This window comes from Sarcophilus harrisii, chromosome 5 (assembly GCF_902635505.1).
Source record: "Sarcophilus harrisii chromosome 5, mSarHar1.11, whole genome shotgun sequence".
Lineage (NCBI taxonomy): Eukaryota > Metazoa > Chordata > Mammalia > Dasyuromorphia > Dasyuridae > Sarcophilus > Sarcophilus harrisii.
The window spans coordinates 69,642,190-69,786,368 of record NC_045430.1 but is presented as its reverse complement, the minus strand read 5'-3'; the positions used below and the strand labels follow the sequence as shown (position 1 = coordinate 69,786,368).

Genomic DNA, 144,179 nt, shown 5'->3' with positions numbered 1-144,179 from the left:
GGGAAGGAAGGGAAAAGTTGGAACAAAAGGTTTTGCAATTGTCAATGCTGAAAAATTACCCATGCATATATTTTGTAAATAAAAATCTATAATGAAAAAAATTTTTAAAAGAAAATAATTTCTCAAGTTAAAATTGGGGAAGTGAAAGCTAACTCTATGAGACATCAAAAAACAATCAAGCAAAATCAAACAAATGAGAAAAAATAAAAGAAAAATGTTAAATATCTCATTGGGAAAGGAAATGACATAGAAAATAGGTCAAGAAGAGATAATTTAAGAATTACTGGATTACCTGAAAGATATGGTCAAAGAAAGAGCCTAGGTATCATATTTTAAGAAATTATGAAAAAAAAAAAACTTCCTTGATATCCTCAAAACAAAGGGTAAAATAGAAATTAGAAGATTCCATTGAATCCTAAAATGGTCACCACCATGAAGAAGGCAATAAATCAACAGGAAAAAAATGACAAAAGAAGGAAATATGAGCTCCAGTTCTAATAAACAAGTGCAGGTATCTATGAATAAATACTACAAAGGAAAATGATGTAACATTTGATGATATACAAGACCCTATGGAATTTCAGGAGAATATGGGACCATATCACAATTTTCCCGAGTTTTTTTTTTATTTTAAAGAAATGAGAATTAAGAGAGCTAAATTTATGCATAATAGATGACCAGAAAATAAAAACTGGAATCTGCAATGGCAAGCCTCACTAAAGAAATAAATGAAAAAAATAATAAATTATGAATGCAAATTTACAGAAGTGAAGGAAAACTCACAAGAAGAAAAGCAAAAAAATCCAATCATATTAAAAGATAATATGTGTATTATGCAAGCAAAATATACTGATCTTGAAGCATAATGTATAGAAACAACCTAAGAATCATAGGACTCCAAGAACACAACAGAATAAAAAAATCTTAACACCATCATGAAAGAAATGATAGTAGAGAGCTTCCCAGAAATTCTAACCATAGAAAATTAATTTTCCATCAAAAGAATTCACAGATCACAGGAAACAGGAAAAAACAAAAGGTTTCAAACTCCAAACACATGATTGGTTAAATTTAACTATTCAGTTCAGAAATAATAAGTTCTTCAAATTATCAGGAAAAAGACCTTAAAATACAAAGGAAAGGATATTCGAATAATGTCCAGAATATTCTGATCTATTAGAAAGAAGGAGAAGGGAATAGACTAATGTGTTGCAAAGAATAATAGAATTCAAGTTGGAGCCCAAGAATGACCTAACCTGTGAATTTACGCTTAACCATTCAAGAAAAAATAAATGGACATTTAATAATAAATAAAAGACTGAAAATTTTTTTAGAAAGAAAACCAGAAACAAAGACATTATTTACTCTTTGAACATCCCAGACAATAGAAATTTAGGAGGGGTGAATGAATGTAGGAGGCAAGGACAGCACAACAGCAATTTGTGATGACAATAAGAGATTTCTTTCTAAATGTGCATGAGGAGACAAGGGTGAGAGTGGAAATCCTGTACAGCTAACTGAAGAGGCAGATGGGGACATCATGAACAGAATGTAGTGAATCAGTGTTTTGTTTTGCTTTGTCTTTTTTGGTAGGACTAAATTACACTATGAAAAGATAGATAAAAGGGAGGCAGTAGAGCAGGAGTTATAGACAAGACTCTGTGATGCACCAGGGTCAGATAAAGGGCTAGCAATGAAAGAAAGATGATTTCTGTGGTCTCAGAAAGAAAAAATATATACAAGAGAGAGAATGAAGTAGAAGGGGAAAGGCAAAAAACAGGGGGCAAAAGTCATAAGCCTTATTTTGGAGGTGGGAAGAAGTTCTACTGGTGAATGCTATGGGGTATTTGGAGAAGGAAGATGAGAACTTTAGACTGGATAGGCCTGGGGAATTTGGTGCTTCAAAAATCTACTTGGGAGGGGGAAATGGGATTTGGAATCTCTGGGGGCAATCCGACACTTGGAGGAGTAAAAGAGGAACATTGGGTAAACATTTCCAGGTAAAAGTAAAAAAAAAAAATACAAGGGAGGGACAGATCAGTGGTGGGCTACATAATTACAATGTAGTGGGGGAGGGATCCTCCCATTGGGCAGTCTTTCTGAAACCTTCAATAATTGACATTATTATAGGAATGAGATATTATGAAAAAAAATAAAGATCCAAACACTACAAGGCAATGGCAGAAAATGCCTACAGAGACCTTAGAATGGATACCTTCAAAGTTTTGATTGCATAAAGAAATAGAGAAAATAGAGAAACCAGATAATTATAAGGATCATGAATTAGAGAATGAAAAGAGTGAGAGAAATCTCATTGGGGAAAGGTAACAAAAAATGAATTAAAAAAACAACAACAGCAACAACAACTCTAATGAACAGGATTAGCTGAAGGGGAAGAGGAAATCTTGACTGAAAGAAAAAGAAGAGGAAAAAATTTGTAACCAGGAGAGAACAAAAAAGGAATTAATAAGTAAAACCCTAAGGGAAAGGGGTAAGAAGAGGAAATTAGAGGTGAGAAGAAAAGATCAGTGGGAACAAGGCCATCTTAAAAAAAAAAAAAAAAAGATTAATTAACTGAAGGAGCATAATACTGTGTTCATATCAGGAGAGGAAAAATGGTATCTTGAGAAGAAAAAAACAATTTTACAAACAAAAGGAAGAAAATATAAACCTAATTCTTATAACTTTAAATGTGCATAGTTAAAACAATTCAACAAACAGATTCAAAAGAGAGAAAAAAAAACTTCACTGGTTACCAAATTAAAGAGATCCCAAAATGAAAACCCATAGGAATATTATAGTCAAATTCCAGAACTACCAGATAAAAGAGAAAATATTTCAAGAAATAAAAAAGGAAGCCATTCAAATGCCATGATGCCACAGTCAGGATCACACAAGATTTAGTGCCTTAAAAGAAGTGGAAGGCTTGGAATATGATATTCCAGAAATTCCAGAAGGCAAAAGACCTGGTTCTAAAATCAAGAATATCCTACCTAGGAGAACTGGGTATAATCCTTCAAGAGAAAAAAAAATGGATATTTAATGAAACAAAGGATTTTCAAACATTGCTGATTAAAAAAAAAAAAGAATTAAATAGAAAGTCTGACTTTCAAATACAAGTGAGAGAAAATATTATTTTCTATTATATTAATAACTACTTATGAAACTAGGAGTAAGGTTTTTCTCTCCTTTATTTTCTTATTTAGGGACTAGCCCCTGTGGCCAATTAGTCTCTGAAACACATTGCTGACAGATGAGATTGCCCTAATCTCACCAGGCACATGCTCTGTGATCTTGAGTAAGGCCTCACCCTACTAGAAGACCTTACTTCTATTTAAAATAAGTATTAAGTATTTGAAAGGGAATCTAATCTATGTGAATTCTTGCCCTTAAAAAATAAGCCCATGCGATTGTAACCTTCCATTGGAGTCCAGGGAAACCCAGAAGGAGAAAATCTAAATTCTTTTGTCCAGATTGCTGGAGCTGGATAAGTCTCATGATCAAGTCACATTCTTAACAGGAGAAGCCCACCTCCTCACTAAAATATGTACTCCCTCATTAATTATTCACCAAATCAAGATTGATTTTTATCTGGCAGGGACTACTCCTTTTCTAAAGGTATTTAAGCGTTCAGGGATATCCATGGTTTTGTCTTTGGTTACTGAAAGAGATCCCTGACCCTCAATCTATTGATTATCAGCTAACCTATTCAATAAATTGATTATTAATTACTGAAAACTGTATCTCTTAGGTTTTTCTTTTATCTTACAAAACTGAAGAAGTAAAAAGGTAAAGAAAAAAGAGAAATCACAAGAGATTCAATAAGGTTAAAGTGGAAAGATTCCACATATATAATCCTATATATTCTATATATATATAGAGAGAGAGAGAATTATAGAATACATATATAGGATATATATACATACATATATATAGAATACATAGAAAGTTTTGTGAGAAGTTTATCATTATTATCATTATTAGGGCAGTTAGAAAAATTCTCAAAGAAAGAGGATATGAAAGTGAGTTGATTATGTTGTGATAATGTTTTAAAAAATTAGATAGGCAAAAAAAAAAAAAAAAAAAAAAAAGATGCCTTGGGAGAAGGGGAAAGGGAAAGGAAGAAGGGAAAAAATCATCTCACACAAAAGAGGCACACAACATAGATCTTTTTTATTGGGGGGGGGGTAATGGTGATGATGGTGGTGGGCCAATGTTTGAACCTTACTCATGTCTAAATTAGTTTAAAAAAGGAATATAGCAGAAATTTATCTTACACAATAGGGAAGGAAAAGCAGAAAGGAATAAAAGAAAGTAGAGGGGGGTGATAAAAAAGAGGCACATAAAAGAAGGTAATGATCAGAAGCAAAACAGACTTTAGAGGAGGGACAGGATAAAAAGGAAGAAGAATAAACAGAAGAAAATAAGGAGGGAAATGTACAGTTAGTAATCATAACTGTGATTGTGAATGAAATGAACTCAATCATAAAACAGAAGTGAATAGCAGAATGAGTTAGGAACCAGAATGCAACAATATGCTGTTTACAAGAAACACATGAAACAGAAAGACACACAGAGTTAAAATAATTGGAGCAGAGGGCTGGAGCAGAGTCTATTATGCTTCAGCTAAAGTTAAAAAGGCAGGGGGTAGCAATAATGATCTCAAAGTAAAAATAGATTTAATTAAAAGGAAAATTCATGGAAACTATATCTTGCTAAAAGGAATTGTAGACTATGAAGTAATATCAATACTAAACATATATATATATATTCATACATACATATACATATATATATATATGTATACCAAATGGCATAGCATCCAACTTTTAAAGGGAAAGTTAAACGAAGTATGGAAGGAAATAAACAGTAAAACCATACTAGTTAAGGATCTCACCTTTTCCCTCTCAGAGTCAGATAAAGCTAACCATAAAAATAAATATGAAAGAAGTCAAACCAATGAACACACTCTTAGAAAAATTAGCTATGATAAACCTCTGGAAAAAATCAAATGGGAATAAGAAGGATAATATCATGGAAACATAGATTAGATGTTAATTGGAAACTAAATAATCTAATCCTGAAGAATGAGTGTGAATGAACAAATCATAGGAAAAAAATCAATCATTTCACTAAAAAGAATGCCAACAATGAGTGGGCATACCAAATACCAAAATTTGTGGGATGCATCCAAAGCATTATTTAGGGGAAATTTTATATTTCTGAATATATATATTAATAAAAGAGAGAAAAGCAAATCAATGAATTGGATGTGCAACAACAACAAAAAAACTACCAAAACAAATTTAAAATTCCCAATTAAATACCAAAATAGAAATCCTGAAATCAAAGGAGATATTAATAAAATTGATATTTTTAAAAATTGAACTAATAAATAAAATTAGGAGATGGTTTTATAAAAAAAAAATCCACAATAAAATATACATTGCTTAACTTGAGCTTTAAAAAGGGAATAAAATAAAATCACTAATATCAAAAATTAATGGGTAAACATACCACTAATGAACATGAAATTAAAGCAATTAGGAATTATTTTGCCCAATTATATGTCGATAAAAATGATGATCTGTATTGTCAACTGAATATCAAATGAAATGGATGAATATTTACAAGTATATAAACTGCCGAGATTAACAGGAAGAAATGGAACACTTAAATAATCCCATTTTAGGAAAAGAAATCAAACAAGTTATCAATGATTACCCTAAGGAAAAACCCCTAGGGTCAAATTGATTCATAAATGAATCCAACCAAATAGTTAAGGAACGATCAGTCCCAATACTATATAAACTATTTTTTTAATAGGAAAAGAAATTCTATCTAATTCTTTTTGTGTAAGAAATACAATTTCAATATCTAAAATAAAGAGATAGCAAAAACAAAAAGAGAACTATAAACTAATTTTCTTAATAAATGTTAGTGCAGTGACCAAATTTTTAAAAAAAGTCATTATCCAATGGATAAGTTGTAGTCAGAAGAAATAAACTGAAACAACCCATAGTCAAAAGAAAAAAATTCTGTAAATCATCAACAAGCAATCAAATTCAAGTTAAACATGTTAGGGATATCATCACATACCTATCAAATAAACTAATAAGACAGAAAATGCTGGATGAATGTGAAAAATAAAGACATTAATGTGTTCCTGGTAAAATTGTGAACTGGTTCAGTTATTTGAAATTAAGTCCAAAAGATTGTAAAAATGTGTAGAACTTTGACTCATCAACATCACTACTAATTCTTTATTTAAAAAAAGCTTAGAGAAAAGGGAATGAGATATATATATATGTAAAATATATTTAATAAATCTTTTGTGATAGAAAATGAGGCAATGCCCATTAGTTGAGGAATGTCTGAGTGAGGTGTATATTTTTTGATAGGATACTATTATGTCATAAGATATGACAAGAGGAATGCATTCAGAAAGAAAAAAAAAACTGGGAAGATTTTTATAAGAACTGGTATGAAGTGAAATGAGCCAAAGCAAGAGAGAACATTGTAAAAACAATATTATAATGATGATCCTCTATGAAGGACTTAACTATTGCTGATAACACAATGATCTAAGACAAATCCAGAGTTCTCATGATGAAAAATGTTATACATCTCAGACAAAGGACAGATGAACTCTGAGTGCAGATTAAAGTTTCTTGGAGTTTTTTTCCATATTGTTATTTTTTGATGAACAGGCTGATTTCAGAAAAGCCTGGAAATACCTACATGTGAAATGAGCAGAACCAGGAAAATATTATACATGGTAGCAAGAAGATTATATGATGATCAACTATGATAAATATGGCTCTTCTCAATAATGCAATGATTCAAGGCAATTCCAATGGACTTGAAACAGAAAATGCTTTCTGCTCCAGAAAGAAAATGATGGAGGCTGAATGTGGATTGAAGCATAGTATTCTCACTTTTTTGTTTGTTTTTTATTTTTTTCTTTCTCATCGGTGTTTTTTTCCCTTTTGATCCAACATTTCTTGCATAACATGCTAAATATGGAAATATATTTAAAAGTCTTGCACATGTTTAACCTATATCAGATTTCTTCCTGCCTTGAGAAGGGAGCAGGTAAGGAAGAGTGGGAGAAAATGTTAGAACACAAAGTTTCATACAAAAATGAAGCAATGTATCACAAACATCGTACACTATGACCAGTTGGGATTTATACCAGGAATGCAGGCCTGGCTCAATAGTAGGAAAACTATCAACATAATTGACTATATTCATAACTATAACAATAATGATATGATCATATCAATAAATGAAGCAAAAGTTGGCAGATACCAGACAGACTAACCTTGCACAAATGATTTATGCCTAACTCATTATTCATAAGCATAATTCCTGATTGGTTTGCCAGAAGATATGTACTTTGAAGGAAAGAGCATAGAGCTATGTATTTTTTACTTGAGTATCTTTGTAGGGAAATAGATTATTATATTGCTTGGAAAAGCCTTATTTATTAATGTTGTTTGTATGGTTAGGAATTGGTTGACCTCAGGGAAAATTCTAGGATAATTGGATGGCTATAGGGAATTCTTGGATGCTACACTTCTGGGGACCAGCTTTTGGGATATGGCTTTTTGGGATTCCCAAATTTCAATATTCATGGTTACATCTCAATCTACCTTAATTTGAATGTTTATCTTTATTGATATATATATCATTGGACTTTGCTAGGAATTGCCCTCTCCTTGTTGTGGCAGTTGATTTGCCATTCCTTCTCAAAGAGGACCAGGACATCAGGGAGGAGATGCTATGACATCCAAATAATTGGATATAAATGAAGGAGGACTGGGCAAGGTCACCTGCCTCACTTTTCCCTCCAAAGGCCTCTGGGTCTAGTGGCCAGATATAGATCAGGATGAGTGGAAATTGCTACCTATGTTTTTATAAGTACTTTTCTTTGAAACTCTATATAATATAAATTACCAAATGATCAAGTAAATTTCTTTCTAAACAACTTCAGATTTGGTAGTTTGTTCTTATGGCTAACACCTTCAAAAAAGGCTTATGCATACAAAACAATCATGACTGTACTATGGGACCTGGCTTAAGATTCTTTCCTTATTGGTGAAGATCAATTCTCTACACTTGCATGAGGGTGGGAATAAGGTTGGAAAGAGTTTGAGGCCCAAAGATCAGGATATTTGGGTGATTGCAATCTCCCTTAAAGGTCATAAAAAGATAAAGACTCTGGGAAGAAACTGACATATAAAATTCTGATCATATCCATATTCCTATTTTGCTATACAAAAGACTAAAATTTATTTATTTTTAATTTATAGAATAAAGCATTTCCATTTCTATAACATGGTATATATATTTTTAAAAAGAGATGATTACACATAAAACTACAAATATATTATGTACAATTTTCTATTCCTTTTAAATATGTAATAAAGTTATCATGTAAATGTCTTCCCCCCCCCCCCGTCCCTTTTTTCCTTCTCCCCTCCCTAGATGGCTATTAGACAAATGTGAATGTGTGTGAGTGTGTGTGTGTGTGTGTGTGAGATCATCTTATACATATTTCTATTTATCAATTCTTTCTCTGGATATAGATATTGTCTTCTTACATATACCCTTTGTAGTTAACTTGGATATTTAAAATAGTCAAAATACAAAACAATATTGCTATTACTGTATACAACATTCTCTTGGTTCTGCTCATTTTCTTATTCATTATTTCACACAAACTTATCTATGTTTTTCTAGGATCATTGAACTCATCATTTATTATACCATAGTGGTATTTCATCATAGTCACATACTAAAACTGGTTTAGACATTCCCCAATTGACAGACATCCCCATAATTTCCAGTTCTTTGCCACCATAAAGAAAGTTGCTATAAATCTTTTTAAATATATAGATTCTTTTCTTTTTTTCCCCAATTAATTTTGGAAATAGACCTAGTAGTTGTAGTAGTAGTAGTAATAGTAGCATTGAGTCAAATGGCACACATTTTCCCTACCACATTGCATAGAGGCTTGGTACCCCTCGGTTTGCAAAATCTGTTTATTATTTTTTTGGCCATTGTTTCACACCAGAGAAGAAATCTGAATTTTTTTCTTTTTTCTTCTTTTGAGTATTATTGAGTATCTTATTATAAAATATTATACATATATTTTATACATTTCTGAGGTTCTAAACATTTTCTGCATTGCCTGTTAGCCTTCACATGTTGCAAAACTCCCCCAAAATTCACATTTAATTTCTTATGCCGATCTGCAATATACTGAAACTGCAAGGAGGAAAATCTTGGTGTAGAAGGAATAATTATAGGTGGTTTAGTAACTCTTTGGGCATAATTCCAGTTTGCTCTCCAAAGGGAGTGACTCCCTCTCTTGGCTGAGTTTAGTTACCTTGTTCCAAAACAGGGAGTCCTTTGATTCATGACTATTTTCCTCTGATTTCTGTTTTGCTATAAACATGGATAAATGGGTTTCATATGAATGGGGCAGAGCTGTATAAAGCAGTCAGTCTCACTTTTTGCTCCAGAGTCACTGAAATCCAGACCAGACAAAGGTCAAGATTAAACAGAGGAAGCACAGAAAATATACTATGAAGAGTCCAAGTTCACAAAAGACAATAGTTTTGTAATCTCATTAAAATGGTCTTTTATCTTCTTGGGTGAGGCAATTGGGGTTAAGTGAGCCCAGGATCACACAGCCAGGAAGTATTAAGTGTCAGAGGCAGGATTTGAATTTAGGGCATCTTGATTTCAGGGCTAGTACCTTATCCAAGAGGTCTTTTATTTTTCTGGTAAAACACCTTAATAAAATTTGAGACCTTCTTTCTCTATTAAAAATGGCAATCTAGGGTTTAACTCCATGAGAACTACTGTTATTTTCCTTTTAATTGCACTTTTTACTATGCTGGCAGATAGTAAAAGTTTCCTAAATGTGCTTGTAGACTTCTCTTCAGCAAGTCTCTGGAAAAGTTATAGCCTCTCTAAGTCTCAGTTTCATCATCTAGAAAATGAGGAAATGGGATTTGATCCATAAGGTCCAATCCATCTCTAAATCTGATAGTTCGATATTAAAATAAAAACAAATGGGTGGATATGCTCCAATATACACCTTATTCATTTGTGTATATATATATATATATATATATATATATATATATATATATATATTTGTTTGTTTATTTATTCATTTATTTCCTGGTTGGTATATGAAATATATATTTTTTAATCTGGGACTGATTTTTGTCTGAATATTCCTCAGAGCCTTGAATGTAGCAGGAGCTAGTGCTTAATAAATGTTTGTTGAATTGAGTTGAATATTTGCAATTTTTCAAAATCCTTTCTAATGCTTAAAGTGAATTTAAACCATTGTAGGAAAGGCTGTGATTTATCCAACTTTAAAACATGGTCCTTTGTGTGGGGTAGAACATCTGGTTGAAAATAAGCTTCCATCTGTGAGTCATTCAGGCAATTAATGGAGTCCCTAGAATTGCCAGTTCTGAAATGATCAATTAGGTGCTCTATTTCAACCCAAACAATTATTTAATGGGAAATTACGTGAGACTGAAGAAAAACAGGTTGATTAAAGAAGAACATTATGTGCCAGATACAGAAAGATGTCATGTGTTTAGTAATGGAAATCAGGCTTTGAATAAATCATTTTGGTCATCACATACCAAAAAAGAAAAGATTTTTTCCCCCCAGGGAGGAACACTAACTGAATGCTAACTGTCAAACAGGCTATTATAGATAGATATAGAGTGGCTGAGCAGAGGATATGAGTAAGTTGCCTGATCAGGACCACATTTATAAATTATGATCAGTTAATCAACAAGCATTTATTATATACATACTATGTTCTAGACACTGATAAGTACTGTGGATATAAATATGATTAATGAAATAATCTTTACTCAAAAGGACCTTATACTCTGAGGGAGGAGACAACAAAATATGATATGATATAGTAAATTAGAATATATAGTATAACATACAGCACATGTATACATTGCGCATATATGTATGTATCCACAATATACATATGCGAACATAGGCTATCCTATCCACTCATTCTTCAACTCTTTGAAATCTAGCTTCTTTCTTCAACTGCTCTCTCCAAGGTCAATAACAACTTTTTAATTAGCAGTTACAATGGTCTCTTCCCAGTCTTGATCCTCCCTGACTATTGACAGAAAAGTGTTAATATAATTGTTAATATAATGACAGAAAATTAATTTCAAATATAATATTACTAGCCACCTCTGAAATGATATTAAAAATAGTAGAATTTTGGTAATGTCTTTAGATTCCTACTCTTAAGATATTTACTCTAGATTAGGCTCCCTCCCCTCCTCCCCCGGATTTTGCTTTGTAAAAGAACTTAGTTTGAACTGGATCTCATCTCCTAATGTCCTTTCCTCTTTCCATTGGGACTCATGGCAAGAAGGGCAAAACAACCGGAATGAAGTGTTCTTCCTTGCTCAGATTCTAAAAAGCAAATGGGGTCTCATGCCCAGGTCTTGTCACCTCATACTACCTCCTTCCCCTTTTCTCCTAAAAATATAAGAACTTTACACTTTTATACTTTATGCTTTTTAAAAAAAAGATTAATTTATGGAATAAAACAAGCATTTCCGTAACATAGTACAAGAAAATGACCATATATGAAACTGCAAATCTACTATGTACAAATTGATAATATTTTTTCAAATATAAAACAAAATTATCATGCAAATTTTTTCATTCCTCCCTTTTTTTACCCTCGAGAGGACTACCATTAGACACAAAGAAGATATGTGTATGTGTGTATTTGTGTGTGTGTGTGTGTGTGTGCAAAATTATTTTGTACATACTTTTATTTACAAGTTCTTTCTCTAGATGCAGGTAGCTTCTATGAATCTACCATGGGACATCTTCCAAGGTAGAAGATTTATTACTCTTTTATCTCAATTAAAGACACTTTATTCCTCAACTCCTAACTTTGATTTATTTCAGCATTGACACCATTTTGACTTTTGACTTTTCTAGGTATCCTACTCTTTCTTGGGAATTCTGCTTTCTTGTCTTTAGAGACTTTGCTTTCTTCTGGTTCTCTTCCTACTTGTCTGACCCTATTTATCCATCTCCTTTTGCTTTTCTTTCTTCTTATACCTCCTAAGTGTAAACAATCCCTTAGTGCTCTGTCTGCGGTTTTTTTCTGATTTCCCTTTAAACTATTTCCCCTAGCAATTATTATATTCCCCCACATAGTTTTAATAATTTTCTTCTTAATGATGATTACAAAAAATTTATTTTCAGATGCAATGTCTATCTTGAATTTCCAAGTGTCTGCTGGACATTTGTATATGGTTCTAACATCAGATCCTGCAACTTAACATGTGCTAAGAAGAACTAATAGAAATTTAGAACATAGAATCTTAGAATTAATATAATTTGGCTTATAGTTTGGCTTAAGAGGATTTGTTTTAAGGCTTAAATGAAGGCAGCTATCAAACAACAATTGTTGGCAAAGCTATGTATTTGAAGCATTAGACTGATTCATCCATGCTTGTACCAATATCCACTGTGAGTTAGGGCAGGAGATGGACTGATTCAACATTGAGATGATCAGGGAGCCTAATTAAAAGATTCTCCAACCATAAGTGGTTAGATATCATATAAGAGGTTTCAGCGATCAAAGCAGTTTATAGACTTGCTCTGGTTCTCTTCAGATGAATGTGGAATGCTCTACATTTCATGAAAAGATAAAATGCACAAATTATAAAGGGGTTGCAAGGATTTCTGAATTATATCTCCCAGAAAACTATGCATGCTGTAACTTTTAGACTGTTTAATTTGAAAAAAAAAAAAAAAGACAAGATTTTCACAAGGATATTCATGAGCCATACATAGGTTAGAGACAGACAGGACAGAATCAGGAGAAAGAAAAGAAAAAAGGGAACAACATCTGACTCAGGTAGTCTCTATATTCCTGGTATAGCAGAAGCAGTGAGAGGGTGGGTTTTATTTTTTTATTTTTTGAATCCTGAAAATAAGCAACAAATTTCCTTGCAATGTTCCAGGGTTTATGGGCCAAGACATAGTGCCTTCCATGGTCAAGTCTTTTTCATTCTTTCTGAATCCCAAACTTCAGCATCACTAAAAAAGTAGAAATACAGATGAATAGATAAACATAGTCTCCAACTAAAGCAGAAATTCAGTGGAAATGGGGGGTGAACTATGGCCTGAGATAAATAAATGCCCCTTGAGTACCATGAACCAGGGAGTAGCCAACAGGGGATACCATTAGGGAGCTGAGTATGCTACATAATTATGATGGCCAGCAGTTGTGAGGGAGTGAACAAAGGGTTGCAGGGATTTAAGGCTTTAAATGGATTTCAGAGAAAATGTATAGTAGTAGGAGGAATAAAAGGTCTTACAGACTACTGTTCAGGGAAGTCAATTACATAATGATGTTCAACCTGCTTTTCCTTGCTTTTGCTAGAAAAATGTAGGCAATTAAGCTTCTCAAGATGGGCAATTAAAGGCTTCATTTTCTGGAGTACTTCGATGATGTAATAGAGGAAGACTGGGAATGGAATATTGGTTGAAAGACCTTTAAGAATAAGGCCTCTGAATTCATCCAGTCCAACCTATCTTTGTTTGATCTGGAATTCTCTCTATAATATCCCTGACAAATGGGCTTGCAATCCAGCCTCTGCTTAAGGATCTCCAGTGACAGGAAAGCTACTAATCAATCTATCAATAATCATTTATTAAGTATCTATTGTGTGATAGGCATTAGTATTAAAAAAAATATACAAGTAAAACAGTTGTTCTCAAGAAGCTTGCATTTTATTATTAGAGACAATATTATTATTATATATACAGGCGTATGTAAAATGAAGGTAATTTGGTAGAGGGAAGCAATATAGCTTGAAGAAGATGGCTTAACTTTGAACAAAAGTTGGGACATTTAAGGAGCCGCTGAGTCTGGAGTCAAGAAGATTCATATTTCTGATTTTAGTTCTAGCTTAGGCAATTACTAGCTGTGTGACCCTGGATAAGTCACTTAACCCTGTGTGCCTCAGTTTCCACACCTGTAAATGACATGGAGAAGAAAATGGCAAACTGCTCCTATACTTGTACCAAGAAAATCCCAAATGGGATTATAATGAGTCAACCATGATTGAACAGCAATAATAATCTTCCTGATTTCAGGTCCAGCACTCTATCCACTGTATCCCCTACCTTCCAGAATCTAATAACAGTATTTATATAGTGACTACTCTGTGCCAGGCACTGAGCTAAGCACTTTACAAATATTATCACAGTTGATCCAACTCTAGGAGGTAGGTACTATTATGATCCCCATTTTACAGCTGAGGCACATAGAAGTTAAGTGACTTGCTTAGTTTAAGGTCAACACAGTCAATAAGTGCTTGAGGTCAAGGAAATTGGGAGAAAAGGAAGTATAAAAGGGAAGACAATTCTTTAGTTTTAGGAAATGGCGAGTTTAAGATGTCCATGGGTAATCCAAGTGGAAATTCTAGCAGTCATTGGAAGATTCAAGATGGATAAGGGGATGCAAGGGGATAAGGGGAGAGCTTGATGTTGCATTTTCTATGCATTTTCTCTCTTTGTAATTTTTTTCATTTTTAAAATTTTATTTATTCAAGATTTTTCACCAGTTACATTCAAAACTTTTTTTATATTTGTTTTTTTAAGATTTTTGAATTCAATGTACACAATCTGTGCAATGGTAATTCTACTTGTTGATAAATATATGTCCAAAGCACATCACAGCTCCTGATGCTTCAGAATTCTTTCTCTAGCTATAGAATTGTCATGTACCTTCCCTTCAATAGCTCATCTTCACTGAGCAGATTGCTCAGCTGAGTTTCCAGGGTCTGTCTGTTCCTCTCTATAGGTGTTTTTCTGGATCAATGTCTGTCTGAAATATGTGTCTGCTTCACTGAATTGATTTGAACAAACTCTCAATTGCTAAGTAGGTGTTATGATTTGGACAAGTCTATTAGATATCAAAACCAATTGGAAGGAAGAGGAGAGAAAAATTCTATACTCTCCCTTTCAAAGATTTCCTCCGTCCAACCTAAAACTCTTGTCCTTAGAACTTAACTATTTAAAATAGTTTAAACTATTTAAAATCTGTGAAGATCCGTCCAATTTTTTGTTTGTCCAATGAGACTGCTATCTGTAATTCCATCAGAAAAATGTATTTGCGCTATACTAAGTGTTATGACTGAAATTTTATAATTAATTTCACAATGTGTAACTCGTCATTGTTTTATGAAGAATTGTGAATGATTTAGCTATTCTCAGCAATACAATGATCCAAAACAATCCCAAAGTATTAATGGATGAAGCATACCATCTGCCTCTAGAGAAAGATATTGTTTAAAAACAGACTAAAGAGTCTTATATCCATATCCTATTTTTACTCTGTGTCTAAATCCTGTGACAAAATTAACTAATAGGGAGAGGATATGATTCCAAATCCACACCCCTGATTTTTTATTGCTATATTGTTATTTTTAAAAAACACTTATTTAAAGTTTTGAGTTCCAAATTCTTTCTTTCCTTCCCTTCCTCTTCTCCCTTTCCTCTCTCCCCACCAATGCTAGGTAATCAGATATGGGTTATACATTTGCAATTGTGTATAAAATGTCTATATTAGTTATTTTGTACAAGAAAACGAATAAAACAAAATGAAAGAGTGAAAATAGGACATGAAAATAGTAATTTCAGTTATATTTTAAATTATTTTACTTAGCTATTTAATGGAATTGTGCATTGTGGTGATTTTAGTTGGTAGTATTTCTGGAAATTTGTATGGTTTGATATAATAAAATGTAAATGTAAGAATTAAAACAAAAGAACTGGAATATTTTTCCCCATGTTCCAAGCTTTTGTTTTTACTCTCTTCCTTTCAATTACCATCACAAATAACTTTCCAGTCTTTGTGTAATACCCACTTGCACAGTGGGTATTATCTTATGCTGTATGTGTTATATTTAGAAAGTGACATGACTCCTGATTGGCTGAGAGAATACTAAGTGTAACATACCTGCCATGAAACATGGCAGGCAAACACACTTCAAGAAACTTCAACATCCTGGAAAGCCGTGGAGAGAGAGACTTTTAAATGGGAACTGGAGCCCTCAGAGCCAAGGTCTTATTTATCACATTCTATGACCTCCACAATTTATAACTGTAGACTTTGTTAGCAGTGGACTTCTTTCTTTGTCTGACCTGAGTTTATCTAGTTCCCAGGTGAAAAAGATATTTACTCTTGTATATTCTTTAGCATAATCTAATCTATAAAAATCTGAAATCTATTTCTGGTTTTTGCTTGGATAAGTGGGTTATTCTCTATTCCCTATTTTAACAGTCTTTTGTATAACAAGAGTTTGGTGGAAAAGGCTACTTCCCCCCTCCCCTTGTCCCAAGAGTAATCAGAGTAATGGTTTTCCATTTCAAACCCAGAATTCTATCTCTGAACTAAAGATATTTGAGGAGCAGCAAGTAGATATATCTCTAGTCCACTACTTAGGGTCATAATGGTAAATATTTAATAAACTTTGAAAAAAGTACATGTGTGGATAACACACTTTTAAGTTTAATTCACATTACTAACGTTTTCTCAATTACTCTCTTAAGTCTAAACCAGTGGTTCTCAAACTCTTTTTCTCAGTATCTTTACGGTATTCACAACTATTGAGAATATGTCCAAAGAGTTTTTGTTTATATGGGTTACATAATAGATATTTATGATAAATAGAAAAAAACCTAATTTTGAATTTGTAGACCCTCTGAAAGGATTTCAGAGACTCTCCAGGATTCACTGCACCACACTTTGAGAATCACTGGGACAATCAACAAAACAATAAATCCAGCTCTAACTTGTAGTGCTTGCTGACTTTCTGAGGTGTAAATGTTCATATTGAAAATTCATCATTTACCTGGCTCCAGAAAACCCCTTCCAGAGTAAGCAGGGATAGACCATCTTCCTTGGTCCTAGACCTTGGTTTGTTCCTCTCCTTAAGTAGGTTTTCAGATGGTGCAGGTATAGTCTTCTTTTCTTTGCAAATATGGGATAAATCTTCCATCACATTTATATATTCTACTTATGGGCTGCATCATTATTTAGGTAGCAACTGGATCCTATTTACCCTACATTTTGTTACAGATTTTCCAGGTAAAAAATTCTGCATATAAGGTAACTATTCTTACTATTAAGAGAGTGTTGTTTATATCTAACAGAAGTTCTCCTGCTGTAATATTGACCATTATTTTTTGTTCTAACTTCAGTAATACTTCAAAATAATTTACAATCCTTTACAAAAATTTTTAATGTACACTAAAAGATAATTATGCAGTCAGTGTTTTGCATAACCAGCTTCTTAAAGCTAAACCATTCTGATAATTTATTCTTTCCAGTATGGGAAGGAAGAGAGGAAAGAAGAAAAGAAGAGAGGGAGGGAGGGAGAAAGGAAGGAAGGAAGGAAGGAAGGAAGGAAGGAAGGAAGGAAGGAAGGAAGGAAGGAAGGAAGGAAGGAAGGAAGAAAGGAAGGAAGGAAGAAAGGAAGGAAGGAAGGAAAGAAGGAAGGAAAGAAGAGAGGGAGGGAGGGAAGGAGGAAGGGAAGAAAGAAGGAAAGAGGAAGGAAGGAATGAAGAAACCTTTTATAAGACTAAACACATGGCTATGATTGGTTTTTATTTATTTGTTTTTTTTCTTTTTTAAAAATAAAAGACCAAAAATGCACCAACTTACTGTATGAAGTGACTTTTGCTAGAACTAGAAGTATATAAAAAAGAGAATTTTAAATCTAGAAGGGACCTTACAGGCCATCTGGTACAATCTATTTAATAGATGGGATGATTGAAATAGAAATTAAATGAATTGTTCAAGGTCACATAACTAGTTATTTGCAAAATTAGAACTAGAACCAAACTCACTTGGACCTTGTCTATGATCCTATGAAATGATTTTGAACAAGAAAGGACTTTGGAGCCAATCTCATATAATTCTTTCATTTTACAGATGTGAACACTGTGGTTCAGAAAGTGACTTACCCAAGATTCCACAAAACCTCTGACTCCATCCTTTTTCAGAACCTCTCTAAAGTTCAGTTTCTTCCTACAAAATTATTTCTGTTCATTTTCTATTCCAAAATCCTCTGGTTCTCTAGAACCTAGCTCTCTAGCTCACAATCAAGGAGTATGTTATTAAATGTTCAATAACCAGCTCTTCAAAAAAAAGTACCAATAAACTTTAAAATTTAATCTGCATTGACATTTTTCCATCACCTCCCTCCCCACCCCCTGCACTCCATTTAGACAAAGCAATTAATCAAGCCTTAATTGGTAGCCACTACCTACTTCTGAGGATTATATATGCACACTGAAAATTTAATAATGGGCTCTTGAAGGTCTAAGCTGTTCCAACATACCTTGATCCTGAGTTCCTGATTAGAATTATACATTGTCAAGTACTGAAATAAATTGAAGCCATGAATTGAGAAATAAAACATCTTTAATGAAGACAACAGAGCAGTAGATCTGCCACATTGGGAGATGTCCAGTGGATTTCCCAACAAAGGGACCCAGGAAAAAGTTTTTCTAGTTTTAGGAGAAGAAGGGAAGAAGGCACTATGAGATTATAAGACCCTAGTGGTCCTTGGCAATCTAGACAAGGAAAGCCACTTCATTCTGGCTGTTTTGCCCTTTATGACAAGATTCTTAATGAAAGGAGGCAAGGACTCTAGAAGATGAGGTACAACTTGAGCTGGGCTCCCCACAAGGCAATTTCCCTGGGTGAGAGAGACCTAGGGTATAATTCATTTCAGCCTAATTAAGAGTAAATATCTCAAGAGTATGAATATAAAGACATTATGGAAATTCTGACATTAAAAGGATTATTTAAGGGAGTAGAAGTCACCATTACATTTGATATTAACAATTTCTGCCATTATATTAACCACTGTAATAACTATTTTCTGTCAACACCAAAGACATAGAAGGGTCTTGGAAATAAAATATAAATCATGGTTTTATCCTTGTACAAAATAGAAGTCAAATTTACATAATGCTTTATTTATAGTTTTCAAAACATTTTTCCTATACATGATAATGTAAATATTTTTATCAGCATTTTATAAATGAAGAAATTGAGCTTCAATGGCTTCCTTATAGACATACAGCTGATAAGTGACACAACTGGGACTCACTCACCAGGTCTCCTGAATCCCTAACCAGCCTCTTTCCATTCTACTCACTTTATAATAATGGCATGTTTTTTGCTTATAATTATATATGCAGTTTGAGTCTTCCCTATATGATCAATCCATTATTTTTTGCTGCATCATGTTCCTGGAAGTCATGTTATAATGCAGATTATCATAAAATCAGTTCCCACTCCCCCAGGAAAAGATGTTATAATGTGGGTTTGCATTTCTGACCAAGAACCCAGAATCAACTAAATCATTGATATGCCCAGTAACATATCGTAAAAGCAAAGACACAGCAGCTATAAACCTCTACGACAATTTGAAATAGTAAAATTCTGTGCCAAATACTATAAAGTTGTACATACTAATTATACAGGAGAATTTAAAGTACGAATAACGCATAGCACATAAATAATACAATTCTACCAAATCACTAATTTGGCTTATCTAAAACTATGATGCTAACTATAATAAATATAAATTAAACACTTAGTTGACAATAACTTTCCTTGACTTCATAGAATTAGAAAAGCTTTAGGGAGATTATTTGGATGATGTAAATCTCATTTTTAAAAAGCTATTCAGAGAAATTTGAACTGGTGCCTTCTTCTTCCCCCAGATAATTTCCCCTTTTGCAAGCAGGGGCTTTCAAAATCATTGCATTGACCTTAGAGTCATGCTTAGAGTTGTCCATCATTCTTTTCAAAACAAGCCTCTGCAGAATTTAAATATTTGAAGGCCTCACCAAGGACTTTCATTGTGCTAGTTTGGAGTAGAGTCTCTTGAATCTAGTCTTAATTTATTATTTTTTCATCTTCTTTCTTCTACTTCTCCCTTCACCCTCTCCACTCTTAGCACTCTTCCCCAAAGGGAAAATAATCCAGGAATCCTTAGAAAAGGAAGTCTCGAGGGTGTCTAAAGAAAAATAGGGACTTTTTTTTGCATCCAATTATTGGGGGGAAAAAGGGACCTCATCTCTCAAATTTAATTAGCTAATGCTAATTAGCTAAATGCAAGCAATATTAGATGCTCTTACGCTAGGAAGGTTTGTAGTTCAGTGCCAGTAAAAGGCAATATCATCGTAATCCAAAAATCATGGAAGCTTATTTCCAGATAAGTTTCAGGGTGAAGAATTATTCAGCCCCAGGAACTCTCAAAGTTCTGCCACAATGCAAGGGACTCACATCTGCATTGAGATGAGAGAAAAACCCACCTCTTCAAGATGGCAGATTCTTGAAGAAGGTGGAGTGGGGTGTGAGAAATATTTATAGGTAGATTTCATGGATACTTATTTACTCATTCATTCAGCAAATATTTAGATAGTGCTTTGTCTCCTATCTCATCCAGGGCCAGGTCTGATCTGTATCCGGCCACTGGAGCAGATAGAGATGGCTCTAGAAAAGAAAATGAGGCAGGTAACATGGCACAGCCCTCCCTCATTCAAATCCAATTCACTTGCAGGTCATGGCATCACCTCCCTAACATCATGATTATCTTCAAGAACAAAGGACAAACACGAAGAAAATATTTTATATGTGTATTATTCGGTGCTGTTTTTCTAAAGGAGATAGAAAGAAATCAGAGCTCTCTCTCCATTGTTGAGAGAATAGGGAGGTGATTTCCTCCAAAACTTTGTCCCAGTTGCCCTAAATTGTGGTCTTTAACTAGTAACCAAAGTTTTTAAACTAGAAATCACTGAATGAATGAATATGAGGGGAAGCATTATAAGTATTGTAGTTATTATATTAAATAGTATTATTATAATAAGTATCACTTATTAGGCATTATTTACTAGCATTCTTAGAGTGCTGGGATTTAAAAGGCTAATCAGATCTGTATTAGTCAACAAACATTTATCAAGTGCTTAATATGTGCCAGCATTAGGCTAAGTGCTAGGAATATAAATGCAAGCATAAAGAAAGACAGTCCTTGATCTCAAGAACTTTATATTCTAAAAAGGGATTATAGCACATGGAAGCTGAGATGTAGAAGGGGTGAAGAGGGGATAGGAAGATATCAACATGGATCATAGTGGTGAAGTCCAGAATGTGGCAGGCAGAAAGCTGGACTGGACCCTTCTTCAAACTAGAAATTCCTGGAAGAACTCATTCAGTGGAATAAGGAAATCACAGGACTGAGAGGGAATACATCACAACCACAATGATTGTCAGAAGAGTAAAATGTGATTGGTCCAAGCTCTTCCTCAAAGGGCAGGTAGATGGCCCAATGGATAGAGTATCAGCCCTGGAGTCAGAAGAATCTGAATACAAATCTGGTCTTAGACATTAGCTCTGTGATCTTTGCTTTCACTATTTTGAGGAAGAACTTATTTGTTTGTTTGTTTGTAAGGCTGTAATTATTGCTTTTTGATTACAAAAAAAAAAATTGACTATATATGTCAAAATGAAGCCTTATTTTTATCTATTTTTTTTAATCAACAGAGTGGACTGGAGCAGGATAATAGAGCTCAGCTGATCCTTATAACTAGTTTGGTGAGGGAGTAAGGGAGCTGAACCACAGAATAATCTTTAAACCCACAAACATTTGTAAAGGGTACATTATATGCTAAGTTTCTGTATTAAGTAGTAAGGATAAAAAAGAAAGGAAAATATAGGTCTTGTCCTAAAGGATCATATATTCTAATAGACAATATATAAATAGGTATATACAAAAAGCATGCTGTAGATAGAAAGTACCCTTGGAGGGAAAGGCTCTGGCAGCTACACGACTTGATAGTTCAGTATTTTGTCTTTGAATGGTTGTAATTAAGTCCAAGGTACAAGGTAGAACTGGGGTATGAAGGAAACAGACAAAAATTTAAGTGGGTAGCTGTATATGAATTGGTAAAACTGGTAACACAGGAATGGAATGAAGATGAAAAAGCTAAATGAGGAAAGCAATACTTCTATGACTGAGGAAAAAAAATGGAGCTTATGTTGAAGGTAGTTTTGATCAGCTGAAGTATTTGATCATGGTTAACGTAATTTATGTAAGCATAAGACAATCGTGTTCTGAGAATTTTCAGGATCCTTACTAAGCTACTATCCAAATAAGCCTGCACCACAGACAGACAAGTAAATTGCACTTTATTCACTCAAGAGTATGACACATACCGCCAGTAGGTGATGGATATGTTTATCTGACAATTTTGCAGATGACATATATTCTTTCCTCCTGAGCTACGTGACCCAGAGAAAATAATAAAAGAAGATGTGCCTCTTACAAAATAGTTTTGGTGAGAGCAGGTACAGAATTTAGGTCTGAAAAAGTACTTAAGTCAACAAAAAGAAGATACTTATTACTTGTTACAAAGAAAAGATTTCTTTGTTCTTAAGATACATTTACACCACACCAAAGAAAACCATTCTGTCAGTCAGTCAATCAATAACTATTTGTTAAAGGCTTATTAAATAAAATAAAGAAAATGGAACATTTCCTTGAACTATTGAGGTCCTTTGAATTTTCTTTTGAAGTCTTAAAGCAATTAAGAAGGGAAGCATTGAAGGAGCCATTTAGTAGTATTAAAGGGGCATTCCCACAGAAAGAAAAAAGAAAAATAACAAATATAGGACAAAATGGAATCAGTTATATTCTTCACTTTCAACATTTTTTCTATTTGAAAACATTTTTTCTTTCTGAAAGAAAATGGAGGGAGCATAGCAGCTTCATGTTTTAAACATTTTTGAGTGTAGCTCTTGATATCTACACTTAGTCATCAAACCTGCTGATTCATTCTTTGAAATGTTTCTTGAATCTATCCCAGCTCTGACATTCCTGGTTCCACTATCTTAATACAGATTCTTGTCATCTTTTGATGGGCTATTCTTGTCATCTTTTGATGGGCTATAACGGAATACTTTGATATTTCAATGGACCTGTAATTTCACTGATGTAATACTCCTTTGATCAGGGTAAATCACAAGGCATCTAGGTTTCTTCACTTTGGGTGATCCTTACCTCTTTTCCCACAAATTCTCCATGGGGAATCTACCCAGAATATTGAACGCCTGCCCTGAGGATCTTTTCAACTTTCAGAGATATCAATGAAGCATTTGATTCTTGACAAGCCACCTTCTTTTCTGGTCAGGTATGTATTAATTCAGCTGTAGTACTGGGGAAATGAGATGTCTTTTAAATTGCTTCTTATATTTATGTATAGCAGAGGGAGTTGAATTTCATATGCTGACAGCTTCCAGGACAGGTGGCTCAATGCTGGGAAGACCTGGAACTTTGAGATGATGAAGACATCCCTTTACTAGTCACGGAGGAGGAAGAATCACTGGACGTTTAGTGAAATTAACTCCACTTAAGTCCATTTAACTCAGTGATCCTCAAAAAGTGAATAACTATATTGTCTATCTCTCATCCTCATCTTTAGAATGAGTCACAACTATTCAAGCCTCTCCCTAGAGTTGGGTAAAAGGGACATGATTCAAGTAGTAGACTACCAGAATATAGAATGAAGCAAATAGAACTTAATAAGTCATTGAGATATCAAGATATATTACAACAAAGTCTGAGAAATTAGAAATGAAAAGTGGCAAACTACTTGCATGTGGTCTTCTCTAAGAGAACTAAGCCCTGGGGTCTTCTTTTGTGCTTCTTTCCCTTTCCTTTCCTATATGGAAATGTCCTTTTGAACCAGGTAGCCTTGTAAGTTTAGGAGTTCAGGGACAGTCGAATGCCTCAACTGGAAGTGACCAAGCAGTGTCTGCATTGGAGAGCATGACCAATAACAAGAGGAAGAATCCACCCCCTGGCCTCATTTGCTAGAAACATGGACCTAGAGGGACTTGTTTGGACAGTGCAGAGCTGAGGTGAAATATAAAATGCCTATTCAGAAGTTTTACATAATACTTCAAGTTGTAGTGTTTGTATTTAGCCTTATAACATCATATAAGATTAGTTCTATTACTGCTGATACTTTCTCATGTGTATTATTTGTGTTCATGTATGAGTTCATTATATCCTTATTTTCTAATGTGCAGAAGAAATAAATAATTGTTCTATACCTTATTTTCACTGTATTTTGAGCACCTTTCCATAACTATCCCTTTCGGGTATCCATAGACATAAGACAAACCTGAAATTTAAATAATTTCTGCTGGGATGCTGAGGAGAGAGGAGACAAAAGAGTCTGAAGTTTCTCTTAAAAAAAAAACTGGCAATAGGATTTTATTTTTCCAATTACAAGTAAAGATAGTTTCGGTATTTATTTCTGCAAGATTTTGAGTTCCAAATTTTTTCTCCTTCACTCAAGACAGCAAGCAAGGTAATACATGTACAATCATTATAAACACACTTCCATATTAGTCATAGAATCCTATCTTTAGTGGTCAGGGTTTCTCAAGTTTGAACTTCAGTGCATGAGTACTGAGAAGAGATAGGTTTCTTAAGAGAAAGGAAAAAACTGAAGCCCTCATAATACAGCAGCAGTTCTTTGCATTGTTATGTAATACATAACTGCTAATATACTACAGACTACTTATATTCCTCATGCATTTGTTTCTTTGTCTTTTGGGTCTCCTATAATTTTGATTCTTCTAAAATTATAATGTTTTGTTTTATGACTATTAGGAGAAAAAAAGACAGTAGAAACATGTACTTTTGTATCAGGAACATCCTGGGATCACTGAAAAGGCTGAATTATTTTCCAAATGGGATCTGGCTCATTTTCCCCCTTCACTTCAGAACCTAGTTTGCTGTCCATCTATATTATCAGTCCAAGATAATGGGATGATGAATTGTCAATGAGTATTCCATCCAAATGGATATTTTAATCAGGGAAAAATGCCTCTCTTATCTACTTGTTTTTTCCAGCATAGATTGTCACACTGTCTTTCAAATGACCATGGATCTCACTAAGGAAGCTCTACAGTGTTCCAGAACCTGATACAGTCAACAGTGTCATTCACAAACAATGGCAAATTAATTTCATCATCTTCCCTTTGAAGAGAAAGATAACCAATCCAAAAGAACTGAAAATGATCATATCCAGTGAGAATACTAGATAATCATCCATACCTCTACATTTTCATCTCTAGAAAAGTTTAATGTTGATAAATTTGTATATATCCAGGATATTATCAATGAAAATCCAAGAAAGGAAATTTACTTTCTTTTCTGCAAAAGTAGAGAATTATGAGAATATCATATATACTATCCGGTGGCTAATGTGTTGGTTAGTTTTGCCAAACTTCTTTTTCATACTGTTTTATTTTTTTTTTAATGTTTTTGTCATATGGGTTAGCTCTCTGAGAAGGGGGGGAAGAGAGATATATTTGGAAATTTATGTAATATAATAACAAAATATCAAATAATTTGTTTTAAATGTAAGGAGAAAAGCAAACTTTAACATATGATTTTCTATAGAATACCTCTTCATAGTCACAGAAATGATAGGATGTAGAATATAATATCCCACTATATTTATTGTTTTTTGATTACAAAAAAAAGACTTTATATATCAAAATGAAGCCTTATTTTTTATTGATCAGACTATTTTAAAATTTTTCTTTCCAAACCAAATTTTATTATTTTTTCCAATTAGAAAAAAATTATTTTCTCTATCTCCCAATTTGCTCTGAATTGCAAAATAAAAAATTTTTAAAAGGAAACTCATGGCAAATATGCATATTTCAGAATAAGAAATTATTATATTGGCCACATCCAAAAATATATCTCCTTTTTGCATTTTAAGTCCATCACCTCTCCAGCAGAAGGCACATAGTGTATTTTATATTCAGCCCTCTAAAACCATGGTTTGTCATCATATTGAACAAAATTCTAAAGTATTTCAAAGTTGTTTTTTGTTGTTCTTTTCTTTATTATGTAGCTATTATTATATAAATTGTTCTCCTGCTTCTACTTACTTCACTCTATATCACTTTATAGAATTTTCTCTGAAATTGTCCATGTCCTTATTTCTTATGGTATAGTAAAATTCCATTACATTTATATACAATAATTCATTTAATAAATCTCCAATAAGTGGGTTTTTGATAGCCCTTAGAATTAAGAACAGTTTTTAAATATGATAAAGCTTTATTTAAAAATGTAAAAGCAATTCTTAGCTCACTGGGTTACATTGAAAATACAAAAAACAAAAAATAATGAATTTGGTTGTAGTTCATTCCTCTGCCTAATGCCTTTCTCAAGTAAGAACACATTTCAATTTAATCAGAGTTGTGAACTAGGTATGACAAGGCAGAGGTGTGTCCTTCAATAAAGACATCTCAACCTGGTGAGACTGGAAATCTGTTCAAATTGTTTGTAGGACTTGGTCAAAACATATAAGGCTTATATTAAACTAAAAATTAGTTTGAAGTTTGAGCATTGGAGAACTTCTTACTATAATTCAAGTCTTACTAATTTGCTATGTGAATTTGGGCAAGTTACCATTCCAACCCCTTGCCATTTTGCTCTTTCTGACCTACATCAATATATAACTAAGAACATAGTCCCGGAAATTGTTTATTTGACAGTCTCAAACATGGATTATTGTAATAGTCTCCTGGAATAAAATAAAATCTTAGAGCTAGAAGAATTATTAGAAATCATCAGGTTTCTTATTTTCTAGATGAAGAAATTGAAGCTCAACAAGATTTCAATTTGTCATGTTTGTAGAATTAGTCAGAAGTACGCTAGAGCTCAAACAGGTTCTGGAGAGTTGGCTGACTTAAATTTTTAGTGTGATCATTTACACCTCAAATGCTGCAAATCAGGACTTGATTTATTGGTTTGTTGATTGTCTAGATTTAAGAAAATGACAGAGAGATATTAATAAAACAGACAAACTTAAAAGTAGTAGATGATATCCATTTGATATCTTGTGATATCTACTCCAGTGTTCTTCCCATTACAAAATGCTATTAATAACCCTCCAGAATAATTATCTCAATTCATCCCATCAGTGTTCTAGTCCAAAACCTTCCTACTGTATAATAATAGCTAACATTTACATAGTACCTACTATGTGCCAAGCAACATATAAAACTTTTCAATTATTATCTCTTCTTATCCTCACAATAATCTCAGAAGGTAGGTGCTATTATTATTCTCATTTTGCAGATGGGGAAACTAAAGTCAAATGACTTATTTAAAGTCACATAGCTATGATGAAGAGAGCCATTTGTACCCAGAGACAGAACTGTGGGGACTGTGGGGATCACAACACAGTATTTTCATTCTTTTTGTTGCTGTTTGCTTGTATTCTATTTAGTTTCTCATTTTTTTTCTTTTTGATCTGATTTTTCTTTTGTAGCATGATAATTGTGAAAATATTTATGAAAGAGTTGCACATGTTTAACATTTATTGGATTACTTTCTGTCTAGAGGAGGGAGTGAAGGAAAGAGAGGGAAAAATTTGGAACACAAGGTTTTTCAGGGGTGAATATTAAAAATTAAAAAGCTGTAATAAAAATAAAAATAAAAAGCTTTAATAAAAAATAAAGTCACATAGCTATTACTTATATGAGGCCACATTTGAATTCAAGTCTTCCTAACTCCAAGCTAGTTGTTCCTATAGAAGATATAGAGACTAGATTCTCAAACTGGCATTCAAGGATCTTCACAGTCATGCCCCAGTCTATATATCTACAACTTTCTCCCAATTTTACCATAACAATAATTTTTTTTTTCCTTTGGCCAATCTCATTTTTGACTACAAGCATTTGCTCTCATTGATACCATCAAGATTTATATTTCTACTATTTGGCTACCTGATGCTAAGCAAGTCACATTGTTCCTATGGGACCTTATTTCCATGTCCTTTCTAACTCTGTGATATAATAATACTGAAAAGCACCAAACCAGAAGAGACCAGAAAAACCTTCTGAGGCTGAGGTTGAAATGACTTAAGAAAAAAAAAAAAAAAAAAAAAAAAAACACCTCTTTTCTGACCAGGAGTCTCTCTCTCTCTCTCTCTCTCTCTCTCTCTCTCTCTCTCTCTCTCTCTCTCTCTCTCTCTCTCTCTCTTTGTACATGCAGATACCGTGATCTTCCCAGAAACTCTCCTTCCTCCAGTTAATTGACCCCATACATATACCTTAGATTCAGGCTTGACATAAAGGCAAACTTCCTAAAAATTTAGAGCTATCTGGAAATTGAAAGTGTTGCCCTAAAAAGCAGTAAGTTTCCCCTTGAGTTTTTAAACAAGAGGCTGAATGCCCACATTTAGGTATTTTGGAGTGAAGATTCTTTTGGAGGCACAGGTTAGAGAAGATATAACTAAAATACTTTCTATCTGTAGATTTGCTGGAGTCAGCTAGAACCTAGCTTTAGAGAAAGTCTCTTGTTGAATTTTCATTGTGAGCATTTACATTTCAGAAACTGACAAATGTTGTAAATCAGAGCTTAATTTATTGTTTTGCAAATTGTTTAGACTTAAGAAAGTGATGGGAAAATGTTAATAATATAGATTAACTTAAAGGTATTTTGTGGATACATGGGGAGGGAGGGTTAGAGCTGGTTGTTAAATATTTACCAGCTAGCATATCATTGTTTCTATCTCTAAAATTCTATGCTTCTGTCCTTCATGCTCAGCTGCTGTAGCACCTCTTCTACCTTAAACTTCTCCTTAATTCTTCTTATCTATTCAGATTGCCACTTTTTAAAAAGTTCCATATAACAGTCCTTCGAGCAAGGTTTGGACTGGATACATTGTAAGGGGGCCTAAGTTGCTAAAGACTTTGGGAGTTCTATTTGTTCTCATCTTGGGGAAAGAGACTAATATGAGAGCTAAAATGGTCACTATATTAGTTTTTTTTTTTTATTTTCTTGAGAATAAGGAGGGAGAATCCATAGAAAGAATAAAATCCTCATCCCTATCTTTATTTCTCTCCCTTTCATTCCCTGAAAAAGCAATGTGGTCATGGTATGGTGGAGCTAGCTCTAATCTGTTTCTTGAGAGACTCTATCATTAAATTTTCAGTCAGAATCAGGAATCATTAATATCTACAAATTGAATCTTGATCTATTATTTTATTTATTGTCTAGGTTGAAGAAAGGGATGGAAAAAATGATTAATGTAGATTAAATGTAAAAGTGTGCTTTAATTTTTCTGGTCACCATAGTAACTTTCAATGATCAGAAACTTTTTTTGTTGCCTACTCATTTTCCTAATCTATTATTCAGCATTTTTGATATATAGTAGTGGCAAGATCACTATACTTTCTTCAAGCTATGCATCTAGGAGAGTGGGGAGGGAAAAACTAAAGTGACACAATCCCAGCACAGACCACTCCAGCATAGTAGCCCCAGGCCAGCCCAGGCCCCAGCACCAGCAAAGCAGGACTCTTACTTTAGCCCAGTAAATCTTATAATGGGGCTGGGACACTGCTCACAATTCCAAGGCAGACAAGGTTCAGGTCCCTCTAAGGATCTCTGAAAACAGCTGCATAAAAGTTTGGGACAGTGCTCCCTCCACCTTGGAAACAGAGCCCTACTCTAACAAAGAGTTAAAAACGGAGTGATAGGCTAGGAAAATGAGCAGAAAACAGAAAAAGATTCTGATCATAGAAAGTTACTATGGTGATCAGAAAAAATTAAAACACACACTCAGAAAAAGATAACAAAGTCAAATCTCCTACATACAAAGCCTCCAAGAAAAAACTAAAATGACAAGAGGCCAGGAATTAAAGGTATACTAGAGACAACTTCTACCAGCTTGAACATGCTATTTGTTAAATTTCCAGAGGGAGCATTTATACCACAGAGCTACAAATCAGGGGTCAATTTATTGTTATGTTGACCGTCTGGACTTAAGAAAGTAAGGCAGAAAATGTGAGTGATGTGGATTAAACTTAAAACTGTGTCAAGTGTATCTTTTTTCTTAGGGAATTGGTGGTTAAACATTAATCAGTTTACTCCTAGCTGGCATGCTGAGGGAGAAAAAAAAGATATGGAAAAAACTGTTCATTTTTATTTCATCGGATACAATTGGCACTTGTTTCTAAGCATTTTAATTGTTAAAAGCTGTATATTATTTTTAGTCCTTATTCTTCAACATCTGTGTTTGGTCCTGACCTTTGCATTTCTTTGTGTCCCTTTATTTGTGGAATAAGGATGAAGGACAGCTCTAAAAATGATACATAGTGACTTTTTCTAGGGCAGGCTGGACTCCAACCCATTGTTAGGGAGTTTTCTCTCTCTGACTAAGACTTTCAAGGTGAAATGACTGAATATCTCATGAGAAACCATACGATATATTGTCAAAGAGCCAAAACTTATTCTAAGTACAACTAAAATGAAGAGTCACTCCTCCTCTAATGTTGAAAATATATAAAGAGGTTGTTTTGTGGAAGCTTATGGTGGAAGGAGAAGGGAGACTTTAAGCAACTGGGAATAATGACCTCAATCCTCACCTGCCCAATTAATCCTCATTAGGCTACATGGAATTCAGGCAACCTATTCCTATTACAAGAAATAGAGGGCAGAGTCCAGTTACAATGGATAACCCAGGGTGATGACCTTTCCTTGAGAAGTGTACAGAGCCCAGCTCTAACAATAAATGCCAAGTCAGAAAATAGCCCAGAAGAATGAGTAAACAAAAAAGAAATTTCATAAGAAGCTTTTATGGTAACAGGGATGTTCCAGACAAATCCAGGAGAGAAAACTGACTCTAAAACATCTAAAAGTAAAGTCTCAAAACATAGCTTTGGCACAATTTAACTAGAATTCCTGGAAGAGTTGAAGAAAACAAGAAAATAAAAACAATAGAAGGGAAAATTGGAAAGGAAATGATAACTATGGAAGAAAGAATTAAAAAGGGAATTAATAGCAAAGGAGCTACAAAGCATTCTTAAAGTAACAAAATTGCTGAAAATTAGCATGGGCAAAATAAAAGTCAATAATTCCATGAGACAATAAGAAATGATAAAATAAAATGAAAAGACTGGAGAATCATAGAACTATCTGAATACCATGACCAAAAAAAAAAAGCCCAGATATCATATTTAAAGAAATATTTGTCCCCATGTCAACAAGCATTTACTGAATACCCATTATGTGTCAAACACTGTGCTAACATCTAAGCATAGAAAGAAAGACAAAAGCCAGCCCTAGTTTTGAAGAGGCTCACAATCTGATGGAAAGGCAACATATAAATAATTATATTTGAACATTGTAATATTCTTTTTTAAAATGTAATGTTCTCTGGGAGCAGGTTTCTTGGGGGGCTTCTGGGAGAGCCTTAGTTTCAGTTCAGTAATCACCCCAAATGCAGCCAGGAGTTAAAGTCCAAATCCTTTATTGTCTCTTTCCAAGTCTTGTCTCCTTTCCTGCGGCCCGGTTAGCTTTCTTAGAGGCCTTCTGTAGTCTTGGTTTTGAGAGCTTGAGCTCTGGTTTCTAAATCTCCCCTACTGAATCCTGGTTGAGGCTCCTAGCTTATATCTGCTCTCTTAAAGATGTGAATCTTGTAGAACTCTAGTAAATACTAAGAACATGTACCGAACTAGAGAACTGTTAAATACCATGCTAAATAATCATTGTATCTATCAATTCTACTGACTCAGCACCTTGTTTCAAGTTCTGGCCCATAACAGAACATAATAGATAATGTTATAGATAATCAACAGAAGGAAGGTAATAGAATTAAAGGAAACTGTGAAAGCCTTCTTTTAAAGAAAATTCAATTTTATTTTACTTTTTGTTCCAATTATGTCTTCCTTCCCTCACCCTTTGAGAAAGCAAGAAAAATAACGTCTACAAATATGTATAGACATGCAAAACAAATTTCTGTATTAGCCATGTCCCAAGAAAAAGAAAAGCAAGAAAAGGAAAGAAATAAAATAAAACATGTGAATCTGTACCCTGAGTCTATTACTTCTCTTCCTAGAGATGGATAGTATGTTTCATCCTGACTCCTTTCAAATTGTGGTTAGTCATTGTTTTACTTAGAGTTACCAAATCTTTCAGAATTGATTATCTTTATATTATTGCTGTTGCTATATAAATTGTTCTCCTGGTTCTGTTCACTTCACTTTGCATTAATTCATGCAAGTTTTCCCAGGATCTTCTGAAACTACCTCCTTCACTATTTCTTAAAGCACAATCGTATTCCATCCAATTAATATAGCATAATTTGTTTATCCATTTCCCAATCAATGGGCATCTCTTCAGTTTCCAAATCTTTTATATCACCAAAAAACTGTTATAAATATTTTTGCACACATGAACTCTTTTCCTCCTTCTTTGATCTCTTTGAGTATGTAGACCTGGTAGCAGTATCACTGGATCAAAGAAGATGCACAAATTAATAACTTTGGGGACATAGTTCCCAAATTGCTTTCCAGATGGTTAGGCTAATTGACAGTTCCAACAACATTACATTAGTATACTGTACCTGTTTTCTCACATTGTTTCCAGCATATGTCATTTTCCTTTTTTTGTCATCTTAGCCAACCTGACAGATATTAGATAATATCTCAGTTTTAATTTCATTTCTCTAATTATTAGTGCTTTAGAGTCATTTTAATATGGCTATTGATAGCTTTGATTTCTTCCTCTAAAAACTGCTTATTCACATCTTTTAACCATTTATCAATTAGAAAATGGATCTCAGTCTTGTTAATTTGACTTTGATCCCTATATTTTTTAGAAACTTATTTACTTTATCAGAGAAACTTTCTACAAAAGTTCCTCCCCTCTAGTTTCCAGCTATTCTTCAAATTTAAGTTGCATTGGTTTTATTTGTACAAAACCTTTTTAATTTTATGTAATCAAAACTATTCATTTTACTTCTTGTGAGCCCTTCTCTCTATTGTTTATTCATGAGCTCTTCCCCATCCATAGATCTGACAATTTTTTCCACGCTCCACTATTTTGCTTATCTTATGTCTAAACCATATGCCAATTTTAGCTTATGTCTAGTTTTTGCCAGATGACTTTCTAGTTGTCCTGGCAATTTTGTCAAATAGTGATTCTTGCTTAAAGAGCTGGGATGTCTGAGTTGGTCAAGTTTGGGGTCATTGTGCTCATTTGCTTTTATATATTGTGTACCCAATCTATTCCACTGATCAACTTATCTATTTCTTAACCAGTGACAAATTGTTTTGAGGATTATAGCTTTGTAGTAAAGTATGACATCTAGTCTTGCAAATCCTCTTTCTTTCCTAATTTTTTTCATTGATTCCCTTAATATTCTTAAACTTTCATTCCACCAGATGGATTTTGTTATTCTTTCTAGTTCTATAAAATACTTCTTTGGTAATTTGATTGATATAGCACTGAATAAGTAAAATAATTAATATGTTATTGTCATTTTTATTTGTGTACCCATAAGAAATTAATGTTCCTCTAATTATTTAGATATCTTTATTTATCTGAAGAATGTTTTGTGATTATGTTCATGTAGTTCCTGTGTATATCTTGGCAGATAAATCCCTAAGTATTGTATACAGTCTGTAGTTATTTTAAATTAAATATCTGTTTCTAAATTTTCCTGTTGGATTTTATTCATAATACATGTATTTAAAGAAATTATAAAAAGAAAACTGCCCAAATCTCTTAGAACCAGAGGCAAAGTGGAAAGAAATCCCAAGTAAAAACTCCCAGGAACATTACAACTAAAATCCAGGGCTTCCGGATAAGAGGAAAAAAATACTGCAATCAGCCAGAAAGAAATAATTCAAATACTGAGGAGGCACAGTCAGAATCACACATAATTATTCATGTGATATATTCTCAAAAAGGATTGAAGAGCTTGGAATATGATATTCCAGCAGGCACATAGACTTACAGCTAAGAGTAACTTACCCAGCAAAACCAAATATAATGCTATGAGGTACAAATGGATCTTTAATTAAATATTTAATCAATTAAATAAATCCAAACATTTCTGATTATCATTGCATAGAGCTGCATAGAAACTTTGAAATTCAAATGCAGAAATTAAAAGAAATGTAAAATGGTTAACACCAATGAACAGTTATAAGAAACTAAACAAGGATAAATGACTCATATTCAAATATGGGGAGGTGATAACATGTCCCTCTTAACTCTATCATCATCAGGAGTTCTAAAAGGAGTCTAGATAAGGCCTAGGAATAGCTCTCATAATGGAAAAGAGAGGGAAAGAATACAATGTGGGGGAAGAAAGAAGAAAAAGGAAGGTTTAGGATAACTATCTCCTAATCAGGGTGCATAAATAGATAAGGAGAAGGAGGTAGTGAGAACCTCATTTATCTGAACTGGTGAAAGGAAGGAAGAATATATGCACATAAAATTGGGTATAGAAATATATTTCATTCAAAAGGAGAATACTAGAAAAGGAGAGAAGAGAGAAGAGGAAATTAGAAGGAGAGTAGGTTAAGGGAGAGATTATTCCTACAAGAAGTAAACATATACAAAATATTTACATCTCTTTTAGAGATGGCAAAGGATGGGAATCTGAAAGGTACCCATAAATTTAAAAATGGATAAACAAATAATGCTACATAAATGTGATTGAATTCTATTGTACTCTGAAAAGTGGTAAAGATGATAGTTTCAGTGAAAACTTAAAAGAATTATATGCACTGATTCAAACTGAAATAAATTGAATCAGGATAATGATTTATACAATGGCAACAATATGATAAAGACAAAAAAACTTTGAAAGAATTAGAGACTGATCAGCATATAACTAATCATAATTCCAGAGGACTAATGGTAAAACATGCTATCTACTTCCTTGTAGAAAGATAAAGAATTCAGCATGCTGAATGACTTTTTTTTTTTTTTAATATGGCTATTGCCCAAATTTGTTTTGCTTATAAAGCTGTACAGTCAACCAAAATATATTCCTGCATTGGACATGTCCAAAAACATATGTTTCATTCTGATTGTTGGGCCTTAATATGTCTACAAGGAAGTGGGTAGAATGGTTTATCTTTAATCCTCTCTCTCAGTAGATGATGCAATGGACTTGGAGTCAGGAAGACCTGAATTCAAATCTGCTTCAAACATTTACTAGCTATGTAACCCTGAGCAAGTCACTTAAGTGCCTTCATCCATTGGAAAAGGAAATAACAAACCACTCCAGTATCTTTGCAAAGAAAACATGGATAGTATTGGTGTAGCCACAGGATCATGAAGAGTTTGACACTGATGAACAATAACATTTTATAATAAGGGTTTTTTATTCTTTCATTTTTAGCTGGGGGTGGGATACAGTTGTAAGAAAGTGGATTTATGTTTATTGGGGGAAAATGTAATTAAAAAAATTTAAACTAGAGAAGTAACAAAAAGGCCTCAAATAGAAATTCTGAAAATAAGAGCTAAACAAAACTGAAAATAAAACCTCTGTTGAATTCTTGAATAAAACTAGAAGGTTTTTTTAAATTATAAAAGAATACAAATGTGAGATAAGCTGGCAAGACATGCAGCTGATTGAATTAAGGGATAAGGGAAAGGGATACATTGATATGATTGAGATTTCAAACCCACACTATCAGAAACAAGGTTATGTCCTTGACAAAAGCAGAAAGTTAGGAAAGCACTTTAACCATGTTCCTTTTAAATAAAGTACATTCTGCCAAGCCAAATTGCTGTCAAAAATCGCATCCTACTAAGGCTTAATGATTCCTATGAAATTAGATTTGCATTCTTGCTTTAGGCACTATATAATTCAACCAGGTTATTCACCTTACCCTGTGCATTTGTACACAGCTGAGGCCAAGAATTTTATTATTGACTATCTTCTTGAATTAACATTGATGTTCCTGAACTACTGATTTTCTCCATTGCTATTCTTCCTATATTGCACCAGCTGGGATTGGAGTGGAGAAACATTCCTTGAGTCCCTTTTGCATTTTTTTTTTCCAGGAAGGAGATCAACCAAACTCTTGGACAGAGATAAAAATTATTTTACTATGGCAGAAATTTTAAAATGACACAATCTCACTGAATCCTTGCAAAATTCTACTTGTTCTCTAGATTTTCTGGAAGTCAGATTTCACTCTTCAGTTCTCAGTTATTCTTGATTTCTAGTTCTTATAGTTAACTCCCATAGTAAAGTATAGAAACTACTTGTTGAATATGTATGTTCACATCATTATGCACTCAGTCTATTAATAGTCTTAGATTCATAATTTCTTTTCCAATTTATTAACTTTTTCACAGACACAACTCAACTTTCAATTGTTTAAATTTACCTAAGATGTGTCTTCATGAAAAAAAATCAAAAACAAAACCAAAACCCCCAACAGCACCTTTTTAAAAAAAATATTGATAGTGTTCTGCTTTTTCTCTATGTCTTTGAAACACTAAATACTATTATTTCTGAAAAAATAAAATTTCAAATTACCCAAGGGGTAATGGAAGACACATAATTAGACCTAAATAGATTCTAAGATACTACCAACAAGACTTCCATTGAAAAAAGTGGCTTTAAAAATATCAAAAAAATATGTTAGAAAAGTCATAAAGTGAGAGGGAAGATATCATCTATGTTTTTATGTACTGCTAACACAGGAAACTGAAATTATAATAACTACAGGAAGGACTGGTAGGTTACTTCGGAAATATTGCAAAGCTTTGCAGTGAACACTATAAAAGTCTTTTCTCCTACTTTATTGAGAAAAACGAGAGTATCCATTATAAGCCTTTTCAACTCTATACATCACAATCTTTCTTTATCCTCCTATTTTCACCTCTTTTGCTTCTTTCACTCAGAAAAGATGTGGTCTTTCTCCTTACCAGGGTCAATTCCTATATTTTTGTCCTTGAACCCACCCCAACTCATTTTCCTTGGAAATTATTTTAATTATTCTCTCTTCTTTAATCTCTATCAACAGGTTCCTTTACTTCCTTTTATTCTCTCATCTACACCATTTAAAAAAACTTTTCACGTGACTGCCATCTCTTCAAGTTATCATTGTATCTTTTTTTCCATAACCAAATCCCTAAAAAAATTCAATATTTAATGCTTCTATTTCTTCACCTCCTACTCACTTTTCATTCTCTCAAAAATCTGATTTTCAATCCCATCATTTTACTGAATCTGCTCTCTTCACCGTTACTAGTATTCCTCTTAACTGGTAACTCCCGTAGCCTCTTTCTCAGTTCTTATCCTTATCTGACCTCTTTAAACCTTCTGATGTTTCCATCCTCTTGGAAAATCTATCTTCCCCAAACCTCTCTAAAATCATTCTTTTCTTATTAGGATGAATTCTTGTCTAGATCTTTTATTGAATCACTATGTATCTCCCACTCTTTAAGCATGGATATCCCCCCAGTCTCTATCACGGACCCATTTTTCTTTCCGTCTATACTCCCCTCCTTACTTGGTAATCTCATTTGTTCCCAAGAGCTCAATTATCATCTCTACACATATCTATCTATATCTATATATGTATCTATATCTATCTATCTATTTATCTATATATCTATTGTCCCACTAAAGTGTCCTATTTATGTTGAATAAGGAGCACAATACTTCATAAATGGTGGAGGTGATAGGTAAAAATGTCTACATAAGAATAAAACAATACATACAAATTTGGGAGGGAAGTTAATGAAGAAAGAAAACTTCCAGAAAAATAAATCATTAAACTATAGTGCTACATAATTTTCAGCAAAGCTTTTCTGATAGTTTTTCAGTTTCCTAGTGAATTTGATACATGAGAGATATTCTATTATCTCATCAATTATCCATAATTCACAGATAAGTAGAGTGTGCCTTATAATCAGAAAGAAGGAGAAAGGATTTCATTTTTAAAAACCTTGTTTGAAGCATGGCCAGGTCAGAAAGAAAAAGCTAAATCCTAAATGAATCTGTGTAAAACAAAGGAGAATAATGATACTAATAATAATAGTAACTTTTATATAGCATTTACTATATGCCAGATACTGTGTTAAATGCTTTACAAATAGTATTTCATTTGATCCTCATAACAAATCTGGGAGGAAGATACTTGTATTATCCTCTGTTTTACAGATGAGAAAGCCAAGGCAGACAGAAAGCTTAAGTGACTTGCCTAGGATCACACAATTAATAAGTATTTGAGGCACTCTATTCACTAGCTTACTGAGAAAAGGAAGGATTGAATTATCACTGAGTAATTAGAATACTGTTTTATTAAATATCTTTGATAACTTTAAGTAAATTACAAAATACCATATAAAATATTATACAAATATTATGTAAAATAACTACATATTCAGACAGAAACCTATGTTCCATAAATAAAACGAAGATTAGGTCCCAATAGTTCCAGAGATTAAATCTTTCTACTTTATCTTTTCAGAGAGAATTTCCTGATAAACGAATCATGGGACTAAAAGCTATTAACACTTAAGAGCTTTATAATTGGGTTCCTCAGTTCTGAAAGGATCATGAACTCTAAGAAAGAATGATTCAGATATTCTGACATTTAAACTACATGAAGTGATGTGGGAGATAATAACAGCTGGGTAAAAGTAATGAGACTTTGACTAAGTGTCAGGAATCTTTATCTTTGCCACTAATCTCTACTTTGTCTCATTACCTCTAGCTTACATCCATTCAAGCCATTTTTTCCCTTTAGTTATTGGTTTTCATGGAGCATCAGTAGATACCAACAATTACTAGGTTGGGTTAGTTTTTAGAATGCTTATCTAGGGTAGTGAGACAATGGATAGAGTTCTGGGTCTTCAATCAGAAAGACTCCTCTCTTTGAGTTCAAATCTATTGTCAGATCCTAGCTGTGTGATACTCTGAGCAAATCCTTTAATTTCTGTTTTTCTCAGTTTCCTCCTTTGTAAAATGGAAATAATAATAGCACATACTTCCCAACATGGTTGTGAGGATCAAATAAGATAACAATTGAAATGCTTAGTGCAGTGCCTGGCACAGAGTAAGTACTATATAAATGGTAGTTATTAGTAAAAGTAATCATAGATTTCTTTCTCCAATTTTCAAAATGAAAATCTCCATCATAAGTGTGCTCTTTTTTTTTTTTTTTTAATCCACTATGGTTTTGCAGCAACTTTACTAAGTGGCTGCATCAATATTTAAAATAACAGGAAAAATCTGTTCTTGAGAGATTGTAGGACTCCCAAGACTCAAAACCACACAGCATCGCTGAGAGAATGTTCAAGTGTAGAGGTTGAAATTTTGTGCCAGGGAGCAGTTCAGGTTTTTTTTTAAGTGCTATACAATTTCCCAGACACAATACATCCTGCTTTCTTTCTCCTATTCAGTTCTAGGCCCAAATCATTATCCATCTGGAGTGTCTGACCTACATTTATTGTAGGTGCTAATATACTAACTCAGGAAATGGACTGGTCTTCAAATTACATATCATTGACTAGAACAAGAATGTCAAACACTAAGCCTCATGCACCTGAACTGGATTAAAATGTAATTGGGAAATATTTTTAAAATAAATAAAAATACAATAAAATTCTCTCCCTCCTGAAAAGGGAGCAAAAATGTACAAAAATGTTTGTAGTAGCTTTTTTTTGTGGTAGCAAAGAATTGGAAAATATGTAGATGCCCATTAATTGGGGAATGACTGAACAAATTGTGATATATGAAGATAATGGAGTATTATTGTTCTATAAAAAACAAACAACCTGATTTTAGAAAGACCTGGAAAGATTTATATAAACTGATGCTGAGCGAAACAAGCAGAATCAGGAATATATTGTACACAATAACAGCAAGAACGTGCAATGATCAACTAGAAAGATTTGGTTCTTCTCAGTGGTTCAGTGATTCAAAACAATCCCACTAGACTTTAGATAGAAAATGCCATCTGCATTCAGAAAAAGAACTAAGGAGACGAGATGTAAATCAGTACATACTATGTTCACTTCTTTTTTCTGTTGTTGTTTTTTTAACCTTTGCTCTGATTTTTCTCTCCCAACATGATTCATAAAATAATGTGCATTAAAAAATAAATAAATTTACTAGGGAAAAAAAAAAAAAGAATTCTCTCCCTCCTGATCTCTCTTTTTCCTGGCTTCACTGACTTCCTTCAAGTCAATTACAATTCCATCTCAAGTAAGTACTTCCTTGCCTTTAAGATTACATCCAATTTACTCTGTATATATCTTGGGTTTTCAAAAAGTTATTAATTTATTTTTAATTTTAGGAATAAAACAAGTATTTCCATAATATAGTTTAATAAAAAAATGATTGCACATGAACTGCAAATCTATTATGTAAAACTTGCTATTCCCTTTAAATATATATTAAAGGTATCATATAATTTTTTTTTTATTCCCCTGCACCTCACCCAATTAATAAATGGTTAAGAGATACAAACAGGCAGTTTTCCTATAAAGAAATCAAAACAATTTGTAGTCATATGAAAAAAGCTGTAAGCCATTATTAATCAGAGAAATATAAATTAAAATAACCTTGAAATGTCATTTTATATTTATCAGTTTAGCTAATATGATAGAAAAATAAAATAATAAATGTTGGAAGGGAATATGAAAAAATTGGGACACTAATTCTTTACAGGTGGAATTGTGAACTGATCCAACCATTTTGGAGAGCAATTTGGAATTATGCCCAAAGAATTATTAAACTGCCTATAATCTTTGATGCAGCAATACTGGTACTAGATTTATTTCCAAAGACAATTAGGAAAAGAACCTATGTGTTCTGAGATGTATAATAGCTTTTTTTGTTTTAATAGCTCTCTTTGTGGTGGAAAAGAACTGGAAATTGCAGAAATCCCCAGCAACTGAGGAATGGATGAACAAGTTGTGGTATATGAATATGATAGAATACTACTGCGCTATAATAAATAACAAACTCAATGCTCTTAGAAAAACATGGAAGGACTTGCACAGAGTGATGAAGAACAAAATGAGCAGAACTGAGAAAATATTATATACAGTGATAGCAATTGTTTTAGGAACAACTTTGAGCAAATAAGGCATTTTGACTATTGTAAATACTCAAATTAACTACAAAGGACATGTGAAGAAAGATGGTATCTCCATCCAAAAAAAGAACTGATAAATAGAAATATGTATAGAATAATTTATATAGATATATGTGTCGTGTGTGTGCATTTATTTTACATAGTTGTCTGACAGCTGTCTCCCTCATTAGAATATGGTCTCCCTTTGTCTTGGCTTTTCTTTGTATTCCCAGATCTTCGCACAATGCTTCACACAGGGAAAACATTTGATAAATGCTTGTTGATTGACAAACTGATGACTGAAAGATTATTGGAGAGATATTAAGTAATCTCCAATAAGCTACATCATATTTCTAAGGATAGCATGCGAAAGAAATTGATATGAGGGATAACATTCAGGAAATGGATGAGCATGTAAGAAGAATAAGAAATGGTATATGGATGGTCCCCCCAAATGTAAAAAGAGATTTTGGAAGGTACCTAGCATGTTGAATGACTCCTCTGTGGAAGATCTTTGGAAAAATATGAACATGAATGGACAGGATCAAAAAGCATAAATATGTTGTGATTTATACCAATGAGATTGCTCATCACTTACATATTGATGAATAAATATATTTGTTCTGAGCGTGGTTATAGAAATACAATCTATTATCAGTGTTACTAATATATGAACTATGTAAATCTTCAATGAATCTCACTTTTGATAATTTCTGAAACCCAAATCTTTAAGAATGTAAAAACTTGGGGGGGGGGGAAGTCAAGATGGCAGAGTATAATTAGCAACCTAGACAAACTCTCCCAATATTCCTCTCCAAGCAACTTTAAAATAATTATAGGGTAGCTAGGTAGTACAGTGGATAGAATACTGGACCTGGAGTCAGGAAGGCCTGAGTTCAAATCTGGCCTTAGACACTTACTAATGGTATGACTCTGGGAAAGTGACTTAAATCTGTTTGCCTAGTTTCCTCACTTGAAAAATTAGCTAGAAACCTAGAAAAAATAACAACAAAATTCATCTGGAAGAACAAAAGGTCAAGAATTTCAAGGGAATTAATGAAAAAAGATGTAAATTAATTTGGCCTAGCTGTACCAGATCTAAAACTATATTATAAAGCAGTGGTCATCAGAACCATTTGATACTGGCTAAGAAATAGAGCAGTTGATCAGTGGAATAGGTTAGGTTCACAGAACAAAATAGTCAATAACTATAGCAATCTAGTGTTTGACAAACCCAAAGACCCCACCTTTTAGGATAAGAACTCATTATTTGACAAAAACTGCGAGGAAAATTGTTAACTAGTATAGCAGAAGCTAGACATTGACCCACACCTAACACCGTATACCAACATAAGGTTGAATTGGGTTCATGAGCTAGACATAAAGAATGAGATTATAAATAAATTAGGAGAACATAGGATAGTTTACCTCTCAGATCTGTGGAGAGGGAAGGAATTTGTGACCAGAGAAGAACTAGTTATCATTATTGATCACAAAATAGATAATTTTGATTATATTGAGTAAAAAAGATTATATTGAGTAAAAAAATTTTAACAAAATTAATGCAGACAGAATTAGAAGGGAAGAAATAAATTGGGAAATGTTTTTATATTCAAGGGTTCTGATAAAGGCCTCATTTCTAAATATTTATAGAGAACTGACTCAAATTTATAAGAATTCAAGCTATTCTCCAATTTATAAATGGTCAAAGGATATGAACAGACAATTTTCAGATGAAGAAATTGAAACTATTTCTAGTCATATGAAAAGGTGCTCCAAATTACTATTGATCAGAGAAATGTAAATTAAGATAACTCTGAGATACCAGTACACACCTGGAAGATTGGCTAAGGTGACAGGAAAAGATAATAACGAATGTTGGCAGGGATGTGGGAAAACTGGGGCACTGATGCATTGTTGGTGGAGTTGTGAATGGATCCAACCATTCTGGTGAGCAATTTGGAATTATGCCCCAAAAGTTATCAAACTATGCATGCCCTTTGACCCAGCCTATATCCCAAAGAAATCTTAAAGGAGGGAAAGGGACTCACATGTGCAAAAATGTTTGTGGCAGCTCTTTTTGTAATGGCAAGAAACTGGAAAATGAGTGGAGGCCCATCAGTTGGAGAATGGCTATATAAATTATGGTATATGAATGTTATAGAATATTATTATTCTGTAAGAAATGATCAGGAGGATGATTTCAGAGAGATTTATGCTAAGTGAAATGAGCAGAACCAGGAGATCATTATATATATCATTATATATCACACATATATAAACTGTACAATGATCAATTATGATGGACGGGACTCTCTTCAACAATGAGGTGATTCAAACCAGTTCCAATTGTTCAGTGATGAAGAAAGTCATCTACACCAAGAGAAGACTGTGAGAATTGAGTGTGGAACACAACATAGCATTTCCACTCTTTTTACTGTTATTTGCTTGCATTCTATTTTGCTTCACCTTTTCTCTTGTGCAGCACAATAATTGTACAAATATGTATGCATATATTGGATTTAACATATATTTCTACCATGTTTAATTTATATTGGACTACTTGCCATCAGGGGAGGGCATGGAGGAAGGGGCGGGGGGGGGAATTGGAAGACAGGGTTTTGCAAGGGCTAATGTTGAAGAATTGTCCATGTATATGTTTTAAAAATAAAAAAGCTTTAATTAAAAAAGAAAAGAAAAGAAAGGAAAAATGAGCTGGAGGAGAAAATAGTAAACCATTACAGTATCTTTGTCAAGAAAACCCCAAATGGGATCATGAAGAGTCAGACATAATTCTCAAACGATTCAACAACAACAAATAGTCAACAAAAGGTGGATGAGACATTTTTTTTTTTTCCCAGCCAAGATAACATAGGAAGTTGGAAGGAGAAGTCTGTGATACTGGGGTGGGGAACTGGCCTGGAAAACACACTGCAGCAACATCAGCAATAAGTTATGAATGTGATGAGAATGGCAGCAGCAACTTTGGAACTTCTGAACCCAGAGAGCTGAAGATGGTTGGAGAACTGATAAGAAAGAGATTGCAGGAGACCCTGTGCTAGCCCTGAGCACGGGACCAGGAAACTTCATATTTAGCAACTCTCTTGCCCACATACAGGTCTAGCTCACAGATATAGGGCTGAGAGGAGTGTTTGTAGCTGCAGGGGGACAGGAGCCCTTCCTGAGTACAGACCAGAGTACAGATCAGGAGAGTAGTGACCATACCTCTCCCCAGATCACACCACCTTGGAACCACTCAAAACTTACAGATCCCCAGAACTAGCTGTGAAAACAGCAGTGCAAAAAAACTAAAGCTTGGGACAGTACCTTACCCCCTAGATGAGCAAAGCATAATTTTTAGCATAAAGTTCAAAAAATGGCTGGAAAAATGAACAAACAACAACAACAACAAAAAAACCCTGACCATAAAAAGTTCTGTGGTAATGGGGAAGATCAAAAAACTCATAAGACAATATAAAAATAGGTATAAGTAAAATTTTAAAGGGAAAAAAACACTTGCAAATTGGACACAAGCACAACAAGAATGCCTGGAAGAACGAAAGAAGCAAAGAAAGCCATTTTAGCTTAGTAAAAGAAACACAAAAAATACTGGAGGAAGTAACATTAAAAAAAAAAAAGCAGAATTGGGAAAGTGGTAAAAGAGGTTAAAAAAAAGTTTATCGAAGAAGATCATTCCTTTTAAATTAGAATTGGGTGAATGAAAGCTAATAACCATTAAACATCAAAATCAAAAACAGAAGAAAATGTGAAATATCAGAAAAATAGTTGGTCTGGAAAAATAGATCAAGGAGAAATCATTAGAATCAAGGAGAAATTATTAGAAAGCCATGACACCCCCCCCCCAATAACCTAGACATCATGTTTCAAGAAATTATAAAGGAAAATTGCCACAATATCTTAGAACCAGAGGGCAACATAGAAATTGAAAGGTCTTCTTCAAGATTGCCTACTGAAAGAGATTCCAAAATGAAAACTCCCAGAAACATTATAGTCAAATTCTAGAGCTTCCAAGTCAATGAGAATATATTGCAAGCTGCAGAAAAAAACCATTTAAATATCATGGAGTCACTGTCATGACTACACAAGATTTAGCAGCTTTTATATTAAAAGAACAATAAAGGCTTGGAATAAATTTTCTGGAAGGCAATGGAGTTGGGATTACAACTACCAATGACCTATCCAGCAAAACTGATATGATCCTTCAAGAGGAAAATGGATATTTAATGAAATAGAAGAGGAGTTTCAAAAGGTCAGAGCTAAATAGAAATGCAAAAACAAGGAACAAAAGAAACACAAAAAAAGTAAACATGAAAGGGAAATCATAAGGTATTTAATAAGGTTAATCTGTCTATATTTTTATATGGGAAGGTAATAAATGTAGCTCCTAAGAACTTTACCATTATCAGTTAGTTAAAAGTTATCTACACAGAGGGCATGAGTGTAAATTGATAATGTTGGGATGATTTTTTAAAAAGTAAAAAGTGAGAGAGGGATGCACAGGGAGAAGGAAGAGAAAGAATGGGGAAAATTATCTTACATAAAAGAGGTACATAAAAAAGAGCTTTTACAGTGTAGGGTAGAATGGGGGGCACAGCAGGCAATGCTTAAATTTCACATTAATTGGAATGAATTCAAAGAGGAAAGTATACACACATTATACTCAGTTATAGACATACCCAAAAAGGAAGTAGGAAGGGAAAGGAATAAGAAAAAGAGATGTATGGTAAGAGATGGGGGCAGATTAAGGGAAACAATGATTAGAAGCAAAAAAGACTTTTGAGGAGGGACAGGGAAAAAGAGGCAGAGGGAGATTAACAGAAGAAAATAGTACAGAGAGAAATCACAGTTAGTGACCATAACTATGGTTGAATAAAATGAATTCATCCAAAAAAAAGACCAGGTATCAGGCTGAATTAAAAACCAAAATTCAACACTATATTGTTTACAAGAAACACCCTTAAAATAGGAAATCACACACAGAATTAAAATAAGGGACTGGAGCAGAGCTTCTTATGCCTCAGTTGAAGTAAAACAAACAAAAAAGACAGGGACAAGAATCATGATCTCAAATCATGATCAGACAAAGCAAAAGCAAAAATAGCCCTTATTAAAAGTGATAATCACAGAGAGTACATTTTACTAAAAGGTACAATAGACAACAAGGTAAATAAAACTAAATATATGTTCATCAAATGGCAGATCATCCAAATTAATAAATGAAAAGTTAAATAGTTACAGAAGGAAATTGACAGTAAAACTAGAGGAGGAACTCAACTTTCCCTTCTCAAAATTAAATAAATCTAAAAAAAAAAGGCAGGGAGAAGAAATTAAGGAGATGAATACAATTTTAGGAAAGTTTCATTTGATAACCGCTGGGGAAAACTAAATGGAAAAAGAAAATAGTATATCTTTTTCTCATCTATTCTTGACACTTTCACAAAAACTGACCATGGATCAGGCATAAAATAGCAAATATATTAATTAAATGCACCCTTTTGAACCATAATACAATATAAATTACATTCAATAAAGGCCTTGAAAGAACAGATTAAAAATTAATTTGGAACTAAATGATCTATTTTTCAAATAATAATGACAGCTTTTTATTTTTCAAAATATATGTAAATATACTTTTTAACATTCAACCTTGCAAAACCTTGTGTTCCAAAATTTTCTCCCTCTCTTCCCCCTCTTCCTTCCCTTAGACAGCAAAAATACAATGTAGGTTAAACACATGTAATTCTTCTAAACATATTTCCACATTTATCATGTTGCACACACACAAAAAATCAGACCAAAGGGAGAAAAAAGTGAGAAAGAAAAAAAAAAAAACAAGCAAGCAAACAATAACAGCAACAACAAAAGTGAAAATGCTATGTTGTCATCCACTTGCTGTTCCCATAGTGCTCTCTCTGGATGCAGATGGCTTTCCCCATTCATGTCTATTGGAATTGCCCTGAATCACCTCCTTGTTGAAAAGAGTCAAGTTCATCACAGTTGATCATCATGTAATCTTATTGTTGCTGCATGCATTGTTCTCTTGGTTCTATTTCACTTAACATCAGAAACTAAATAATTTAATCTAAGGATGAGTGTATCAAAGAACACATCATAGAAACAATCAATAAATTCATTAAAGAAAATAACAACAATGAGAGAATATATCAAAATTTGAGCAATGCAGCAAAAAATATTAGGGGAAAATTTCTATTTCTAAAAGCTTTTATCAAATAAAAAAGGGGAAGGAAAGAACAGATCAGTGAATTGGCATACAACTAAAAACAAACTAAAAAAAGAACAATTTTTTTAAAAAACCAAATAAACAGCAAAATGAAAATTCTTAAAAATCAAAGAAAAGATTAAATAAATTGAAAGTAAAAAAGAAACATTGAATTAATAAATAAAACTAAGAATTTGTTTTATATGGGGAGAAGAAGCAATAAAAATAGATAAATCATTGGTTAATTTGATTTTTTAAAGAAGAACAAACCAAAAAAACAGTATCAAAATGAAAAGGGTAAATGTACCTGGAATGAAGATGAAAGTAAAGCAATTATTAGGATTTATTTTGCCCATTTGCATGCCAATAAAATTGACAATCTAAATGAAATGGATGTATATCTACAAAAATAAAAACTACCTAGACAAAAGAGGAAATAGAACAATTAAATTACCCTATCCTATAAAGGAAGTTAAATAAGCCATAAATGAGCTCCCTAAGAAAAAAAATCCCAGATGGATTTACAAACAAATTCTACCAAACATTTAGAGAATAGCAATACTATAATGAACTATTTGAGAAAAATCAGTAAAGAAGTCCTACCAAATTCTTTCTATGATTAAAAATATGGTTTTGGTATCTATATTATGGATAGCAAAAACAGAGTGAGAAAATTGTAGACCAATTTCCCTAATGAATGTTGATATAAAAATATTAAAATACTAGCAAGATGATTATATCAATATGGCACTTTTGGGACAAAACCATGTTATATGCTATAATCACATGGGATTCATACTAGGAATATAGGGCTGATTAATATTAGGAAAACTATAAATGCAACTGACCATATCAATAACAAAAGCAGCAAACATCATGATTATATTAATAGATGCAAACTTTTGAAAAAATGCAACACTTTTTCCTATTAAAAAACACTAGAAAGTATAGGGATAAATGGAACTTAAAAATCAAAAAGATAAGTAGTAAATCTCTAAAACCAAGAGTAAGCATTATTTTTAATGGGCATAAATTAGAAGCCTTCCCAACAGATCATGGATCAAGCAAGAATGTCCATTATCACCACTATCATTCAATAATGTTCTATGCTAGACAAAAAAAAAAAAAAAAAAAAAAAAAAAAAAAAAAAAAAAAAAAAAAAAAATGAAGAAATAACAATAGGCAATGAAAAAACAAAACTATTTTTCTTTGCAAATGATGAGATGGCATACATTGAGGACTTAGAGAATCAATTAAAAAGTACTTGAAATAATTAACAACTTCAGGAAAATTGCAAAATATAAAACGAAACTATATAATCATTAGCATGTTTATATATTATCAATAAAACCCAGCAGCAAGAGATAAAAAGATCAATTGCATTTAAAATAATTACAAATAATGTAAAATACCCGTCAAGACATACATAGGAACTACATGAACACAATTATGAAATGCTCTTTACACAAATAAAGACATATCTAAACAACTGGAGAAATATCAATAGCTCCTGGGCTGACCAAGCCGATATAATAAAAATGACAATTCCAGATAACTTAATTTATTTATTCAGTGCCATGCCAACCAAACGAACAAAGAACTATTTTATAAAGCTAGAAAAAAATTTTAAAATTATCTGGAGGAACAAAAGGTAAAGAATATCAAGAGGATCAATGAAAAAATGTAAAGGAAGGTAATCAGCAGTACTCAGGTCTCAAACTATGTTGCAAAATGATAATCATCAAAACAATCTGGTTCTGGTTAAGAAACAGAGCAATGGACTAATGGACTAGATTAGATACATAGTAGTAAATGACCTAATAATCTAGTGTTTGATAAATTCAAAGATCCAGGTTTTAAAGGTGAGAACTCATTATTTGACAAAAACTCCTGGGAAAAAATGGAAAGTATTTTGGGCAGAAAGGCATAGACTAACATCTCACACTGCATACCAAGTTAAGCTCAAAGTGGATAAACTATTTAAACATAAAGGGTGATATCATAAGTTAATTAGGAGACCATGGAAATTTTTTCCTGTTAGATCTATGGATAAAGGAAGAATTTATGACCAAAAAAGGGATGGAAGTGATTGTGGCAAGTAAAAGAGATAACTTTGATTATGTGAAATTAAAAATTTTTTGCTCAAACAAACCCAATGCACCCCAAATGAAAAAGAAAGCAGAAACCTGGGGAAAACATTTTACATAAATAAATTTATGTAATTTATAAATTTTTATATATAAATATTTTTATATTTTATAAAAATAAATTTTTATATATAAATTTTATAAAATTTATTTTTAAAAAAAGTCATTTCCCAATTAACAAATGGTCAATAGTTATAAACAAGCAATTTTCAGAAGCTATCTATAGTCATGAAAAAAATGCTCTGAAATCACTCTTGATTAGAGAAATGTAAATTAAAACAATTCTGAAGTATCACTCATACTTATCAGATTGGTAATATGACAAAAGAGAAAAATGAAAAATGCCAGAAGGGGTATGGAAAATTTAAGACACTAATTCATTTTTGGTGAAATTGTGAACTGGCTCGACTATTTTGCAGAACAATTTGAAACCATATCCAAATAAAATTGAGCACAGCCCTTAACCCAGCAATATCATTACTAGGTCTATATCCCAAAGAAATCAAAGGAAAAAGAAAAGAACTGATATGTATTTGGAGCAGCTTTTTCTGTGGTGCCAAAGAATTGAGAGTTGAGTACATTCCCATCAACTGGAGAATGTCTAAAAAAGGTTATGGTATATGATTTTGGTGGAATACTATTGTGCTGTAAGAAATGATGAGCAGTATGGTTTCAGAAAAACTTAAGAAGACTTACAAAAACTGATACAAAGTGAAGTGAGCAGTACCAGAATATTTTATAAAGTAATATCAATATTGTAAGATTGATCAGCTGTGAGACTTAGCTATGCTGATCAATCCAATCATCCAAGACAATTCCAAAGGAGTCATAATGGATAATGCCATTTACTTCCAGAGAGAAACTATGGCATTCTAAATGCAAATTAAAGAATAATTTTTTTCATTTTCTTTATTTTTCTTGCTTCCCACCCTGTCTCATCAGGACTAATATTGAAATGTTTTGCATGATTTCACATGGTATAATTGATATCATATTGCTTGCCTTATAAATGAGTAAAGGGCTAGAGTAAGAGAGAGAATTTGGAATTATAAAACATTAAAAAAAATTTAAAGCAAAAACTTAGATATATCACAGAGATAGACCATAAAAATAATAATTAAGACAAATGACTAGTAGAGGATTTTTTCCCCCAAATTTCAAATGCAAACTCATTAGAGTTTGAAGAGAATGAGAATAAAAATGGCAAAATGCAGGAACAAGTACTATAAAACTAAATGAAATAGGCCTAGGGCAATTATAACATGGCTTTCAAAACTACGTTCATTTTTAACTGAAGGGTGTAACTCATGAAAATTATAGGTTTCTCAAGGCTATGCAAAAATCTTGAGTCCAAATATCTAGCTGTAGTACAGATTGGCAACTAGGTCTGAAGTGTTCTATTATTCTAAAAGAGTGACGTTTTCATTTTAGGAAGAAGCATTTAGGTTCCTGATATGTTTATTAGAATCTGTGCCAGGCTCTACAAATCTCAAGGCAGAGGATTTTTCTCCTGTATTTAGACTTAATTGTGCCTCAAGGTAATGGTTTCCATATTTAAACACTAGTAATTTTCTCCTTTTTTATACCTTTCCCTCCACCTCCTGACACTTTAAATAAAATGATCCAAGCAATAATTTTAGTGCATATTTTATTAAAAATATGAATTTACTACAACTTTATAACTTAAAAAAACTTCAAACACTCCTATTATTAAATTTTTTATAATCTCATGTTTGATAACATAAAAGTGATTGTTAATGTGATATTTTTTCAGTGCCAAGATTCTGCAAAGTTCCTCTCACCAGTGTTATTGCTACTTGTAATTTTTTTCAGTCATTAATTGAGATTGATATATTGATATATTTTCTGCTCTAGCAGAAAAACATTTTACAAAATAAGACATTTAAGTAATAAAAACATTGTATTGTTTTATTTGATAATCCAGAAAACTCACTATCACAAGACAAATCTGCTAACTATTCGTGTTAGAATAAAATAAAATCAAATGTATCATGTTTTTCCTATGTTAAATAGATATGGAAGCATATTTAAAATATTTTAGTTCAGCTAAAAATATCAAGAAATAATATTTTCTCCAACCTAATCTTTTTTCCCTTTAGAGAAATGGGTAGAATCAAAACTGAGGTCTTTCAAAGGGAAAAGGATTAAAGGTGATTAAAAAAAAAAACAACTTGTTTGGATAAGATCCTTATACTGTATCTTTATTCACCTTAAATGACTGGTTCCATGACCCACCTGAGGGTGGTATCCTCTTGAATAGTTAAAGTGCAAATACTGATAATAGAAAGGAATTATTTTTCAATCTCTGAGTAGTCGAAGAAAGAATCAAGTACTGACTGTTCTAGAATGTTAACTCAAAATTTCATTTTTGCAAGTTGTGGATTTTTTCCTTATTTAGATTCCTATATTTTCTGAAATCAATTTGGGACAGTCATGTTGGAGGGCATGGGAGACTATAATAGTTTGGATATCTCTCTAAACTAGAAATGCTTAGATATTAGATTGTTAAATTCGTTCTGATAGTTGAGAAAAGTATACATTATCAAATTAAAATTTTTCTTTTGATACAGATTCCTCATGCATTCATATTTTAAAATACCTAGGTCTTTCAAATAAGATGAGAAAAGCTTCTGTAGGTTGATTGAATGGTGAATAAACATTTATTTCTTGCAAGACAGAATTTTTTAAAATTGAGAAATAATCCATTAATCATACTGAAAATTTCTTGATGTGGCATTTTAACCAACGTTTGCAAAGTTATAAATCTTCAATATCAGTTTCAAAAGAATATCTTATGTAAGATATGTAAATATCTTTCACTCCATCATTGCTTCATCTAGTTGCAATACAAAATAATAAAATTTTCGATTAATTAACTGAAAAAGATCTTCAGGCAAATTAGCAATGCTTTCTATTAAACCATCTGTAAACTGAGCCATTCCAAGCTGCTTTGTATATGATTGGCCCTATCAATGAGCTGTGTGTAGCATCAGATTCATCTTAGCAAATGAATCTTTTTTTTACACTTAGCAATTTGGTAAGCAAATTTATATGTGCAATCTTTTTTTTAAAAATTTTAATAGCTTTTTATTTACAAGTTATATGCATGGGCAATTTTACAGCATTGACAATTGCCAAACCTTTCATTCCAATTTTTCCCCTCCTTACCCCCAAGACCTCCCCTAGATGGCAGGATGACCAATACATGTTAAATATGTTAAAGTATAAATAAAATATAAAATAAGTATACATGTCCAAACCGTTATTTTTGTAAAATCTTTTTGATGTTACAAATGTAGTTGTTGAGAAAGTTTGTTTTTCCTTATTAAAAGCTCATATCAACTAAAATGAAAAAGTTTTGTATGACTTCACATGTGCAATCAATATCAAATTGCTTGCTTAAGGAGGGATGAGAGAGAAATTGGAACTCAAATTTTTAAAAAAAAGTTAAGATTTTTAAACATCTAATTCGGAAATATTTAATGAAATAAATGTAAATGTATTAAAAAATTAAAAAGCCGATATCCTTTAACACTTATAGATGAGAGAAAAATCCATGATTAGTCGAGGAATAGAGATCATAAAAGTTACAATAGACTCTTGCTATTATATAAAATTGAAAAGGTTTTGCACAGAAAAAAAAAATCCATACAGTTAAAATGACAAAAGTAAGTTTTCTAGTAAACAAGTTTCTCTGTCTAATATCTAAGATGTAGGTATGTTATTTTCTTTGCACACCTGCATTTTTGATTTCCTTCATAAGCTAATTGTACAATATTTCAGAGTCTGATTCTTTTTCTACAGCAAAATAACGTTTTGGTCAGGTATACTTATTGTGTATCTAATTTATATTTTAATATATTTAACATCTACTAGTCATCCTGCCATCTAGGGTGGGGGGGGGTAAGAGGTGAAAAATTGGAACAAGAGGTTTGGCAATTGTTAATGCTGTAAAGTTACCCATGTATATATCCTGTAAATAAAAGGCTATTAAATAAAAAAATAAAATAAAATAAAATAAAAAAAAAGAAAAGATCCTTTTTGTCATTAGTTCCATACTGCCTTCCCCCTAATATACACATTATATATATATATATATATATATATATACATATATACATATATATATATATGTATATATGTACATGTATATGTATATACCATAAAATTTGGAAAAGCTGTATGAACTGATGGCAAAGTACAATGAGCAGAAACAGAATAGATTATAAAAGAAACAACCATATAAAGGAAAACAACTTTGAAAGATTTAAACTCTCTGATAATGTTATGGCCAACTATGACTTGAGGACCAACAATGGACCCAAGGTGCAAATTGAGAAATATATTTTTGGACATAACATATGTGTGGATTTGTTTTCTTTGATTGTTTGCAATAACGATTATGTTTTTCCTTTTTTATGTTAGGTGGAGAAAGGGACAAGTGTGATTTAAAAAAAAAAAAAGGAGATAATCATGTTTTAAAAGAGAGAATGGAAGTTCTGAGGAAAAAAACAGAAAAGTATGAAAGTGATAGTTTGAGTTTATTATATAATTTTTTTAAAAAATAAGCTGTACATATATATTTTACCATGTTTAGCATATATTGGATTACATGGCATCTAGAGGAGGGGGTGGGGGGAAGTAGGGGAAAAAATTGGAACACAAAGTTTTTCAAGGGTCAGTGTTAAAAAAATTATCCTTGCATATGTTTTTAAAATAAAAAAAAACTTCAGATAAAAAAAAAGTAAGTTGCATGTAATATTGTGCCATTTCCCTAAAAATTTCTTTTTATGAACTTAAATCCCTTGGCCCCTTGGCCTATCACCTATAAAGCTTTACCAAACCCTATTCATGGGGTGCTGAATGGAGCTGGAGATAGAAAATTATGGTGACTTAGTCTACCAAAAATGTAAGTAATATAATCTTGACTGGACCCTCACTGCAGCAAGGCAATCTTTTTATAGGCCCTAACTCTCATCCCTTCCTTAAATCTCCAATGGCCCTGGCTCCTTTTTCTCTAACCCTCTCAGCTAATGACTCAACTTGTTTTTCTTTTGATGAAAGTTCCCTCTTCTTTCCTCCTCCTCATCTCACATCTATCAGAAATATGCCTCCGTCATGTCCTCCTTACAACTGTTTTCCATGAAGAAATAGTCCACTCCTAGCCAACACAAATCCCTCTAGGTGCATCCCTGATCCCTTCCCCTCTCTAATTCAAGCTTTCTAATTTTCAATCTCTCCCTATCTATTAAATGTTTCCTTGCTGCCTACAAATCTGCCCATTTAAAAATAAACAAACAAACCCCAATAAACAATGAACAACAAAACAGGTTGCCTTTTCAAGAAGGAGGGAGAGGAGGAAGGGAAGGAAAGAATCTAAAACTCAAAAGTTTATCTGCTTTATCCTACTGCTCCTGCTAGTTCTCATCCTCTTTCTTTTTTGGCTAATGAGATTGAGAAAGCTCAACTGATATCTCTATTTCCCTTTTTTTTCTCTTCTAAAACCTCTTTGGTGTCAGATTTATTTATTTAGATTTTTTTTTTTTTGGAGTAGATAAAAAAGGAGAGATTCTTTGTCTCAATTGCTACCTGGCCTTAATCACTGAATGGGTGCAACCTCAGTCAAACTGAGACCTGTTGAAGATTTTAGCTTAAAAAGGCCGAAGTCTCCCATTTCATCCAGGGTTATCTCCAGTCGTCCTGATCTATATCTGGCTCCTGATCCCAGATGGCTCTGGAGGGAAAAGACCTTGCCCAGCCTTCCCTCACTTAAATCTAATTCACTTGCATGTCATAACATCATTTCCCTGATGTCATGGTCCTCTTTGAGAACGAAGGATAAACAATAATCTCTGGGGAAGCTTCCAACTTCATCATTCAAATGAAACTCCTCTCTCCTGTGTGATCAATGACTTCTTAATTGCCAAATAGAATGGCCTTTTCTCAGTGACTTTTCTGCAGCTTATGACACTATTAATCACCCTTCTCTTTCAAGAGTCTCTTGGTTCTCCTCCTTATCAGTCAATAAATATTATGACGTGCCTACTATGTGCCAAAAACTGTGCTAAGTGCGGAAGATACAAATACAAATTAAAAGAGAGTTCTACCCCGAAAGAAGCTTAAAATATAATGGAAGAAGGCAACATACAAAATGAATTTGAAAAGCAGGTAGGTGAGGAAGGGTACCTGGCTCAGGGGAATGATGCAGCAGTTTAGCTGGTGAGAAATGGAGAGAAGATGGGGTCCCCTCCTTAAAGGGGTCTGTTATGCCCTCCTTATAGATCCAATCAGAGGGGCAAAGGGGTTCCGATGAGATGGGACTGTCAAGGCTGAATCTCTCGTGAGATTATGAGAGTTCCCAAAGATGAATGTCCTGGGAAATGATAATATAACCAAATCCAAAAGTAGCCTGGCTGGTGGGAGATAGGGGCTGTTAATTCTCAGGCTCATTGGCTGGTTCTTCATTCTAGGCACACCTAGTAATCACCAGTGTCCCTTCAGCAAGGCTCTATCTGGGGACCTCTTCTCCCTCTGTACTATTTATCAGGGTGATCTCATCAGCTCCCATGGGTTTAATCATTATTTTTATACAGATGATTTGCAGATCTATTATATTTAGCTCTAACCTTTCTCCTGACCTTTAGTCATATTATCAATTGCTTCTGATACTCCAACTTTGATGTCCTAAAGATAGCTCCAATTCAGTATACCCAAAACTGAACTCATGGTATTTCCCCTAAAAAGTATCCTCTTCCCAACTTTTGAGAGCTCCGCCATCCTTGCTCTAGTCATCCACAGTCTCAATCTTCGTGTCATCCTCAAATCCTCCTTCATATTTACTACACATTTGCTGCCAGGTTTTGTCTTTTCTACTTTCAGGACATCTCTCCCTCCTATATGTCCCCTTCTCTTACTTCCTACATTCTTTCATCAGCTATGCTCGGGCTATTGAAATAGATTTCTGGTTAATCTTCCTGCTTCCTCTCGCCCCACTAGATACCCTTATTTTCAAACTGATTTTAAAGCATAGGTCTGAACATGTCCTCCACATTGCTTAATAAACTCTGGTACCTCCTTATTTCCTCCAGGATCAAATAAAATTTCTTCTGTTTGGCTTTTAAAGACTTTTTCAACCTGTTCCTTCCTATCTCTCCAGTCTTATATTTTACTCTCTTCCATTTCCTTTGTGATTCAAAGGATTTGAATTTTTTTTGGCCTGGCATTTTTGCCAGTTACTCATACCTGAATGCTCTACTTTCACTTCACCTCTTTTCTCTCCTCACCTCCACTTCGTTCTCACTTCTACCTCCTTATTTTCCTTGCTTTCTTCAAGACAGCTCAAATTCTACTTGCTTCAAGACCCTTTTGGGTCCCCTGTCTAGTACTAGTGCCTTTCCTCTGGGATTACTTCTCATTTAGAGTATCTGTATCTTATATGTATATAGTAACGAGCCTTTAATCTATTCCGTTATGTGAGTTCCTTGAGAATTAATATTTGTTGGTTGATTACCTATGGAATATTCTCATTCAAACATTCAAAGCTTTACTAAAATCAGAATTAAAACAATTTTTAAAAGCATCTATTCATGATTGTACCCCAGGATTCTGTCTAGGACTCTTTCTTCTCCCTCTATATGAGGATTCTTAGCCTGATATCTACACCCACACAGTCAAAGAGTTAGTGGATCAATGTAAGAGTGCTTGTGATAATAAAAATTGCTTATTTCCATTACCTATCATTGAAATTCAGCATTTCTTTCACTTATGGACAATAAACATTCTTCTGACAAGTGGTCTACAGACTGTACCAGACAGTATAAGGGGGCCACATCCTAAAACAAAGTTAAGACCCTCTGCTCTATACTCTTTCTTTGGTAATGCCCTATGGTTTAGAATCAGACCCTAATCTCAAAAGCATAAAATTTGGAGGAGAGAGGATAGCAAGTATTTTTTTAATCATAACAAATTATTTATTCTTTTTGGAAGTTCCTTGCTCAAGTACAAACTCCCTTTACTGTACATTTGCTGCCAAGTTTTATCTTTTCTACTTTCAGGACATCTTTCCTATATGTCCCCTTCTCTTCCTTCCTACAATTTCATAAAGCCTTAAAAAGTTGTTTGAGTCACAGATAAAGGTGCATGGGACAATAAGAGGTTAAATGACTTTTAAAAAAGGATCCCATAGATCAGGGGTCCTCAAACTAAGGCAGAGGGCCAGATGCGGCAGCTGAGGAAGATTATCCCCCTCACTCAGTTTCTTTATTTAAAGGCCCACAAAACAAAGTTTTTGTTTTTACTATAGTCTAGCCTTTCAACAGTCTGAGGGACAGTGAACTGGCCCCCTATTTAAAAAGTTTGAGGACCCCTGCCATAGATAGTATGTGTCAGAGACAAGACTTGACAATGGGGGGGGGACAACCCAGGCCATATTCTGATGACAATGCTTGGTATCCATAACGTTATCGTGCTGCCTTGGAAAGAAGGGTCTCATAAAAGAGACAGCATCTGGCTACGGAGCTGGGTTGGTCCCATGATGAAGTTCAAGGTCTAATTGCCCAAACACTACATAACACACGTAGAAAATTAAACAAACCAACTAATCCCTTTATAGCCCCTCCCTAGTACAGTTACAGGAAAACACGGACAAAAAACTACCAAGGGGAGAGAACATGGATGGATTGCGACTCGCCAGAATGAAGGGCAATGAAAGCCACACACTTTAGTTTGGAAAATTAAAATCTCATACTAAAATCTAAATTAAAAGTCATGACCATGATGACCTAGACTAGGCTAATCTCTCATATTCTTTCCTAGAATTCTCGCAGGCTCTCACTTATGTAGTTTTTTTTCCTCAACAACAAAATTTGTAGGAAGACTAGATTGATTTCTTCCCTATTTCAGGAGATGCTGCATAAAGTATCACTTTACGTATCAATCTTGTGGGTACAACTACACATTTTATTCCTTTCTTTTTTTCCACCTTTCCAAGCCATCTCGGTTTATTTCCCCCGAAGTCTCATCCATCTTTTAACCTTTCTTTCCTTTGCTCATCTCAACCCTGGACTACCACAGTAGCAAATAATAGATCCTTTATGGATAATTTTTCAGTCCAAATGAATTTCCAAACGGTTTTCTTCTCTCCCAGTGTTTACCGCAAGCTCTGCCTTTATTCCACCTTCCTAGAGGAATAGCGCAGGGAAAGCGATCCTGTGAGGAGCATAATTACAGACAGAAGAAAGAAAGTCCCTTGATACCACGGTTTATAGAATTAGATGCGGGCAGGACTCAAGGGCCGGCAGACATTTTTAAAAACACTTTTACGTTAACGTGTCCATGGCTTTTTGCTTGTTCGTCTTGCTATTTTTCCCCCGAGAGGAAATCTCTAACAGCCAGCTATTAGCATCGCCGAGGAGGAAAGAAGAGGGAAAGCAGAAGAGTTGGGGAGCGATCAAGGCGAAGAGGAAGCGGTGGGAACGGCAAGACGCGCAGGATGCCAAGGCAAAGGCAGCACGCAAAACCAAATGCGGCAGGCATGCAAATGATCCAGCCGCTTTCTCTTTCGGGAGCTACGTTCGCCGTAGCAGGCTTGGGACTCGGAGGGAAAGGAGATACGTGGGCGTTAAGGAACGGGGGGCTGCGGATGCGACGTGTAAACACTCATCTTCTAATTGCAAACAATTAGGGAACGAAGACTGCGCCACGTGTCGGGCCGACATCCTTTTCACGGATTCACAGAAGCCAACCTGGGCGGCCCGCAGCAGGGACAGAAGCCCGCGCTTTACTGGGGAAGGGGGGGAAATGAAAAAAAAGAGACAGGTTCCTTTTGCTTTTCCGCACTTCTGGCTGAGTGCAGCCGCAGCCCCGGGCCCGCGCACGGCTCGCCTCCCCAGCTGCAGCTCCCGCCGCCCACAGCGCCCACTCCTCCCGCCTCCCGCCTCGGAAGTGACGCAATGGATCCCCCCTCCCCCCTCCGCTAGATCCGCTGCTGCTGCTGCTGCTGCGGACCGAGCTGCTTTAGGTGGCCGCGGCGGCGGCGGCAGCGGCAGCCGAAGGAAAATGGCGGACGGTGTGGATCACATAGACATTTACGCGGATGTGGGAGAGGAGTTCAACCAGGTACGTGTGGCCCACCCCTTCCCCCCGGAGGCCCGCGCGGCCGAAGCAGGCTGCGTGCAGGCCGGCGGGGCTGGGGCCGAGGCCGGGGCTGGGCCCGCCCGCCGCGGGGGCTGCACCTTGGCCAGCTTCTCGGGCCGCCCCGTTCCCGGCCTTTCTCTCCCGCTCTTCCCGCTCCCCCCCCCCCCTTCCCTTCTCCCCGCGCCGCCCTCCAGGCTTGCTCGGCTCCGACTCCTCTTTCCCCGCCTCCCCATTATGGGCGACGCCCGGGTCCCTGGGCTTCCCGCCTAGGCTTAGGCCCCGAGCAGCGGCGGCGGCGGCGGCAGGGCCGGGCCTCGTGTGCGCCGGGGGGCGGGGGCGGGGGCAGGGGCAGGACGGCCGGGGCCCGCCCTCTTGTCCGGCCCGGTTCGGCTCGGCCTTGTGAAGGGACCCCTCCCCTCCTCTCGCCTCATGGAAGCCTCCGTTTCGCGGCCCTTTGTGCCCTCCTCGCGCCTCGCTCTCCCCGGACCCCGCCTGCTGCTTGGGCCACGGGTCCCTTCGCCGGCGCCGCCTCCCCAGGCCCCGAGGCCTGGCCTGGCCGGCGCCGCCGACGTGCTGGGGCCTGGTCGGAGAGGGGGAGGCGGCGGCCTCCGGGCGGGAATGTCTTCCTCACACCTGAAGGACCGGGCGCGCCAATCGGACACCGAGTGAAAAAAGGGGCCTCTGCATCTCTCTTCCAAACGTACAAATTCAATATCTACATTCGTCCACACGTTGTAATTCGAAATTAAAATCATCTCCCTCATTCCTTTATGTCTAAATGCACCGCGTCCTTTGACGCCGCTCGGCCCTGGGAGGCTTTGTGGTCGCCAATCCCTCCACTCCCCCGCCCCCGCTTCGTACCCCGGTTCTAGCAGGGCTTGAGCGGTGGGTGGGCGGTCCCCCGGGTGGGGGGGGGGGGGGAGAGGGCTGTCGGGAGCTCCGGAACGGGAAGCATTTAGTTTAAAAAACTCTTTTTTTTTTTTTTTTTTTTAACGCATTTACTAAGTGCCTGCTCGGACCCCTGGCTTTGTGGGCTTAGCGCTAGCGGGAATACAAAGAAAGGCCGAGGGGGGCAGGGGAAGGTTCCTGCCCTCGAGGGGGGGGGGGGGATCCCAATCTCCTCAGCCCCTTCCGGAAGAACCGAGATTCTGATTCTGAGGGACGGGGATTCTTTTGCAAAACGTCTGCCCTTGCTGTTGGAACGGGAGCCGGGAGGATGCCCTCGGGAAGGAAGCGCCCGCTTGGGAGGGCTGCCCAGGGCTTGGCACGGGGTTTCTCTTTGCTTGGGCTGGCGGCTTCGGGGGTGGGCTGGGGAGGGGGCGGCCTTTTGCCTCTGGTGCCTGGCTTTACTAATGCTTAATAATACCTCAAAAGGAGCAAAAAACCACTAGCCCCTGCCCCGGGAGCTCAGCGTCCAAACGAGAGACCACCTGCAAACCGATGTGTGCAAACGAGATCTAGACTGAGTCAACTGGAGAGAATCTAGCTAGCTTGGAGGGGGCCTGGGAAAGCTCCCCGAAGCGGGGTTCAGTTGAAACTTGGAAGGAGCCAGGAGGTGGATATCGTGTTTTGTTCGATGACACATGTCGGGGGAGGATGCTTGTTTGGGGCTCGGTTTTTGTTTTCAAAGAAAGATTTTGGTTGTGGAAGGTGGGATTTTCATTGGAACTTGGAAGAAACCAGGAGGTGGATCAATGTATTTTGCTAATAGTCCATATTTGGGGATGTGTGGTGGGGGTTTTTTGTTTATGGATTTTAGAGAAGCTCCTTTTAGAAGATGGGATTTCGGTTGAAATTTGGAAGCCAGGTGATAGATCAAGTGTGTTTTTGTTCAAATAGCACATATTGAGGAAGGGGGTAGAAGGTTGCAATTTTGGGGGTTATTTTTTTTTTTCTTCCCTTTAAAGGATTTCTTTTAGAAGGTGGGGATTTAGTTTCGAATTTGGAAGAAGCCAAAAGATGGATAATGTTTTGCTTGATAACACATGTTGGGGAGGGAAGGTGGTATTTGTTGGTGGTAGTGGGTGTTTCATACATAATGGGTTTATTTCTTCCTGTCCCTGGGAGAAAGGAACTTTATAAATTTTCACAATCTGTGTTTGTTGGTTTTTATTTGAATGTGTTAATTAACAGAATCCAGATTTGTTTTTCCTTAAAGATTTACTTTTTGTGTATATGTGGTAGTAGACAAAATTGCCACGTTTTCCTATTCCTTTGTTAAGTGCCAAAAATGTTTTAAATATTAAGCTGTGAATGATTAAAGCATCTTAAAGTGAAAAATGTTTTAGATGCTTGTGGTTTGTATTTCAAGCCTATCATGTCAAAATTTATGTGTAGTTAAATGTCTTTTAAACTATTAAGACTAAAACTTTCTAGTATCATAAAAAATAAATAGGATGCCAGAGCTTTTTTGCACCTTCTAGTTCTTTTATATACACACATGTGTAATAATTTTTAAAATACATGGAATGCTAATATGGCAAGTTGTCCTCAAAGTTTATTCCAGTTCAACCAATTAAATGTCTTTAAACTATTAATAAGAATATAACATCTTAGTACCATAAAATAGGTTGCCAATTTTTTTTTTTTTTTTTGGTCCGTCTAGATTAGGGGTTTTTAAAACTTTTTTTTTAGTTTGTAGTTTGTATTGAAAGCTTATTTGTACTTATTAAGATTATATCACTTAAGTCTCCTTAAAAATACAAGTAAGCACAAAACTTTGGAGTATCACATACAAATAGAACATCAAAGGTTTTTTAAGAATCTTCTGGGCCTATTCATGTAATATATTTTTAATATTTGCAGTGTTCGTGTTACAAACCCATTGTACTTAAAGTATCTTTAAACTACTAGTAAGAATACAACATCTTTTAAGAACCATACAAAAATAATATATTTGGTCCAGTTGACAAAGCCTTTTTTAAAATTCTTTTTTAAAGCATTTTACAGGAAGGGAAACTGCTAGTGAGGATTTTCTTCCAAGAGGACAATGCTATATATTTTCTCAGTCCTCAATATACTTTAGGACTGAATGCCAGGATGAATATAACATTTATTCACTTTTCCTTACAGGAGTTTCTGTCCTTGGCTTTTCGATCCCTCCCTACAGAGGAGGTATACTTTGGGCATCACTTAGTGGTCAAGTCTTTTTTCAGTTTTCTTCACTTCTCAGAAATACTTCAAGGCTATTGCAGACTTGATCCTGGAGGGATGTTTCCTTTGTTTGTAATGCCAGTTGGTACTGTAATTATGTTCATTGTCTTCCTGCAGCCTGGGTGAGAGAAATATTGTGGATTTCATCAACTACTTTGACAATCAACTTTTTTTTTTTTTTTTAATTAAGAATTTTTCTTTAAAATCAACCAGGTAGCCTATGTTCAAATGACTTTATTAATGTCCTCTTTAGACTTTGAAATTGATGAAATCAAATGGTATTGTTTTTTTGGTTTGTAGTTAGATTAAATGATAGCTTTGATTTTTATATTCTGAATATCACTGACCTCTGCTATTTTTACTCCTGCTTTCGACAGTAATTCTTTTCATGAACCTGTACTTTTAAAGTATATAGAGTTTGAATGTACAAAGAGAATTCTGTGTTTGCTATATAATTAGTTATGTGAACTTTTATATCTATTTTTAAAAAATGATAATTAAGCATGTATTAAAAAGTTCAACTATAATGCGTTTTGGGGGTGGGATGAAGAAAATTCCTTCAAAGATTGGATGAATTTAAAATGATGAGAAAAGGTGAGGGAGGGGAAAAAGCAAAAAGGTCTTTGTGTAGAGGTAATTCTTGATGTCTTTAATTGGAGGTCCATAGATAAACCATCAAATTGGGAACCATTACTTTTTTGAAGACATCATTTGGGCTTTTCTTTTTTCAATGCTACTTGCATCCTCTTCCTCATCCTGCTCCACTATGCTCATGTACTGTGTTTGGATTTGGGAAGAGAACAGCACTAGAATAGCTGCTATAAAGCAGTTTCATTTCATGCTAAGATGTATAGTTATTGATTTAAAATTTTATAATCGAGCATCTTGACTCTCTTTTTTCTCTTGCCTCAACTACATGAAAATCAACCCAGGTTGATGTGTCAAAAAAATAGACATCTTGATGTTATTGTGAACTATGTAGTCACAGGAACAGACATAGAATTGGAAAAGACTTTAAAGAGCAGAGTCCAACTCCCTTATTTTACAGATGGGGAAATTAAAGCATAGAAGAGTGTACACATACTAAATATTCTAAAGTAGGATCTTACTGACTTCAATAGATTCTAATGTGAAACTAGCTTCTTTTTTTTTTTGTTTACATGGGACTATGTGAGTTCTGTGATTTTAGTGACCCATCTTGCAGCCTTAAAAAGAAAATAATTATTTAGCTAGAGATTTAGAAAAAAAAATTTCTCACATTTATTTCTTAATCTGGTACTATTTTGCATCTTTTATTTTCCCAACATCATTATCTATTTGGATGATGAAAGTTAGTTTTCCATTATATGGTTAAACTATCATTGTTCTACAATTAAATTGCTTGTTAATATTTTTATTGAATGAGATAGGTTTGTTTTTGCTGAGCTTATTGTTCCTAGAAGACAAAATGAGGATTTCTGCTCAGTTTATAAGAATAGTAGTGTTAGTTGGGCTAAGGTCTGTGTATTAAAAACTATCTAGGAGAGATTGAGTATAAAAATGGTTCCTAATTCTTTCTTTTTCATAAACTTCTTTTCTTTCGATGTACATTTCTATTATCACTAATTTGAAGAGTTTTTTGGTGGTGAATTTTAAATTATTCATGCTATCATCACTTATGCTTTATGGGATAAAAGACAGCATGCCATAGGATAGTGGAAGAATATTCCCATAAAGATGACCCTGGTTCAAAATCTGGCTTCACTCTTTGTCTAGAAGTATTGTGACCTAGGGCAAATTACTGAATCTCTCTGAAGGTGGTTTTTTCATCCAGGCAAACTCAGAGAATTGTTGTAATGATCAAATGAGAATTAGAACTTGCTCTTAATTCTAAAATGTCATTATAAATTGTTATTTAAAAATTCTAATCAAGTGACTATATTAAGTTCTTTTACTTAAGAATTCTGATTTTTCTTTATTAACTTAATTTTTTTTTTTTTTTAAAGCTGAAGGCCAGTTGTATCAGTTTGTATGTCCTTGGGACAGTTGTTCTTATTTTGTCTTTGAAAGATCAGAAAAACATAAGAGGAGTGAGCATTAACCAGAGTAATAGGACTATAAAAAACAGTAGAGTATTTAAAGACTGCCAGGAGTGACTTGAGAGCCCTATGCTGACTCTCGATGAATATATGTCTATTACTTTTTGCTGACTGTTGTGAATGAACTGTCCACAAAAACAATAGCTCAGAGAAACCTATCCATGATATTTTACATTTTATTTTCAAAACTGTTTTCCCTAACTTACTGTTAGATAAAAATCTTTTTAGATCTTGTCTTGTACAAGTGTCTATATTTTATATTTTACAAATTAGGGGAAAGTTAGAAAAATGAACTTGATTCTTATTAGCAACAAAATAATAACTTAAATTTATAGTTTTCTTCTGGGTCAGTTTCCATTTATACAAAAAGGCATTTAAGATGGGCCAACATTTTATTGTCTGAAAACTTTATTAGAGAACAGAAATCATGATATTATTTGCTCATTTTTGAATGTCACAAAATATTCTTCAAGAACGATAATTTTAGTAGAAATGAGAACTTTTGAGCAGTAGTATTTGTCACTTTTTATTTGAAAGATTTTTGTGTTATCTTTAAATTTAAGTTTTAGGATTCACTGTGCCCATGAATAAGTTTATGGATTTTTTGAGAGAATGTAAGCTTTTCTGAAACAACATTCATTAAGATGGTAATAGAAAGTTGGCACTAGAGATGTTTGGGAAGGTGGTATGGGCTGGCCTTAAGATGGACACAATCGACACTATAGTCGGGCATATGCTTTGAGTTCTTTTCCAGTAATGGCGATAAATTTGTTCAAATTCATCCACATTTTCTTACCGAATCCAAATGGCATACATTTGTGAAACGGCTGGCCTTGGCTAGGAGTGCAATCTATGACTTTGGAACAAAATGAAGCTCTAGCTACATGGAGATCAAACCCAGGACCATGGTCTCATTAGCATCATGCTTCAACCAATTGGAAACAGTACAACTACCAGACAAAATGGCTGATCCTAGTATTGGTAGAGGATATCAATGTGGAAGGATGGGTTGGTGTCAACATAGAAATTCAAGAATGGACAAAAATAGTAAGTGGCTTGTAAAATACCAGGTTAGTGTAGAATGTGGTTTTGTTTACAAATTGTTGTTTACTCATTGTTACTATATTCATAGACAATGATTACTTATAAAAAAGAAGTGGCTTGGCATGTTAATATATTTTTTGTAAGTGAAAGTATTAACATATCTTTATTTTTACACCTGCTATTAACCATTGCATTCTTTTTTACTCTCCCTTAGACCCTATGTTGTGGTTATACTTTCTGCAGAGGAGAATGGGGACACAACTTCTTTTGAATAATAATAATTCTACTTGCTGTTAAGAGCCGGATTGCAAGAGAGTTTACTGTGCCCTCAACCCCTTATGATCTGAAAATGAAGGTTCGAACTTGTGACCCCCTTTCCTGTTCCATGTGTGGAACCCTTGTGCTGCAACTACAAAACGGGAAGCTTCAGCTCATGCTGAAACTTCAAAACAAAATTCCCACAAATTTTGTTATTATTCAAGATAAAATATGAGCATGTTATTCTGTTTATTTGCAACTATCAGCATAGCAGAAATCTACATTTTAAGGGGGTGGTCATTTTTTTTATGCTACTGTAAAAAATTAAATTGTGAATCTAGAACCCTTATTAGATTTATAAGTATGCCCCATAAAGATAGAAACTATAATACAAAATCCCATTTATATATTGGATTAACTGATGCAGTACATTTACATAAAGGTTAACTTCAAATTTTGTTGTGCATATATATATTTTTTCTATTACAGATGAAATCCTATTATAATGATATCACAGTGATATTTCCAAATAACATTTCCTTGTTTTGGGGATCCACATTAGCGGTGTTTTGTTGTTCTGGCTACTGTTACACCAAAAGATTCTCTGGGAGTTTTTCATGTAGCTGCATATTCTAGAACCAGTAACTATATCTCTTATTTGCTTTTCTCAGTAATTTTCATCATAGAAAAATAGTAAGAAAGTTAGCTTTGTCTTCAGATTTTCACAGCTCTCTTTTTTAGCATTTGTCTTGAATCTCCTCTAATTTCTTGCCTTCTCAGATGCATTTGACTGCAATAAAAACACATAGACTCTAGCAACTTAGGAAAAATGGGTGTTCGTGATACTTTATTTCCATTTCAGTGAGGTTAGATTACTTATAGTAAAAGTTAATGGTTAGCACTTCAGAGCAAGTCCCTCTCAAATAGAATTATTGATGAATTTTTTAAATTAATTTTTCCCCTTCATGAATGTTCTTCCTTCCTCCATGATTTTTATTATTAAAAAATATTTTTTCCTACCTTCACTTGAAAAACATGTAGGAACAAGACTAGACTATGGTTTCTTCAGGCTCTGGATCTTTCTCCCTTTTTCCTATGTATGAAAGGTGAACTATTATTAAATATTCACTAAATAGGTTACTCTATCTATGGCCTTAAACCAGTACTATGGTCTATGTTCACAGTTCTTTTGCCACTTCAGAGAGAAAGAGAGAAATCAATTTCCTATTGACTGGGAATGATATTTATAGCAGTACCTTTATAAAATTTTCTTCAATATTGTTTAATCTGTGGCAGTTGTAACAGAATTTTACTTCTACTTCATCTGTTGTTTATTTTCCCCAACTTTTTCATTTACTACTACATTTTAAATAATTTCCTTTCCTATTTTCCACATCTCTTTCCTTTGGCCCAGATTGATATGTTCATTTGTAAACTAACAAACAAACAAACCCCCAGCAACTTTTTATTAAGAGCTAAGATATTGAAGTTGAGCAGCTAAAGGAAATTATTTGGAACATTAGGGAGGGTTTGAAAAAACTCGGTGATTTCTGGGTCTTATTGATATATGAGGTTGTAATTGTTGGGTTTTCCTTTTCAGTGTGTATTGTTTCAAATGTTAAAATGGCTTATCTGTTTTGTATTCATGTGTTGCGACTCTATACCATGATTGTATCAAAATTTTATTTTTGTATTTTATTGTCTTCATGTTAAATTTTTCCAGAGGAACTTATCTCCAATTTTATAATAGAAGTCATTGGGAAAATAAGATTCAGTATACAGAACTTTGTTTTACAGGCATCTTTCATGAATGCATCTATCCCATAAAGTTGAGGTAACAATTGTATTGAGAGGTTTGGATCCTTGACTATCTTCTGTGAGATTAAAAAAAAAAAGTTCAGTGTCCTTGTATTTCAGTCTTTAGTAGTATTCTGAGTATTTTGTAATCTAGAGCATTGTTTCTGTATCTCAGGAAGCTGAATATGGTGGGCATGATCAGATAGATTTGTATGATGATGTCATCTCTCCATCTGCAAATAATGGAGATGCCCCAGAGGATCGCGATTACATGGATGCTCTCCCACCATCTGTTGGCGATGATGTAGGTAAAGGATCAGCACCCAATGTTGTCTATACATATACTGGAAAGAGAATTGCATTGTACATTGGAAATCTTACATGGGTAAGTGCCTGTTCCGCTGGCTATTTATTGATTCTGAATTCATGTCATTGAAATTTTCTTGCAATTTCTTAGTTGTTTCAAAATGCAGTTGTGAGATTACTTAAATTTCCCCCCCTACTTTTATTCCTGAATAGATTGGTGGGGGAAAGGAGTGGAGAAATATTATTACTATATATGATAAAATTTTATAAATTCACTCTACTAATTTGTGATAATTAAACCTGAACTAGAGGAGACTTCAACCAAGTACAGGTCAAGGAATTTTAAGTATGTGTTGGGTTTTTTTTTTTAGTTAAAATATTAAGTGATTGCCTTTTTACTCCCTTCATATCTATTTAATTTACCTCAGACACTTCATTCCTATTCTGAAAAATCCACCTCATTTCTTAAACTAATAAAGGAAGGGGAAAGGCATTTTTGCTTTCTGATTTCAAAACATATATACGCACAAATTTTTTTTTTTTTTTTTACTTTTTAAAATAATAGCTTTTTATTTTTCAAAATACATGCTAAAATGTTTTTCAACATTCATCCTTGCAAAAACCTTGTGTTACAGATTTTTCTCCCTTTCTTCCCTCTCCTCTCCCCCTTTCCTTAGACAGCAAGTAATCCATTATAGATTAAACACATGCAATTCTTCTCAACATATTTCCACATTGAAAACATTTTTTGAAATCAGGTGGAGGGGCTGTCATTTCTAGTTTCACATTGATTAGAAATATTGTCATTGTACAGTAGTGACAGAGATTTTGATGCCACGTTTGTTCTCTGGGATTCTGATAAAGAAATTTAAGGGTGATGTATTTAAATAATACACTACATTTTATTTTCTTCACTGCAACTGGGTATCATAGAATAAATTTAAAGATAGTATGTTAGACTTTGTTAGAAATTAGAAATTATTTTTTAGAAAGTCTATTTCTAATTTTGGGTGGCTCCTGCCCGTGTCCTGTAGGTTCCATCCAGTGCTCTGGAGGCCTTCCCCTAGATGCTTTATATTATGTGGGTACCATTGCCCCATTTAGATTATCAGTCTATTTTTGTCTTTTATTATATGATTAGCCCAATTCTTTTTCTAGTTGTAATGCTTTAATAACTTTATGCATTTTATTTTGTCATTGGTAATTTGCTCTTACCTGTCTATATCCACTATGAATCTCTCAGGTGTTCTCTGGGTGACCTGCAATTTTGAGATTGAAACATTTATTTCATGATTTTCAACATTGCTGTAAAAATACTTGTTTTAAAAATTAAGAGATTAATATTTTAAGAAGCAATTTAGGGTAATTGAAAGTATTATCCAGTTTTGTAATTAAATCTAGCCTGTGCTCTTTTTCCTGTTTAATTCTGGGCCCAGTTAATTGTTCATCTGTGTTGCCTACCTAGAGTAGATGTTCATGGACCAAATGTATGTTTATCTGGATAATGGACTTTCCTTGTGTGCTTTTATACCTATGTGGATAGTTAGGACTATGAATCTTATTTAGAAGTCTGTGAAATGACCTGGGCTTTGATGTATTGAGTCTGTACAATATCCTCTAACATCACCTAGAGGAGTCTCACTATCTAAGGGGGGGAATCCTCTATATTGTATTTACAAGAAAAATGTGTTAATAGTGCTTCGGCAACAATTGTGCTCAATGCATTTCTAAATTTCAACTTCTAGGAGGAAATCATAGGTGGACTCAATACAGCAACCCTCAAAAATCGTTCTGACATGGAACGTAACTATCCTGGTGTCCTGTGTGGTATCCACATAATTCCAGTGCATTTAATATTCTCTTCATATAACTGGGGAAGAAAGGGAAGTACAGGATATCTAGATTTAGAAATTTGCAGTGATTCTCAAGGATTGAGTTTCATGACATACTGATGTTGAAGAAGATTTCTAAAGATTATTTTGTCTACCATTGGCAGTATATATATATATTTTTTTTTCAATAAAACACTAATTTTTCCTTTTAAAAAATAATAAAATAAAATAAAGGAAATCTACTTCCAAATGGATTCTGTAATGGGTAGACTCCATGACACTAGCAAATACCTGTTTGATCATGTGATATATATCTCTGAGATAATCATAACTCTGTTGGATCTTTCAAAAAATCCCATAAATCAAATGCTTTTTAAAAATTTCAGCAAAGGAATCTTAAACTTTCCATACCCTTTCACTCATTTGAGTAATTGTTGGAAATTAGAAATTATTTTTTAGAAATAGTTTATTTCTCATTTTGGGTTGCAAAAGTCTGTCTGTTCTCTTCTACTTTCTCATGCTTTGTTTATATTTGGATTATCCAAAAACATTTAAGACATAAGAAAGTAATCAAGAGTTCTTAGTATCCTCAGGATTACCTTTTTGTAGAGGTAAGAGCAATGTTTTATTTTATTTTTCTCCGCCAGCTGTTTATTCTTGATTGTGCCACTTTGTTTTGTACTTCCTCTGTGCATACTTAATATTTGGTCCAGTTTCTTTTCCCTTTTTTGTTGTTTTGTTTTCTTTTCTTTTCTTGAGTTCCATCTCTATTTTTCTAAGAATTATAATGAAATCTCAGTATGATATTTCCCTTGTTACTGATGGAGTAAGAAATGTCTGATAGGAATTGTGACAGATTTTTTCCATTTTTATCAGTTTGTTCTTTTAGTTTTATTAATTGCTTTTGGAATGGTTGATTTGACTTTTTTGGATCTCAAATTTTCTGTAAAATCTTTTTTCCTTTTAACACTTAGTGTTTTATGAAGTGTTATAATATTACAAGTGTTACAAATGAAGTTCTAAACTGGCAGTCATTCACTGTGTCAAGGAAGTTGAGGGAGGGAGGGGAGAGAGGAGAGAGAGAAGGAGGGAGGGAGGGGGAGAGAGAGAGAGAGAGAATGAGAATATGAATGTGAGTGAGTATGTGTGTGTGTGTGAAAGAGACAGACAGACAGACAGATGGGATAGGGAGAGAGTGCACCAGCAGCACAGGAGCAGAGCATATACAATTTTTATTGATTTTTTTTTTTTTTTTTTGCTTTTATATTGTATGCATTTTTGAATGTATTCCCAGTCTTTCTATCTTTCCTTTATAACAAAAATGAATGATTGGGGGTTGGGGAAATTGATAGAGTAAAAAACAATAGATACTTCTGCAAGTGACAATAGGTGCAGTGTTTTACACCCAATTCTTGCTTTTCCAAAAAGAGGGGGGAAATAAAGAGATCAACTGTTAGCTCGTTGAATTATTTTCTAGGCTTTTGCTCTAGTGTTGGGGTTTGTTTACACATTGGTTAATCTCCTGTCGGAAATAGTGAAGGTCTGAATCATTGTCTGTTCCTTTTTCCATTTTTAATTTTTCACTTTAAGAAGCTTATTTAAATATGTCCATTTGGATGTCTTCATTTTTATTCTAAATTTTAATCTTTAGTTATACAGATAGCTAGATCAGCTTGGTGGCATAATGGACACAGTCTCAGACCTGGAGTCAGGAAAACTCATCCTTCCTGAGTTCAGATCTGGCCTTTTAGCTATGTGACCTTGGCCAAGTCACTTAACCTGTTTAACCTTAGTTTCCTGATCTGTAAAATGTGTTGGAGAAGAAAATGATAACCCCCTCCAGTGTATTTGCCAAGAAAACTCTAAATGGGGTCATGGCAACAGCAAAATACATCCAGCCAATTTGGAATGACTCCCAGGTTGTTAATCATTTATTACCTGTCTGTTAAGATATAATCGCATGTTTTTTGTGCTATTTAATGCTCACCATGGCTATTACTTCCTGACTCTTGAAAGGCCACCTGTGCTATTGAGACAGAAGCTTTTGGTGCGACCTAACAGTGCTGTAATTTTTTGTTCCTCGGTCCTAACTTAATCATTTTTTTACCTTCTTTCCCAGTATTCATATTTGTATTAAAGTATGTGTTGATATACTTTTTTAAAGTAATATTTCCCCCACTTACACAGAAAAACAATTCTTAAAATTTTCTCAAGTTTTGGGTTCCAAATTCTATTCTGGAAGGTTCCTCTCTCTCCCCCACCCCCCAATCCCTTTAGATAGTAAGCAGTCTAATATAGGTTGTTGATATGAAATCATCATGTAAAACATTTCCATATTAGTCATTTTGTGGAATAAAACTAGAACATAAAGAAAAAAACGGTGTGCTTTGGTCTGTATTCAGACCCCGTCAGTTCTTTCTGAAGGTAGATAGCAGTTTTTTGTCTTTGATTATTGTGTTGCTAAAAATAGCTAAGTCATTTATAGTTATTCATCCTACAGCATTGCTGTCACATTGTGTACAATGTTCTCCTGGTTCTGCTCAATTTACTCTGCATCAGTTCATGTAAGTCTTTCCAGGTTTTTTTTTGGGGGGGGGGGTTGTTGTTTTTTTTTTTGTTTGTTTGTTTGTTTGTTTAGAGAGCATCTAGCTCACATCTTATAGCATAATAGTATTCCATCACAATAATATATTACAACTTGTTTAGGCATTTCCCAATTGGTTGTCATCCCCTCAATTTCCAAGTCTTAGCCACTTAAAAAAAAAAAGCTGCTATAAATATTTTTGTACATAGAGAATCTTTTCCCTTTTTTGTGGATTTTTTCTCCCCTCTTTGAGAGATCTAGTAGTGGTATGGCTGAGTCAAAGGGTATACAGAGTTTTATAGACCTTTGGGCATTTGTTCCATATTGTTCTCCAGAATAGTTGAATAAGTTCACAGCTTCACCAGCACATCATTATTATTCTAATTATTATATTCTCTCCCAACAGTTTCCTTTCCCATCATATTAGCCAATCTGATAGGTATGAGATGGTATCTGAGTAGTTTTAATTTGTATTTCTCAACTGTGATTTAGAAAATTTTTTTCATGACTATAGATATCTCTGATTTCTTTGTCTGAAAACTGCTTGTTCATATTCTTTGACCATGTATCATTTGAAGAATGACTTGCATTATAAAGTTATTTCTCTATATATTTGAGAAAGGAGGTCTTTATCAAACACTTATAATTCTATGTTCTTCCCCCAGGGTGTTTACTTTTCTTCTAATTTTGGTTTCATTGCTTTTGTTTGTGTAAACCCTTTTTAATTTATTGTAATAAAAATTATCTGTTTTTTCTAATGTTACTATTTGGTTCTAAATTTTTTCTTTAACCATAGACTTGCCATGCTCCCCTAATTTGCTTGTGGTAACAACCTTTATATCTAAATCTTTTCCATATATAATTTTGATTATCTTTTTCATTTTTTTCATAGAATTTCTTTACTTCTGATGGTTCATAAGCTATATTTAACTTCAGAGTGATCTTTTTGCTTAGCATTACAACATATGGCCTAGTGTCTTATGAAATGATACTTCTTAGCTTTGACTACATAATAAAGCCATATCCTTTAATTGCCTTTCCAAAAAGAACCTGTGAACAGTCTTTTCATTCTATCTTTTAACTATATTTTTTGCAAGAATGTCAAGAAGGTTGATCTTCAGTTCTTCCAGTTTTGTAGACATTTTTAATATTTGGATTTCATATTTAGAGTCTTTTAGTTAATGTTGTAGGCTATTTGAAAATTGATTCTTAGCATCCGCTGCTCTCTCTGCTACTGTCACTGCACAGGAATGTGGGACATTTTATACTTTTTTGTTTCATAGGTTGCTATGGACAAAGAATCTATTACTTAATTTCTTATTGGCGCAGAATCTCTGCATAACTGGAATAGTCTTTAGAAAACAGTTGGTGTGTCTCCAGGATTTCACATGGGATTGCTATGCTTTAGGGGCAAGAGAAAACTTATATGATCTTTGTTTTAACCAATGAGGGAAAAGGATATTTAATTATACTGCTCCTAAAAATCATATCCTTTATAATTTGTACCACAAAACATGTGTATATAATACACATACATATAAAATAACATTCTTGAAGCAGTATCATTTTTTTCTTGGTCTATTTAACATGTAATTTAGAGTTTATGTTCCACAAAATTGTTATTTCTAATTCTTGTCCTCTAGTCGTTAATTATCATGTTTTTGTGGAATATATGAAGAGAAATAATTTCATGTGGTAAAAAAAAATAATATTTGTAAATGTTTCGATTTTATTTTTACATAAAATTTAGAATACCTTTTACAACAAGCAACGAAACTTTGAGTATATTTTTGTTGCTGAATTTTAAATTTAATGCCTTGCAGTGGACAACTGATGAAGATTTAACTGAAGCAGTCCATTCTTTGGGAGTAAATGATATTTTGGAGATTAAGTTTTTTGAAAACCGTGCTAATGGCCAGTCAAAAGGGTAAGAATTTTTTTGGCCTAACTTTTCCCTACTATGTTATTATTGATATTTCATTGAGCCAGTGATGTTAATACTGATTCAGATTGATAAAGAAGTGAAGTATTGTGAATAATCAAAAGCACTTAAAACACCAGCTATGTATTAGAAATGCAATTTAAAAAATGAAACAGGACCTGATTTCAAGGAGCCTATCTTTTTCTTTCTATATCTTTGTTAATTGTAAAATGGTAAAGAATCTCACTTAAAATACCACAGCAACCTCCTGATGCACTCATCATGGTAGGAAAGTAAACACATGGGTTTGTAATTAATATTTTCTTGATGACATTCCCTTGCATTAATAAGGTTCAAGATTTTTTCCCTGCTTTGGTATATTTCTTTTCAGGTACTTTGTATTTTGGCCTTTTAATACCTTCACAATCTATCAAAGCTCTCCTATAATTGTATTTAATATAATAAGAGTAGTTGTTGGGTTTTCATTCCTACTTTCTTTAAGCAATCTCAGTGACTGTAATGTTAACAAGTGTAGTGTGTAGCACTGTCCTTGAAAGAAAACTTGTTGAAAATTTTTTGCAATATTTTCCTTTTTTTTTTTTAATAATCTTTAATTTTAATCCTTAAAGGTTCTTGTAATAATTTTACTTATTTGAATATCTTGACAAGTTTGCTTTCCTCCCTGTCTGTTCTATGAAATGATATAGCTAGTAATTGCCCGTCTTCTTTTGTAGGACTTTGCAGATTAATTTTAGGTCAGTTATTCAATGATTAATATGTTTTCTGAGCCCTTTTAGTCCGTCATGTGACATTTAAATTTACATGATTGAATCTTTCTATGAAATTATCATCGAACTAGCAAAACATTTTTGTGTAAACACAATTGCATTTTCACTTTTACATTGGTGCACTCAAAATTGTGAAAAGAATCACAATTGTTACATTTGTCATATGTCCTTTAATTAAAACCTATATGTATCATTCAGTGATAATTGATATCTTCTTCCTTTTCAGGTACCATTTTATTTATGTATTTAATTTTAGTATTGGTTGCATTTTTAGTGCAGAAATGCCCGTTAGAACATATTAGGGTTAATTAGTCATTTGGAAAGCATTTATAAAGAGTTTGTACCAAGTATTCTGTAGGGAGTTGAGATATAAAACCCAAAAATGTAACTTTCTTCTCTCAAGAAGCTAATACTCTGTTACTTGTTCCCCTAAAAACTATGTAGTCAAGTCTTTTCCAAACAAAATGTTCTTGAATATTTTTTCTTTTATTTGTGGGAGTCTAACAGATAGCATTTGACTTTAGAGCCAAGGTTTTTGGAGGTGTTAGAATTTTATTGAACAAATGTTTACCATCTTTGAATAGAAATTAGTCATCATGAAATTTCCCAATTTTTAAAATGGGATTTATTTAATTATAAAGGAGAATTTTTTAAAATTGAAACAAACTTACATTTCCTTTTCTTATTGAAAAATATTGTTCTTTCATTCTGTTTCATGAGTAACTTCTCTAATTTATATATAGGAGTCTCAAACATAATCAAGGACTTAGATTGATAATATTCTGCTTTCCTCATTTTGAGTATAGGAGTATCAACTTAAAATATTTTCTTACTCCATGAAACAACCCTACCTGTTCCCAGTTTTACCACACACTCTTAACTTTGTACCTACCATATGCTCTAACTAAACTGGGGTACTTCTGCATCCATATCCACAAATGTGCTGATAAATGTTCATCAATTGACTCTTAGAGGAAAGGAAGAGTATTCTGGTATACTTTAAAAGTTTAATCTGCAATATTACCATTTTTCAATCATTTAAGTCTAGATAATTAGAGCGACAAATCTGTTCCTGACTTGAAATGTTTGCCAATTTCAAAGATGAAAATATTCACATTGAAAGCCAGTTCTAGCTGGCTTCCCATTCCATATCTGGGGCTTGCTATACTTGACTTGGTAGAAATAAGAGCAGTGGATGGAAGTTGCTTAGGGACAGGGTTAGGGCTGTTTCATGATATGTGAAGTTAATTTGGCCAAAAGTAAGAAGGCTGACCTTTAGAGAATTCTTCGATTCCCAATTCATTGGAAATTTCCAAGCAAAGATAATCACTTGGTAGGGGTTTTATAGAAGGAATTCCTAAAAAAGAATGATTACTTCCAGGAACTTAAATGGCTATTTACTATACTTTTCATGTAATAGATTACTGTGCTTTTTGATTATTTCATGTAAAAGTAATATTTTTTAAAATGTGAGAAAACTAAATTCATTTTAAGTACAAAATATTCTAAAATGTAATAGAATTTTCTCTTTTAAGATCTCATCTATATAGGGACATGTGTGTTTTATCCTCAAAAACCATGAGAAAATAGGATTAATACATAAACTTTTACTTTATAAGCAGCTTTTTGCAAAGTGAAAATATTGCTTGGTGTGATAGAGAGAGAGCTGACTTTGAAATTGGGATGGCCTGGTTCCTTCTTTTGACATACTGGTTGTGTATCAGTGTGTCCTAGGCAGCTTCATAATACTGTAAGTAGAGGTCACCCAGTGAGGTCTTCTGATCCATATCACAATGCTAGAATTTCTTCTCTTTCTTACCAGTATAGAAAGAAAGCAATCTTAAGTCTTATGTTCTTAGCAGCAGATGTTGAAGTCATTTACAGTGAATTATGGCTGTTCTGCTTGAGAACCAGAGTGCTCCAGTAGAAAGAACATTTGATTTGGAAATAGAAAACTTGAATTTGAATTCCAGGGTCTGCCATTTATGGTTGGTTAATTCTTTATTTAAAATGAAAATAATACTTGGTTGGGTTGTTATAAGAAAGGTTGCTTTATAAACTTAAAAAACACTATGTAATGGCGAAGTCTATTCAACTGCTTTAATTGTGGTAGGGATGTAAACCTGGATTTAGGTTAGTAGAGAGTAAGATGGTATGAAAGTAAATATACTGAAATTAGTAAAAGGTCTCTGGAGTAGTGGAGAAGACCTAATATTAAATGCTTAAATTTACCCATTTTAAAATTCTTGTTTGTACTAGACAGCTGTAGCTAAGAGGCTATTCAAATAATATTTAGAAAAATTGACACTTGGCAATTAAAAATTAATGTCTAGGCATTTATATTTTTTCACATAAGAATGATCTGTCTGACTTATGAATACTTACATCTTTGAACAGTAGTTATTCACTCATACAACTTCTTAATGACAATGAAAAGTTTGTTCATCAAGGATCTTGTTGACATTCTTTACCGACTCTAACCCTAACCCTAAATGCCTCCTGACTCTAACCCTAACCTGACTCTAACCCTCCCAAGCCCTAAAAAAAAGAACAAAGATTTAATAGCTGTTGACCTTGATACTGTTGTGCTTTTCTGATTCATTGTAACTAGAATCTCAAGTATACTATAATAGCCACAAGCCTATTTTTAGAAATATATTTTAGATATTTAATACCTGAAATTGCAAGCGAAGAGAGGAATTGCTGAAAGGGTCATAGATCTAGAGGCAGAAGGGATCATCTGGGCCATTTCCTTCATTTTACATCAAGGGAACGGAAGGTACTGGCCCAAGGTAGTAATAATACAGGTAAGGAAAAATGCAGATAGTAATTATCAGATTGTTTGGCTTGAGAGAGTGAGTGTGCTGGGAAGGAGGGCCAGAGTCAAGAGGACCTGGTTCATTCAAATCCTGACTGCCACTTATTGACTGTATGACTTTGGGTAACCTGCTACTTTTCTGGGGCCCAGTTTTCTCACCTTGGAAAAGGAGCATGTTGGACTACATCATCTTTAAGATCCCTTCTAGCGGTAACTCTTATGAACTTGTCTAACAATGTAAGAAATATTTTCAAGTGATCATTAGGTAATTAAAAACATTTAGAAGAATTCCTCTTATTGTACTCAAAGCTTTCTAATTCCCTTCTCTTTTCCCTCTCTCCCTCCCGTTCCTTTTCTTTTTTCTTTTTTCCCCCCTTTGTTTAGGTTTGCCCTTGTTGGTGTAGGATCTGAAGCATCCTCAAAAAAGTTGATGGATCTGTTGCCTAAAAGGGAACTACATGGTCAGAATCCTGTTGTGACTCCTTGTAATAAGCAGTTCCTGAGTCAATTTGAAATGCAATCCAGGAAAAGTAAGCACAACTCTTACCTCCTCGCCACCCCCATCCCTTTAAATCCTTAAAATAATATAGCACAGTTTGTAGGCCCTGAAATGTGAAATCTTAACACTTAAGTTTTCAGTGAGTTATCTGAAAGCAGAGCTTATAAATTCTTCAGGATGGCTTTAGCCAGTGATTCCTTAAATCTTTCTTAGTATTGATAATTACCATGTGAAGTGTTGTTAGTCTTTATCACAGGAGGTGTCATTACTACATCTTAAATAGACATTATGCAGTTACAGAATCCTGTCATGCTTGTTGGTTTTTAAGTAACAGAAAAGGAGTGTTTTTGTATACTTTATATGTAGAAACAATTGACTTTGAAGCAGAAACTATTGAAGTATAGTCAGTTTAACATTTAAAATGGTTTAAAGTTAATCTTTTTTAGTAACTATTTATTGATCTGCCACTATTATTGTTATACATGGTAAAATGAATTTGGCATATTCTACCCTCTCAGTGAACCTGATCTAATTGAGGAGACATGAAAATTAAATATGTAGCCAACATGGAAAAAATTTAAATGTTTTATCATTTTTTTTTTTTTTTTTGAGAAGCTCTTATGTTGTAGAACTTTTTATAAAATTGAGTGGTTTGTACAACTGAAATTCTTGGCTGCTGCAGAATACTTGGTATTTTGAAAGTAGGTTTTGCATTTCCTCATTGGATGTACCTTAAAACCTGGATTCTGAGACTTTAAGAAATCACATGGATATGAACACCTACTAAACCAACACTTCCACGCAATTTGCACAGGCCCAAGGCATCTACAAGTTTAAGTATATTATGAATGAAGATGGGGAGGGGGAGAATTTACTCCTGACAACAGTGGTTACATTTCAGTGAACTGGTTTAATAAATGCTATTTATGAGTATTTGGATATTTGCAGCTACACAGTCAGGACAAATGTCTGGGGAAGGTAAAGCTGGCCCTCCAGGAGGCAGTTCACGTGCAGCATTTCCACAAGGTGGTAGAGGACGGGGCCGTTTTCCAGGGGCTGTTCCAGGTGGGGACAGATTTCCTGGACCAGCTGGACCAGGAGGGCCACCCCCACCTTTCCCAGGTAAAAATTTTCTCAAATTACCATGGATAAACTTGACTTCCCAATACCTCTTTTCCTTTTCTCTCTTTTTCAAGTTATGCATTATTAATGTGACTTACTCTCCTTGTTATGCTATTTTTGGAATCCAGGAAATTTGATCAAGCATCTTGTTAAAGGAACTCGGCCTTTGTTCCTGGAAACTAGGATTCCATGGCATATGGGGCACAGCATAGAGGAAATACCCATTTTTGGCCTAAAAGGTCTTTATTTTTCTCCAAACTTGCTTGACTTTATATATAGAATATTTACATCCGTCTTATTTTCTTACCTCTTTAAAAAAAATCCTTTCAAGACCATTTTTCCTCGTTTCACTTTCTAGCTTGGCATCAGAATAGAATTTAAGGTGGGTGATTTCACTGTAAGAAGTGTATATACACTGAAAGGTAGACATTTAAAAAAAGCACTCTTGAGTATTGTAATCCTTTTTACTAAAGTTTTCGTTTTATTTGAATAACATCTTTAAAAACTATATGCTTTAAAAAATTAAATTTATGCAATTATGCTTTGCCTTCATAGTTAATATAGAATTTAAGTTGTGGGTTATATATTAAGAGGGATAATCTTGGCATGATAGTGAGAAGTATCTTATTATTGAATTTTTTCTCTCTCTCTCCTTTATCCTGTAGCTGGACAAACTCCACCACGTCCACCCCTAGGTCCTCCAGGCCCTCCTGGCCCACCAGGCCCTCCACCTCCTGGTCAGGTTCTTCCTCCTCCATTAGCTGGGCCTCCTAATCGAGGTGATCGCCCTCCACCACCAGTTCTTTTTCCAGGACAGCCTTTTGGGCAGCCTCCATTGGGTCCACTTCCTCCTGGTCCTCCACCTCCAGTGCCAGGCTACGGCCCCCCTCCTGGTCCTCCACCTCCACAGCAGGGACCACCTCCGCCTCCAGGCCCTTTTCCACCTCGCCCACCTGGCCCTTTGGGGCCACCCCTCACACTTGCTCCTCCTCCACACCTTCCTGGACCACCTCCAGGTGCCCCCCCACCAGCTCCACACGTGAACCCAGCTTTCTTTCCCCCACCAACCAACAGCGGCATGCCAACATCAGACAGCCGGGGTCCACCACCCACAGACCCATATGGCCGACCTCCTCCATATGATAGAGGTGACTATGGGCCCCCTGGAAGGTAAGTTGGATTCGAAGTGTATAAAAGATCAACATGTTTCAATCTGTGGGGGAAAGAGATGTTAGTGGCTTATTTGTGCCTTTTCGTTTAATTTTAAATATAACCTGCTTCGTAAGCCTCTTCTGTAAATATATCTTTAACCACAATCTCAGCTATTTTCATTTGTTTGTTTTGTTATTTCTGCCATCCCTAGCTATGAAAATGTAGTGAGGCATGGGGAGAAAAGAGCACCTTAGACAGGGATGCAGGGTTTGCTGGCTATTCATTTTAAATTAGCTTCTGTCTTTGGAATGCTTTTATATATCTGTAACAGAATGATAAGTGACTTGGTTTAATAATTAGTTAAGATTTCTTTATTTGCGTGTCAGTTCTCTTGTATTTTTATTACATTAAACAACTTAGAAAATGTATAAATTATTTTGCTGGAGAGATTGTTATATAAAAGTATTATTGTACAGTCATATTATTGGAACACTTATATTCATGCTATTTGTATTTTTAAAGCATTAAGTGAGCCTCAGAAATCAAAAGTACTTCATTTAAAGGTCCATCTTTGATTTAATGTAGTCTTTGTACCCCTGAGCTAGTTGTTGAAACTCTCAGTCCAAGGATTGTCAATGAACTAGGGATCTGCTAGTGTCCTTGCTAGTTTCCTCCTCACATTTATTCACCTGGTTAAACTGGTTTTTTTAATAGCATGATAGAAAAATGCTAAAAATTCCATTTGTTTAGCAGCACGGTATGGAACAAATACTTGTTTTTTCATCATGGTTAGGGGCAGAATTACACTAAATTGTTTATACTTCTTTCTATCTATTTTCTCCTACTTCTCTCAGTCATGTTTGAGTTTTTGCTACTTTCAGAACACCATACATGGCTACTATGAAAGAAGGCACTGAATAATCCGGCAGCTTTTTGTCAAGTTCCCAGGGTGACTTTCTTTTTTTTTTTTTTTTAGCCTCTCTGAAGGTTTGCTAATCTTTTTAATGATGGAGCTACACTAGCTGACTTTGGAGATCCCTTCCAGTTTCAAAACTATATTATAAAATTCTGGATTTTTCATTATGTATTGGCTTGTTTCTGTTTTTGTAAAAGTTTTGTTAGTTATAAAGACATTTAAGTATTTGAGTATGGCTGTGCTCATCATGTCTCAAATAAAAATTTAAAACAGCTAAGGATTTCTCTATATTCAAAATAGTTTTTCAACTCTAGGTAAATTCTAGTATAATTCATTTCAATTTAATTTATTTGAGGGGGGAGGGAATAGAACATTATATTGCTGTTCGTTCTGGAATAGAAACAAACTACTGTAAGGCTGAAAAATGGTAACTAAAGTTTTTTTTGGGGGGGTTGTTTGTTTATTTGTTTAGAGTGTTTAAAATGGAAAGAATTTCCTCATTTGAAAGGTACAATTTAAGGTTTATTTTAATTATTGCAGAGAAATGGATGCTGCAAGAACGCCATTAAGTGAAGCAGAGTTTGAAGAAATCATGAATAGAAACAGGGCGATTTCAAGCAGTGCCATTTCAAGAGCTGTGTCTGATGCCAGTGCTGGTTAGTATTTTCTGGTTGAAATTATCTTCATTTTTATCACTTAGCAGTTCCTGAAAATCATCAGAAAAATAAGCTCTAGTGAGCAAATTATTCACCCAGGATGGTTTTTGATCTCTTTGTGATTTAAAAAAAACCAAAACATATAATTAAAACTCTTGGTCATTTTATAAATTGGTTGCTTTTGGAAAACTGTCATTCATAGATAGGGCTCTGCTATATGGATTACATGGTATTTTTAAGCAAAAAAAAAAAAAAGGAAAAATAAATTTTACCAGAATTTTATTAACTTCTAATAATTTTTTTTTTTATTTTAGGTGATTATGGGAGTGCTATTGAGACATTGGTAACTGCTATTTCCTTAATTAAACAATCCAAAGTATCTGCTGATGATCGTTGCAAAGTGCTTATTAGTTCCTTGCAGGATTGCCTTCATGGAATTGAGTCCAAATCATATGGTTCTGGATCAAGGTAAAACTTTCCTTTTTTAGTTCCATTTAAAATCACTAGTTTACATGTAGAAAAATTATTGCAGTCATTTTTAGGATTTAAAATTTTGATTTTGCTTGAGATAAAAGATGCAGCATCTCTTTCTGGATTAGTGTATCCTAAGAGAATTTGGCTGAACCTTTAGTATTGCAGTGGAAAGAATCTAAGCTTTAGCTTCAGGGTCCTTGAGTTCTCTCACTTTGCTCTTCACCCTCTGTATGAGTATGAGCAAAATGGCTATTTACCTTCTTTCAGCTGAGGCTTCTTCCTCTATGGAAGGGTCTTGAATCTTAAAATCAACCAGTGCCAATTAAGTGCCTGCTTTTAATGCCAGGTGCTCTGGAATATGCCTATAACTGTGGTTATGTGCATGTTGTTTTCTTTATTAGACAAGGAGCTCTTTGAAAGCAGAGACCCAGATTTCCTTCTTCTTTTCCTCCTTTTTCTCCCCTCTTTCCTTCCCTCCTTTTTCTGTCCTTTTTCCTTCCTTTCTTCTTCTCCTTCCTTTCCTCTTTCTTTTCCTTTCCTTTCCTTTCCTCTCTTCTTTCCCTTCTTTTCCTCTTTCCTTTCCCTCCCCTTTTTTCCCTTCCTCACCCCTTTCCTTCCTTCTCCCTTTTTCTTCTCTCCTTCTCCCCCCCCCCCCCCCCATCCCTACTTTCCCCAAGCCTTAGCAAAGTTCCTGGTATGTAGTTAGTGTTTTAACAATTTTTTTTTTTTTTTGATTATTACATTTTATGTCCAGAGTAGAAATTCTCATTTTGGAGGAAAGTGAATTTTGTGAATTAAAGTTTTTTATGTGTGCCATAGCAACAGATGAGGAAAGAACTATTAGCAGTTCACATGAGTGTGTTCTCTTTAGCTTTTCATGTTCAAGAAAGGGTTTCTTTCTTGATAGGATTTTTAATGGTTAATTAAAAGTTTGCTTGCTGATTTGATTTCTTTGAGGGGATAGATAGATGAGCAATAGCACTATATATTGCTGCCCTTTTTGGAATAGAAACAATCCTAGTATAGAAATGTTAATGTTATAATGTTATATATACTTCTGGCATATAGCAGTCCTAATTGTAAGTCAAAAGTTTAACCTCTCACAACAAACCTTTAGTTGGGGATTAGAAGACTAAAAAGGAATGTGAGAATATACACTGCTAATTGGTTCTTCTCATTCCCTCAGAATGTCAGTCTGTTCTTGGTCTTCAATTGATTTTCAATTGTAACATTTATATAATAAGTAAATTTTACCAAAAATAATCTTAAGTTTCTTTTATTTACAGATCCTATAGAAGTTTAATTGTCAAATTAGTGGAAATTGTAGTCCTCAATTACAAAATGTTTAGAAAGTATGATTTACCTTACCTATGTCTGTCTTTTGATAGTATAATAGAAAAGCTCTAGAAGTTTTTAACTCCTGGGATAAAAAATATTTTAATATTAATCTTGATTAATGTACTGAATGGTAAAACTGTCATCTTTCAGAAGTTTTAAAGAGAACACATTTTGGATACCATGTATGCTGCAAAGCAGAAGCCACTGACCCATCTTTTTATTTTAGTAGACGCATCATGTTAGTAGTAGTTGTCATGTAGTAGTGTTGTCAGTAATGGAGTCATTTGTTCAGTGTACAGAAGCAATATGACCTAGTGGTCCAAGGTTGATACTTAACTTGGAGTCTAAAACAACTGGGTTTAAATCCCCCCATTGTTATTTATTGTCTGATCTTGGTCCAGTGACCTAAAGCTTCAAATTTCTTATTTATAATGTAAGGTTATTATGTTTACTAAAGAGATCTACACCAAAGGAGATTAATAAGGTTTAAATAAGGTAACATATGTAAAATGTTTTGCAAATATAGTGTTTTGTGCACTTGGAGAGCTGATAGCCTAGTAGATAAAAGCTTTAGGCCTGGAGTCAGAAACACCAGAGTTTAAATTCAGTTTTATAGCTGTGTAATCCTGTCTGCCTCATAACAGGATTGATGATATGAGATATGTGTGTGTGTGTGTGTGTGTGTGTGTGTGTGTGTGTGTGTGTGTGTGTGTATTAATAATTATAATAATAAATGAGATTATATTAAGTATTTAACACAGTGCCTAGTATATTATAAGTGCTATATAAATGTTAGCTATTATCCTTTTTGTTTTCTCAGACTTAAAATAGATTTGGTTGAAATTAACTTTTACTTTTTATTTTCCTGCCATTTCTATATTTATTACTATCTTTTGATCAAGTGGGATAAAACACTAACATTATTCACTGTAATGGGGAGAGAAGGGGAAGAAAGACTTCATCTAAGTCCCCGAAATTGAGCCTTTACAAAATCATAGCAACTGACCCATATCTTTAAAGTTTCACATAATACCCTAGGGTTTCATTGACTAGCAACAACCTTGAGAAGTAGACCTAATAAGTACTAGCCATTTTATAGAGAGGAAATTGAAGCTTGTATAGATTAGATGCCTTGTTTGTGCTCATCAGCATTAAACTTGGATTTTAAAAAAAAAATCATTCAGACTCCATGTCTACCATTTTATCTTTGGTAGAATAGGGTATCTGCAGTAAATGGAAAATGGACTAAATGGGAAAAAATAATCACAGAAAAGAAGGAGGGTTAGATTAGAAACAACAAAATATTTCCAAAAATGTTTTTCTTTGTCTTTGGAACATAATTTATCCTATATATGTGACCTAGAACCATGAAACTTGAAAGAGAAATGTTAACCCTTTGCAAGGGATGAAACTAAAACTTTAAGAAATTAAGTAATCTCTCAGCCCAAAATCATCTCTGGAAAATATGATTAGAATTTAGCAATGTTTATCGTCTGATGTAGATAATCTTTCATTCCTTCCTGCTTTAAGATTATGTGCCTCTTTAAAGACAACTAAGTGGAACAGGGAATAGAGCATTGGGGTTGAAATCAAAGAGACTCATCTTCAAATCTGACATCAGACACTTAACTTGCTATATGACATGACACTGGGCAAGTTATTAACCCTATTTGCCTCAGTATCCTCATCTGTAATATGAACCAGACAAAGAAATGACTGATCACTCCAATATCTTTGCCAAGAAAACCTCAAAAGAGGTTACAAAGAGTCAGAAACATTTAAACAATAGCAAAATCAAACTTTTGTGAACTTAACATTATCTAAAGATTATAAAGTTATCTACTTAGTCCTTAGACCAATTGAAAATCTCTTTCCTAGATTAGTTTCAAATTTTAAAATTAATGCTGTTCCCCATGTGACTGAGCACCCATTCTTAAAATTATTATCTTTTCAGATAGTCCTAAAAGAGAATCGTTTTTTTTGTGCATGTGCATGAATGTTTTCTCATGAACTGCTTTTGTTATCTTTTCATGTATTTCATTTTTGAACTAACCGATATGCAATTTATAAAATCTCTTTTCCTCCATGTCATTAATGTACAAATGGAATTTTGTCTTAGATTAAGAATCTTTGATTTGTTATTTGCGTCAAAACAGTTTGATCAGAGATGGTTCAGAATGAGAGGGAGAACCTTCTTAGACTTTCATTATAAGGAATATTTATTGGAAGAGTGAATGTTCCCGGTTTCTATTAAACTCATGATAACCCAAATCATCTGTCTCTTTAATAGAATCTGTACTGTACTTGAGCCAAGTATAATTCTTAATATTTGCTGAATTGATTTATTGGTAATTTGTGTTAGATTGTGTAGAATGTTGCCTTACTGTTTGTATAGCTTATTTCATGGTATGACATTAATAAAATATAATCTTACCTTGTTCTTGGTGATACAAGGAAAAGGAAAGGACAAGATAGAAGATCTAAACTGTGTTTGAAAGGTTTTTTTGTCTTTCTGGAAGATTGCTTGCTCTGAGATATATGTTGGGTTTTTTAGAGACCTGGTTAAGAAGAGTATTAATCCAGTAATTTCTTTTAGAAGACGTGAACGATCAAGAGAGAGGGACCACAGTAGATCGAGAGAAAAGAGCAGACGTCACAAATCCCGTAGTAGAGATCGTCATGATGATTATTATAGAGAGAGAAGCAGAGAACGAGAAAGACATCGGGATCGTGACCGAGACCGTGATAGAGAACGTGATAGAGAGAGAGAATATCGCCACCGTTAAGAGAAGGTGGGTATTGCTGGTTCCTTTTGTATGTCAGTGTCTGTAGTAGTATTAACATTAAATATAACTCCAAGGCTATTGTTTATACAGTAAATACCTACATATTAAATGGTCCCGCTACATGTGCAGGATTTGTTCTTCAGGAAACACACAAGACAATAATGCCAGGTAAGCAATTCAGGTAAAAAAAAAAAAAATCCATATTTCTTCTCCTCCCTTCTTTTAAATATTCTGTACTGCATGAACATATTAATTTGTATGATATGTGATTGATTCTTTTTTAGGGAAAAGAGGAAGATATCTTAACTACTTTAATCTAATCAAGAGTGCTCATTCTCCATTACTAGAGTCTGAAATTTGTTGTCCCCGAATCATTTTCATAGTTTTCATTTTCAATAAATTACAAGAAATTGTTTGAAATTTCCTACATGATTATAAATATATATGCACTAGATTTTCTTTTAAAAGATTTTGCCCCTGTAATTGTTACTGTCTATCATGGGTAAACATATACTTTTGTATTATTATTAGTTTGAGGATCAGCAAATGGTTACATTAAGATTAAGATGCTTTTTGATATGAAGTATACAATTTTACGATCACAAAACTTGTTTGAATCATAAAAAGATATTTCATAATGCAAAATTAAAAAAAAAGACTCAATACTGATGTTTAGGATGTCAGTAGATAACAAAACTTTTAAGGATTGAAGGTCCTTATTTAATAGTTTGAGATAAAGCCTTGGCCAGAAATCAATTTGCTTCAATGTGTCATTCATAAGCCATAACCATTGCTTGTCTTTATCTTTTTTCTGTATTTTAAAACAATTTCTTCTGTATGTGCTAATATTAATAGAAGAAATGTCTCTGTATAATTCATTTTCATGTACAATTTGATTTTATATTTGTAAATAGAATTCATAACATGAGAAATGGGGAAAGGTATTACATGGCTTATGCATGTGACATAAAGGTTACTTTTTTGTTATCAGTAGCATATTTGCCCTTATGTTGATGGTTGATCCATATTTAACCAAACTAATAATTTAGCCCTTTCGTATCTAGGGCTACCCTTTACTTTTAGTAGTAACTTGGCGTAACTAGGAAATTTAATCACCATTGTCTTGATAGGGGTATCATTTTAAATGTTCAAGTTTCAAATTTTATCCTGTATAGACAGCTAGAACAGGTTTTTTCCTAGCACCTCAGATAGTTTTCGCATTTTAAAATAAGTAATTCATGAATTATACTGCTGTGTAGAAAGTAACCAATTTAAATTGAGTAGTGGTTACATATTTTCATCAACACATTAATGGTTATAAATTTTGCCTAATTTTAAGGTTTTCCCTTTACCTTTTAGTTTCATAATTACTAAAGATTCAGTTTTTCATGAATTCATTGTGTATGTGTATATATAATAGTTAAAATAATCCCTTTAAGGGGAGAAAAAAACAATTTGCCAAAGAGTTTTAAAATATATATAAATCTCATATACATATAGACATTATAAAACTTAGTTTTGATATGGTTAGGAATTGAATGTTATAGCATCTTGAAAGAATCTGTATCTTAAGAAATATACTTTTTTTTGCCCCAAGTTTAAGAACTTGCCAAATTGACCAGGAAAAATCCCACTATTTACTTTGCCAAGAAATTATTGAAGTAAATTGTGATGATCATATGGCTTGTTATCCTTAATGATTTGAGTTTTGTCAATCTCATTTCAAGAATCATATTAATAACCACATATTTCATTTATGCTCAGCTATAGGTTCTGTGTTTTAATTGCTTATTTAGACTTTGTCAGTTAACATCAACAAGCTTCTAGTTAATGAAAGTTTAGCAATAATAAAACTTGAACACTTAGGATTTAATTCTTAAATTTGTTGATCCTCATATTAGAGGCCTTGTGCCTGGTTACTTCTCTTTGTTCTTAAATATATGTTTAAAGACATTTTGAAAATATACATTTGTTTGGGCAAAAATTACTGACATGTAAAAGCCATTGTAAATTTCAAATACTTTGATATTACATTCCAACGTTCATCACCTAGATATTTCATAATGAGTTAAATTATATTCAACAATTAACTATGAACCGGCAAGATGTTATTGAGATCTTTTTCTTAAAATTCTGATGTATCATACCAAAATTCCTTCATTTTATTTTTGTACATTAATCCAAACTGAGTTGTAATATGTGCCTTCATCTAAGGAAAAAAATTGCTTATGAATTTCTGAAATATATTGTACTTTTTGCTGTACCAACATTATTGATTACGGATGTAAAAGTCAATTAAAAGGTTGTGGAACAGAATAAAATATTTCAACTAAAGAATCTTAGAAAGCAAAATTTAAAAAACCCAAACCTTAATGATAGAAGTGAATGCTGACCCACTAAAATGCGGTGTACTGCTGACCCGCTTTTGAAGCTTTTAAATTCATGAATACTCGTGAGCTTTCTTGTACGACTTTAGGTATATTTAATGGATCCATAGAAGTCTGAAAGCCAAATGAATGTCAGTGAAAATTGTGTATGCAAATAAAATAGCAATGGAATTTTTATTAAAAGTGACACAATTAATACAAAAACAGGCACGTTCTTAATTGTTAATTTGATGAATGTCAACAATTTGTTATTTGTGTGTCCCATCTTGATTTTTTTGTGTGTTCAAACTGTTGGTAACATGTTAATAAGTACATTCACTCATTTCTTAAAATTGTGTAAATATTTTTTATAAAACTTAATATTTTGAGGGGAAGACCTCTAATATTGTAAATTTTGGTATGTAACTGCATTGTGCTTCATTTTTTTTTGTAATTTCTTCATCAATATTCTCAAACCATTCTAAGCAAAATATAAGTAGTATAGTGCTTGCTTAATATAGTTTATTTTAAAATGACTTGTTTATTAATAATCTAAGCTTCCCTTTCTTTCCTGGATGTGAATTTTTTTTTTTATCCTCATAAGAGAAAGTATGGTGGGTGGCTTAATTTTTTCTTTTGTCCCTATTCATTTCCCTGGAAACCTCAGAAATGATTAGCCTTTATCAAGTTGAGAAAAATTGAACTATTCACATATTTTCCTCTTGAAAAATAATAAAAACGAAATTTGACCTGAAACTCTTTGTTTTAAAAAAAAGAAAAGAATTAAAATCTGAATGTGTGGTTTGAGTGAGCAATTTTCAGCCCCTATTGTACTCTAGTAATTCAATTAATTCGCACTATTAATTGGGAATATGGGTTCATTCTAAGCTGGGCTGAATTTTCTGCATTTTATTTGTATTAGGTGTGAAAAACAATCATGTTATAAACAAGGTTATGGATTGTACTTTATTTTATATGCAAACACTTCATATGATCCATGCTTTTGCTTTCTAACGGTAAAAATGCTGATGACAAATCTGAATTATTCTGGCAATATCTCTTTCTGGTAACATCCCTACATTATAGAACATTAAATGTTAATTTGAGCTTTATGTGCTCAAGAGTAGTAATTATTGATGTCAAATTCTGACTGATCTTTGCCCTTCCTTCCATTGCTTTGAATCAGTCTGGGTTTTATCTCCAATCATTTCAGTAAATGTTCACATATTAAATGCTACATTTATAAGCATGTTATAGGGGATAGAGCATTTAGACTTTGAGTCATAAAGATTTACTAGTGCTGTGACTTTGAGCAAGGCACTTTTAACCCTGTGGGGAATCTCAGTTTCCATATATATGGACCTTTAAGGTGCCTTCTAGTTATAAATTTATGATCTTAGATATTTTGTTTGTTTGTTTGTTAGTATTTAGACCAGATGAATTTTAAAGTTTCTCCTGTTATAATATTCTTTATGGACTCATATTTGTACAAAATTGCTAAGAACATAATAGCATAGTAGAAAGCTAAATGTCCAGAAAATAGCTATAGAAGAAGTTTGAAAAGAATTAAAAAAAAAAAAAAAAAGACCCTGGTGGTTAATGGGGGGAGAAGCAAATATTTTTGTATGCTTTGTTAAAATTTCATATTTGGTACTTAAAATTTTAAATTGTATTCAATATTTTTAAAGTAATTACAATATATAAAGCACTCTGCTAAAATAAAATTTTTCAGCTCTTAAAAGCACATTAAAGACTGCATAATCATCTAGCCCTGCGTTTCTTTTGTCCTCTCAGTGTTACCTTTTATGGTATATGCTTTTGGTTCCTTAAAGTAAAAGTTCTGACCAATTATGTTTAAAAGTATATCTATTTGTAATATTCTCAAATTCAGGAACTTATAGATATCTTTGTACATTATTTGTAAAGTGATTTGCATGAAAGTGTTGTAAATATTTTGCTTATGGTGGTTTGAGAATAAGTATAATTTTATTTAAAAATTCATTGAGTTTCCTGTTTTTATACTATTTCTCAGTGACTGGGTTGCTGCATCTCACCTTCATTTCAATGTGAAACTTACTTTCACTGTTTAGTTTGTAAACTAGACTCTGTAGTTTTGTTTGAATGAATGTTTCAAATTAACATTGAATGAATAATTAGTTAATACTATTCAGAAAACCTAATATTCAGAACAAAAGTTTGTTTTCATAATCTGAAAGCTTGCCTGAAGGGTAGCACATTTTAAATTTATATATTAGTTCTTAGTTGGGGGAGAGGGAGAGACTACATGTAATGAGCCTTATTTGGTATTCGAATTAACTTAGAATATGGTTAGAATGCCAAAAAATTAGCTTGCTGCCATTATGAGGCAATATAGAATACCACTCTGTAACTTAAAAACAAAGGAGGTAAGTACTATTCAAGGGCCAAAAGGGAAAAAATCTTTAAATTGTTCTGTTTTAATAATGGAATCTATTTTTTTTTTGTATACATCTACAATAAACAGAGAATTTTTTGTGTAGTATATATTAATGTATTAACTAAGAATTTAGACCTACATTCCTTTTTTATTTAGGATGTTAATAACAAAATATAAGTACCCATTGTTTGGTGCCGTTGATCCTTTTCTCCTAGGGAAAAGGTTTAGTTATAAAAGAAAGTTTTGGTTCTATTGAGTTAAAGTCCACCAATAAAATGCTTTTCTTTTTTTGCCTTACCAAAATCTTGTTAGCCTTATGAAATTGCCTTATTTGTTTAAATCTGATGGATTTGTTGAGATTTTTTTACACCGAAACATTCATAATTTTTTAAATGACATTGTTAAATTGTTGTGATTTTCATTACCAAAAATGTTAATGAATCTTGTTTCTTTGTGCATGGACTTTAAAATACTTGTTCATTTCTATTTACAAACTTCTCTTATTGATTGATGAATTCCAAATTTTTCCCATGGTTTTTATAACTGCTGTCTTCCTAGCTTTTGTAGAAGATTAGTGACAGAGTTATCATTCATAGTATAGTCATTACCTATAAGACAATAAAATTCCTAAAAGCACGGACATAGAAAATATTTAGAATCTCTGTGCTCTTTTATAATTCTTTGTTCATGTAGATGTCTACTTCTGAAAAGCTGTTGAATGAGTTAATGGAAAACATTTGTAATTATAAGTTGGCTTTCTTCTGAGATATTGTGAAATTTGTATTTCTAAGTGACTAATAAATATGTGAAGTGTTTAGAAACAAAGATTAAAAATTATATTGGAATGTTCCCATAATTTTTATGTTCTGTATGATTATTTTTTAAGGGTTCAAGTTGGGTTTTTAAAAAAATTTTTTATAAGATGACGAAACAACCCTGTTTTATAAATAGAAATTTGTACTATACATTTTAAAGGCCTTCCCAGAAAAGTTAAGAAATAATATGTTTAAAAACTGAAAAATATAAAATGCTAATGTATGTGAAGTGTTATGTGTGTGGAGGGGTATGAAATATTTTCTTTTTGATGTTTTAGTTCACACAACTCCCAAAATTGATTTTTGTTATGTAACATGTTGTTATATCTAAACATTTGCTTTACCTTTATACTTTGCATTGCATTCCTTTAATACTTTCTCTATCCAAGAATATGCAATGTGAAGAATGGGGGTGGGAGGAGGAGGCAGAAAAAATCAAACTACAATTTTGGATTTAATTCAGAATTGATAACTCTCTCAAAAGTTCAATAATTAGAAATGCAATAAAATAAAATATTAGAAATTCTTAAGTGTGTTTTTTCAGTTTGAATATAAAATCTTCAAAAATAGTTCTGAGGATTTGGGAATTATTTTAGAGAAGAAAGAATAGAGTAGTTTTCAAGCTTCAACCCCTCTACACGCAAACACACCTATATTTCTATAGTCAGACTCATCATCATCATCATCATCATTATCACCAAACGTTTATTCAGTGCTAGCTGTATGGAACGCACTGGGAGGCGAAAGATGAGATACCAATCCTTACCTGTAAGATCTTCCAAATTAGTTGGGAAGATAAAAAAACAACCTATTTATGAAACTTCTCAATAAAGAGCAGGGATTCTTAATCCATTTTGTATATTAATAGTAAGTTTAAGTTTTGACTTGAGGAAATTCCACACAGCAGAGTATTTCAAAACAGACTACCTTTTTACCATCAAGTATGTCTTACGGTTACTTAAATTTTCTTCACTATTGAAGGAGTCCTTACAAGAACTTTTGAATGGTCTTTTATGGAATTATCTTTTAAATATCTGGTGTTAAAATTACAAATTATAATTGTTACTGGAAAAAATTGCTTTTAGTACTTATGAAGTTGTTGGATGTTTAAATTGTGATTACCTGAAATATGCAAATTATGTAATGGATTTTTATTAACTTTTAAATTTTATCATTATGCCATTTATTTGTGAGCTTTTAAAGTCAATAATTTGAAGTAAACTTTGTAGATTTTTTTAAAAAATTAAATCATGTCTTATTTTTAGCCAGTAATGCTGGTTTAGAAATTTGGGTGGAATGGGGTGGAAATTCAAGTAAATGTTTTCCATTTGTATTATGTCTAAAAATTTGTATTTAGATGTCATCATATTTAGTTATATTGCCCATTTTTATCTCTACCTACTTACACTTTTTGTAACATGAAGCAGCATATGATTTATGATTACAGATATTCTTCCTGTATGTCATTAAATAAATATAACTAAGATGTAAAGAATCATTTTATTTTCAGTTCAGCCTTTTAATTGTTAAATGAATTAATTTAGAATTGGTTATATGGGTGGATGAAATATACAGTCAAATCATCCAAGCACTCATTCATTTATTTTTGTAGTATGCCTTCTTTAGGAAAAGATCTAAATGTTTCCATCATCACAGAGAGACAGTAGCTGCTTTGTAATTGGTGCATATGTTTTTTAAGCCACTAAAATTTCATTTAGATGGGGAAGGAGAAAGAACGTAATATGGGTGAAAAATGTAAGAGGTGAGATGATTTGTTGATTTGAGCTTCTCTGCCAACAAACAAACAGCTACTGTTTCCATATTGCTTATTTTGTGTTAGATTACATGATGGTGAAGTAGATGCACGACTTGTGTCTGTATAGTTAAGCCAACATTTTTTCTGTGTATTATGGGGAATAGCAAAATCTACATCACAAATTTTGACACATTACAGCTGAAGGAAGAGGAACACCTTGCAAGACAAGAAACATTCTTCATGGGGGAAAATGACGCTTGTCCAGCAGTTTGCTTCTTGTGATTGAACTGAACCTGTAAGGATTCATGGATAAAATGAACAGGAATAGATCTGAATAAAGCAAATCTGCATAAATGGTAACCAGTAGCTCTACTTTTACTTTTTATGTTGCTTAACTGTTTTATTTGAAGGAAACCTGTGTGATTTAAAAGTTATAGCTTTTGCAACTTTATTACTGGTTATATACATTTGGCCATTATAATGTGCAAGCAATTGGAAGAAAAGTCAAGTAAATGCTTGTTTTTATAGTAGTTTGTTCTTGTTAAAATGTTCATATGATAATGTCTGTAAACAGCACCACTTTGATTACAATAGATGTAGTGTTGTAATAAACTGTTTAATGGGGCTGATGTGTAAAGCTGTTCAAGTTATTTGATGTTTACACCTCAGGGAAAGTCTTGTGTTCAGCAATATTTGAAGATAATGTTATTATGACAACATTTATACTGTCCTTTAAAAAAAAAGCATCGCAATAGTTTTTGGATATGCATCAACCTAATCTTGCGTTCAGTGGATTAAACATACTAATTAAGTGTCTCTTGCACTTGATTTTGATATTAGAATAGGTAATTACATGGAGTATTTAATATTTCTATATCCTGCTTTTCTAGCTATTTTTACCTAGTTGGCTTGTGAATTTACTAAATGGTATGTAAAATTGTAAAACTGCAGTTTGACTAACATTGTGATCCAAGTAATCCAGTCTATGTTAGGGGTCAAAAATCTTTGGGTTCAACATCTGTATTATCTGCCATGGTATGCAACTTAATTATAACACGAATGTATAAAGGAACATTTCATTGTAAACCATTAGCATTGAAGAAACATCTTGGCAATTGAGGTGCTGCCATTGTTTGCAGATTATATCTGAAAAGGTGCTTTTGGTGTATTTTGAAGCCATAGAGAGTATGTATACAGCTGTGCACCAGATAAGTGTGAGTAAAGAGAGTCTTAGTTTTGATTTTTCAAATAATGTGGATTTTTCACGAACATCTTTTCTTAAGATACTAGATTTTATTCTCAACTTTTTCTGTTAATATTCATATCCTCCCTTTATTTAAAAAAAAATAGATCTTTGCATTCATGCAACCTGTTGGTTCATGCTACAAAATTCATCATCTGAGGTTTTTGCAAGCCTACTTTTTAAAAAAATGTTATATGAAGGTATGTTTTTAAAGCAACTGGCTTGCATGGCCTATCAGTTTTGGGAAAAGAGCAAAAAAAATGACATTTGTTCTGCATTAACAGAATGTCACTTTAATTAGATTTTTGTTTATGAAAATCATTCCTTAGAATATAGTATAAATCACAGTTCATCCAGAAATGTCTTTTCCTCAACATGCCTGAGTGTTAGCTTTTGTTTTTAGCATAAATTTTAAAGCCTCAGGGGCTCAATTTAAAAGAGGGATTCTCTCCAATGACACAGATTCTAGACAGTTTTTACCAAGAACTTGGGTAATGTGCAGCTGCAGACCACTGGCTTTGATTCTTTAACATCAGATCATATCCTCCCAAATAGCCTTTTATTTTGGAAATTGTCCAAGTATTTCTAATTTTTAAAAGAGTTTTTTGGTGACTGGAATGTTCATGCATGGGATCATTGATGTTTGTCAAAACTTTGCTATCAGAAGTAATTTTTATATGTTGCTTTAATTTTGTTTAAAGTGATGCTTCCTTTTTAAAAAATGTAACTTGGAAGTTGTATTAAGGCTTTGTGATTTTTTATTTTCCTAGTTTGTGCATAGGAGTTTCAAATAGTTTTGATGTTTCTTTGTTAAAATATCATTCAAAATACACAATGGGAATTGATATTCAATGTATACTTGTTGCAAGGGAAGTAGTTAATATTAAGAGGACAACTCACAGGTAAGTTAAAGTGTCCGTAAGAATAAAATTTTGTCTTAATGTTAAATGGAATCAGAAAGATCAAGACATTTTACAAGCATTTATGTGGAAAATTATACATATTTTAGACTTTATTACCTGTTCAGCAAGAAAGCTTTGCTAATATACTACCAGTTTTCACCCCCACTTTCTCTTAATATGACCTCTGTGCTGTGGGCAGAGTGTACCAAAACTTGTTTCAGAATTGCTGATTCATTTTATTAAGTAATTGTTGCTGGAAAGAAGTCCAATTTAGTTTACAGTTGAATTGTGTCAGTTGACTCCTTTACTACCTAGTTTTTCATGAATGTATGGGATGAATTTACCCTCTTTAATGTTCCTTCCATCTCCCTCTCAAATCTATTTATGGCCTAGTCAAATTATTTTATCAACTCTAATGTTACTGAAAACTGTTTTCTTGTTTTGCATTATTAAAAAAAAAATCCAAAGAGGTCAGCCCTTTTATAGACACCAAAAAGAAAAATATTCCAGAGCCTTTCATTGTTTCTTGATTCATAATTGTAAAGAATGTGGTTTCAAGCTTTAGTTTAATTTGAAAATAATAGTGCTTGTTAATCTTAAATAGAATGCTATTGGCCATTTTCATTACTGTTGTAGCACCTGGATGGTACCTTATTTGCGTAAATGTGGTAAAATTTTCAGGGTTTGTTTTTTTTTTTTTTTTTTCCAATGTCATCAAATTGCAAATGCTTGTTGGCTTATGGAATTTGGTCAAGTAAAATATGTGTCAAAGGGTAACATTCATTTATATTTGTATTCCATTTTGTGTCCTTTTTAACAAAGGTGGTTCTTAATTAATTGAAATTCTGAGAACCATTCAAAAAAAGATATGTGAAATAACTAAGATTATTTTTTTTAATTAGTCTCCTGTGGAGAATGTTTCTTTACTTGTCATTAAAGGTCAGTTATTTCTGAATATATGTGGAGGCTTTAATAGAAAGCTGCCACAATCTTATATCATGAAAGTGGGGTATTCAAAGGGGCTTCTCTCCTCTATCCCCACTGTATTTAATGTGCCAATAATCTAAAATTACACATCATTTTACAAGAAAAGATGCTGCTGATAGGCCTTTCTGTTGAGAATACTTTCAACATTTTGGCTGTCATACCTAAACGATCATTACATTTTCTGTACTTTGTAAGATAAGAGGTGTTTTTTTTTGTTTTTGTTTTTGTTTTTTTCTGTTTAAGCTCCAGCTTAAGTTATTTAAAGAGGACATTTGTGTTGTGATTTCATTTTTTGACACTACATTGTTGATGTTCTCACAGGTTTAAGAAGACTGTATTTTTTAAAATTGGTTATAATGACTAGTTGCATCCCTACATCCTCTGTAAATGTTTTTCCCAGTTGTATGTGGATAACTACAGACATATATGTTGTATATATTTGCCATTTATGGTAAAAGTATATGTAGTGATTTTTCAGAAAGAATTTCTGATTTCCTATTCTTACAATAATTAATGTATTTCCTTGTCACCTTTTCAAAATAATGCCTTTAAAAAAATTTTTTTTATACAAATTGACTCTTGGAAGCCTTAGACTAGTTTCTTATAAAATGAACATTATAAAAAGAAATTGAGTAAATTGAGATGTGGCCTTAAGTATAACATTTATGTTTCTGATGTAAAACATCTGACATAGACCAAGTGACAATTCATTGTAAAAAGTTAGAATATCTTAAAAGTGGTAGAAAAAATGAAGAAACAATTTTGTCTAGGCTTCTAGGAGGAAATTCTTATACTTGTCTTTCCTAGCATTGGGAAGAAGCAACGTGGATTTTTATGAATATTGAAAATATTCAGGTAATTGTGTTATACTTATCCTACTTGGATTGATTTAGTGTTTGTCTTAACCATTGTTTCTTATTTAGACCTTTGGGTGGTTGATGTTTGCTATTTCAATGTGCAACACTTGAAACTGCTTGTTTTTTCTATGTGGGAAATATATACTTGGTATAGACTGAGAATACTAGAATTATTTCCTACTGCATTGGGCATTTGTGAAAGGAAATCTTTAGAAATCTGACTTCTGGTAGAACCAATTTGAATGAAGTCACAAAAGTTCCCCAAAAGGGCCATTTCTATTGTATTAAATAAGACCAAGTTTTCCACATGGATATATCATATAGCTCCATTTTGAATTGATGTCTTATTGTTAAGTATTTTATAAATAGATAGATGCCTGCAATTAGTATAAAGGATGTTTTTGAACACTGGTTTTTATTGTCACATTGTTGCTGCATAACACTCTGGCGTTCCATGTTACATGATTTGAAAATATTTTGAAAAAATAATGGTAAATTCATTTTGCTTGATGGTGTGTTTCAAGGAAAAACTATAGTACTCAGGTGGTAAATAAAGGGAGAGAGGATTCTCTGTAGTAAATAATCATTTTAAGGAATACATCTAACATTGATGACTAGCCTTAAAAGTTACTTGTTTATCATTATATTGTCACCTTGGCCCAGGTTGTATAGAAAACTGATAGTGATACTGTACAACCATATCAAATTTTAGTGTGATTTCTGTTACAAGTCCCCTGACAAAAAATTGTACCCCATGTAACCAGTGTCTATTTGAATTCCTGAATAAGAGTTTGTAAATAATAATACCAGCAGGCCAAAGAAAGTCATACATCTTTAGCTATTGAATATATGGTGATTTCATAAGATGTCTGTGCAAAGGTAAGGTGGTATTTGATAAAATGGACATCGTTTTAATGTCCTGTCCAGGTGAACTAGACTTTCAGATTAGCTTCTTTGAAATCTCATTCCATTTTTAAAAAAGTGTTTGTAGTTGGAATTTTGTGTTAATGTCCACTTTCCATCTTTACTTTTCTTTCTTTTGCATTTAGGTGACTGTTGAGCAGTTTGCTATATGGCCTTTGTTGGCCTTAAACTGCAGTAGTAACAAGCATGGTATTTATCTTGTATTGAAAAAATAAAATACAGTTTTGATAAATACTTTGCAGTCTGTCCTTTTTAGTTTTTCTTGTAACATTTTATAAAGTCATAAATCATACACTATTGGCATTGCATAGTAAAACTAATAAGATTATATACTGTATCAGAAATAAGACTATTTCATACTAGGAAGGTGTGGTTTTCCCCTGTGCTAATACCGAAGGCCATTTGGCATAGTAGCTCACTGGATTAGGAGTTGGGATACTTAGATTTTTCTAGTCCTTGACTTAATACTAGTGAATTTGAAGATGAATTTGAAAATCATAATGTTTTGTACCATTCATAGTTCCTCATCACTTTTTGATTAAAGTAATTATTTGGGGAGAAATTGTAAACTCAGTTTTATTCTGTTTTAAGTAAACACACTTATTTTTGTAGATTATGTCTGTGAAAATCTTTAAAGAATTCAATTTATGAGTTTGGTTTCAGTGAGCTTTTTTTTTCCTAAGTCAACTTGGAATAAAAACTGGAATTAGACTCATAAAATCCCCCTCTTCCCCCACCAGATTTATTTGTACTTGATCCTTTGTATAAGAACTAAATGCTTAATGAATCCAGATGAATTTTTGTAAAGGCTTTGTTGGATCAGAGGTTGAAAAAAAATCTCCAGAACAAGTAGCCATATGCCAGGCCTTTTGGCAGAGTTTATAGTAGTATGCGGTTCTTTGTTTTCCCAGCAGTTTCCTTCTCCCATTCATCCAAGGACTCACTACCTTTATTCTTTGTCCATATATAGAGCCAGTTAAGTGATTTGTTTGACAATTGCCTTATAAATTACCAAAAGGTGAAAAGTCTTTTAATAAATTAATTCAAGCTCCCCATCTCGGGAATACTGAGGATTTTTCATAAATTATTTATCTCCTCAATCTCAAAACCCAATTCTATTGTTGCTGGCCAGATAACATATTAACACTAACATATGTATTGACTATTAGTAAGAGCACATCTAGGGTTACTTCTTTGACCTTCAAAAGTAATGAAAGGGAAGTTGTCTGGTACAATCTTTCACCAACTTTTACAACTATGACTTCTCCAAAACATTGGAATCACAAGTCTGACAATTTTTTTTTTTTTTCACGTTGTCTAAAGTCTTCAGTTCCCCTCAAAAAATTCCTCACATTTAAGTTAGGAATAACTATAGATAAGGCTTATTCACAGTTAACCCCAGAAGGACAATTTGACCTTGGTTCTCATGAACTATTTCTTATGATGCTTAAACCCTTTTTTCTTTACTCATTCTCTTGGAGGCAAATAACTTGCCTTTTTATTCATGACAGCTAGCTCTTATCCTCCTGGTACAGTTATTTATTGCTTCCCAAGATTATTTCCTCTTAGAAATACAATAATTGATCAAAGTTATTTTGAGGGAGTATTTAAATTGGGATTATATTTTTATATAATACTTTTCAAGTATGTCATGTATGGTTATTCTGTTTTTATGTTAGACTCATCAGTATAACTAGAATCCACATAACTAGCTGTCAATGCCAGTGTAAATCAAATGCACCATTGTGCTTTTTGTTCAAGTGAGAAATCCAGTGGTTACGAGTTATTGAAAGGAATCAGTAAAGTTATTTGTTAACTTTAGGTGCATATCCATAGATGGGAGAAAATTTGAAGAGGAGAGCTAAATTTATGAGTTTCAGTGGATTATAAAACCACTATACCAATATTTTTTGAAATATAAGACAATAAGATATCCATCAGTAGGATGTTGGATTGAATTTGTACAGAAACTCCTGTAAAAGTAGTCTTTTTTTTTTTTAAGTCAATCCCTAATAGTGTGTTTTCTTGTTTGTTTAAGAAAAGAAATTTGATAATTAAGGATTCTTAATAGATTCTTGTTAAGGTTTTATTGTGATATTTAAATGATGAAACTACTGTTAGGAGGCAGTGAGGGGAAAATAGTGGATTTGATAGTCACCAAAAGTGAAAAACTGTATCTTGGCTTCTTATCACTTGTGTAACTTTGGACATTCCAAAATTAGAAAAATGTAATTTAAAAGCAGGCCTCTCTCTGGATCTTCAGATTCAAGGTCCCTTTAACCTTTATGATTGTAATCCAATATAATACTTATTTTTCAGAGCAATTCAATTTTTGTTACTTGAGGAAATTTGGAGTTTTTAAACCTTAAAAAGTCGTTGTGAGTTGAACTTATTTCCTAGGTGTTTTCACTCTGGTAGCTTCTGCCATAGGTAGTGGGATTATTAGAAAAGCATTTTTTTAAAAACCTAAATTCCACAATAACTAAAACTAGGTTTAAAAAGTTGATTTAAACATTGGAAATGGTTTTGTTATCATTGTGAAAAAAATCAAGTTAAGCAATTTAGCTATATTACATTTTCCCCTCTACTAGATGATTTCTGATACTTTGTATATAATTGGCTAGTTTGTACATATTAGCATTAATGCTTGTTTGTACATCACAAAATGGTCTTTTCATAATTGGATATTTTTTTCTTTGTTTAAGCCTTCTGAATAAACTTAAATTCATTCAGTTGTTTATACCTCACTTTTCAAAAAGAGATTTTTCTTACTAAAATGTAAGTAGGATGTTTTTACAACATAAGGTCTGTAGAGCAGCAGCTGTTAGCAAATCATACTGGTTAGTACTTTGTTAATAAGCAAAAAAGTCGAATGTGTCTTGTTTAATTGATTACTGGTCCCTCTCCTGTTCTCTGAGTTATCAGAATACAGAAGTGCTTCTCAAAGAGGAATTTTTCTTATCCATGGTGTGGCTGGCAAGGCTATGGCCACTAATAGTTAATTCTTAAAACTGGCCTTTTTGAACAGGGGAACATTTAATACAAATCTTTTTGCTTCCATAAAAATAAGACCATAAATTAAGTTTTACATGGCAAGAAATGGATTTTACATCACTTATTTAGACTTGACTCTCTTTCTAGAATATCTAGACATCTTCACTTTTTGCTCTTGAACTGCCAAATCAACACCCTTTAAACCTGAGTCTCCCCATTTTACCAAAGCTGGAAATATAAAGGACACCCATAGTCCTGATCTTAATAGTAATTTTTTTGAGAGCATTGTGCTATTTTGTTTCTGACCAGGACCAGTTTACCACTCTATAGAGGCAATTAAGGCCTACCTCCTTAGAGCTCACCGATGTTGAACTTAATGAGGATTCTGTTAGTGTGGAATTTCCATATTGAGAGATTTGCCAGTCTCGGCTTTCTTCCTAGTTGGGCTCACAAGTTTTCATTGTGTTTTTGATAGGTTCAATTCAGTTCAGCATATATGAGATAATACACATGATAACAGATTGGAATTTAGCCTAACAGAATTAGCAAAATAATCGTTACATAGTAAGTACAAATAATGTGGAAAGATTACTTCGGTTATGAGAGAAGTGAAAGAATGTTGTAAAAAATGCATGCAGAGGATGAGTAGAGAGGGAAGTATTCAAGGACAGTAGTGCATTGTGGTCCAGGAGTAGCCTGAGAATGAGACTGGCTTCAGATTGTTGGGTGGCAAAGGAGTGGCTTTGGCTCAGGAGAAAACTGGGAACTTTTGAATAAAGTTGTGATATATATGTGGGGTTTTATTGTTATGGGAGTGCTTAAAAAGTTAGTTTGGAAGAAAGGAGTGGAGGTAGACCACTTAAGCTTTTGCAATGATGCATTTAAGTGGTGAGATTAGACTAGAAGAAATTTGAGTAAGATATAGGACAGACAAGAAAGATCAAAGGTAAGATTACAAAAATGGTGACTAATATCGGGGACAATTGAAGTTAGAAAATCAAGTTTAGGATCTTTATGGTTTTAGATTGTTGAGTGAGAGCAGGATCTATTAAAACATTTAAAAGAATGAAAAATATTAGATTGGTTTTCTCCAGGAATGTTTTAAATGTTAGGAAAATTGCAAACATAAGCAAAAAGAAGAAATCAACAGATTAGGGGAAAAAATTGAAACAGTCTAAACCTCACTCCTGAGCCTTTCCATAATGTAGTAAACTGTCTAAAAGAGATTAGGGAAATTAGATTAGGTTAGCATCTACAATTAATTTTATAGTATCTGCTGAAATTGTTAGAAACCTTTGAAAAAGATCAGAGATAATCCAAAAAAAGATAATCACAGTAAATCAATTCATTATAGTTCTAGAAGTGTTTAGAAAGCAGTAAGCAAAATAGGCAAAGGGGGAAAATTGCATTTTTGCAAATAGGTTTGAGAGAAAGAAGCAAAAGATTATTCAAAACATTAAATTCATTAAACAATATAAAATAACATTCTGCTTTCCCCAGCAGTCAGCAGGAGGTGATAGAAAAAAAAAAAAAAAAAAAAAACATTCAAAATCATGTATAAAATGTCTAGTAATCCAGCTTTTAAGACAGGGATTATAAATACAACTTTAAAAGTAACAAAAATTGTTCATGGTTGACGTGATAATGTAATGAACAATGGTACTACTTAAATGGTTTTGCAAATTTATTGATATACTAAGCTAGATTTTCTAAGTGTTAATTTATGGAACCAGACAAAATAACAACAAATAGTTAGAAAGAACTAGTACCAGCATAATTGATCCATCAAAACTATTTGGTATTGGTGAAACCAGAAAAATATCAATAAAACATTTAGTTAAACAACATCCAAAAGCTATTAAACTTAGTGTTTAATAAACTCAAATATATACAAGTATTGGGGAAAATAGAAAACTCTCAGATTGACTAGCATTTTGCACCATATAACAACGTAAATTTAGATATGTGACCTAGGTTTAAAAGATAATATAATTAAAGAAGAGATGATTCACAATAGATAGTTCTTGATCTTTAGATAGAAATGACATTTTGATTATAGAAAATTGAAAAAATTGGTCTGGGGGTGGGGGTGGTGTAGAAGCCCTTGCATCAAGTTCTGATAAATCACTGAAGGAAATGATTCAAATATAAAAGAACAAGAAGCAATTTTTTTTTATGGATTGGGATTGATAAGCCAAAAGAATATAAAAAGTTTTTTGCCAAAACCCCTATAGCAGCAATGCTCTTAACCATCATCCCGCCCCTTCCCCCCAAAAAAAAAGTACGCTAAGTCACTTTAGTGTAGTTCTCGTGCTAGCTTTCTGGAGGACCTCAGGACCAGCCTTGATCTTAGTGCAGAAAGGACAGTCACCAAGATAGAATGTCTATCTTCCAGTCTTCCTTAGCTCTTATATACCTTATTGTAATTACATCATTACGGCATAGTAATTATGTGTGAATATTCAGTATATATGTGAAGTAGAAAACCATTATCTCATCAATTCTACTGAGTTAATACCTTGTTTCAAATATACTTCTCCAAAGTTCTGGCCCTCTCCAACTTAGAACTGCAAATTAAAGCAATGCTGAAATTCCACTTCACATCCATCAAATTGACCAATATGACAGAAAAGGGAGGATGACAATTTTGAGGCCTGTGAGAAGAAAGACAGTAAATAAACATTAAGTGCTTATTTTATGTCAGGCACTATGCTAAAGCATAGGATATGAAGAAAAGGCAGACAGTCCCTGTTCTTTAGGTCACAGTTAAGACAACATCAAATGATTATAAATTATATACTGGATAAATTGGAGGTATTCAAAAGCATTAGCATTGAAAAAGTTGGGAAAGGATATAATTGTAGAAGGGCAGGTTTTGGCTGAAACTTGTAGGATATTTATCGACTCAGATGAGGGATAGATGGGAAATAGTAAAAATAACCTAGTCGCGTTAGATAATCTACTGTATTATTAGATTGTAGGGTAGGGGGAGGTGAGTAAGGTGAAAGAATACTGGAAAAGTGGTAGTGGACCAGGTTATGAAGGATTTGGTTAGCTAAGTATAATTTTATATTTGAAGGGGAAGGGAGCTTCCAGAGTTGATGTAATAAGGGTGCAGTTTGTATGTATGTGTGAGGGACATAGTTGACTTTGTTATAAGAGGAAAAAAGGGCAATTTGCTGGAGAAAACAGGATGGAATTGGGATCATTTGGCAAGGAGAGATAGGTGGAGAGTGGTAGAAGGCATATCTTCGATATGAGCGAATGAGGGATAAAGATGCTATACTCAGTGAGTAGAGATAAGATGAGTGTGGTGTAAAAGAGAAGGAGCATTTGAAGGTCACATATTGGGTGTTGGGAAGTCTAGGGAGCTATAGGATGGCAGTAGATTGTGATCAAATAAGGAAATTTCATACAGAGTCCATGAAAAACAGCGTGGGTCGATTGTAGATAATGGCGGTGTCAAAGAGTGTGCCCTTAATATTCCACTGGTGGAAATAGTTAAATCATTCTTGAACACAGTTTGGCAATATGCCCTAAACTTCACTAACCTGGTTTACATTTTGGACTCAGGGATGTCGCTGATAAACATTATCCCAAAGACTTCATATGCAAGAAAAGATTTTACAGTGTGGCAGCATTTTGTTGTAGCTAGTGAGACATCCAGAAAGAGATTAACAGTAGGCTTTGGGAGTGTTACATGAAATAGATTAGTCAAAATGAACCATGTTGATTTAGGGTTGAGGGGGCAATCAGTTCCTTGAATTTAAATTGAGATTTCCTAGGGAGAAAACCATCCCTTGAAGAATGCTCCTAATTAAAGGATCAAAAAGAAGAGAAGCAGAGGAGCCATTGAAAAGGTAAGATAATATTTGAGAAAATGTGTGCCTAAAGCTTGGGGAGGACAGACTATGATGATACAATTTAAATTATTGCACAGAATTTAAGGGGAAATGAGGCCTAAAAGTCTTCTTGATTTGGCAACTAAAAGATTATTGGTAACATCATAGATATCATGTTAGCAGAGTGGTGGGTCAGAAGCCAGATTGGAGAAGACCATAGAAGCATTAAATGTGGATAATTAAATAAAAGAATACGATGAGAAAAAAAGATATTACTTGGGATTTATTGTGGTATGAGCAGGTTAAATGGGAAAGATCCAAATTGTCCCAAAATGAAAGTTATATGAAAGGGGGACTATTGGAAGAGGTGAAGAAAATGAGAAAAGGAATACAAGACTAATCTCATAATCACCTCTTCCTTAATCTGTGAAAGAAAATGACTACTTATTCCGGGTTTTATTGTAGAGTGAGAGATGTCTTTCCTTTAGAGAGATTGACCCAATCACTTTCAGTAAGATGGGAAGTGAAGAAAAGGTTTAGAACAGATTGTGAGTAATGAGAGGAAATCAAAAAGCATAGAGAATTCAAAAACATTAGTGGGAGCCTTGTGATACAAGGACTTCCATCTAGCTATTCAGAAAATCTTGGAGACTAGTGCAAGCTCTTTAATTTTGAAAATGAAAAACCTAAGGTAAGAGGTAGTGAAGTTGTGGCTCATGTAAAGTCTCCCTGCCGCAAGTGCTAGAGCTGAACTTTTCTGGATGCAGGCCAGTGACAGGGAGCCAGTGTGCTTTTTGTTGTATCATGCTTTATTCCATGGTTAGAGGTACTCTGATAAGAGAAATGGCTAAGTATCTATAAGTCAAGCAAAGAATTCTAGTTTTGAATACTGCATAATAATCAAAGATAGCCTAATGTTATTTATATCGCCTTCATTTTAAATTTTTTTCCTATATTTTAAAATATAAAGAATGAGAAAGGCAGAAGCTAGCTAAAAGATAAAATTGGATAAAGATTAGCAAAGACTAATTTGATAGTGCAATATTTAATGCACTTTCCTTCCGCAAATCTCTCTTAAGAAGGAAGGGAAATGCATTTTTTTTTTTCCAGTTCTTAAGGGCCACGATTCCTGGTCATTAGAATTAAAATAAGATTTGAGCCTTTAAATACAAACATTGGATATGTCGTTCAGTTGATAATACAGCTTATGTAACTGAAAATTTCTACATGAACATTGAATTGGAAGTATTTTTCTAGGAAAGTGATCTATTGCAGAATCAGGATTATAGCTTTGTAAGGGACTTTAAAGGCCATCTGATAGGACTCTCTTGAATTACAAATTAAGAAACAAACTCCAGCAAAGTGACTTCACCAAGTAACACAGTAAATAGAGCCAGAATACCATAAGACAACCACCTTTTTCTTGAAAATTCTGACTCAGAATATCTGAAATGCTGCTCAAGTTGCTGTAATTTATTTAGATTTTTGAGATTAGGTAACTGGAAAGATAATGAATAATATGTGATAGGATAGCAAATTGGGAGATCAATGATCTGTAATCATCATTTCCCTTATAATGACTTGATAAGTAAATCCTTTCAGGGATATACAAAGTCATTCTGCCATGATGCCAAAAAGACTGCCTTTCAGAAGGTACTGATCCTTTCACTTTAACCCATACATAATTGATTTCAGCAAGCATTTGCTAAATGCTTATGGTTTCTCTTAAGCTTAAACTACTGTAAGAGGCTTAATAACGACCTGGAATAAACGTAAAAAAAGAACTAAGCAAATTGCTGAGTGATTTGAGGAAGTAGGGAAGTCACTTTCAGCAGTGTAGTGGGGAAAATGGAAAGAGCAATATCTGAACTGAGTCCTAATACAAAGGAAAGTTCAGCAAGTGGAGATGGAAAAGCTGGTGTGATATCATCAGTTCAGGACATAAGGTTCAAGATGAACAAAAGGACATGTTTTGGGGAAGTTAGGAGAAAATTGAGGAACAAAGTATGGAAAGATGAATTTGGATAATAGAAGAGTACCTTGAATTTAAAGTAAACCTAAATTTGTATTGAATTAAAAGTAATAGAGACACTGATTCTGAATGAAGAATAATGGGAATCAATAATATTTGGGTAGTGGTGTGAAGATTGTATTAAAATGGGGAGACATTAGGTTATGTAAGCATATAAAGATAATTATGGGAATTGATGAGCAAGCAAAAGACATGAAATCCAAGCAAGGGTAAATGATGCTCTTGATTTTAGAGAAGAGGAAAGAGAAAATAAGGAGATTTTAATTCAAATGATTTGGCAGATGCGACTGAAGGGAAGTAGAAAAGCTAAAGACAACTTAAACTTTCAGCCAGGCTATAACGGTAACCAATAGGAAAATCAGGAGGCTTGTTTAGCAGACAATCATTAATACAGTTTTGGAGTTTAAAGAAGAACTCTAGAAATAAAGAGATAGGTATCTTCTGGAAAAGGCCATTGGATATGTCACTAATTACCTGCAAAGATAATGCACATTTTGGGAATGTGATGAGTTTAAAAGCCCCAGTGCAAAGAATGAAGTATGAGTTGATAATGATGGGGGGAAAGAAGAGAAAGATAACTTCAGAAAGTAGGATTGGGGGAGTGGGAGGAATGAAATTAGGGGAAGGGTTAAAGGTGAATCTGAACATGTTAGTAAAGGGAGAATGTCAATTAAGAAATATTAAAGATGATGGATAGAGCAAGATCCTAAAGGCAATGGAGGAAAGTTAGAGGGCACTGTTGGAGGGATTAGGTTAGATTTGCCTATGAGTAAGAAATCTTTCCTTTGAAGCTAGAGGAAAGGAGAAAGAAAACAGATTTTGTGGGATGGGGTAAGTAGTTTCAATCTCACAAATGAACAGTTGGTCATATAAAAAGGAGGGTATGTATGGTGGAGAAAAGTTGCTTGCTTGTGTGAAGAATGCTTTTAAACAGCAAATGGGGGAGGGCCCAATAGGAGCAGGGGTCCTCAAACTTTTTAAATTGGGGGCTAGTTCACTGTTCCTCAGACTGTTGGAGGGCAGGACTATAGTAAAAACAAAAACTTTGTTTTGTGGGCCTTTAAATAAAAGAAACTTCGTAGCCCTGGGTGAGAGGGATAATCGTCCTCAGGTGTCACATCTGGCCCATGGGCCGTAGTTTGAGGACCCCTGGTAGGCCATCAATAGAAACTTAAAGAATTTTCTTTTGCAACAGTGAGACTTTTTTTTTCCCTACTTCCCTCTTCCTCTGCAGTAATATTAAAAACATCATTTTCCTTTGCTTTGGTTATATGCCATTTAGCTTGCTCTTCTCATTAGCTCTCATTAATCTAACTAAATGCTGATTCTCAAATCTACTTATCAACTAACTTCCAGTTTATTCACTCCATCTTTTCACTCTGCTGCCTAGATACTGTTCTGACCCCATCACTCCCCAGGTGAGGTCTTCTAACATAGATTTGCAGTGAAATCAGTAACTCTTACTGTAGCAGCACTTAATGACTCAGGAATAGAATTGGAGGAGAAAGTGATGAGGGTTACTAAAACTTTGAAGAAAAGCAAAACAAAGTGAAAATTCTGCAGATTGGAAATACCAGAGTGGGGGAACATAGCTCATGAACATAGTCCCTAAAAATGGTAAAACACACATCTTAGAAGTGGCTAAACAACTAAATCTGCTTTCTGATGCACTGTCCTCCTTAAAATTAGACTGAGTTCAGTCTCTACACAGCTTTCACATTCCCTATTTTCTGATCACTAACTCCTCAAGTAAAGGAATTTGCTTACATTCCAATCATCAGAGACCAAAAGAATGAACTTACACAGAAAAAAGGATAGGGAATAGGCCTATATTTTTTCTAATATAGTCCTGAATAAGGAAATTTCTCACACTACAAGTTGATATCTATTCTGCAACTTAACATTTAAAAGAATTTCTTAGAGGGAAGATTAAGTAACTTGCCATGTATTATATAAGTACATGTCAGAGATAAGACTAATAACTGGATGAGCACCTTAGACTGCAATTACATATATATCTAGGAAAAGAGATGTGCAAATTAATAAATTATCTACTTATGAGGGAATACATATATGCTTTTTTTTTTTTTTTAAAGCAAACAACTTTTTTATTAAGCATTTGACAAATGTTAACCAACATAAATATTTCATACAGCTTGGGTTTTACTAAAGAATATATTGAATTTGATACAGTTTCAACATTGCCCTATTTAATCTGTGTCCTATTATAAACTAATGCTGCTGTATTTTTTTTTTTCATCAGTACTTCTTTTTGGTCATTATCATCAGTATGTTGGTTGCTAGATAGAATAGTGAATACAACACTAGATCTGTAGTCAGGAAGATTCAAGTTTAAATTTGGCCTCTGACAGTACTCTGGGCAAGTCACTAAACCCTGTTTGCCCCAGTTTTCTCATCTGTAAATTGAACTAGAGAAGAAAATGCAAACCACTCCAGTATCTTTACCAAGAAAACCCCAAATAGTGTTATGAAGAGTAAAACTTGACTGAAAACAGTTAAGCAACAAAAATCACTATACTCCCTCCCCCAAATGCACATAAAATTCACATAGCAAAAATGTTTAAGCAAAATTGACTGATGTATTAATCATGTTTTACTTTTTACACAATTTTCATTATTCATTACTTTGCTTCTGTTCTTGGAAGAGGGAAATATACTTCTATAAGCTGTTCTCAGGGACCAAAATCAATTGTTTAATATGAGCTAAGCCACCTTTTAGTAGTATTTTCATTTGCATTATTTTCATGATGCAGTTCCTCTTGGTTTTTATTTTCTCTACTTCATCACTTCCCATAAGATTTTTCATATTTTTCTGAATTTCTCATTTGTGATTTCTTATGTTTGATGATATTCTGTTATATTGAAATATCCCAATATTTTCAGCCTTTTCCAGTAAATGCATACCTATTTGTTTCTAGTTTTTTGTTACTATTTTGGAATACTACAAAATAGTATTTTAGAAACAACAAAATGTATAATATGTTTGAGAGGACCTATTGAGGTATGTTCAGAACTTGCATAAATATACCAACAAAAATCTTTACAGAAGTAAAGCTAAATGACTTGGAAAGACATTTATTTTTCATAGGTCATGCCAATGAAAATATTGACCGATTTAATTACATTATCGCATCTCTTAATAATTGTTGTAATATGCATCAAAACTGCAACTGATTGAAAAGTGTATCAGTGGAACTGGTTAAATAAGCAAGACCCAAAAGCAAAATAAAAATGGCATTGTTTGATAAACTCCAGAACAGAAACCACATGGGGAAAGTACTTGTTTGACAAATCCAGATGAGAAAACTGCAAAGAAATTTAGCAGGAAGTGAGTGTAGCAAACTAAACCAAGAGTTGCAGCATTTAGAAATTAGATTAGGGAAAGGGATATCATATATTCAGATCTTTTGAAAGGAAAATTTATGAACAAGGGATACAGGAGAATACAAATTATGTTCAACATAATTTTGATTATTTAAAATCAGTTGCATGAATCCAGTACAACTAAAGTCTCTGATAAATGCATGATGTCATAGATAGCCAAAGGATGTAAGCAATTTTTTAATGAAGTAATGAACTGAAATTATGTTCTACTCAGCACCTTTACCAGAAAAGAACACAGGGCTAGTATACTAGGAGGCAAGGAAGGCTTGAAGGACTGCAGGTCATGGTGAAAGCCCACAGAAAAGTAGAGAAATCAGATTATGATCATTGAAAAGAACTGGAGAGGACAAAATATTGGAAGAGAAATATTTGAGAAATATTGGAAGAATACACTGGTGGCAGACCTTCCTTAGTTAGGGATTGTCCTCCACTGTCCTAGACACTATTTCTCCTTCTATACTCCCATTAGCTTCCCCCACCATAGACAAATTAAATCTTTATATTAAACATTTATTTGGTGATAGTGCCCTCTATATCTTCATCCTTGGCATTAATAAAAAGAAATAATACTGAGCCAATGGCAGATCCCTAGCATACTCTACAAGATGGAGCATTTATATAAACGGTTTGCAAGACACTGTCAGTGTTAATGTCTTAACAGTGATTCCCTGAATTCTTTTATTGTCCTTGTTTTATGGATGAGAAAACTTTGAGATCTTAAAAGTGCCTTATCCAGAGTCACATAGCTAATAAATGTATTTGGTGGGATTTGAACTCCAATCTTTCTAGCTCCTAAGTTCAGCTCTCAGCACTATTTAATTGCCTCAAGGAGGCCATCCTCTGAAAGGAATTCCTGTTAAGATAGCCATCATACAAGGTTGGCCTCTGACCTGATTCTGTGATTTCTGTGTGGGTGGCTCAGCAGTAGGATGGGGAGTGTGACGATGGGAATTCACAGGGATATGTGGTAGAGTGGTTTGTAGGGTAATGCCATCTGCATGAACTTGGACTGAGGAAGGTGCACTGTATGATCATCTCACAAACTGCAGGTAGTGTGGATTGTGGCTCAAGAAGAGTCCTCATGGAAGAGCCTTGGAAGGATAGATTTCAGGAAGAGAGAAAGACTGGAGATGGCGGAGTTTGTTCCAAAGTGCTACTGTAGGATTAAATGGGCAGGGGAGGAGGGGAAGGAAGTAAGCATTCACATGGCATCTACTACGGACCAGGCACTGGGCTATATGCACTTTTTACAAAGATCATCTCGTTTCTTCTTTACAACGACCCAAGAAATGGAGGCAGACAAAAGATTAAGTGATTTGCACAGGCTCATGCAGCTGGGAAATAGATGTGGCAGGATTTGAACTTGGATCTTGACTCCCAGGTGAGTGCTCAATGGAGCATGTTGGAGTGTTAGGAACTGATTTTAGTGAGGATGGAAGGGTGATGCTAATTGTCCTTCATTCTTAAAGAGGATCAAAAAAATAAAGACCATTACTATTTCGGGGTCAAGGTACAGTTTGTTGGACTGTGACTAATCAAAAGCCATTTTGTCAAGCATAGTCTATTTGTCCAGTATGGAGTAAATTTGTGAATTTATTTTCAGCTACTGCAGTCTTGCTTTGCAAATAGAGTCTTTGATGCAGATATACTATGTTAGATTAGTTGAGGAATGAATGACATGGGAAGCAGGAAGTTGAATGTTAAGTTGGAAAACCATACCAGCCTTAAGATGGGGGTTCTGTTAGAAAGCCAGTTAAGTTCATGGAAGTGTTTATAGAATTAATCAACCCCAAAATTCCAATTATAATAATATCTAATATTTACATAAAGTTTACTCTGTGCTAAGAATGTGAGTGGCAATAGAATGAACTCAAATTTTGAGTTCAAATCCAGCCTCAATTCTACGTAGCTGTGTGACCCTGGGCAAGTGACTGAATCTTATGTGGATCTGTGAATTGTTTTGATAACTTTTAATACAGTTGGTTTCTTTTTCAATCATATGTATTTGCTTTTAAAAGCATTGTTTTTTTAGAGGTGTACATAAGCTTCACCAAACTGTCAAAGAAATTTATGATACAAAGTCTGGGAACCACTGGTGAACCAATGTGGCTAGAGATTTGGATTTGGAGTTAGGAAGATGAGTCCAGTCTTAATCTCTGACACAGTAGCTGTGTAGCCAGAGATGTTACTTAAATTATCTTCAGACAACTATGATAAAGCTCTTAAGTTACAGATGAATTGCTGATCTGCATTGGTAGAAGGAATTTACTAATTAGCTAGCAGCTGTGTGGGACAGTGCATAGAGTATTGACCCTTGGAGGCAGGAACATTCCTCTTTCTGAGTTCAGATCCAGCCTTAGCACTACCTAGATGTGTGACCCTTGGGGCAAGTGACTTAATCTTGTTTCCTCTGAAATGGCAAATAACTCCAGGAATTTTGCCAAGAAAACTCCCAAATGGAGTGATGAAGAATTGGATATGATTGACATGACTGAACAACATGTTTTCATGGGCTGAAATTTCTCTGCTTTGTGGTGTGGGCCCAGTCAATACATCTTGAGCAAACTGATATTGATTCAATCAATTTTTAGAAGATCATAGAAACAAATTGTTGTTTCTGCTACCTGTTTAGGACAAGTTGTTTTGGGCTAATAAAGATTCAGTAGGGAGAAAGAATGTAATATTAGTAATTCAAAGCTACCTAATTTGTCACCATACATGAACTCTTACTTTATTTCTAAGTCCCAGATCACATAACTCACAAATCTAAGCCCCATATTTTTAAATTTTTCTATTCCATTTTAATTAAAACTAATGATCAGGGAAAGTAAGTCAATAAACATGTGTCCTTTGTATTCACCTTGGATGTCAGACTTTTATTAGAAATATTTTATGCAAAAACTTTCCCTTTCCTATTTTTATCCTTTTGATTTTGTTTTTATAAAAAAAAAAATTTTTTTTTTAAAATTCTGGGGAATGGGAACAATGATTTGGTGTAAGTAGGCTGGGGAACTTCTACCAGTATAGATTATTGTCTGGGAAATTCATAAGTTTAGATAGTTTCCTGGGGGACTTAAAAGTTAGGTGACTTTGAGTCTTGCAGTCAAAATATGATAAAAGTAGAATTTGAACCTAGGTCTTCCTGTCTTTGAGGCCAGTTCTCTGTTCATTCTTTATGTACTTGAAATAGAGGAGCAAGATAGTTCTGTAGATAAAATGGCAGGCCTGAAATCAGGAGGTCATCTTCCTGAGTTCAAATCTGGCTTGAGATACTTCCTACTGGTGTGACTCTGGGCAAAGTTAAGTGACTGCCCCATTTTCCTCATCTGTAAAGTGATCTGAAGAAAGAAATGGTAAAACACTGTAAGATTTTTGCCAAGAAAACTCTAAATGGGATCATGAAGAATAAGACATGGCTGAATTGACCAAATTGGTAACAAAGTTGAAATACACTAGAAGAGGTTTTATTTAAAGAAAATTTTGGAAGGTGCTTCTCTCTTTTTGAAGATAATGATTGAATTGAAAAACTTGTTTGAAAACAGTCACTAACACATTGAGTAAAGTAAAATCTTTTTCTAGAATGAGCTGTCACTGAGATGTCTCAAATCCTCCTTGACCCCCTTCATTACCAAAAAAAAATAAATTATAACTCTCCCTCATGGCATCTGAGATCCTTAAAAATTTAGCCTTAAGCTACCTTGATAGACTTATTTCTTCCTACTTCTATTTATCCAGCCTGTATTCTATCCAGTCCTTGTTCTCATTTTGCTGTCTCCCACTTCACAGATTTTTCATATCTAGAACGGATTCCACAAATGTTTTCTCTAAACAAGCAAAAGTCACTTTGGTGACAAGTCAAGCTGAATAATAAAATTTGAGGTCTAAAATGAAATACAACTCAAATCATAGGATGTTAGAGATAGAAGGAATATCAGGGGTTATCTAGGCCAACTCTTATTTTTAAGACTGTTTTCTCAATCTATCAAGAGAAGAAGAGCAGCTCAGAATTGTAAAAAAGAGTACTACATTTGAAGTCAGAGGACCAGAGTTTGAACCTCACCTTGGTGAGAAGAACTCCTGTGATCTTATACAAGGTGCTTCTCTGGGTCTTAAACAATCTCTTAATTCCTTTCTATCTCAGCATTTTGTCTTTTGGCCCTCAAAATTGGCTCTAAATGTAATTACTCCAAAATGGCAACTCATCCACAAAAGAAACATTGTAAAAAATTTGAGAATAAGTGTTCAACTGTCCGAGGTTGACAATCCATGCATTCTAGACCGGAAGGAAAAGACCATAGAAGTTATCTGATCCATATTTACAGATGAGGAAATTGAAATCCAGTAGGTATGTAATAAATGTTTTATTGAATGATTAATCATAAATCATCAAAGACCAAACAGGTAGTGAATGACGGGAGCAGAGTTTTGAACCCATGTCCTCACACTTCAAAACTAGCACTCTTTCTTACTGATTAATGCTTCATATATTTCTCAAAATTCTTTTATTTTAAATCTTTTTCACTCCTTGGGATTCGACTCATACATATGTGAAGCTCCATTCAACAATACAAATTTTGCACTAGATTTAGGGAGTTGCAAAGATATCATAGTTCACCTCTGCTTTCAGAAAGTTTATAGTTAAGTAGTGATGATTACACCAATAAATATAAAGGGAATATATTAGGGATCATAAGAAAGGCATATTTTATTAGGTTCAGTAATGGGAGAGGTCACATTTGCTCAACAAACAGGGAAAGACTGATAAAGATTCGCAGCATTTGATCTGGGCCTGAAAGAGTAAGAATTTGATGGTAGAAATGCATTAAATCAGAGTATTCCAAGAGGAGGAAATAGAATGAAGACTGACTTAAAGGAAAGGGAAATAGAAAGTAAGGTCAGGAGCATTCTTGCCAAGGCAGCTGCCTAAATGGGAGGCTTATCATGTAGCTTCCACTTATCTATTCCAGCAAAATCCTGAAATTTGCACAAAGCTACATAATGATCAAGAAACCCAGTGAGACTCTACAGTGACTTCTGCCCTAGAACTGTGCACAAAGCCAGAAACCCATGGGCAAAAATAGAACAAGACCCTTCAGGAAGGGAGGTACCATTGGCAAACCCATAATGAGGCTTTCTTCACTGAGAAAGTTTTAAGATGGGGACTTTAGAAGTCTGGGGATTAGCAGGAGAATACCACCTTTACAAAGCTGAAGAGTGCCATAGCACTTAAATCTGGACAGCTCAGGTCTAGGGGAGCTGAAGTCCCTAATATCAAGACATCAGAGGAGACCTTGAAGATCTAATACTTTGAATCATAAAGATCAAAGAGGATCAGTAACACAGAAAGTGCAGGTCAGTACAAGAACTCCAAGAAAAAAGTAAGCCAAGTTATCCCATCCAAAAAATATAGCAAGGAGTAGAGAGTCTGGCCCTGCCATAAAATTCCAATTCAGAAACTAAAGCTGGATATAAGATTGAATCAAAGAAAACACTTTTTCCCCCCTTCAAATCTAAATATTGTTCCAAAAGAAGAAAATGTAATGGCAAACAATCTCAAAGAGGAAAAAAAAATGTATTTTCTACAAGGAAACATAATACCTAGAAGAAGTAAAATGAGATTTTTTAAAAGAGAACAGTCCTAAAGGGTAGAATTAGAAGGAAAATAAATACTAAGAAGAAAAAGTAGCAAATCTTAACCAAGAAATGAATTCTCTTACTATTAGTGGAGACCAACGAGAAAGCAATAACTCCGTAAGGTAGCAAGAAATATTTAAATAATAACAAAAACTTGAAGAAAATGTGAGCAGATTTTTAAAAAATTGACCTCAAAAACAGGTTGAGAGGTAATTTCAGACTTATAGGAAGACTAGGATTTGAAAAGGGGGGAAGAGGGAGCTGAGATACTACATTTTAAGAAATCATAAATTAAAACTGCTCAGACCAGTGGGATGGGGGGAAGGAATTCACCTGTCACTTCCTGAAAGAAAATCAAAAGGAATAGTCTCTAGAATGTCGACATTCCAGAGTTTACTGTGCTAAAGAAATAATATTGCAGATATTCAGAAAGAATTGGTAGGGTCACAAAAGACCTAGTGACTTTAACCATATAAGGGATCTTGGAAAATAATACTCCAACAGGTAAAAGAATCAAAAATAACATCTTTCAGAGGTAAGTATAAATTTTATAGGGCAGAAAATGAGTCTTTTTAAAACATTTATTTTATTTCCCCCAGTTAAATGTAAAAACATTTTTTAAAGCTATACGTGTACATTTACTTAAAAAAAAAAAAATTATGAATTGGGGGGGAAAAATCAAAACAAAAAGAAAAAACCTGGAGTAGCTAGGTAGCGCAGTTGATAGAGCACCAGCCTTGAAGTCAGGAGGATCTGAGTTCAAATTAGACCTCAGACACTTAACACTTCCTAACTGTGTGACCCTGGGAAAGTCACTTAACCCCAAATGCCTCAGCAAAAATTTTTTAAAAATGAAAAACCATGAAAGGGAAAAAAAAGCAAAAATAATAATAATAAAGCATGTGTTGATTTACATTGTCTCTGTAGTTCTCTTTCTGGATGTGGATGTTTTACATCCAAAGTTTATTGGGATTGCCTTGCTTGGATCATTGAACCACTAAGAAGAATCAAGTCTGTCGTAGCTGATGATCGCACATTCTTGTTGTTATTGTGTACAATGTATTCCTGGTTCTGCTTGTTTTGCTCAGCATCCAATCATGTAAATTTTTTCCAGGCTTTTCTAAAATCAGCCTGCTCATCATTTTTTATAGGACAACAATATTCCATTGTTTGCATATATTATAACTATTGAGAACTTTCAAACATTTCTGGTGAAAAGACCAGAGTTGACTAAGAACACTGAAGCACAAACACAAGAGTCCAGAGAAAACTGTAACAGTAATTACCGTTGGAAAGAGTTATATGATGATAGACTATTAGTATCGTAATAAGGAGGAAAAAAATGTGTCCCTTCAGGACCTTAATATCAGCAAAATTAAAAAGGAAAGACAGAGATTGGTTCTGCTCTGAGGTTTTTAAGAGGAAAAAAGGGAGGATAAAAGGAAGAATATAATATAAAATGTAATTAGAGGGGATAGAAATGGACAAAAGTTGAATAGATGAGCATAAACCAGGAACATGTATGCACATAAGCACGTATGCCCAGAATAGATGTGCAGAAATACATCAACCAAGAAACGAAATGGGAAAATGGGGTTAAGGGAAAGAACATCGGGGACAGAATTGCAAGTAAAACAAACTTTATAATCCGGATATAGGGAATAAATAGAAGGAAGCACCTAGAATTTAAAATAGTATAATGAGGTTCTTCTTAAACAGTTGTGGTTATACTAGTTGTAATGAATGTAATGTAATATTGCACTATAAGATATTCTGAGATTATTTAGAGAATAGAGGGTAGCATAAAATGGAAGGAAAGGAATAGGAACAATATAAAAATAATTTTGCAAAGAAAAATAACTTTGAAAGATTTAAAAACTGATCAATACAATGACCATCCTCATTCTCAGAGGTGCGTTGATGAAACGTTATCCATCTGTTGATAGGTGATTTACTGGGGTGCAGAAAGAAACAAACATTTTAGGACATGGCCACTGTGTGGATTTGATTTGCTCCACTATGCTTGTTATATGGGGGTTTGTTTTTGGGTTTTGTTTTCCTCTTTTGTGTTTTTGATGGCAGGAGAAGAGAGATAAGGTTAGCGATAAAGGTAAAAACAAAGAGCTATTGTTAAAAATGCACAGAAGAGGACAAGTGGAAGGAAGCAGAGACAAGTAAGATGGTTTTGTAAATAGAAATTGTTACTTAAAAAAAAAAAAAAGCAAGTTATGTGAAATAGAATTTTTATCAACGAATGTCTCTCCTGTATTACAAAGCATTGATGTATATGAAAGATCATGGTTATTTCTGCAAATGTGTAAATATCTACTGCATGTAGAGGACTGTACTAGCTGCTGCTGTTTATCCTTCGTTTTCAAAGAGAACCAATGACATCACCATATGTGTGGGTCAGGGTACAGTATGTTCGATTGTGACTGATCAATGACAGCCAGTCAGAAGGCTTAAGTAGTCCATTAGAAAATTTGGGATGGAGATATCTCTGGATTTACCACTGCTCATGTTTCCTTAGTGCTACTGCAATTCTGCTTTCTCACAGAGGATATCACCTTTGATGCAGGATGCTATACTATCTGCGAGGGAAAATGAAAATATATAATAAGACAAGAATCTTTTCATCAAATTAGTCTGTTACCTAGAGTGATGGAAACTATATATTTTTGAGAATTATTTTTTATTAAAGCTTTTTATTTTCAAAACATATGCATGGATAATTTTTCAACATTGATCCTTACAAAACCTTGTGTCCCACAGTTTCCTCTTTTTCTTCCTATACCCTCTCCTAGATGGCAAGTAATTTAATATATGTTAAACATGTTGAAATATATGTTAAATCCAATATAAGTATACATATTTATACAATAATCTTGCTGCAAGCAAACAACAAAAAGAGTGAAAATGCTATGTTGTGATCCACAATCTGGAAACTATTTTTAAACTAATTTTTAAAAATACCACAAATAACAAAGACATGTTCACCATGTTATATGAGGTCAGAGGGGAGAAGATAAGCAATTAGAAGGTCTTATGAAAATCTTCATGGAAGAGTTAACATTTGAATTTGACTTTTTAAAATGGATGTAATTTCAACAGTTTAGGGATTGGAAGTGGATGGATATTTAACCAAGAAATTTTATTGTTGTATTGCTCATGAAGTTATCAGTCATACTATCTCTGCTTTTAATGTAAAAGTTATTTTTTAAAATAAATTTTATTTTTTCTCAATTACATGTAAACAAAATTTTCAACATTTTTAAAAAATAATTTTTGAGTTCCAAACTCCCTTCTCGCTCCTCTCCTTGAGAAGGCAAGTACTTTGATATCGATCATTTGGGAGCAGTTAGACAAAACGTTTCCCTATCAGTCATGTTGTAAAAGAAGACAGACAAAAAGAGAAAATTTTAAAAGTATGCTTTGATTTGCATTCAGACTCCATTAGTTCTTTCTCTAGTAATGAAGAGCATTTTTTATCATGTCTTTTGAAATTGTCTTGGATCATTGTGCTGATGAAAACTATTTAGTCATTCATACTTGATCATCATATAATGTTGCTCTTTCTGTGTACAGTGTTCTGGTTCTGCTCATTTCACTTTGGATCAGTTCATGTAAGTTCCTCAAAGCAGCTTGTTCCTCCTTTCATGTAATACAATAGTGTTCCATAAGAATCGTATGCTACAACTTGTTTAGCCATTCTCCAATTTATGGGCATCTTCAATTTACAGGTTTTTTGCCACCACAAAAGAATTGCTATAAATATTTTCATACATATAAGACTCTGTTCTTTTTATTTGATATCTTTGAGCTACAGACCTAAGAATAGTGTTGCTGGGTCAAAGGATACGCAAAATTAAAAAAAAAATTATCGTAGCTTTTTATTTACAAGTTATATGCATGGGTAATTTTACAGCATTGACAAACCTTTTGTTCCAATTTTTCCCCACCCCCTCCCCCAGATGGCAGGTTGACCAATACATGTTAAATATGTTAAAGTATAAATTAAATCACAGTTTAAAATTTATTTATAAACTATAAAAATTTTCAAATAGACAAAAAGTTCATATACAAGAAATGAGATCTTGAGTGTTGTGTGGGGATGTGTCAAGCAAAATTTCAAAACCCAAGTTAGTAGGAGTGAGAGGTATTATGGCATAGTAGATAAAGTTATCAAGAAAGACTTAGTTTCAAGACCTGCCTCTGATCCATACTTGGAGTGTGAGTTGCTTAAACTTTCAGCAACTGCAAATAGTTCTCTAAAGCTCAGCCCTTTCCAAGCTCAATATTAGATTACTCCTACTACTCCTTTCTTCTGCTGCTGCTTAGATATAACTGAAAAAAGCTAGAAAAAGTAACAGATATGTTGATTGGACACATTACAAATTTATCTTATTCAACTCCAACTGTAATTGGAAAAAAAAAATTTTATTGCTCTCTAATTAATTTCCTATCACATACCTAATAGAAGGCACTTTATTTTCTCTCCTCAATCTTCCCACATTACTTCTTTCTTCTAAGGACTTTTAATTGAGAAAAATGAGACCATTTGCCAAGAGCTCTGATTTCTCTTCATCTTATCTCTTGATATTATCCCTCATTTTCTCCCCTTCTATCTTCTTAAGCATTTTGTGCCCTTAATTATTTCCTTCTCTAATCATCCCTTTGTCTTGGAACATGCCCAAATTGGCTCTATCTTTATAAAACTTCACTTTATTCTGTTGTCCATTCATGCTATTGTCCAATATCCTTTCTTTCTCAGCCACATTCCAGGAAGGAAAAACTCTATAACTATTGTCTCTTGTTTGCTCTCTAATTCATCTGCCCTTTACAATTTGATTTCTGATCTCATTGTTTGATAGAAATAGCTCTGTACAAAGCATGATTTCTTAAATTGCCAAATCTGGTCATTTTTTTGGGGGGTCCTCATCTTTCTTGAATTTTATAACTTTTGTCATTGTTGACCATCCTCTCTTACTGGGTATTCTTTCCTCTTTGCATTTTTATTACATATCCTAGTTCTCATCCCTTCTTAGTCTCTTTTGTTGGCCTGTCATGCATATTTGTTTTAATTTGGGGATCTATCCCAAGGCTTTGGCCTTGGCTTGCTTTTATTTTTCTATACTTCTAGTGCTCTTAATAACTCCTTTTGGTTTAATAATCATCCCATTTTAGAAGATGATTTCCCATATTTAACATATATATAATTTATTTATCTATATCTAATATCTCTATATATCTACATATTTGTGTCCAGCTATCTATCTTATCCCTGACTTGCCCTTCACCATCATAGGACCATGAATCATAAAACTATAGATTTTGACCTGAATGAAACCTTAAAAGCTATTTATCTAATTCCTTTAATTTATAGATGAAGAAACTGAGACCCAGGTGGTAGAGCTAGGATTGGAACTCAGGTACTCTGCCCCTATAAATAGCTTTCTTTCCATTGTATCAATGCATCCTCCTCTTCCTGTAGCATCACCTATCATCAGTCATTTCAAATTAGCTGGCCTATAAACACCTCTGACTCATCGTATATAAAATAGAACTTAGTATCTTTCTCAAACTCTTTTGTCTTTCTAGCTTCCCTTTTTCTGTTGCAGTCTTTCAGGATCATACATTGGGCATCATCCTTGACCTTAATGTGGTTTACTCCACATTAACCCACATATCTTAGTTGTCAGTTATTAGTGAGATACGACCTCCACAATATCTTACATGTCACCTTTTATCTCAAGCCTTCCTGGTTGTGCCCTCATCAAGGCTATTGCAACAGCCCCCTAATTGGTCTCCTGCTCTGTGCCAACCTCCTTGTAGTTGCCAAAGTATTTTTTTCCTTAAATGCAAATCTGACCATGTCACTCCTAGTTAGTAAATTCCAGTGCTGCTTTATTACCTTTAGGATCAAATTTAAACCTGGTTTATTTTTTAGAGTCCCTCATAATCTGGCCCTAGCTGCCTCATATATTAGTCCTCTTCCTAAGCTCTATATTTCAGCCAAACCCGCCTTCTCTTCCTTACACAGAACACCTCATCTCCCATTTCCTTTTCTTGACTGGTCTTCCTGCATCTCTGAAGTACATTTCTTTCTCCCTTCAGTGTCATAGAATCCCTCTTTTTTTTTTTTTTTTCTAAGATAGAATTCAAACAATAAAGCCTTTTCTGATTCTCCCAGCTATTAGGCTTCTCCTTTCTTTTATTACCTTGTATTTATATATATTTATTCTCTTTATAGCCATTCTGTATATATTTACGCATGTACTTATTGTTTCCCCCATGAGAATGTAAGCTCCTTGAGAATCAGGATTGTTTCATTCTCGATATTTGTTGCCTCGATGTCCAACAGCATATGGTATGCAGTATGGCTAAACAAATGCTTGTTAACTGATTAATTCTTCATTGTTTGGTTGAGTTTTCATTTTAAGATTTCTCAGCAATGGTGAAATCACAGGTCTAGATCAAAAACAACAGCAACCACTAAATTTTGAAAATGCTACATTCTCTCTAAATTCATAGATGTGTTATTCTATGTGAAGCTTCCTGAAAGAAATAAGTCTGGTGCTATGAAGTTATTCATTGATCAAAATGGAATCTTCCTAATTAAATGTACAAAATATTTTGCATATTCTGTGTTTGCTTATATAACTGTGGGAAAGATTATTTGTATGAAGTAGAAAGTTTCTGCTGGTTTAGGATTCTGACTATTCTTTTTGGCACTCACCTTTGGATTGGGGACATCACCAGACTTTTCCAGATATTTAATTCCCTTCTCCCATCAGATGTTACTTTCTCTCTAGTCATCTAGCTACTTCCCTTAGCCCTTTGCTTTCCTCACCTCCCCCAAGTCTCCCTAAACATTTTCAGAAATTGAGTTCTGGGAGTGGCCAGATGACCCAAGACAGCTTGTCCAGTCTTTGCAGTCCACAGACTGCTGCTGATCCAGCCTTAACCTTGAAGATACAGGCAAGGATAGCTAGATAAACAGATACACAGAGGGAAGAGAACATTTGTTAAGTGCTTACTAACACGTGGGGACACAGATAGGAGCAGGATAGCCCCTGTCCTCAAGGCATTTACATTATGGTGACTACATGAGGAAGGCTAGAAAGGAATAAGATATGCAGGTGGCTGGTAAGTTTTTGAATGAAATAATATTTGTAAAGCACTTAGCACAGTGCCTGACACACACAAACCATCTTATCTATTGGGTTTTGTTGTTGTCATTAGAGGCCTGGTTCTGAGTAAAATGAAGTATAAACTCATCAGAGCCTGGCTTCCCAGAGGCAGAATACAGGGTTCTGGTAGAAGGGGGAAAAGAAATGATGGCCAGAGTGTGGTGAACCTGGTGTATAAATGGCCAGGAAATGCTGAAGCTTTGAATTGGGGAGATCCTAACAATTTCTACTTTCTCCATCTCTTTCTCTCTGTTTAACATACTTGTCACTGACCTCCCCTTCAGCCTTTCACAATGCATTCTAACTAGTACAAATGAGAAATTACTATGGTTGGCTATACTTTTATTTTTCGATACTAATTGAACAGAGAGATAAACTTGGAGATGATCTCCAATTTATCATATATATATCTTGTATTGTACATAGAGGTTTGTATGTTGTCTTCCCCAATAGACTGTGAGCTCTTTGAGAGTAAGGACTGTCTTTTACCTTTTTTTGGGAGGAAGTGGGGTATTCCTTTCAAATTTCATGCTGTCAGGTTCTAGGAGAAGGACAGTCAGACATCACCAGCTGAATGTAATATTAGCAATCCCCAGTTCATAAAAAAAATGCCTCTCATCTTGGTCTTGTTCTGCTCTCCCAGCCGTGGTGGGTAGAGGAAGCAGGGGCCATGGCCGAGCTCTTGTGACTGCTCTAACATCAGTGGCTGGGTCCATGTCTAGCCCAAGTGATCCAACTTTTTTCTAAAAACTTCCATGCAGGGTATTCAAGCTCATCTCTACAAACACACACCTCTCACCTATGAAAAGACTTCTCCAGGGCAGGTGGAAAGAAAAGGGAACAATTCCCTCTAGTAATGGGCAGGAAAAAAAAACAAAACATTTCCATCTCACCCAATAGGTTTCATCTCAAATGTATTAAATTCTTTGGTAGATGGATTGTGACATTCCTCCTTGGAATCAAGAATCGTTCAGTCTCCTACAAAAATCAACTATTTAATAATATCACTCCATAACATCAAAGTAATGTCAGAACTTAACTGAAGGAAGATAAGTTCAGCATCACAAGGTACAGTATAAAACTTGTACAAGTTACTTCAGTGGCAATCAGCCTAAATTACATGTAGAATATATTACATATCCATGGTAGATTGATGTAATATATTTTGTGCACAAACAAATCCGCATGTTTGCCAGGTACTGTGATAAGTCCTGGGGATACAAAGGGAGGCAAAAACATGGTCCTTATTCTCAAGAAGTTCAGCAGTCTTCCAAATATCAAATCATACCATCATGTGTGTGAACAAACAGCAAAACTGTATAGCTATCAAAAATCTCCAACACCTACATGATAATACAAGTGAATAAGCATGAGTCACAAAATAATAAAAACAGGTATAATTAAACATGTACAAATTAATACATGCATCGAGGAAAACGTACTCACATTTAAGGCATACATAAACTGCATAAACTTCAGCATTGTCAGTTGGCTACATGAATAATATTTTTGTTTTTTGTTTTTCCAGTAATATCACAGGTTACTTTGGTCTCCAGTCAAATAGGCTTAGCTCTTTTGTGACCTACTAAGCCCTTTACCCCCTGCCTGAGGTAGTCAGTGGTATGGGCTGTCTATCTTCATCAATAGAACTATAACCCCTTCTTAAACCTGGTATTGTGGAGGACTCATACTGTCTACAACTATCATTAACAGATGTGGGGGCATGTTGATACTCTTAGAGTCTTTCTAGCTTATAGTTGAAGTCCATGGCAGAAAGTATTGCTTCTGGATTCAATTCTCTTCCATTATTTGGACTGTTTGGAGCCTTTTCCATTTGAATATCTGTTTTTCATCCTTTATATGGTTCAGATTGTCTTTGTATTACTAATATATATTATTTTTTGCTTACAGTGTCCATTAGTCTCCACCTGCTTCCTAGCAAGTCCCCCTAACACCTATAAGCAGGAAGAGATCAGAGTGAATTATCATTCCAAGGCCCTCAATAACCTCCAGGATTATTCTATAGACAGACAAGTTGCCCCATCTCTTCACAACTTATAGAATTCTTGCCATAAATCTGATAATTTATATGTCCCACAAACATCAGGATTTCTCAGCAGAAACTGGCTTCTTGTTGAAGGTGTTGGCAATGAACTTGGGCATCATACCATTGTTTCTGTCACCAATCTTCTGGCTAAAGTTCTAACCTGGTGAAAAGCTTTTCAGATTCTTAGTTGAGAGTTGTATTGGTTGCCTCTGAATGCAAGTCAAGAGGTAGGTATGACTTGCCCAAATATCAAAAATTGTAAAGTCTGTGTTGTTGCTAGAGGAATTGGACATTTTAGTAAACTACTGAGATTTTTGTTTTAGTTTTGGTGTCCTTGAAACATTTGTATTGCAACTTCCTTTAAGAGTTTTGGACTTCTTAATGCAAATCAAAGTTGTATCTCCTGGAATAGTGTGCTAACAAAGTTTCTGACTTTCTCCAAATGGATCATAGCTAGAAGTTCATTCATATAACAAAAAATATTTCTCCAACAGACACTGAGCAACTGTGGAACCTTTTTCATTCCTGGTTGAGCATTCCTGTGCACATCCGATGGAGTTGTCCATCCACACTAAAAGGTGGTATATTCTCACTGCTCACACCAGTAAAATTGCTTTTGACCCAAGTGTCCAAAGTCCTCACGTGAGGGTCTCTTGGGCACAGAGTAATATGCCTTGTATCAGTTGTATCCAAGTACCGTATTTGGAATTTTTGACAGCCCAGCAGAGTGCTGTCTTGCACAGTTCTAACTCAGGCCATTGCTTCAAGAGTAAAGTTCCTTCAAGAGACTGGAACTTGAGACCTTTACCATCATTTCCTCACTACCTGACTTGGCTTGCTTCACATATTCTTTCCTCAGTCATCCCTCTCTCCACCAGTTGTCCACAGAGAACTGGAGGAAAGCAGATTGATTGGATGAAGCGGAGTTCATGTACATACTGGCATGCTGTCTGGCTTAAGTCCCAGACTTTGAGCTTGGATCGCCATTGGCTTGTACTTCAGTTCCTTGTGTGTTACAGATAGTTTTTTTAAATTCTTTTTAAAAATGACACTGTAGCTTAACTATTATGTGGCATTCCAAACAAGTCATCTATACCCATGTTAGTCCTCCTTGTCTACTGATGTAGCTGGATTCATGATTGGCTAGATCATGGTCGACTCTGGGAAACATCTCCTAACTTTGCCTCTGGTGGGAAAATAAGTCAACAAAAATTCACACTCACAACATCATTCCTTGCTCACCCTGGTTAAAATATAAATCAAGAGAACTCCCTACTCACAGCATCATTCCACACTGACACCTGTTGGAATGGAAGTCAGTAAAAATCCACACTTGCTACATTATTCCATGCCCATTATTTTTGAATTTTTCAGTGACCACTTCAGAATTAGAAAACCAAGAACTTCAGAACAGATTTTATATTCAAGCCATTGCAGGCAAATGCAACTGGTTTTAGGTGTTCCTACTTCTCTAGTCACAGGAGTTTCTTCAACCCTCCGAAGACAGCATTGGTATGCAGCAGCCAAAACTAGCATATGTGGTAAAGCAGTTGACCAAGTCTTTGCAATCTTGTTCATCTCTCTTTCCCTGGTGATCTCCATAGAGATTTGTAGGTTTTAAGGCAATTTCTCATTTTGTGTCCTTCTGGGTCCTTTCAATCTTGTATATGTGAGTGAAGTCATTCAATGGTTTAGCAATAGCAGCATAGTTCTTAACGAACTTCTCATTATAACCACCACATCTTTGAAAGGTCCTTTTAGAGTTAACATAAACTGGTGCAAAGGAGATGAACAGAAGCAAGAAAACATTGTACTCAGTAATATATATTATGTGATGATCAATTGTAAATTCTCAGCGATACCATAATCTAAGACAATTCCAAAGAATGTGATTTCTAAAAAATGATGTCTGCTGCCAGAAAGAATTCATGGAGTCTGAATGCAGATTAAAGCATATTAGTTAAAGCATATTTGTTTTTATTTCTTTTTGTCTATTTCTTTTTACAACATGACTAATATAGAAATGTTTTACATGAATGCACATGTATATAAGCTTTATCAAATTGCTTGCCTTTTAATAAAAGGGGAGGGGAAGAAGAGAGGGAGAGAATGGAACTCAGAAATTTTTAAAAATAATGTTAAATTTGTTTTTAATAGGGGAAAATAAAATATTTTTTAAAAAGTATTTATATCCTGAAGGTTTGGAGGAATGTGACTTTTTCTTCTCTGGCTTGGAGTTTATACTTTGTCTTGATGCTATGTGACTCAGTTACTGGACAAAAACTTTGAAAAGCTGGCACTTTTTAATTGAAAGGTTCACACCATTTCCTTCTAACTGATCCAACACTTTCATCAGTCTTTCCTCTTGTTCTAGGATCTTCCCAAAGACAATAATGTCACCAGGATATATCAACACTTGAAGGTAGTTCACGTCTTTACTTTCTCCATCAATTGTTGGAAATTGGCAGGTGCTCTCAAGATGCATTGTGGCATGTGCTTAAACTGGTAAAATGTAGCTGGGAAGATGAAAGCAAAACTTGTCTTCCTCTACTGTAGGAATCTTTTTTTTTTTTTTCATTGAAAAAAGTGGGTTTTTTTGGTATTACAGGACTTTATTTCTCCTTCCTCCTCTACTACCTCAGTGGAAAAAAGAAAAGCAAAAATCCTTGTAACAAATATGCATATCAAGCAAAACAAATTTTTATGTTAGGTGTGTCCAAAAACATGCTTCAGTTTGTGCCCTAAGTCCAGGAAGGGGTGACAGCATGTTTCACCATCAGCCCTTTGGAATCATGGATGGTCATTGTATTGATCAGAGTTCTTACAGTTTTCAAAAATTAGTTGTTGTCATATTATAAACTGTTCTGTTTCTGCTTACATCATTCTGCTTCAAATCATACAGTCTTATCATATCTTTAAAATCATCTTTTTCTTAACTCTTACAGCAAAAATATAGTTCATTAAATTTATCTCCCCTCGGTTTCCAGGGTTTTTTGCTACTACAAAAAGTAGTTATAAATATTTTTGTGAATATAGAACTTTTTCCTCTTTCTTTCATCTCCATGGGTTAGAAGACTCGCACTGCCATAACTGAGTGAAGCAGAAGCACTATTTCTTAACTTTTGTGTATAATTCCAAATTACTTTCCAGAATGACTTGATCCATTCTCTGCCCCACCAATAAAGAAAGTATCAGTGTGTCTGTTTTCCCATAGGATATCCCACATTGGTCACTTCTTTTTTTTTTTTTTTTTTTTTTGTCATCTTTGCAGTTATTTGGTGAAGTAAATAGAGACTTGGGCCTGGAATCAGGAAACCCACAAGTTACAATCTGTGTTCAGACACTTAGTAGGTGTATGCCCCCTGGTCAAGTCACTTGACAGCTGTTTCTCAGTTTTCCTCATCTGTAAGGTGAAGATAATAAAAATACCTCCTTTTGAGAATTGTGAGGATAAAATGTTAATATTTGTAAAGCCTCTTTGTAAACATTAAAGTACTATGTAAATAAATGCTAGCTAACACTAGCTGTTGCCAATTTGACAGATTTATGGTGGGATCTCAGAATTGTTTTACTTTGCATTCTCTAATAATTAGTGATTTTTTTAAAATTATGGATAGTGTGTTTCTCCCCTTGAAAACAATTTGTTCATATCTATAGGTCATTTATCAATCATGGAATGGCTCATATGCTTACAGATCAAAAGTGATTTAAGGCATTTTTTTCATATGATTCTAATTAGATTTGATTTCTTCTTCTGAAAACTGCCTGTTCATATCTTTTGACTAATATTAATTTGTTTTTTTCTAAATTTGATTCAGTTCCCTATATATTTAATAAATGAAGCTTTTATCAGAGAAACTTGCTCATAAAATTCCCCAATTTCCTAACCCCCACTTCCTGCTTTCCTTCTAATCTTGGCTACATCCGCTTTATTTGTGCAAAAGCTTTTTAGTTTAATTTAATCAAAATTATCCATTTTACTTTTCATGATCCTTCTATCTCATTAGATCATAAATTCTTCCCTGATCTATAAATCTGACATAAAAGTTTCCATGCTACCCTACTTTGCTTATGATACCACATTTTGTCTAAATCATGTATCCATTTTGACTTTCTCTTGCTATGTAGTATAAAATGTTGGTCTATACTTAGTGTCTGTCAAATTGTTATTAGTTTTTCTAGCAATTTTTGTCAAATAGCGAGTTCTTGCTTGAGTCTTTGTGTTTATCAAATACTAAATTACTATGATCATTTACTGTGATGTATTGTATATTTAATCTATTCTTGTGATCTACCACTTTATTTCTTACCCAGTACCAGATTGTTTTTATGATTATTGCTTTGTAATATAGTTTGAGGTCTGAACTGCTATGCTGCCTTCCTTCATGTTTTTTCCCATTGATTCCCTTAATATTCTTTACCTTTTGTTCTTCCAGGTGAATTTTATAATTTTTTTCTGGCTCTATTAAAAAAATTCTTTGATGGTTTGATTAGTACAGCACTTAATGCAGTTGTATGCATGAGTAGCTACTAAAATAACAATATACTAAAGCTAAAACTGCCCTAGGACTTTTGGGACATGCTTGAAAAGAAAACCTTCGTCAGAAAAGCTTATTACAAAGATTTTTCCCCCAGTTAACTTTCTTTTAATTATACCTTTATTGTTTTTATTTGTGCAACTCCTTTTAAATTTTATGTAATCAAACTTATCTATTTTATCTTCTGTGATTCCCTTCTATTTCTTGTTTGGTTATGAACCTTTATGTATAGATTTGATAAGTAATTTTTTTCTTGTTTCTCTAAATTGTTATTGATGTGATCATACATATTTATGTAATATATTCTTTTAGAGCTGAGCTTGGTATAAGGTATGAGGTATTGGTCAAAATCTATTTTTTTCCATACTGCTATTCCATTTACTCAGCAGTTTTAATCAAGTAGTAAGCTATTGCCCATGTTAGCTGGGGTCTTATGTTTGTCAAATACTAAGTTATTGGATTTATTGCTTCTGTATTTTGTGTAGCTAATTTGTGCCATTGATCAATTTTTTTTAAAAGCAGTAGTAAAAAATGTTTTGAGAATTACTATTTGTGGTTTGGATCAGACACCTTTGTGACATGGTGGAGTAAAATACCGGGCCTGGAGTCAGACGGATTCATCTTCCTGAGTTCAAATCTTGTCTCTAGTTTTGTGACCCTCTGCAAATCACTTAATCCTATTTGCCTCAGTTTCCTTGCCTGCGAAAACACTGGATAAGGAAATGGCAAACCCCTTCAGTATCTTTGTTAGGTAAACTCCAACTGGGATCATAGAGTAAGAACGTGACTAAAAAAACAAATGGAATAGCAACAAAATATAGTTTTAACATCCACTACTGCTAGATCCTTTTATTTCCAATTTTTTTTTCATTATCTTCCTGAGATTGTTGGCCTTTTTTTTTTTTTTTTTTTTTTTTTTTTAGCTTCCACATGAATTTTATTCTTTTTTTTTTTTCTTTCTAATTCTCTAAAGGAATCTTTTGGTAATTTCATTGTTCTGAACTTCTGGGTCATCCATTAACTAGGAGGAAGACTAATTTCTCTATCACCACAACCTCTCAAACTTTTCCCAAAAAGAAATCATTCACCAAAGATAAAGCAATTTTACCCACACTCTAAGACAACCAAGAACCCTAAAGAAGAGTAAAAAAAAACAAATCAATGAACTGATATCTAACCCATATTCACTCAGCAACAGACTTGCCACAAAATACATTGACTTCCTTTCTCTCTCTCCAGGGCCTAGAGTTCCAATCTCCCAATCCCTGTGTAGCCAGAGCCATTCCACAAGGCTCTGCAGGATAGTAGAACAGAGGGAACAGGGTAGGGCTCACCTGGGCTTATAAAAATCTACAACCTAGTCTGTGCCAGTGGGAAAAGGGCAGCAGTTTGTCCAGGCTGTAATAGCAGCAGAGTGGCAAGGCTTTGTACTGCTGGGCCTGGAACAGAGGGAAGTGGCAGGACACCATGTAAAAGGAGACTTGAGGAAAAGAGCCCAACATCCAGTTGGCCAGTGCTGTCCCCCCAACAGTCACTTCAGGTAAAGACTTAGACTAATGAACTGTGAGGGATTGTCCAAATGGGAGGAGGCTGAGATTCTCTGAAATCCAGTCCCCAGGGAAAAAGCACTCTCAGAAGGAAGAGAGCCACAAAGTGAAAAACATAATGGGGAAAAAAGACTAAATTTACCAAAGATCTTGGGAGAAATAAAACTCAAATTCTTTGAGCAGAGCCAATAAGTTAACGGGAAAAAAAAAGAAATGTGGCCTCCATATCTATAAAATGACTTCAGGCATCTATGAATAAAAACTTCATAAACAAAGAAAATCAAGTCAATACTTGGACTTGTAGAGGACCCTGCAGATTTTAAGGGGAACATGGAGCCATGACACACTGTTCCTCAGTAGTTTTAAAAAAAAGAACTAAGAATTGTGAAAGAATTTATGTCCTGTGCAGCAGATGTAATTGGCAGAATAGAAAAACTTGCTCACCAAAGAAATAAAAGAGTTCAACCTCAATCACTGGTTGGGAATGAAAATATAGAGAAGGACAATCTGGAAGAAGAGAAGCAAAAAAGAAATAATATTAAAAGAAAACATTTAGAAAAAAAAAAATCCTGAATGCAGGATGTGTAGAGACAACCTTAAAATTATAGGTTTCCCAGAATACAAGTCAAATAACTTGAATTTCATACCACAAGAAAACTGCCCAGAACTTCTAAACACAAAAAACAAAGTGCCAGATAAAGCAATCTGTAGGCCATCTCCAGGATAAATAAATAAATAAAAACCATAAGGCCGCAAACACCAATATATCATGGTTAAGATTAGTCAACCATTGAAAAACAAAAAGTCTGCAAATAAGTTTCTGTAAGATAGTTTGATTGCTAAGACATTGAATTAATAAATTAATTTGGGTAGTATTCTCACTTATTGATGTCATTATAAACAACATTTCTTCAATTATTTGGGTCTATTTCTATAAGTAATTGTAGTTGTACTAATATAATTCTTGTCTATAACTTGGTGGATAAACTCTCATGTATTCTATTCATTTTATAGTAATTTTAAGTGAATTTTTTTCTATTTATTCTCATTGGGTACTATATATGGTATTATTGGTATTATGCAGAGATGTTGGTGATTTGTGTGAATTTATTTTATATTCCACAACTTTGCTGAAGTTGCTGTTTTAATTAAATTTTTGTTGAACCTCTGGAAATCTATCATATCATCTTCAAAGAGTGATAATTTTCTTTCTTTACCTATGTTTATTCTCTCAATTTAAAAAATTCAAATAGAAATGGTGATGACGGATATATTTGTTTTTATCTCTGATTTTACTGGAAAGGATTCTGGTATTTCATTTACATATAATGTTAACTCTTGGTTTTAAATATATTCTATTTATCATTTTGATGAAAGATCCATTCCTACATTTTCTAGTAATTTTAAATAAAAGTGGGTGTCGTATTTTGGCAAAAACTTTTTCTGCATCTATTAATATAATATGGTTTTTATTATTTGTTATTAAAAGAGTTAAGCCAATATTTTTCCTTATATTAAGTCAATTCTGCATTCCTGATATAAAATCAACCTGGTCATGGTGTACAATCTTTGTGATATGTTGTTCCAGTCTCTGCTAATAATGTATTTAAAATTTTTTCATTATTGTTCCTTAGGGATTTTGATATACAAATTTCATTTTTCTGTTTTCAATCATGGAAGATATTTGGTAGGGTCATTGTTTTTACTATTTTTACAAACAATGAAATATTGAAATTAATTGTTCTCTTATTGTTTGATATCACTTATGAATATCTGTGATCTTGGGATTTTTTTTTCCTTTGGGAGTTTGTTCATGGCTTGTTCAGTTTTTTCCTCCTATTTATTATCTTTTAATTAGGGTATTTTATATTTTTGTAAATAATCATTTGTATCATTTAAATTAGTTTTATTGACATATAGTTAGAATAATTTATAATAATCTTTTGTTATTTCGTTATGAATTCTAAATCTGACTTCAGGTACTGGTAATTTGGTTTTCTTCTTTCTTCTCTTTAAATCATATTAGCCAGTGGTTTATCTTTTGAACAAAACAGCTCTTAGTTTTATTTATCAATTCAGTAATTTTAAAAAATTTTTTAACTTTGTTAATCTCATGGTGTTTAGGATTTCTATTTTGGAGTTTGATTGGAATTTTTCAATTCATTGATTTTCTAATTTTATTTTAGTTGCATGACCAATTTATTGATCTGGTTTTTTATTTCTTTATTAATGAAAATGTTCAAAGATATCAGTTTTTCTTTAAGGACTGTTATGGCATACGTACCAAAAATTTTGGTATTGTTGTTATCATTAATGAAATTATCTACTGTTTCTGTTATTTATTCTTTGACCCACCAATTCTGTAGAATTGTTAGTCTTCAGTTTATTTTCAATGCTTCCCCCCCCACCAAAGATCCATTATTTAATATAATTTGTATTGCATTGTACTCTAAGAAGCACATATTTAATATTTGTTTTTCTGTGATTGTTTGTAAGGTTTTTATGACATAATACATGGTTGATTTTTGTAAAGATTCTACAAACAGCTGAGAAATATGTTTACTCCTTTCTTCCAATTCAATAATTCTCAAAAGTCTATTTTAGCTAACTTTTAAAAAATTCCATTTAAGTCCTTAACTTTTTGTTGTTGTTATTGTTTTATGAAAGGAGTAACATTGAAGTACCCTATTATTTTATTTTGCTGTCTCCTTATAAATTCATTTAGTTATTCCTTTTAAGTATTTAGATGTTATGCCATTTATTCCATATATGTTAAACATTGAAATTAATGGTCATGTGACCAGCAAGATTAAGGACTGGATGCTTTCTCTGATACTTAAACAATCTCTCAAACCTTTCTTCTCCAAAATAGAAATTACATGCCAGAAATAAAACACTTTTAACTGTCTCCGTGGCCTAAAGACACCAAAAACCCAAATAAAATAGGAACCCCAAACTGCAAAAGCCAAATTCCCAAACAAGGGGTTATACTCAGCACTCCATTTCCCACCACCAACCACAGTATGGTAGCAAGCTTGCACAAACCAACTCACAGGTTTGCAAGGGAACTCAAGCTCACACTCTGACTTTCTCTTCCCTTCTTCCCAGTGTCACAGAAATCCCAAACCCAAACTTGCTCAGCTAGAGTGCTGCAGAGGAACAGAGGCAGCGGAGCTCAGCTCTGTAAGCTCACCCTCTCTCTCTTCCCCTCAGTGCCCCAGAAGTCCAAACCCCAAAGAGCTCCACTGCAAATGTCATAAATTAACTCAGGCAGCTATAGCTCCATGCCTGTGTTGGGTGCCACGAACAGAGCTCTGCAAGAGAGAGAAACAGAAAGAATGGGACAAAACACCCACATCTGATCTTCCCCAATACCTGGGAAATTTGCTTGGGTGAGGTAGCAGTGTGACTGCTCTGTACTGCGGTGTCAGAAAACTGAAGAACAAACAAAAGGGACTGGATCTATGGGGCTGGGCTGTAGAGCACTCCATCATTAAGGCGAGGGGAAAAGCCCAGCATCTGGCTAGGGCCAGTTCTGCCCTACCAAAAGTCACAGGCAGAGAGCTGGGTTGGTGAAGAATTGCCCAGAATGAAGGAGACCAAGATATATTGAGATCCAATACTCGGGAAACCATCATCCGAAGGGGAAGGAAATCAGAAAGTGAGCAATAAGGGAACTGAAGGGGGAGTGGGAAAGGCAGCTTGTTGGTGTAGTGGACAGAGCACCAAACCTGGAGTCAGGAAGACTCACCTTCATGAGTTAGACTGTGTGAGCCTGGCCAGTTACTTAACCCTGTCTTCCTCAGTTCCTCATCTGTAAAATGAGCAAGAGAAGGAAATGGTAAACCACTCTTATCTTTGCCCGCCCCCCCCCAAAAAAAAAAAATAGGCTCACATAAGAGTCAGATACAACAGGAATTAAACAACAAGGGAGTGGGGGTGAGAGATCGAAGTTACCAAAAATGTCTGGAAGAATAAAATGCAGAGATCTTGAGTATAAAAGTTAAACCAAACCGAAGGATATATGGCCTTCAAATATAGCAAATGAGTATAGGCATCTATGAGTAAATACTGCAAAACAAAGGAAAATATCTAATGATGTAGAGAGCTTGTGGATTTTAGGAATAGCATGGAACAACAGTATGCTGCTTCTTTTTTATTTAGAAGAGAAATGATTGTGAAAACAAAAGTTATGTCCCATGAAACAATAATTGGCAGAAGATAAATTAATTCACTATATTGTTTTCCTGCAAAATACAGTTTCCTTATTTCTGTCTTTTGGATCTATTTTTTTGCTGTAACTTTATCTGAAATCAGAATTGCTTCTCCTGCTTTTGTGTGTGTGTGTGTGTTTCACCCCCCACAAAACAGATTTTGCTCCAACCCTTTATTTTAACTGTGAGTCTTTTTGTAAACAACATATTATTGGATTTTGCTTTCAAATCCATTATACTACCTTCTTCACTTTTAGGGATGAGTTTCTGCCATTCGTATTCAGTTATGATAGTGAATTGTGAATTTTCCTTCTACATTTTCTACTCTTTTGCTCCTTGATGCCTCTTTATAACATACTCTTACCCTTTCCTTTTAACACTTTCACTGTCCCTCTTCAAGTTTAGGGTTTGCTTATGAATAATTTCTACCTGGCTCTACTTTCCTCCTTATCTTCCCTGTTCCTTTCTATATCCCTGTTGAGTTGATTGCATTCCTACACCACATTTTTTGAGTGTATTATGTATTTGTGCATACTACCATCTTTTAATCAATTTAGATGAAAACAAAGTTGGTGTGCCTCTTCCCCCTTCCTATCCTTTCATGTTTAGAAATACTTATACTTGCGTATCTCTGATACAGTAGATGATAAATTCCTTTATCCTTATTTTTCTCCTAGTATTCCCACTTCCTTTGTCTTTTGGTGATATTCGAACAAAACTATTTCTATGTCTTCTGTCTCATGTGACTACCTACATAATCTCTTATGCTATTATTATTCTTAAAAGGATTTTTATTATCCTTATCTCTTTCATTAGAAGATAAATATTTCATCCTTATAAAGTACCATTTGATTCTCTTACCTACCATATATATTTCAAAGTTCCTTTCAATTTAGATTTTTTTCTATCAGGAATGTTTGAAAATTACTTATTTTGTTGAAGATTCACTTTAGTCCTTGTAGGATTTTACTTCTTATTGGGAAACAAAGTTATTCTTGGTTGTAGACCTTTCGCTTTTGCTTTTTTCAATTATTTCATTCCATGTTCTCTGTTCCTTTATAGTGGGAGCTAATAAATCTTTTTCAATCCTGACTAGTTTCTCAGTGTGTGGATTTTTTATTTCTTGATGCTTCTGATATTTTTAAATTCTATCCAGAAGCTCTGGATTTTAGTTGTGACATTCCTGGAAGTTTTCATTTTAGGTTTTCTTTCAGAAGGTGATTGGTGAATTCCATTTCACATTGTCTTCTTGTTCTAATGTGGCTGGATAATTATTTTTAATGAGGGTGGGGGAGAAGGGGTAATACTAAAGTCTGTCTCTTTGATCTGTTTCCCTGTTCACTTGTTTTTGGTAAATAGAAGATGCTTTACAATTTCCTCTTCTCAATCTTTTGACTTAAAAAAAATTTAACTTCTATTTTTGTCCACTCTAATTTTTAGGGAATTTATTACTAGAATAAGGTTTTGTATGTCTTTGTGTCAAGCTGTAGATTCTTTCCTCAAGTCTCTCTTCCATGGCTTTAATTTTTTAATATTATTTTTTTACTCTTTAAAAAAAAAACAAAACATTTTTTTTCCTAATTCTGATTGCTCTTCTGAGCAAATTGCATTTTTCTTTGATTTTGATTACAGATTTTTTTTATTTTACATATTCTTCCACTTTGTGTCTTAGTCATCTGTACAATTATAAAAAAAAAAAAAAACTTTATTTGTTTTGTTTATTTATTTGTTTATTATTTCTTATTAACTTCTAATGTTGAGGACTTAGGAGTTGAGTTCCAGTTCTTTTCTACTCCAGGAATCTAATCAAATTGAAATTATTTCCTTTCCCCTTGTGATTTTCTTTTTACTCAGACTCCCTCTTTCCTTGGGGGTAATATTTTTTTTTCCTTCAAAACATCATTCCTTTTCCTTTATCATGGATTCTGAGGTTCCTCCTCCTTTTGAACTTAGTTGATGCTCTTTCCTCTAGAGCAGGAGAAAGGAGAAGTCATTTTTTCAATCCTCAATTAAATCCAAGGTTGCTTCTTTTCTATTGAAACAGATCTAATCAAGGCCATTTCCTTGGAGAAGAACAGGGTATGGAGAAGTGAGATTTTATTTTTATCTCACTACCTATTCTTGAGATCCTTTTCTTCTGTCACCACCTAAAGTCCCCTTCCTCCCTCTTTTATTCTTTGTTAAAAGCAATGGATATCCAGATTTTTCCTTAGCACTGAGGGTTTAAAAAAAAAATCCTTCCCAGTGAAGTTTTCCCCCCCTTTAACTCTGGAAGTTTTTCACCTTCACTTTTGTTCCTCAAGGGATTTCTTTGCCTAAGGAGGCTTTTCTCATCTCCACTCTTTCAGAACTGTGCCCCTTTTCCTCATCAAAACTTATACTTTCATTTTTTAAAAAAGGCTTTATGTTTTTATTTATTTTCCCTTTAATGTATAATTTATAAAAATTGATTATCTGCTTTGGTTACAACACACAAACATTTTAATATATTGCCTTCTTGCTTAATGAATGCATAGATTTAGAATTTTTTCTTAATTGAAAATGTTAACTGAGTAAGTTAGAGTTAAATTTATTAACTAGTTGTGTAGATTAGAACATTCAGAAAGACCTCTATATCCTTAAAGAATGATGGATTGGACTAAAATCTTGGGCAGTAAAACAATATCAAGTATACATTTTGGGGGGATTGTTAGAGTGATTAACCTAACATACAAGATACATAGACCTTGCAGATTACATTTCATTCAAGTCATCAAAGGCTGTAAGAATAACATTCTTATTCCTAAAATAGAAACCAGAATGAAAACTCAGGAAAATATGATTGGTGACTAGGGAATATTTTTCTTGAATGTCTTGAAGATAATTTTTTTTAAAGCAATGCACTTGATTTTCTAAATTGAAGCTTTCATTTCTGGTGACAGAACGAACCAAAAGGAAAGCCTACAGATTTGGAGCTGGAGCTCATTAAAAGGTTGGTGCTAAAATGTGGAGAGCTTGACCCTCTAGTGACAGCAGATGCATATGAGTTAGTCCTCTTTGGAGCATTTTGCCTCTGAACCCCCGAAGCAGTTGAGGTTGGCGAGTTCAACACTGGAAAATAACTTGGACTTTTGATAACCTTCCTCAATGCTTGAAAGCCTGGCCATGAATATAATCCTAGGAACCCATCTCAAGAATATGATCTTTATCCACCAAGACATTATCTGAGTCCTAGTCATTCAGTGGTACAAGAAGACAGTGGACAGGGTGACAAAAATCATGGTGAACATACATTTATCAGAACAACTGGAGACGAGGAAGAGATGATTTCAGTGATCACCAAGAAGAACACAGTTGAGGATAAGAGGTGCATAAGTTTGCTTGCTCCCCAGAGTTGGGGGCAAATAAAGTATCAACATCCTCAAAATAGAAATTAGGGGGCAAGAATGATCATGTTGATTGCATAGAAAAAAGATTAGAGGGATATGTAGAGAGACTAAGTGATGGTAGAATAAACCTTCTCCCAGCACTTGTACTTCACATCATGTTTGTACTTAGAACAGCTCATTCCCCACTTTTCCAGAAGTCATTCTGGGACATGAGGAGCCAGTCAGAACCAAGTCAATTTGGGACCAGGAACCAAAACTTCATGGCACAACGTTGGTATTCAGATAGGAAAAGAATCATATTTGTTTTTTGCATGAATCCTAAAGATGGAGGGATCTAAATGACTTTTCCCATGTACTTCAGCAGGGCTTTGGTCTTGTGAACCTACCAATTCCCAACTGCATTCTTATATAACATTATGTGAGGGCTTCCCTATGTTTCCAGGAGACGCAGGTGGGAATTCAGCTCAGCATAACCAGCAGGATTCCCCCTTAGCTTGTAGTCAGTCCATGTTTCAGCCAGAGGCTGAGCTTCATAATCCAGTTGACTTCATCTGCTTTTGCTGGCTGAGACACGGTTACCTCACCTGGATGCCTCCTAGCTCAGATACAGCCACAGACCAGATGAGCTCCATTATCCAAGTACAGCAGTGATATACTTCAGGGACCTGGTCCCTGTGAGCTGAAGGGCCGGGCCTGCCATGAGCAGCTTTGTCTGCGGCCCCCTCAACCTTGTGCTGCCATGTCCCACGGCGCAACCCAGAGACTCCCCACGGACTGCAAGACTGGGGAGAAGGATGTGGAGGAAGTGGTACAGGAAGGGGGGGAAAGGGCAGAGAGGAGTTAAGAGAATGGAGGAGGAAGGAGAGTGCAAAAGGAATCAGACCTTTCATCTTCGTCCCTCAGGCAATCTGGATCACATCCACCAGTTGCCAAAGAAGGTAAGTTGTGTGGTAATTAGGTTGTCATGTTGCACCACGTCCTTCCAATTTGCCATCTTGGACCAGCTTCTCAATGTCAGTTTTTAAAAATAAAAGGATTTGTTAGTGTGAATCTGCATAAATCCAACACTAAGAACTGCCTAACAGATACTTCATGACATTTTGAACTTCTGACATGGTGTTAGTCCAGTTTGGTTCTCTTATTCGTATTTTGTTGTCTACCTAGTAGCCACTAGAACTTTGGGATTATCTTTGAGTTAATTATAAAGGACACTTTTCATATATATATTTATAGTGTCTTAGTTCACTTTAGGGGTCAGTGAACTGAATTACATGTCTTTAAGTACATCCTACATTCCACCTTATAAGAATATATCTATTCTCTTGCTGAGCTTCTTCATCCATGCATTCTATTTTTCTGTTGTTTTTTTTTTTTTTTTCTATTACTGAGGAGTCACCAAAGTCTAATTTCTTAGGATTAACATTGGAGGTTAAAATACCAGTGCCATTGTGTGATGTTCCCTATCATTGCCCGACTTTGTTCTCCTGAGCAAGCCTCAGACTATTGGGTCCCAACTTGTTTGCAGTGCTCTGTTAGTATCCTGAACAGAATGGAATCCGTTGCAATTAGAACTGATAACTCCATGGAAGAATGGCAGGTTTGATCACAAAAGATCCAGGGTGTCCACTGTCCTGTTGACCCAGAAATTTCCTTCTGAAATTTCAGTTATTCAAATATTTATTATTTGTAAGTCCTCCAAGGTCAAATCCTTCCACCATCTGTAAAGGTATTTTTCTCAAATGTTTTTCATAAAATGGAAGGAGATGGAAATTTGTGCTGTACTATCTAGGCTGGCAGTGTAATCCACATCCTTAGTCATCATTATCACCAAGTCCCATGAATCTAAATAGAAAAAAAGAACTTATATCCCTGACCTCATCTCCTTTTCTTTCTCCCCTCCGCCCCTTGAGGCAATTGGGGTTAAATGACTTGCTCAGGGTCACACAGTTAGGCAGTGTTAAGTGTCTGAGGCCAGATTTGAACTTGGGTCCTCCTGACTTCAAGGCTGGTGCTGCTATCTTATACCCTTTAACTTTCATATTATCAAAAGTACATTCTTTTCATAAATGCATCTGTCCTGGATATAACCGTCTCCTCTATAGTTTTAATAGAAAGTAGTTCTGTCTTTGTGGTTGTCTCTCCATGGTTGTGTTTGTGTGTCATGCTATTGTGAATTCCATTCTCTTGACCTTTCCTGATGGAATGAACAGTTTTGTCCAGTGATCTGCCTCTGATCAAATTTTCTGTGAGTTTCTGGCTCTCTGCACCTATAGAATAGTTTCCATGCACCATGTGAAAAGACTTAATTGGGGTTGAATCCTTGGGAGATTAGCTGTCCGGTCATTTGGTTGATTTTTGAAGTGATAACTTCAGGTTAATAGTCATTTCCTTATTTTATATTATATGGGGATACTATCTTGACTAAGTCAGCCCTAAAGTTATTTAACTACTTGGATCATTCTGATCATCTCTGCTTTTTCAGAGGGTAACAGTCCTCTTTCTACTAGAAACAAGTATACTATGGACTTAATCTGAGCTAAATCACCCCATCTCACCCCCTAAACCCTAGAGACACTGCTGAGAAGTATAAAATGTCTCCTTAATGATATTAATGTAAGCCCACTTTGCGAATGTATTACCTTCCTCCCCTGTTGTTAGCCACTAGTGACTACAATCCCAGTTCCATTTAGCCATTTAACATTAATTAACTTTTTTCAAAGGAATATTTACTTCAAAATATAGCAAGAACAAAGTTATGGATATCTTCTCTATGTCACCTTGGTGTCTGGGAAGAGAGGGGTCAAATTTAGCATTGTTTCTACATGGTATCAGTCCCACCAAATTCGTGTCCATATGCAGCATAATTGTCAGGTGATTACTCATCTCAGTTACTGTTGGGCTGAGTCAGAAATTGCTTCTTGCTCCTTCGGACATTGATACTAGGATAGCTTCAAAACCCAGATAGCTCCCTCTCCTGACCTTTCAAAATTCACAAAGGTTGATTTCTCCAGTTTTCCACTTAAAATGAATGAACAAACACTGAGGCAAAGGACTGGGGTCTATTTTTTAAGATACTACATTACAGCCTTGGAGGTAGCAGATGCAAGATGTCTCCCTATACAACACTGACCCTCAATGAGTATCATCAGTGAAGAAGTCAAACCCAATGCCTTCTACATCTAGTTACAGAGTTTCCTCTCCATCATGTCATTAGCTGATTGGAATAATTTATAGAATGTCTCCAAAATCTCTCCAAGACATTTCCATTACACAACATGACAACTCTCCTAGGAACAGGCTTCTCAGATTTCTGCTTATAGAAATTCTCATCAAATATGCTCTGTGTGTGTTCTAGTGACTGCCCATCCCACTGTCATTCTTGACAGATATGCATCCATCCCCCCTGTGCCAAAAAGTGAGCTGAATGACATTACCAAACTGTAAATGTCATTCTGTTTATGAGGCCAGAGTTATAAAAAGACTTGAGATAATTTAAGCATTCCCGAGATGTTTCCAGCATCTCTTTTCTTCAGACACCTCAGAAATTCAAAAGTAGGGTTTCCATTACTTTTTGTCAAACAACTTATCTTGCCCCTATCAGATTCCTGGAAGGTCTGTTAGAAACTCTTATTATTTTATCTACACAGACCTCTATGTGGTCTTCTCTTTTTTTTTTTTTAAGCTTTTTATTTTCAAAACATATACATGGATAATTTTTCAACATTGACCATTGTATAGCCTTGTGTTTCAGATTTTTTCCCCCACCCCATCCCCTAGATGGCAAACAATCCAATATATGTTATACATGTTAAAATATATATTAAATCCAATATATGTAAACATATTTATACAGTTCTCTTGCTGCACAAGAAAAATCAGATCAAAAAGGAAAGAAAATGAAGAAAGCAATGCAAGCGATACATGGTCTCCTCCAGGAAGGCAAATGTCTCTTCCTGAGGAGGTTCCTTT

General features: G+C 34.1%; 1 protein-coding gene across 10 annotated transcripts; it reads left to right on the top strand.

Annotated features, from left to right (window-relative positions):
* The first annotated feature begins 59,451 nt into the window (after positions 1 to 59,451).
* On the top strand, positions 59,452 to 129,133 carry CPSF6 (cleavage and polyadenylation specific factor 6). Of its 10 annotated transcripts, none has more exons than XR_004229894.1 (12): positions 59,452 to 59,593; positions 68,117 to 68,326; positions 74,487 to 74,590; positions 78,575 to 78,720; positions 79,638 to 79,811; positions 79,940 to 80,050; positions 80,477 to 80,981; positions 82,420 to 82,535; positions 82,850 to 83,003; positions 86,944 to 87,139; positions 87,224 to 87,301; positions 87,418 to 91,084. XR_004229894.1 is itself a non-coding variant. In XM_031940716.1 (11 exons), the coding sequence occupies exons 1-10, from the start codon at positions 59,534 to 59,536 to the stop codon at positions 87,131 to 87,133; spliced, it is 1,770 nt and encodes a 589-aa protein (XP_031796576.1). In that variant the 5' UTR covers positions 59,452 to 59,533; the 3' UTR covers positions 87,134 to 87,139; positions 128,918 to 129,133. The 10 variants fall into 10 exon arrangements, 8 of the variants coding, with proteins under 8 accessions (XP_031796576.1, XP_031796573.1, XP_031796574.1 ...); XR_004229895.1 differs by having other exon boundaries at positions 59,453 to 59,593; positions 86,947 to 87,139; XM_031940716.1 differs by lacking the exons at positions 87,224 to 87,301; positions 87,418 to 91,084 and adding an exon at positions 128,918 to 129,133.
* Positions 129,134 to 144,179: the final 15,046 nt, after the last annotated feature.

What these genes read in the sequence shown, in the direction of transcription:
- CPSF6 (XM_031940716.1), top strand. Translation starts at nt 59,534, where the DNA reads ATGGCGGACGGTGTGGATCACATAGACATTTACGCGGATGTGGGAGAG. An exon ending in TGAAATGCAATCCAGGAAAA is followed by an intron (nt 78,721 to 79,637) that starts GTAAGCACAACT and finishes GGATATTTGCAG; the next exon opens with CTACACAGTCAGGACAAATG. An exon ending in GCCACCCCCACCTTTCCCAG is followed by an intron (nt 79,812 to 79,939) that starts GTAAAAATTTTC and finishes TTTGGAATCCAG; the next exon opens with GAAATTTGATCAAGCATCTT.